Raw genomic sequence first — 144,179 nt, 5'->3', positions numbered from 1 at the left:
TGATTTGGCTAGTTATCAAACTTGGCCAAGGACTTACTGGCAAACACATTTTGTTCAAGTTTGGTGAAGATCGGAGAAATGTTCGACTAAGAGCACGGACAATATTTGTGACAGACAGGCACACACACGGTCACACAGAGAGGAGTAAATCATTATGTCTCCCACCACAGTGGTGTGGGAGACATAATTATTCAATGTGTACAAAGTTACTCAGGGAATACATATGCATGAACACTAAATTTTTTTTGATCTTATAACAAATATACCATTGTTTGTCTGAGTAGCTGAGCCAGCAGGTCTAGGTGCTTTGATTCCCACATCTGTAGTCAGTGTGTCATCACAGCCCGCCACACATCCAGTATATCTAAAACATATCAAATCCAGTATAGCTACAATATAGCAACAATATTTTCGAAAGTGAACATTCTTACAATGACTTCAGTGGCCAAATGGCGATGAAAGACACAAACAACTTCTCCCTCACCTCAAGGTTCGAGGAAGGTGAAATTCACCAAAGTGGAAACTGATGCACAGACAAACATGAACAAAGTAATATACCCAATCTCTTTAAAAAATGGTGTAATAAACCAATACTGTGGCCCAGTAATCATGATCAAGGTCTTAGATAATCTAATGTTAATAGGGTTGAAAAACAATCAGTTCCTTGCCCTTGTATCAAATGCACAGATGTAAAAAATCCCCATTAAATGTCAAAAAAAATGAAAGATAAACATTGAAGGATTTCTGAGCTGATAAGGTAGGTAATGTACTGTGGATACAGGAATAATACAGGAAGTATTAAAGAACTTACTGTGAGTGTACACTAATGTACTGTAAATACAGGAATAATATATGGGAAGCACTAAAGAAATTACTACGAGTGTACAGTAATGCACTGTGGATACAGGAACAATACAAGGGAAGTATTAGAACTGATAATTGTGAGTGTAAAGTAATGCACTGTGGATAAAGGAACAATACAAGGGAAGTATTAGAACTGATTGTGAGGGTACAGTAATGCACTGTGGATACAGGAACAATATAGGGGAAGTAATAAAGGAACTAGAAATTGCTTTTGTAAAAAAGCACATGTCTCCCCCAGTGCAAAGTCCTATAGGCAAGAAGTCAATAGGGGTCAGGAGCGAAAGTCAAAGAGACACCGATAGTTGGCTGCAATAGGGATCATTTACTTGGCATGTCCAGTCATCCCGCTAAATTTCAATACTCTTGGCCTAGTGGTTCTCAAGTCACTGTTCAGGCTCCTGTGACCTTGACCTTTGATCAAGTGACCTCAAAATAAATACAGGTCATCTACTCTGCATGTCCAATCATCCTATTAAGTTTCAACATTCTAGGTCAAGTGGTTCTCAAGTTATTTTCCAGAAATGATTTTACATAACCAGGCCCCTGTGACCTTGACCTTTAATAAACTGACTCCAAAATCAATAGGGGTCATCTACTCTGCAACTTCAATCATCCTATGAAGTTTCAACATTCTGGGTCAAGTGGTTCTCAAGTTATTGATCGGAAATTGTTTTCCATGTTCAGGCTCCTGTGACCTTGACTTTTAACAGAGTGACCCCAAAATCGATAGGGGTCATCTACTCTGCATGTTCAATCATCCTATGAAGTTTCAACATTCTGGATCAAGAGGTTCTCAAGTTGTTGATTGGAAATGGTTATCAATGTTCAGGCCCCTGTGACCTTGACCTTTAACGGAGTGACCCCAAAAATAATAGGGGTCATTTATTCTGCATGAACAATCACCCTATGAAGTTTCAACATTCTTGGTCGAATGGTTCTCAAGTAACTGACCGAAAATAGTTTTCCATGTTCAGGCTACTGTGGCCTTGACCTTTAACAGAGTGACCCCAAAATCAATAGGGGTCATCTACCCTGCATGTTCATATTTACATATAAGTAATACTAGTATAATACTAGTATAGTAATACAAGTAAATATATTAAATCTCTAATATTAGAGATACACTAAAAGTGAATACAAAAAAGTGTCTTACCGACCCATGTTACCACGGAAAAATGTTTTTACTTTTTACATAGGACTTATAATAAAAAAGTTAGAAAAATACCTAAAATATTGAAAATCTAAAAATAGGATTTCTAAAAATAGACTAATTCCTGAAATTTAAGGGGAAGAAACTCAGTACAAAGGTTAAAAAAAGGTTACTTCCCTTTGGCTCTAAGCCAATCAGAATGAGATATAGTGAAAATACATCAACATTAACCTTAAATTCTAGGTAAAAGGGGACACAATTCAAGAAAAATAGTGTCAGAGTTATGCACCTTGTGTCACATGATGTGGGTGATGAGGTGGAACATCTATTTTAAGTCTGAATCAAATCCATTCAGTAGTAATTGAGATATAGTGAAAATACATCAAAATTTAATAACCTTAAATTCTAAGTAAAAAGGGGCATAATTCATGAAAAATTGGTGTCAGAGTTATGCACCTTGTGTCACATGATGTGGGTGATGAGGTGGAACATCTGTTTTAAGTTTGAATCAAATCCATTTTGTAATAATTGAGATATAGTGAAAATACATCAAAATCAACCTTAAATTTAAAGTAAAAGGGGACATAATTCATAACATATTTATGTCAGAGTTAAGCACCTTATGTCACATCATCTGGGTGATGAGGTGGAACAACTATTTTAAGTTTGAATCAAATCCATTTAGAAATAACTGAGATATAGTGAAAATACAACAAAATTAACCTTAAATTCTAAGTAAAAGGGGACATAATTCATGAAAACTTGGTGTCAGAATTATGCACAATGTGTCACATGATGTCGGTGATGAGGTGGAACATCTATTTTAAGTTTGAATCAAATCCTTTCAGTAGTAACTGAGATAAAGTGAAAATACATCAAAATCAACCTTAAATTCTAAGTAAAAAGGGGCATAATTCATAAAAAAAATGGTGTCAGAGTTATGCACCTTATGTCACATGATGTGGGTGATGAGGTGGAACATCTATTTTAAGTTTGAATCAAATCCATTTAGTAATAACTGAGATATAGTGAAAATACAACAAAATTAACCTTAAATTCTAAGTAAAAGGGGACATAATTCATGAAAACTTGGTGTCAAGAGTTATGCACTTTGTGTCACATGATGTGGGTGATAAGGTGGAACATGTATTTTAAGTTTGAATCAAATCCATTTGGTAATAACTGAGATAATAGATTTCGGGACGCGACGGGACGGGACGCGACGGGACGCGACAAAACTGACTCCTATATACCCCCCTCAAACATGTTTGGTGGGGGTATAATAAGGGAAGTATTAAAGAACTCACTGCGAGTGTACAGTAATGCACTGTGAATACAGGGACAATATAAGGGAAGTATTAAAGAACTCACTGTGAGTGTACAGTAATACACTGTGAATACAGGGACAATACAAGCAAATTTGATGAATTGGTATCCCCCGCCGAAAGGGTTTATGGTGAGGAATGGCAAAAAAATATATCTGGCAAAAAGTTAAGGATGTTAATAAGAAGCAAATAATTTCATTATTCAAAATTAATTTAACAGAAAACAAATGTTTAATTAGAGAGTACATAATAAATGTATGATACTTTCATCCTGACTAAAGAATTTATTTTGAATGGGATATGCTGACTGTAATAAGCTTAGCTTTTAAAATTAAATGCAGTTAATTGAAATGTGAGCTTGAAGTTTAACTGGAACGAAATATTGTCTTTGAGTGGTTTGGCACCAGGTGTTGCTCTTTAACATGTAAATTTGAACTTAAAAGAACAGATGTCCTTAAGAGAACATAGGTAAGATATCTTGAACATGGCTGAGGGCAAGGTTTGTGCAGTCACAACTTAACATGTTGAAGGTTTGAACATTTAAAAAAAAAAGGAATGGAAATATATATATATATATACATTTATTTTTTTAGGGGGTGCAGGGGAATGGGAGAGGAAACAAAATTTCACTATTGATTATAAATATTGATTGAAAATTAAAAATGAAAAAAAAAAAAAAAATGTAAAAGGGTGAAAGTTTGGGGGTGGGGGGCAGAGGATGCATGATCAGTGGTGGGCCTGACTGGGTGGAGAAGTGAGGTGGGGGAATGATACAACTTGGAAGGTTTGAAAAAAATCTAAAATAAGAAATGAAAAAAACAACAACTTTTTTTGGGAGGGGGGGGGGGGGGGGGGGGGGGGGTTGGGAGGGGGGGGGGGGGGGGGTGTGACCAAGGCAAGTGGGTGACCAGGTGTGGGTGCGCACCTTCACATGATGTTTATAATAAATGTTCACAGAAAAGAATGAAAGAAATTTAATGAAATTCTGCCAAATGGTAAGCTTGTTATGTACAAATATGTGGATTTTTAGACAATTAAAGGGCAATAACTCTGAAGTTACAAAAGAAATCCGTACAAAATTGTCTGTGCACAGCCACATTATAGTGCTCTAAATTCTGTTAAAGTTTCATTGTTCAAGGTCAAATATATCAAAAGTTATGATGCAGAAATTGCCATATCTATAGTACCCTATATACAGTTGAACTTCAATGGCTCGAACTCGGATCTTTCGAACACCCGGGATCGCTCCAACTTTTCGCCCGGTCCCGAATTTATTCCTTCTTTATTCTAAATAGTTCTACCTCAGATCGCTCGAACTTCGAAAACTCGAACTCTCAAACTCATTTGGTGGTCCCTTTGGCTTGATTACAGTGATAATTACACCTATTCAGTCGAACAGCCAATTTGTCACCGGAATGGCTTGTGTTTACAAAGTTTTTCACACCTCTGCCTGACATTCGCCAAGCTTCCCCTTTAACTGGCGCGTGCGTAATTTTCACACGCCTATGTAATTAGCGTCGGTATATGACAAACAAATTAAACAAAGTGACTTTCGTTCAGTGCAATGCTTTAATGGGCTTTGATTAATACGAATAAAATTATTTAAAATAATTGAGCAATGTCTGTCTTTTTCTGCAATAAAACAGGAGATTCGATGTTAACTTTCATACTGCTTTAGCATGGCTGAATAACTTAGTAAAGGACCCGGAAACGAAGGGATAGCTAAGTCGGCTACTGGAAAGCAAGGAAGAAAACGAAAATAAGATCCAAAAACTTTAGAAACAAAATATATAACGCCATCATCAAATGTGAAAAACTCAATCTCATGTGTTAGAACTATGTACAAATCTCTCTCCAAATTAGAGTTCAACAAACATTCGGCGGTTCAGTCCTCCATCAAGGCTTTATTAAAAAAAAATAAACAGTAAAACTGTATACTGTACATGACTGACTGAAATTATGAATAAACTGACGTATGCTCATTAGTTGTGTTGATTTCATTTCTCTATTTATAGCCTATGTCTACATGTGACGTCATTTAGTACTTGACTATGATTCATAAAGGTTTGCTATTCATGTCTTCTTATTTGATGCTGTCTTCACCAAATTCTTATGATTACATATTAGTGTTTTAGAATCTATCTATGTTTTTTTTTTCACATCTATGTCATGTTTGAAAATAAATAATAAAGACTACTTCAGCGTTTGTTTTTACAAATCATCGTATCATACACACATGTAGGTACAATATGACAATATATTACGATGTAAGGTTTATAACACATCATGCCCTCGAATTCCCGAATTCAAAATGGCCGCCATTTGGATGGCTCGAACAACGGAAAACTCGAACTTATTTCAACGGGACCCTCGAGTTCGAGCCATCGAAGTTCGACTGTAGTTAACACAAGAAACTTCTAAGGGCCATAACTCTGGTGTTACTTGGGCAATCTGTCTGAAACTTGATGGACCCCATAACCTCATAGTGGTGAACATGTATATGAAGTTTGTTGAAAAAATCTAAAATAAGGAATGATTTTTCTTTTCTTTTTTTTTTTGTGGGGTGGGGGGGGGGGGGGGGGATCGGGAGGGGGAGGGATCTGATCAAGGAAAGTTGGTGACCAGGTGTGGGTACACAACTTCACATGTTTACAATAAATGTTCATGGAAAAGAATAAAAGAAATTTAATGAAATTCTACCAAATGGTAAGTTTATGTACAAATATGTGGATTTTTATACAATTAAAGGGCAATAACTCTTAATTTACAAATAAATCCGAATGAAATTGTGTGTACACAACCACATTATGGTCATCTAAATTCTGTTTAAGTTTCATAGTTCTAGGTCAAATATATCAAAAGTTATGATGCAGAAATTGCCATATTTATAGTACCCTATATAGTTAACATTAGAAACTTCTAAGGGCCATAACTCTGGTGTTACTTGGGCAATCTGACTGAAACTTGACGGGCCGCAAGAACTCATAGTGGTTAACATTTATATGAAGTTTTAAATAAATATTCCCAACAATTTCCTAGATATGGCTCCGGATGGACGGAAAGACGGACGGAACGACAACGCCAAAACTATATCCCTCCGACTTTCGTCGGGGGATAATAAGGGAAGTATTAAAGAACTCACTTGAGTGTATAGTAATGCACTGTGGATACAGGAACAATATAAGGGAAGTATTAAAGTACTCACTGTGAGTGTACAGTAATGCACTGTGGATACAGGAACAACATAAGGGAAGTATTGAAGTACTCACTGTGAGTGTACAGTAATGCACTGTGGATACAGGAACAATATAAGGAAGTATTGAAGTACTCACTGTGAGTGTACAGTAATGCACTGTGGATACAGGAACAACATAAGGGAAGTAGTACTCACTGTGAGTGTACAGTAATGCACTGTGAATACAGGAACAATAAGAGGGAAGTATTAAAGAACACACTGTGAGGGTACAATAGTGCACTGTGGATATAGGAACAAAATACACGATGTGTTAAAGAACTTACTGTGAGGGTACAGTAGGGGGAACAGATCCTCGTTTAAACTTGAAGTTGACTAGATGTACATCTGGACCACACTGAAAAACAAAACATATACTATCATTTACATTTGTTTTCCTCTTGCTAAATTCAGTTTAATATTTCACTTTGCAACAAACAAAGAAGCAAGTACAAAATGTAAATGATTTTTAGATAATAAGAGGAGAATTTCAATATTTTTCTTTGTGACATTTACTTTTACTACAAAATTAACGTATATTAATCTTGGGAGATTATTATCACTGTCTTTGGAAAGAGTATGTTGACATTTCATTTTTCAAAACATTAAGATGTAAATCCATTTCATGTACTATTGGAGCTGACTTACCTGAGAACATATACTATCACTGACGGAAGCCTCTAACACACCGTCTGGCAGCCATATTGCACTGCGGCAGTTTGGATAACCCATACATCCTATATAGAACCTGTAAAACATCCATAACTTTTCTTTATTACATTGTTACAAAATTTAACAACTAACTGCACATAAAACAGCGTAAGAATATTGAAAAATATAGGCTTTATAGACAATTTTAGTCATATTGTGAAGGATTATCATGAGGACCACTGCTGCCCTCATCTGAAATGACCTCAACACAATATGGCAAAACAGCAGTTATGTCTTTCATATAAAGTTATGTCTTTCATATAACTAAATACCCTGCTTTTTTAAAACTTATGCTTCAAAGTGATGTGCTTTTCTGTCAAATACTGCAGAAAATGGTACTCAACATTTTTTTTTTCAGAAACATTAACAATTTTCATAAACATGTACAACTGTTCATAACATTCTCAACCATACCGACATAGGTGTGACTTCTGAGGACTATAGTTAAAATATATACAAATGTCATATAAAAAGAAAAAGAACACAGGTAGCTGTTGTATGAAAGGCTTTACCCTTTGTTGTCTTTTTTTGGTTTCAGTAACATATCTGATCCACACATTGGGCACTTCATTACTGGAGAGGACACTTCAATGTCTGAAATATAAATGTGTAATACAGTTTGTGCGTTTACGTAATAGTCTTTTTCACTGACCTAACCAGTCCTAGCACTATCCTCTTGATGCCAAGCAAGGAAAGTACTAATACCACTTTTCACACCTTTAGTTCGACGTGGCCCAGAAGAAAACCAACAATCTCCCACACCCCAAGCGTGCACTTAACTACTAGACTACCAAAGGCTGTATGTGTAATTCAAAGTAATCATTATGCAAATATACACAATTAAACAGTTTGTACAAACACATATATATTCATATCTATACACAAATAATATAGTCTGATTTCTTTGTGACATGACAGAAGGTAAACTGTCTTGTATCATTCCCTTTAAACAACTGATTAATGTGGCAAAGTTGTAAGTAACTTGGCACAGGTACATTAGATAGATACCTGGCAACTAACTTGAGCCCCAGTCTTGATGTAAGACACAGAAACTTAAACATCCAATGTAATGTCAGCTAGCACCTAAACAAAAGAAGTTTTTCAACCTTTCTCAAAAAATCACCCTTGGACTTACTAAGAAAAATTCAGCAACATTTAACAAGTTATCATTTGCCAAAGATAAACACCATGTATTTCTGCAGTAATTTTGTAATTTCCTTGAGGGTGCTTTCCTAGTACCTCATTAATCAGCCAGCAAAACAACAATTTATCCAACTGAAATCAGTAAATTGTGATGCCATTCAATGTTCTTTGAACAAAAATATCTAGAGAAAAAATACAGCTCCTCTAAAATTACTACTTCATTACAAGAAGCGATAGCTAAGAAATAAAAGCAAACAAAATTTTACAGTCTGCAATCACCAGAAACTTTTTTCAATTATACGTACTTTCCTCTGGTGGAGCTGGCTGGGCATTTTCTCCCAGGTACGTTGATAATGACTCATCTATCTTTTCTGCCTGCAATTGATTTATATATAACCAAGTACAGAATAGAATTAAAACTATTACTGTTAATAGTTATCAATTAACTAAATAAATTATAAGTAAGAATGTAAAAGATATTTCCATTCTGAACATTGAAGGTGTACAGTCAAACCAAAGCTAAAGCTCACCAGAAAACAGACCGTGTACCTCTAACAACCACCAGTTTATTCGGACAGAATCATTTGCAGTGTAACATAGCCTGTGTATGAATACCGTACCTTTCACAAACAAGAGGGTCACTGACCCTAAAGTGCTCCCCTGTGTACAAGGTTTCAAGTGTCTTTGTATAACATAATGGTACAAGTACAGTTATGTTAGCCTATATTATATACATGTCACACACATTTTTGAACCTAGGGCAATAATTTGAACAATTACAGTAGACAGTACAACTGTGATATCAAGGTCTAGCTATTATTGATTCAGAGAAGAAGATTTTCAATGTTTCTGATATAAAAGCCAATAGTAAGCACATGTCACACACAGGGGCTTGGCCATTTTTTTTTTTTTACCTTAGAGCAATAATTTGGACATGTATGAGAGAGTCAAACCCTTAAATCACATGCCAAATATCAAAGAAAGTATAATAGCTGAAAACCTATTTTTAACCAAAAAGACCCATAAGTTCAATGAACCGGAACCATGATTTTAACAACTTTGAAAGAGGGCTACCAAGAGGTAATTTATGTAAAGTTTCATCAAAATCAATCCAGTGGTTTTGGAGGAGATGTTGTAAAGAAATTGTTGATGAAAAGTAACCAAGCTCTCTGGCGGCCATGTTTTTTTGACAAATCAGTAAAACTTGTGTGAAATTATTTTAAAATTGAGCTAACAGTTTTATACAATGAGATTTCTAAGTTTCTACTATTTACATATATGTAAAAGAGACCAAGCCCCCTAGCAGCCATGTTTCTTGACGAACTGCAATAATATGAACAATCTTAGTAGAGGGTCACACAAAGACCATTTGTGTAAAATTATTTTTAAATTGGGCCAGCAGTTTTACACAAGATTTTTTAAATTTCAACAATATACATATAGGGAAAAGAGGCAACACCCTCTGGTGGCCATGTTTTTTGACAAATCAAAATAATTTGAACAATTCTGGTAGGTGGTCACACAGGAATTACTTCAGTAAAATCATTTTGAAATCAGACTAGCTGTTTCGCACAAGAAGATTTTTTAAATTTCCACTATTTACATACAGGGAAAAGTGACAATGTCCCCTGGTGGCAATGATTTTTGACGAATCTGTATAATTTGAATTATCTTGGCAGAAGGTCACATAAGGACCATTTCTGTGAAATTATTTCAAAATCGGATTATCGGTTTAGGACGAGATGTCCTTTGGGGGCTTTTTTATTTTTACCTCTGGTGGCCCGTAGGTGCAACCAAGTGAAACTGAACAAGTTTGGTAGAGGACCATCCAAGGAACATCCATGCTAAGTTTCATTAAAATCCATTCAGTGGTTTTGGAGAGGCTGTCTTCAACACAACTGTTGATGATGGATGGGGGGACGCACACATGTACAACAGACACAGCGTGATCACAATACCTAACTAAGAGCACTTTTTGCTCAGGTGAGCTAAAGTGATCATTTTATGGCGAGAGTATGACCTTTGTACTGTGAAATCAATTACATTTATGGCTTTTGTGGCCGCCTAAATCTACAAAATTAAATTCCAACATGCATATAACTCCCTTCAAAACTGATAGCAACAAATTCCTGCCCCTTCAGAATTGCCATTTGGTATATACCACAAAATTTTATGCCAAAATAATCAACTGATTTCAGATTATTTTCTGGTGTACTATTTAGTATTATACCTGTCTGCAAGCTTCTATGAACACCTCTTTATACTTCTGAACTTGAGCATCCAGCACTTCTGAAATAGTTATATTCTAAAATTAACATCCAGGAATAATGTACATCTTTTACCTGATAAATGTTTAAATTTTTCTCATGTCACAGCAAACATACAATTTATTTCAGTAACCTTATCTTAACTCCCTATTACTGTATTCCTGGTTTACACTTAACTGTTCCATATCAAAGTTCTTTCTTATCAAAGATTAAAGAAATTCAAAATGACACAAGCAGTAATAAGTCAAATTAAAAAAACTTCCACTTCATTTTATTATGTAAGGTCTAAAGCATCTTTAATTTCAATACCAGTTTTACTTGATCAACTATTTTCCTAGGCATTCTTTAAAATATCTATTTACCTTGCTTTTGTTTCCTTCCTTCACATATTCTGAAAATTAAACACACCAATTCTTATCAAATTAAACTATATTATGAAAAATCATGTTTTCAAATCTAAATAGCAGTCTATTTTCTACTTTCCTAATAATCAAAGTCCATGACAGTGTCATTTTCAGTTTTACAATTAATTCAAACTTTCATATTATTTCATTTCAAATGGATGGGAATACAGGAAAATAGGAACTGGACAATGGCAGGTGTTAAGTGTTCTTGCTGTAGCATCACGGATGAAAATTTCTGTTACGAGTTAAAAATTAGAAATTTGGTTCAGTGTAATGAAAAATTATATAGATCAACTGTCCAAATTTTATCCCAAATGACAGTGTGACGATGCAAGGCTTCACTAATTCTTGCAACTATGTGTCATTAATTATACAGAATTTCAATTTCCTGATGCAAGGACTAAGAAAGACATGTGTAAACTAAGATATTATTAACTCAAAAAACCTCGTAAGGATTGGTAAATCTGGCATGTATATATGTTTTGGACAAGACAACAACGCGATCGCACTGTCATGTGTTGGTGAGGCGAGAGTTAAAGTGGCAAGCACAGGATTCCGTATGTTTAAAACTTGCAAACTTATTAAAGATGGTACCTAAGGCTACGTATTCAGCGACAACAACAACAAATCAAGTGCAAAATTGAAGTGCATATCGCTTATCTCACACTAGCAATATTTTAACATAGCACCGTGCAGTAAATACGGGACCTTTGACAGCAACATCGGCTTCACTGTTTTAGTGGATTAGCTAGAGAAAGGTGATTGTCATTTCTTTTTAACTAACACAACCATTTCATTTATACTAAAGAACATCTGCATTATATTAACAGAAGTTTCTGTAACGGCAGATTCCGCAAGCAAAATGCTTTTCTGCACCCCTCGGTCAATATGCAAATTAGGTACATTTGTAAACACAAGGTGTATGTCATAACAAGAGGACCATGATGGTCCTGAATCGCTCACCTGTCCCCACATGAACTGAGTATGACGTCGTTTTTTTCTATTATTTGACATAGTGACCTAGTTTTTGAGCTCATGTGACCTAGTTCTGAACTTAACCTAGATATCATCAAGACAAAACCTCTGACCAATTTTCATGAAGATCCACTGAAAAATATGGCCTCGAGAGGTCAAAAGGTTTTTCTATGTTTAGACCTAGTGACCTAGTTTTTGACTGCAGTTGACCCGGTTTCAAACTTGACCTAGATATCATCAAGATGAACATTCAGACCAACTTTCATACAGATCCCATGAAAAATATGGCCTCTAGAGTGGTCACAAGGATTTTCTATTATTTGACCTACTGACCTAGTTTTTGAACGCATGTGACCCAGTTTCGAACTTGACCTAGATATTATCAAGATGAACATTCTGACCAATTTTCATACAGATCCCATGAAAAATATTACCTCTAGAGAGGTCACAAGGATGTTCTATTATTTGACCTACTGACCTAGTTTTTGACCGCAGTTGACCCAGTTTCGAACTTGACCTAGATATCGTCAAGATGAACATTCTGATCAATTTTCATGCAGATCCCAAGAAAAATACGGCCTCTACAGAGGTCACAAGGTTTTTCTATTATTTGACCTACTGACCTAGTTTTGGACTGGACGTGACCCAGTTTCGAACTTGATCTAGATATCATCAAGATGAACATTCTGACCAATTTTCATGCAGATCCCATAAAAAATATGACCTCTAGAGAGGTCACAAGGATTTTCTACTATTTGACCTACTGACCTAGATTTTGACCGTAGTTGACCCAGTTTCGAACTTGACCTAGATATCATCAAGGTGAACATTCTCACCTATTTTCATGAAGATCCATTGAAAACTATGGCCTCTAGAGAGGTCACAAGGATTTTCTATTATTTGACTTACTGACCTAGTTTTTGATCGCATGTGACCCAGTTTCGAACCTGACCTAGATATCATCAAGGTGAACATTCTGACCAACTTTCATAAAGATCCCATGAAAAATGTGACCTCTAGAGTGGTCACAAGCAAAAGTTTACAGACAGGCGCACGGACGGACGACGGACGCTGCGCGATCACAAAAGCTAACCTTGTCAGTTTGTGACAGGTGAGCTAAAAAGTGAAATAACTTCTTTCGGTACAGTTTTTGGTATGGTTTTGTATGAGCATCAGACTGAGTATACATTTTTATATCGCTCTGTTTTTAACTCATACATTTTGAGGCCTTGATTATTCTTGGCAAACGAATTTTGTAAAATGTTGAGGGATTCGATGTTGTAAAATTCATAGTCTATTTATATCTTTTCTCATGAATAATGTTTTCTTTCGTATGATCATACCATACCTGTAAATTATAAATAAAAAAATTTGTCTTTGAATTAGTTTGTTTGAAAACGAAAGATAATGCTCAACTTTTTTGTTTGAATGATTGTTCATAGATCTTGAACTGTATTTTTGGGAAACACATCCGAATATACGCATATTTTATTCAGATAACTAAATTGTCCTAGAAGAGTTATCTGCCACCAGCTTCACTTTTCCAAGTAGGAAAAATGAAGTATGAAACTTAAACCATTATATAATTAAGGTACTCCGGTATTAAGTATTCAACAGAAAGTAATATCAGATGCAAATTGAATTTTTAGATACCATCTCTACACTTACAAACAGGTCCTAAATCTGTAGCTCCCAATTTTTCTAATACTCAATTGAACAACTGACTGATATACAAATATATCAAATTTATGAAAAGAAATTTACTTCTTCAGGTCAGCCTCTAACTCTGCCCTCAGATGTGGCTTAGACATTTCATATCCCATTGCATCATAACCTGAAAATATTCAAAAGTAAAGTGAAACATAGAACAGGTTTACAAGTATATAATGTAAGATCATAATTTTGCCTAAAAGTCTCTTATCCCAGCAACTGTTTGTTTTGTTTAGTTTTAAGTTACACAAACATAATTTTTGGTTACACGCAGGGGTGTAATGATATGCTAGTCTCTCAATACAATATATATATTTGGATATAGAAGCAATGATACTGTACATATCGCGATACAAACCCATAAGTCAGCATTCATGTGACAAAATGAAGAATATTTCCTACACTGGGAAAGTACTTAAACATTTGTTTATAAGTTAATGCTTAGCCTAACATTTTGAGAAAAAAAATGACACAAGTCAACAAACAAGAGGACCATGATGGTCCTGAATCGCTCACCTGTCCCCACATGACCCAGTTTTGAACGGAGTATGACGTCGTTTTTTTCTATTATTTGACATAGTAACCTACTTTTTGAGCTCAGTTTTACACATGACCTAGATATCATCAAGATAAAAACACTTTACCCTGGACTCCCCCTAACAGCAACTGTCATCAGAAAGATCATGAACTCTTTTCTTCAGAAAAGAAAAACATACTAATCTTAATCTATCTATGCAAACTCTAAGTACAACAGAATATAACCTTAAGAAAAGAGATTCAAACCTTCAACCAGTCCCATCCCTAGCTGACCAGGAACAAATCTTCCATCAGGACGTACACCAACATAGTTTCTTGACTTGATTGTTTCAATATGTTCAGCATGAGTTGCATCAGTACCTAAATATAGAATTCCTGTGTTATGATATTTACATTGTGATAGACTATTATGTTACGTGGCCAAAACAGAGATTTTTTTTTTTTTTTTTTTTTTTTTTTTTTTTGGATTTAACGTCGCACCGACACATGATAGGTCTTATGGCGGCTTTCCTGCTTTAATGGTGGAGGAAGACCCCAGGTGCCCCTCCATGCATTATTTCATCACGAGCAGGCACCCGGGTAGAACCATCGACCTTCCGTAAGCCAGCTGGATGGCTTCCTCACATGAAGAATTCGACGCCCCTAGTGAGGTTCGAACCCACATCGATGAGGGGCAAGTGATTTGAAGTCAGCAACCTTAACCACTCGGCCATAGAGGCCCCAGAGATATCTTACACCACAAGTATATCTCAGTATTTACAAGACATTATCTTTTGGAAGTTTTGAAATGGTACAAATTGTTAAATACATTGATTTTCATTTTATTTCATGATCATTTTGTTCTCTAGTTAAACAGTATTTATGCATAAAATTGTTTAGTAATCACATTCAAACTATATTTGACATTTATAAGTAGAAACATTTTAAAATTCAGTTTTTCTTTCAAAGCATAAAATACAGCAATAGATTAGATATTTTACAGCAGAATAGTAACTGTTTTAACCGCTGAAAGTGCTTGAAAAATAAAACTCCAGAATGTTACTTCACACAAAATGTTTTCTGCTTCCATTAATTTCAGTATTTAACAAAATAATGAAGCTTGTTCCAAGTTACACTGACCAATTCCATGTTTGTCCATCAATGCAATGAGATCTGCTTCACTCAGTAACAGGGGAGGACTTGTCTCTCCATTGTTCATCTAAATTACAACAAGTATTTTTGTTTAAAATTCCGAGGAAAAAATAATTCAATTTTAAATTTACTTTACAAATAAACATTTAAAGTAAAATATATAATTAAATAAAATCTTAACAGTGTCAAAGACAGGAAAAAGGTTTTAATACAAACTTACAGCCTACTCCTCAATCATATTACCTTAATATATAAACTTACCAACATATATTTGGAATAGATTCTGTTTAAACAGTGTGAAAAAATGAAGCAAAGCAATGACTTTGTATGGTAGCAATCCAAAACAAAATCCTTTTTACATGTAGTGTCTTCATAAAATATTAATTAAGTTGTGTAATTTATGCTGGATATTGTGAATGTCTATGGACAATCTTTTTAGAAATTTAGAAATTAGAAATTTCAGTATACCAAGTTTGAACTGATACTGTTAAAAATTGATCAATTCTTGTTACTAAGGCAACTTATTCATATTAAATTCCTAGAAATTATTACCTCTATTGAAGTAGGTTGAAATTCATCCCCCTTGTCAAAAACAGGTATTTCCTACAAGGTATAAATACAATAAAATCATAAAATACTTCAAAACTGCATCTTACATAATATACTTCAATATTTCATCTAAAAGGTGAAACTTTTTGCTTTTTATCAGAAATAATTTTTTTCTCTCTGTTTTTTTTTAAATTTTTTATTTAACGTCACACCGACACATGATAGGTCATATGGCGACTTTCCAGCTTTAATGGTGGAGGAAGACCCTAGGTGCCCCTCGGTGCATTATTTCATCATGAGCAGGCACCTGGGTAGAACCACCGACCTTCCATAAGCCAGCTGGATGGCTTCCTCACATGCAGAATTCAACGCCCTGAGTGAGGCTCTAACCCACATCGATTAGGGGCAAGTGAATTGAAGTCAGCGACCTTAACCACTTGGCCACGGAGGCCCCATTTTATCAGAAATATAAAATTAAAAACTTTAACATGAACTTTTCAGAGAGTGACAAACCAATAACCCAGACTAAATTTTCCCATCAGTAACGGTATATTCTACAGTTTCCAAACTGCCATCTGCCTGCTCAAGTTCATCTTTCTAATAACAAAGTTTTTTTTGTAGTAACCAAACTGGGAAAAAACTGACTTACTTGAAGGAACCTAATCCTTTATGATTTGAATTCAATAAAATAACCTTGCAGTCTATTTACTATCACATACCTTATTCTAACACATATGTATGACCATTACCGGGTACTACCTGTTCTGTGCAGTATTAACTTCTTAATTACTATCCATACACATAAACAAATTACACTAAAGACATTACCTTTCCACTCCATTTTTCATAGATATAGACTTCTAAATAATTTTTGGCAGTAACCATTAAGCCTTGGACTGTAAACTGAAATAGAGAGAATGCTGCAAATAGTCTGTCTCCAAAAACATTTCTTCTATTAACTGGGAGCAAGGACATCATCAAAGTTCCCAGAATAAATAAAACTTCAGTTTAAGTTATTAAAGGTTATTTCATTGAAAAAAAAATTCAATTACCTCAATAAACAACCAAAGTTTTATTCCTATTAAACAGACGTTACATTCTTCAAAAATGTATGTCGCTTGATTTAATTAAAACTAAAATTATAAATAAAGAAGAGAATTCAACACCTATGTCTAGTATGTACTGAAGAATCCTTACAAACATTTCGAGGAGCATTTCACTTACTCGTTCCTCAGCAACATCAATTTCTACTGTTGTCTCAAAGCCTTGAGCATCCTGGGAGCAGCAAGCTAGGAAATGACGCACAATAAACTCGTACAGTTTCTTCTCGTTCCCCTGCAGATTGTCCGTATATTTCGTAGGATGTATGGGAGGATGGGCATTATCTGTTTTGTTACCATTTCTAGGTGTAGGTCCCCTCTCTAACACTCTCCTTGCAAAATCTATTGTACAAGATAAAACATTTGAAAATATCAGTCAACGCAAGTTCACATTTGTACCAAAATTCATTTTCTCTTCTGCTTACTCACATGAATCATCTGTATAGGTTAGTGAACCTCTTTCATGTTTGATTAAAATAAACATTTCAACTTGAACCATATCATGAGGCCTCAAGAGCTAAAACAACAAGAGGGCCATGAAGGCCCACCTGACCTATGGACCTAAAGATCATCAAGACAGTTTCATTAAGATATTTTCATAAATGTGGCCTATAAATTGTTAACTAACTTTTCTTTTGATTTGACCCGGTGACCTAGTTTTTGACCCCACCTGACCCAGACCTGAACATGACCTATAGATCATCAAGATTAACATTCTGACCAAGTTTCATTAAGATATGGTCATAAATGTGGCCTCTAGAGTGTTAACTTGCTTTTCCTTTGATTTGACCTGGTGACCTAGTTTTTGATGCCACAGATTCAAACTGGACTTTGAGATCATCATGATTAACATTCTGACCAAGTTCCATGAAGATACAGTCATAAATGTGGCCTCTACAGTGTTAACAAGCTTTTCCTTTTATTTGACCCGGTGACCTAGCTTTGGACTCCACATGACCCAGATTCAAACTTGACCTAAAATCATCAAGATTAACATTCTGACTAAGTTCATAAAGATACAGTCATAAATGTGGCCTCTAGAGTGTTAACAAGCTTTTCCTTTGATTTGACCCGGTGACCTAGTTTTTAACCCCACCTGACCCAGATTTGAACCTGACCTATAGATCATCAAGATTAACATTCTGACTAAGTTTCATTAAGATATGGTTATAAATGTGGCCTCTAGTGTTAACTAGCTTTTCCTTTTATTTGACCTGGTGACCTAGTTTTTGACCCCAGATGACCCAATATCAAACTCCTCCAAGATTTTATTAAAGGTAACATTCTGACCAAGTTTCATTAAGATTGGGCCAAAATTGTGACCTCTAAAGTGTTAACAAGCTTTTCCTTTGATTTGATCCGGTGACCTAGTTTCTGATCCCAGATGGCCCAATATCGAACTCATCCAAGATTTGTATGAGGGTAACATCCTGACCAAGTTTCATTAAGATTAGACAAAAATTGTGACCTCTAGAGCTAGAACAGACGACTGACGACGGACGGACGACTGATGACGGACAAAGGTCGATCACAAAAGCTCACCTGCTCAGGTGAGCTAAAAACAGAAGTTTTTTTCCACATGAACCAGTTGATGGACTTTCAACAAATTTGGTCTGTAATATTCTTGGACAGATCTTTCTCAAGTTTGACTGGGACCTGACTTTGGAGCAACAACACAGGTCAGCATTTTTAAACAGATATTATGTAAGGAAAACTTTAAAAATATTCTACTGCTGACGTATATGGCTTAGTGGTAAAATATGCATATATACATTAAGTATTAGATAGTGGCCCTTTACCAACTATGTTCAAGCTGGTATCTGGCAAACCAAAGGTGTCTGTGTTTTATATGAAAAATTTCAAAAAAAATCTTTTTTCTTCAGAAGTACAAGATTTGCGTGAAGAAACATATTCAAAGTCAAAAGATAAAGGAGTTAAAGTTGTAGCTTAAGTAACAGATAAAATAAAATATAATAATTCCCTTAAATGCTAGATTTTTCAGTTTTCCGAGTGTTCTGGAAGCTATGTTTCACCTTTTACTTTTCTGATTTTACTTGATATCCAAAAAAATTAAAGCTAAAAAAAAAAAACATGGTACATTTTTGTGAAGATCAAGCTGTTTTTTTTTTTAAATTTGTTTAAAAAAAATACTGACTTTCTGTCTTTATGAAATTTTCTGACAGCACTGATACTTTAAAACTCTGCTTTAATACTTTTTCAACCTCTCATCACTTGAATGATGACATTACCTCCCCAGTTTGGGTCCCGGGTTTGATGTTCCACCATGGAGGCCAGATCTATCTCCTTGGCGAATATATTAGTCTCAGTTCTTGGGTAGCTAATAAATCCATTAGTGTACAACTTCTCAGCTATCTTCATGGTTTCTTTAGCACTGATACGTAACTTCCGTGATGCCAGCTTTTCTAATTCCTGTGTTATAATTTTATGTTGAAGTTTTTGCTTTTAAAATTAAGGGATCATTTTAGGGTTTTCTTTCAGTAACATACAAATACAATTTTTCAGGCAAGTTAAATTTGCAGACAAACAAGTGAATGAAGTATTGCCATGCAATACAAAGTCCCCTACTGGAAGGCACCTAATTTTCTCTACTGCAGTATAACATAATGAACTGATATCTGTCAATGATGTATAAACAATATTGTACTACATATAAAATATGTTATAACAACACACTTGGATTAAAATGTGCATATATAAAAACCCACAGTTGTTTTCATATTGAATTTTTTTGGCTGATTATAAAAATGTTATCATGTAAGTTATTTATAGTAACAACAAAGGGAAATTAATCTTTAAAAAAAAAAATAAATAAATAAAAAAAATAATATAAGTCCACAAGAAACTCTTTACCAGGTAGAGATAGGTCAAAATACACCTAAAATTTGGATGTAACATGCATGCTGTACCACAGAAAAGTGGTCTCGATTTTTCTCTACCGCCAGTAATAAAAAAGTTACATAAAAATCTATTTATAGTAACAACAAAGGGACGTAATTCTAAAAACAAGGGTGCCTCATGGTGGTGAACATTTGGTCCAAGTTACATCAAAATCCCTCCATGCATGAAGAAGAAATGTTCCATACAAAGTCATTCTTGAATTTGACCTTTGACCTCTAAATATGACCTTGACCTTAGACCTAGGGACCTGGTTCTTGCGCATGACATGTTGTCTCATCCAGGGGAATATTTGTGCTAACTGATATCTAAATCCTGCTTTGCATGACAAAGTTATAGACCGGACAGGAAAAAAATCCTCTTGACCTTTGATCTCAAAGTGTGACCTTGACCTTTAAGCTAGGGTACTGGGTGTCGTCTCATCATGGGAAACATTTGTGCCAAGTAATATTAAAATCCCTTCATGGATGGCAGAGTTATGGACAGGACAGGAAAAAAACTCTGTTGACCTTTGACCCCTAATTGTGACCTTGACCTTTTAGCTAGGGGTCCGGGATTTGCGCACGACACGTCGTCTCATCATGGGGAACACTTGTGCTAAGTGATATTAAAATCCCTTAATGAATGTCAGAGTTATGGACTGGACACGAAACAGACCCTGTTCATGCTATGTTAACATTTGACTGCTAAGTGTGACCTTGACCTTTGAGCTAGGGGACTGAAAGTTGTGCATGACACATCGTCTTATTATGAGGTACATTTGTGCCAAGTAATATTAAAATCCCTTCATAGATGGGAGAGTTATGGACCGGACAGGAAAAAAGCCTTGTTGACCTTTGACCTCCAATTGTGACCTTGACCTTTAAGCTAGGGGTCCAGGTTTTGCGCATGACACGTCGACTCCTCATGGGGAACATTTGTGCCAAGTAATATTAAAATCTCTTCATGGATGGGAGAGCTATGGACCGAACAGGAAAAAAGCCCTGTTGACCTTTGACCTCCAATTGTGACCTTGACCTTTGAGCTAGGGGTCCGGGATTTGCACATGACACATCATCTCATCATGGGGAACATTTGTGCCAAGTAATACTAAAATCCCTTCAAGGATGGGAGAGTTGTGGACCGGACAGGAAAAAAGCCCTGTTGACCTTTGACCTCCAATTGTGACCTTGACCTTTGAGCTAGGGGTCCGGGTTTTGCGCATGACACGTCGTCTCATCATGGGGAACATTTGTGCCAAGTAATATTAAAATCCCTTCATGGATGACAGAGTTATGGACCGGACACGAAATTGCGGACGGACGGAATGACGGAATGACAGAATGACGGAATGACGGAAAGACGGAATGACGGAAAGACGGAATGACGGAATGACGGAAAAGTGCATTCCTATAGTCCCCAAAACTGGTTTTCAACCAGTAGGGGACTAATAAAATGTCTGTGTAAAACGTTATTCCAAAGACTTTCTCAACCATGTATTTTTAATTCAGATGATAACAAGATAATCACAATTTGTAATTTATATTAACATCTTTGTTTTCTCATTTTTTCAAATTGATTTATCTTATCCAATGTCCCGAACTTTTAAAACCGATACATCTCTGAAGCAACAAATTGTTCAAATAATTGTGACTGGCAGAACGGCAAGCATTCTAATGTGGAACACACATTTTTCATAAAACATATATAAACATTTTTAACAAAGCAAGTGCTGTGGCCTCTGGAATGCTCCATCTTAATGGTGTAAAGATTCATGGAAATAAGCATACATCATCTGTAAATAGCTTCGTCTCAGTTGTAACCATATAAAAACAAAGAGTAACATTCTGTAAACCAACCTTATTTCCTATGTACCAATGCCAGCAAACATGTACAATCCTATTCCTATTTTCATCACTTTAAATGACATTTGAGCCGTGCCATGAGAAAACCAACATAGTGGGTTTGCGGCATGGATCCAGACCAGCCTGGATGCGCAGGCTGGTCTGGATCCATGCTGGTCGCAAACCCACTATGTTGGTTTTCTCATGGCATGGCTCATTTCATTTTCATATTCATAAAGCAGCATTCTAAGATCGTTGTACTTACCACGGTATCGAGAGCTTGCGGTCTCCACTTACTCTTACTTCTACCTTTTGTATCCACCACTCTCGCTAGAGGAGACTGAAACACAAAGACATGTATAAATACTTACAAACTACAGCATATATAAACTTAACATTTTCAATACGGTAAGTATATAAAGTCTTAATATTCACTACCTAGACTTTTTGTCTGGCATGTATTACTGAAAGAAGATTCGAAGAGTCGACATGTCGTAACATTTTGAAGGACTTTTGCCCATTTTGTTTCCAAAATATTACAATTACAAAATAGAAGGTCATGTTCTTACTAATACTGTGACTTAGAAATGCTTATAGACTAAAAATGCACATTTCAATATGCTATTACTTTGTAAGTGTGGGTCTATGAGCTGTTGAGTGCGGATCTATAAGATGTATAGCGAGTGTGGGTCTATGTTAAGCGAGTGTGGATCTACAAGATGTATAGCGAGTGTGGGTCTATCTATGTTAAGCGAATATGGATCTACAAGATGTTAAGCGAGCGTGGATCTATAAGATGTTAAGCGAGCGTGGATCAATAAGATGTATAGCGAGTGTGGGTCTATGTTAAGCGAGTGCGGATCTATAAGATGTATAGCGAGTGTGGGTCAATGTTAAGCGAGTGTGGATCTACAAGATGTATAGCGAGTGTGGGTCTATCTATGTTAAGCGAATGTGGATCTACAAGATGTTAAGCGGGCATGGATCTGTAAGATGTTAAGCGAGCGTGGATCTATAAGATGTATAGCGAGTGTGGGTCTATGAGATGTTATACTGCAGTAACTGGACAGTTATACTACTTCAATGTATTACTTTGACAGAAAACAGGGGTATCAATAATCATAATGTTACATGCTTACCTCTAAACAATGCTGATACAGCACAAAACATGCCATATAATCAAATAGTCTGTTCCTGTCAACAAATAAAACAGAATAGAACAATATATACATCACAAATGATAGCAGGATATCAAATATGTTTATCTCAATCAATATTTCTATGATCTAAAAAAGTTACAGCTCTAAATAGAGAAAATCATATCAAATACTAGAGGCTTAAACCAGCAGCAAAACTAGAAATGATTATTTAATGGCCTTTATGTTTTACAAGTCACATTTACAGATACTTAAAACAACTACCCAACAATAAACAATTTTGTGAAAACGAAATTTATCTGTAAAACAGATTATTCTTTGAAATCCAATCTGAAAACAGACTATAATTTCCAAGGTTCTTTACAAATCGTAAAACATCTTTCAATATCAAATTCCTGAAAAATAAATATAAGAAAGAAATTTCAACAGTGTTTACCTTTTCCAATTAAAGTCCACTGCAGTGTCATCCATTTTATAGGACACTGAAAATATTTAAAAGACACATTAGGATCAAAACAAAACTCTTGTATGATTCAAATGGAAGTAATCATCACGACCAAAATCACTCTGAGAAAAAAATTAAAAACTGATAAAATGACTTTTTATCTTATATATATTGATATTATAAGATCTCTGAATTTCTCATACATTTTAAACAATCTGATGAACTTGAGCTGGCAAGTTTAACCTTTAGCCTGCTGGCAGCAAGTGATTCTGCCTTTGCGACCAGTGCAGACCAAGATCAGCCTGCACATCCATGCAGTTTGATCATGGTCTGCACTGTTCGCTGTTCAGTCAATAAATTTTCAGTAAACACCCCTTCAAATGATAAATGGTTCTGCCCAAATTGAATGATGGACCAGTCCATTATAGAAATTTAGCAAGCTAAAGGTTAAGGTACATTTAGACCATTCACAGGAACTGTAATAAAATACCTTTAAGTTTCCAGAAAGGTTCGGGAATAAATGCCTGAACTTCTTTATATCTCTCAACAACAAAACCTAGCGTAGGAAACTGACAACTCCCATAGCTAATCAGCTGGTCTGCTAGAACATTAGGAAATATCTTCTGTAACCTCTTTGTTTGAAACCTTGTAAATGCTGCACCTGTAATATAAATTTAACAAATAATCAACTTTGAAGGCCTTCGAGTGGTTTACCGTCTAATTTACCACAGTTCAGAGTTCAGATGTTTAGGAATTGAACAACGAGGACATTAGCCTGGATGGTTAAATACTGAAGCATCTGAACGATGATTTTGCTTGTTTATTTTTTTTTGTTTTTTTTTTGTTTTGGGTTTAACGCCGTTTTTCAACAGTATTTCAGTCATGTAACGGCGGGCAGTTAACCTAACCAATGTTCCTGGATTCTGTACCAGTACAAACCTGTTCTCCGTAAGTAACTGCCAACTTCCCCACATGAATCAGAGGTGGAGAACTAATGATTTCAGACACAATGTCGTTTATCAAATAATCACGGAGAACATAAGCCCCGCCCGAGGATCGAACTCACGACCCCGCGATCCGTAGACTGACGCTCTACCTACTGAGCTAACCGGGCGGGTTGTTTTGGGTTTAATGCCATCTTTCAACAGTATTGCAGTCATGTAACGGCGAGCAGTTAACCAAATCAGTGTTTCTGGATTCTGTACCAGTACAAACCTGTTCTCCGCAAGTACATTGTAACTGCCAACTTTCCCACATGAATTATCAGAGATGGAAGACGAATGTTTTCAAGCACAATGTCTTTCATCAAATCGTCATGGAGAAGAGGACTGACCTCGCTTCCCTGTGATCTGTCCAACGCTCTTCCTACTGAGCTAAGCGGTTGAGCCATGTTAAATTAGACCATAATTCACAAGAAGGCTTTGACTGTTTTCTTTCTGACATGCTCATTGACATATTTTAATAAATATTATGCTGGACTTCATTTATCCAATGAGTAATGTATCGGGCGTCAAGCGGCAATTTGAAGTCATAACTGATGTCATAATGCTCTCTTACCAGTCCGTGCATCAACCGTTGTTTATCGCAGAACATACAGAGCTTGATTTCCTTCTTTGTTTAACTGGAAATCAAATCGAGCTATGTTAGAATGATTGTTATAACAAGAACGTGAAAACCAGGCTTTCAAATGTTTGCATCATGCCAACATGTTCTGTTACAATAGGTCATGTTCTGTTATAAATAGCTGACAGCATCCAGTCATGCTTTTTAGAAGTACAGATATAACAAACAGGTGTGTCATTGCCGTATGTCATTCCTGACTCCAGTCATGTGTTTTACCTGACCATTCCGCATCTAAGTAAATGACTCTGAGAGATCAAGCTCCATGCTAACAGAAGCACTTATCTATCTTGAGATCAAGTTTCATGCTAACAGAAGCACTTACCCATCACGAGATTGAGTTTCACACTAACAGAAACACTTACCCATCATGTGATTGAGTTTCATGCTAACAGAAACACTTACCCATCATGTGATCGAGTTTCATGATAACAGAAACACTAACCCATCATGAGATCAAGTTTCATGCTAACAGAAACACTTATCCGTCATGAAATCAAGAATAATGCTAACAGAAACACTAACCTAACTTGAGATTGACTTTCTTGATAACAGAAACACTTATCCATCATGAGACTGAGTTTCATGCTAACAGAAACACTTACCCATCATGAGATTGAGTTTCATGCTAACAGAAACACTTACCCATCATGTGATCGAGTCTCATGATAACAGAAACACTTACCCATCTTGAGATCAAGTTTCACGCTAACAGAAACACTTACTCGTCATGAAATCAAGACTAATGCTAATAGAAACACTAACCTAACTTGAGATTGAGTTTCTTGATAACAGAAACACTTACCCGTCATGAGATCTAGTTTCATGCTAACAGAAGCACTTACCCATCATGTGATAGAGTTTTATGCTAACAGAAACACTAACCTAACTTGAGATCGAGTTTCATGCTAACAGAAGCACTTATCCATCATGAGATCGAGTTTTATACTAACAGAAACACTAACCTAACTTGAGATTAAGTTTCATGCTAACAGAAACACGTACCGATCATGAAATCGACATTTATGCTAACAGAAACACTAACCTAACTTGAGATAGAGTTTCTTGATAACAGAAACACTAAACTGTCATGAGATCTAGTTTCATGCTCACAGAAACACTTACCCATCATGCGATTGAGTTTCATGCTAACAGAAACACTAACCCATCTTGAGATCTAGTTTCTTGCTAACAGAAAAACTTACCTATCATGAGATTGAGTTTCATGCTAACAGAAAAATTTACCTAACGTACAGGAACACTGACGTATCTGGAGGTTTGATACTTTTCTTATGGATACACTTACCTACCTGGAGATCAAATTCCATTTAACAGAAACACTTACCTATCCGGAGATCCAGTTCCATTCTAACATCTACAGCATCACTTGTCTTCTTATCTGGCTGAATCAGGTTCTGACATGCTCTTGCTATTGCCCTGAAAAAAAAATGATGGCATTAAAATCTGCTTGAGTGTGTTTTCGAGTATTATTTAAAAAAAATTTCAACACACTAGCCTATCCAGAGACAGCTCTAGCCATTGTCAAGAAAAAAGCTGTCAATAAACAAAGTATATGGAAATATTCTAGAAGTGCTAACCTTTATCTTGATTGGAAATTCTCATATTCTCCCTGTATTTCAGAAGTTACTAAATGACTATATTCCTTGAAGACAGCAAGGTATATTTTTTAAATGAATAGCATTGCTTTCTGCCTTTTCACATTCTCTACTACAGTCTTTCTTTTTCTTTTGTTGGGTTTAATGCCACACCGACACATGATAGGTCATATGGCGACTTTCCAGCTTTAATGGTGGAGGAAGACCCAGGTGCCCTTCCGTGCATTATTTCATCATGAGTGGGCACCTTCCGTAAGCCAACTGGATGGCTTCCTCACATGAAGAATTCAACGCCCTGAGTCGAACCCACATCGATGAGGGTCTCTACTCCAAGGATCATTGCATCAGGTTTCTATATATCCTAGGAGAATATTTTTATTTGTACATTATATTAAACACTATTTCCCAGACATCTTTAAACTCACTGATTCATCAGTACATTACTTATCACTCACCAAACAGAATTAACAAAGCTTAATACTGAACCTATGGATCATTTAAACTAGGGATGGGAACAAATACTGAAATCAATATTCGAATATTTGATTTGCCATATTCGAATACATGTTGTATATTCGAATATTCGGTTTGTTTTAATGGAAGCTTTGAATTCTTATTAGTGACTGGCATAAACACAATATATTCTGATGTTTTAAACGTGAATAAGGCCTAAAAAATTCCGACCCTACCTAGTTAAACCCGCCAACCCTAGCGTTTTATTTCATGATTCTGTCAGTATAATCATGAACATATTTAACTAATTCAGTGTGATACAAAAAAAAAATCAGCTGTCAAATTGATTATGGTTTAGACCATCGCAACTTTATCTAAAAATAACAGGTCGTCCATTTAAGCAGTTGTATTACCGCTGCCATTTTGAAAAATTCAATCGGCGTGTTAACAGCCGATAAACTTAATGAAAGCAGACTTAAACCTTTTTCAACATGATCTTATGTATCAATCATATGTTATTTCTTGATTTTATTATAAACTAATTCAAAATTTATTTTAAATACGGCCAATTGCGGATGGAAACCGATTCTGGGGACGGTCTGAAATATTGTACAAAATATTGTAAAAAGATGACAATATCTACAAGTTTGGTATTATTTTCGAAAAAAATAATCTAAAATTTGTTACTCAAATCAGGCGTCAATAAAAATAAACAAAAGATAAAAAGGCCTCATTTTTACACCTGTTGCAAACTGTTAATTCGTATTGACGACCACTTCAAATTATACATTGCAATTTTCTTGTTAATTGGACATTTTTTGACATGCATCTGACATTTACACAAACTGTTAATCTGTAATGGTGGCACCTGCCAATTAGGCATTGTTATTTTCTAGTTAATTGGACATTTTTTGATATGTGATAAATAAACAAGAGTGAACAAACAGTTTTATTCTGCAGAATTAGCATGCTTATATCGCCCAAAATCTACAAGACTTATTTTGAAACAAGAGTGCCAGAATGTCACAATATACGCCCGTCACAGCAAATTTCTTTACTCTAGCACCTGTATTTGCAAATGGAATTTTAATTTTGTGGTTGTTTAGTAATCACTGTAAGTCTTTTGTTTTTCTAAGTCCACAAAAAAACTCTTTACCAGGTAGAGATACCTTAAAATACACCAAAAATTGGAAAGTAACATCTATGTTGTACCACAGAAAAGTGGTCTTGGTTTTTCCCTACGGTCAATTATAAAAAAGTTAAAATAATAATTATTTATAGTAACAACTAGGGAAGTTAATCTTTAAAAAAAAAAAAAAAAAAAAGAGCTTTTCTCCATAGGATGACACATCCCCCCGATGGCACTTTGAATGAATGTTATGGCCGATGTTAAGTTTTAGGACCTTTGACCTACGGCCGGGGTCTTGCGCGCGACACGTTGTCTTACTGTGGTACACATTCATGCCCAATAATTTTAAAATCCATGCATGAATGACAAAGATATGGACCGGACACGCCCATCAATGCACTATAATGAAATATGACCTTTAACGTCTAAGTGTGACCTTGACCTTTGAGCTACGGACCTGGGTCTTGCGAAGACACGTCGTCTTACTGTGGTACACATTCATGCCAAGTAATTTGAAAATCCATCCATGGATGATAAAGATATGGACCGGACACGAATGCACTATCATAAAAAAATGACCTTTAACGTCTAAGTGTGACCTTGACCTTTGAGCTACGGACCTGGGTCTTGCGCGCGAACGTCGTCTTACTGTGGGTACACATTCTTCCCAAGTTATTTGAAAATCCATCCATAAAGACAAAGATATGGGACCGGACACGAAAATTGCGGACAGACTGACAGACAGACTGACAGACGGTTCAAAAACTATATGCCTCCCTTTGGGGGCATAAAAAAAAATTGCAAGTCCTCACAAAAATCTTTACCAGGTAAAGATTGGTCAAAATACACCTCAAAATTGGATGTAGCATGCATGTTGTACTACAGAAAAGTGGTCTCGATTTTTCCCTACGACTAGTAATGAAAAAGTTACAATGTATGCTATTTATAGTAACAACAAAGGGAAGTAATTCTAAAGAAGGGAACTGCGCATGACACTTCGTCTCATGATGGTGTATAATTGTGCCAAGTTACATCAAAAATCCCTCCATGCATGAAGAAGAAAAATGCTTCGGACAAAGTCAGTCTTGGGTACTGACCTTTGGCCTCTAAGTGTGACCTTGACCTTAGACCTAGGGACCTGGTTTTTGCGCATCAAAATCCCTCTATGCATGAAGAAGAAATGCTCCGGACAAGGTTTTCATTTTTGTATCATTTGACCTCTAAGTTTGACCTTGACCTTAGACCTAGGGACCTGGTTCTCGCGCACGACACTCCGCCTCGTAGTGGTGAAAATTTGTGCCAAGTTATATCAAAATCCCTCTATGCATAAAGAACAAATGCTCCGGACAAAGTTTTCATTCTTGTATCCTTTGACCTCTAAGTGTGACCTTGACCTTAGACCTAGGGACCTGGTTCTTGCGCCAGACACTCCGTCTCATGATGATGAACAATTGTGCTGATTTTCATCAAAATCCCTCCATGCATGAAGAAGATATGCTCCAGATAAAGTCATTCTTGAATTTGACCTTTGACCTCTAAGTGTGACCTTGACCTTAGACCTAGGGACCTGGTTCTTGCGCACTACACTCCGTCTCATGATGGTGAACGACTGTGCCAAGTTTCATCAAAATCCCTCCATGCATGTAGAAGATATGCTCCGGACAAAGTCTGTGGACGCCGCCCACCTGCCCGCCCGTCCGCCCGCCAGGGGCGTTCCCATAATCAACCGTTTTTCAAACGGGCGTATAAAAAAAAGTATACATTTATTTATGAATATTCGAATTTGATTTTCATATTCCAATATTCAACAGATCTCCGAATATTGGAATATTCATTCCCATCCCTAATTTAAACCTTTCCCTTAGCTTACTTAGCATGTTACAATGATGTATCCAAGTACAGGTATCTGGTAACTTACTTAGCCTGTATTCCGAGACCTGTAACTTACTTAGCATACATCCTGGTACCTGTAACTTACTTAGAATATATCCTGGTACCTGTACCTTACTTAGAATATATCTCGCTTTTTGTAACTTACTTAGTATATAGTCTGGTACCTGTAGTGTCTGTTTGTTCGGGTTTGTCTTTTTCAACAATTTTTCAGTCATATAAACGACGGTGTCTACTTGTAGCAGTGAGCACAATGCCCAACTTTATAGTGCTGCCTCACTAGAATATCACACCGTAGACATGTGGCATGATACCCCACCGAGTCACATTATACTGACACCGGGCTGACCAGTCCTAGCACTATCCCCTTAATGCTGAGCGCCAAGTGAGGAAGCTGCTGGTACCATTTTTTACGTCTTTGGTATGACGCGGCCGGGGATAGAACCCACGACCTCCTGCACTCGAAGCGGACGCTCTACCACTAGGCTACCGAGGCGGTCTGGTACCTGTAACTTACTAAGTATATATCTTGTTGTATGTAACTTACTTAGTATAAATCTTGCTGTATGTAATTTACTTAGTATATATCCTGGTACCTGTTACTTACTTAGTATATATCTTGCTGTATGTAACTTACTTAGTATATATCCTGGTACCTTAACTTACTTAGTATATATCTTGCTGTCTGTAACTTACTTGGTAAATATCTTCCTGTATGTAACTTCCTTACTATATATCCTGGTACCTGTAACTTACTTAGTATATATCTTGCTGTATGTAACTTACTTAGTATATATCTCCCTGTATGTAACTTCTTTACTATATATCCTGGTACCTGTAACTTACTTAGTATATATCTTGCTGTATGTAACTTACCTAGTATAATTATGTCTTGCTGTATGTAACTTACTTAGTATATATCCTAGTACCTGTAACTTACTTAGTATATATCTTGCTATATGTAACTTACCTAGTATAATTATATCTTGCTGTATGTAACTTACTTAGTATATATCCTAGTATCTGTAATTTACTTAGTATATATCTTGCTGTATGTAACTCACTTAGTATAATATATCCTGGCACCTGTAACTTTCTTTAACAGCATATATCTGACCAGTACATGTAACTTACTTTGCATATATCCTGTTATATGTAACTTTCTTGGCATTATTCTGGTAAAGCTACATTGTTTAACTGTTAAAACATGTAAACTGACCAATTAAATTTTCTTTAACTTACGGTGGTGTGATCTCAGAAAACTTTGCTCTGTACACTTGTATATTTGGCTTAACTGAAAAATATAAAAACATTAAACCATGAGAATGCACTCTTCTAGCATCAAACAAGAGCTGTCACTAATGGTGACAAATGCCCCCAAAGCGCCTTGACTTTTGACCTGGTGACCCAAAAGTCAGTAGGGGTTGTGTACTCAATAAGTACTATCAGCATGTGAAGTTTGAAGGTCCTGGGTGCAGTGGTTCAAGAGTAAAGTGCCTTCATGCAAAAAATTAACGTTGTGATGAACCAACAGACAGTTGAAAACTAATATGTCTTACTTCGGGGGCATAAAAAGATTAATTAAACACCAAAGACAGCCCACTAACCCCAATATACCCTTTGGCAATCAGATAAACACATATCTATGTATGATACATGACAGGAAACTTTAAGCATGGCTGATTTTGTCACTGTGGTATACACTTTGTTTTATCAATCTACAACCATCATGACCATCCATGAAAAGGCACCACGAAGACTGTGACAATGTTGTAAGTGATTATTTCAGGTAAAGAGAAATCTAATCGAATAAGGACAGTGTATCAATATTCATATAGCTACATTCAAATAAGTCCATTACAAGGGAGTAAATAAAACTGGCAACATCTAATAAATTAATGAAAGGTAATCTCCCCTATATCACAACTGAAACCAAAACAGGAAGTAACATTATTTAGATAATCACGGCTATCATCATAGATAATATCGATTTAAGAAGTAAAAGTTACACACCTACTTTTTTAGTCACCTAATTAAAATCATTAATCTTGGCAGATTTGCATCCATCTGACTGGAATAAAATATTTAAACCCAAGGAAAAAAAACCATCAGGTAAGTTTACTACCAGGTGAGAAAATATTTTTGATATTTTATCAGCTTTATTCAAGTTCAGAAGATGTCTTTGGGCGGCGGTTACCGCCAAAATTAGTAAATATACAATTCATTCATAAACAAGTCAGTCAGTGCAATACATTTCAATGTCGTTGTTGATAGGTTTGACCTTTCATAAATATTGATTCTGGATCAGTTTTACATTATGTTCCTTTTGTTGCCTTAACGTATGTTAGGATTTCACCTGGCAGCTAGGTATAACAAAGGGCTAAGAGTGAGGTTAGTTGCACCGCTTTAAACTCCCCAGTGGTGGTTTTGCCACTGACCCTTCCAAGGCGGTGGCCCCCACTGTGTTCCTTTTATTTGTTTGTTTTGTCCCCTTGTATGTTTTTTTTTTTTTTTTTTTTTTTTTTTTTTTTTTTGTTTGTATGTGTGGTTGTGTGTGTTGTTCGTGTGTGCCTTTGGGGAGGCTGTGTTTTTGGAACGTGGTTTTCCCTGTTGGATATTCTTCCTTGCTTTTACATAAAATATATTGACATCCTAAAACCGACCTTGTGGTAAAAATCTAACATTTAATTTTAAACATTTCCTGCAAGTTATCTGAATATTTAAGGGGACCTTATTTCGTGAAAACATTTTTTCTTCTCAGTTAAAGCTTTGTAAGAAGTATGCTTCCTGAAACTGACTCAGAAAATGAAAAAATAATGATAAAATTGAGTTACTTTTCAATCCTTTGAAATTTATGTTTACATGTTTATGCTTTTATGCTTTTAGACAGTGTATCAAACATATGTACTTCACAATTTTTTAAATTTTTTTTCGGGGTCGGGGTGGGCTGTGTGTTGGGGGGGGGGTGAGTTGTTTGATTGTTTTTTTTAACGCTGTTAATGTAACGACAGGCAGTTAACCTAACCGGTTTTCTAGGATTCGTCCGTACACACCTGTTTCTCAGCAGGTAACTGCCAACTTCCCTACATGAACCCAAAGACCTGTTATTTTATATCATAGTCTTTAATTGAATCTCCCAGACGAATGATGTGGGGACACAATGTTCTTTTATCAAATGTCCAGAGAAACCAAAGCCAAGCCTGGGATCGGACTCGAGACCCCAAGATCTGTACATCTGAGCTCACCTAATTGAGCTAAGCGAGCAGGTTAGAGGTGGTATTAACCCCTAACAGGTAGTATGAAATCCAGGAAACTGACTTTCCAACTTAAATGAAATATTGTTTAAAAATGAAAAAAGATCCTGTCCAACCAAAACAACAACAACAAAAAACACACTTCTGATAAAGCTTAACCTAAGAAAAAAGATGTTTTACGAAAGTAAGATCCCTTTTAATATTCAGATAAATTGCAGTAACTGTTTAAAATTAAACGTAAGAATAGTACTATAAAGTTAGTTTTAGGACAAATTTTAAGATGTTTTTATGTAAAACTGATCCATAATCTATATTTATAACAGGTCAAACTTGGGGTTTCGTTAAATGGTTTCACATTTGGCTGCATGGCATCAAATTTTGATACACCGCTCCAAATCACATAACATGGTTTCAGTATGCATTAGACGGCGCCAAACTTTAATGAATCGTTTCACTTTACACTGTTGCGTTAAACGTCTTCATATTGGACTGCATGGCATCTAATTTTAATACACCACTCTCAATTATACAAAGGGGTGTCAATATGCATAAGACAGCGTCAAGTTGTAATGAATCATTTTTATCTTACCCTGCACGTACTCACGTTGTGTTAAACGGCTTCACTTTGAGCTGCATGGTTTCATGTTTTATTGGATGGTTTCATATTACGTTGCAACGCGCAACAGGTTTTCCAATGCATCGTTCCATGTTTAAATAGATGGAATGAAGTTTTGTATTAAACGGTTTCAAAATACAATGCGTTGAATGCAAATGTATTGGACGGGATGGAGTTTTAGACTAGACGGCACTGAAATGCACTGCACTGACTGACTTGTTTATGAATGGATTGTATATTTACTAATTTTGGCGGTAACCCCCACCCATAGATGTCCCTGTTTTATCAATATGGGTCTGTTTATGCTATAAATATTATATATACATTTGAATAGTACTGTAACCTCTCATCATTAGAACCCCTGAAAACTGGAATTCCCTCCAAATGGAACAAATTTTACAATCTAACAAGAGCTGTCACTAATGGTGATAAATGCCCCCCCAGCACCTTGACCTTTGACCTTGTGACCCCAAAGTCAATAGGGGTCGTGTACTCAATAAGTACTTTTAGCAAGTGAAGTTTGAAAGTCTTGGGTGCAATGGTTTGTAAGTAAAGTGCCTTCATGCAAGATGTTAACACTGGCCCCTGTGACCTTGACCTTTGACATGATGACCCCAAAGTCAGTAGGGGTCGTGTACTCAATAAGTACTATCAACATGTGAAGTTTGAAGGTCCTGGGTGCAGTGGTTCGCGATTAAAGTGCCTTCATGCTAAAAGTTAACATTGGCTCCTGTGACCTTGACCTTTGACCTGGTGACCCCAAAGTTAGTAAGGGTTGTGTAGTCAATAAGTACTATCAGCAGGTGAAGTTTGAAGGTCCTGGGTGCAGTGGTTCATGAGTGAAGTGCCTTCATGTAAAAAGTTAACATTGGCCCCTGTGACCTTGACCTTTGATGTGGTGACCCAAAAGTCAGTAGGGGTTGTGTAGTCAATAAGTACTATCAGCATGTGAAGTTTGAAGGTCCTGGGTGCAGTGGTTCGCAATAAAATGCCTTCATGCAAAAAGTTAACATTGTGACAAATGAACGAACGAACTAACGAATGAACGAATAAACTAACAAACAAACAGACAATTGAAAACTAATATGCCTCCCTTCGGGAGCATAAAAATATTTCCTTTTGATTCTGTTAGAAAAATATCCCTTTAAATTTAATGGAACCCCTCTATTCTTCAAACCCAGAAAGTTTTCCAGACCAAACCTCTTGTTTTATCAACTGAAAACCAAACAAACACTTAGCCTTATTATTTAAAATTATGCATTTAAATACGGTACCTCATGTATTCCGTGACACGCTCGCGACATGACACATTACGTCATCATACCCAAACAGCTGTGTACTCCGATAATATTTTTCTTAGTACATGCGGGTAGCAATACACAATGTCAATGGTTTGACACGCTGCTTATGTGTCGGCTTTTAAATTAAAAGTTATTAAAACTGCCAAAGAAAAGGTTAACACTTTGCCGCAAATTTGTTTAAAGTCGACAGGAAGCTTGTGCGCGGGTGGTGCAAAAACAAATCAAAAATGGATTTACGGTACATGGCAATCATTCTGACCAAATTTCATGAAGATCAATCGAAAAATACATTGCATACAGAAGGGTTTTCTTTGATTTGACCTAGTGACCTACTTTTTGACCCAAGATGACCCATAATCAAACTTAACGTAGATTTTATCACGGCAATCATTCTGACTATATTTCATGAAGATCAATTGAAAAATACAGCCTCTATTGCATACACAAGGCTTTTCTTTTATTTGACCTAGTGACCTACTTTTTGACCCATATTCAATTTGAACAGATTTTATTTCACAAGGCAAACATTCTGACTTAATTTCAGGAAGATTCAAAGAAAAATAAGCCTCTATCGCATACACCAAGTTTTTCTTTGATTTGACCTACTGACCTTATTTTTGACCCCAGATGACCCATTTTCAAACATGACGTTTTTCTTTGATTTGACCTAGTGACCTACTTTTTTAATTCAGATGACCTATTTTCAAACTCGGCATAGACTTCCTTTAGGTTATCATTTTGACTTAATTTCAGGTAAATCAATTGAAAAATACTGCCTCTACCACATATACAAGCTTTTCCTTTGAGTTGACCTAGTGACCTACTTTTTGACCCCAGATGACCCATATTCAAACTTGACCTAGATTTCGTCAAGGCAATCTTTCGGACCAAACTTCATGGTGTTTAATTGAAAAATACAGCCTCTATCACATACACAAGGTTTTTCTTTGATTTGACCAAGTGACCTAGTTTTTGAACCCAGATGACCCATATTCGAACTCGGCCTAGACTTCATCAAGGTAATCATTCTGACCAAATTTCAGGAAGATTAACTGGAAATTACAGCCTCTATCGCATACACAAGGTTTTTCTTTGATTTGACCTAGTGACCTAGTTTTTTGATCCCAGATGACCCATTTTCAAACCTGGCCTAGATTTGATCAAGGTAATCATTCTGACCAAATTTCATGAAGATCAGTTGAAAAATACAGCTTCTATCGCATACACAAGCTAAATATTGACAGTTAGACAGACGCCGGACATCAAGCAATCACAAAAACTCACCTGGGGGGAGAGGTGAGTTTTTGTGATAGATTTTTGCAATAGATCTTCATGGAAAAAAATGAAAAAAGTTTTACAAAATTCTACCAACTGGTCAGTTTGTTATGTACAAATATGTGGATTTTTAAACAAAAAGGGCAATATCTCTGAAGATACTAAAGAAATACAGACGAAACTCTGTGTGCAATACCACATTATGCTGATCTAAATTTAATTTAAGCTTCATAGTTCTAGGTTAAATATATCCCAAATTATGGAGCAAAAATTGCCATATTTATAGTACCCTATATAGTTAACACTAGAAACTTCTAAGGGCCATAACTCTGGTGTTACATGGTCAATCTGACTGAAACCATAGTGGTAAACATGTATACGAAGTATTATCTAAATATTCCCAACCACTTCATAGATATGGCTCCGGACGGACAGACGGACGGATGGAAGGCTGGAAGACAATGCCAAAACTATAATTATGGGATTAAACAATATTAAATCATAGAAAGAGAGGGTTGTTCCACATGAAAATTGAACAGCATTATAAAACATGTATATTACTATTAAGCTATTGTCAGATTATTGATATATACATTGAATTCAAGAAAAGGACTGCATAATGGGGCACATTTTTTGAACAGTTTGGTGCCTTTATTTACTCACCATTTTCAAAGTTTTTGTTCTGGTGTATTTGAAATAATGTACCATTGCGTTCTGGTATATCTGAAATAATGTCGTATTGCTGAAATTTCACATAACTAGGTTAAATGTTGTTTTCAGCAATTGTTTAAGGGACAGTCGGGAAGGACATGTAATGGTCAGACAGACTGTCGGTTAAGATGTTGTCCATTTGTCAAATATTTCTGTGTTTTGATGATATACAGTTACTCCTTAACCATAGAGACAATCTGACACATCTTTTATCATATTAACCTGAATTCACTTGTCCATAGAAAGATTAATGTTAGTTCTTCAAAAAATAAACAGGATCAGATTTTTAAATCTATCAGGTTTCTGTGTAAGTATACAACTACAGTCGAATACCGTTACCTCGATATTCAAGGGACTGTAAAAACTGCATCGACGTATCGGAAGTTCGCGTTTAACGATTCGCCATCTGGGACTACTTTGTACTTGGTGTCGGACGTCTATATTTTCTTTTTATCCCCAATGCTTTTTCAGGGGTGTTTGAAAGGGAAAGAAAAAATATAAAACGTAAATACGATTTTAATTCTTTGACAATAAAACCTTAATTAAATACATAATACATGTTTAAATTTTTCAAAATATACATTTAAAACTAGCATTTTATTCCTTCCCCAAACAAGTCTATGCGCAGTAATGTTTCCTAGTTGAGACCATTTTGGATGTGCTTCGATAGCGAAAATTTGCCATTAAATCCGCAATATTGTTACTCAATCCTAAATGGCAGATTTTTTACCCCGTCAAAATAGAAAATAAATTTTATCCAAATTAGTTGTTACATCGGAAAACAGCTTTCCTGCTTGCATGGTGTTTTATAAGAGTAATTACTGGGAATTAAATGCAAACCTCCTGACATTTAAATTGGATTAAAGATTAAATAACAAACAAAACAAATGCACCAACTACTTGAATTGATGATACATCGCCGGACAACAAAAGGTTGATTTCACACCTTACAAATAACATGGATATTTTTTGACAACTGTTGGATATCGACGAAACCCGGTGAAAAAACAGTACAGGTAAGTGACGGGACTGAAAAAAATCTCATCGAGCTAAAACAAATATCGAGCTAAGCATATCGAGGTAATGATAAATAATTACATTTAGATAAATAGGGAAAAGTCGGGACCGACTCGAACACATCGTGCTAACCGGAGTATCAAGCTAACCAATATCGAGGTAACGATATTCACCTGTATTTTATGCTGTGTAGCAGAAATCATTCCAAATAAAAGTTAATTTCTGGTGTGGCAGCTATCATATATATGCAGAAGTCTGAACCAAATCAAGTAAGGCCAGAGTTTTTTAATAACTTGGGTTACGGGAGATTTTCCAAAAATGAGCATTAGGAGGAGGGAATAAAAATAAAAATAAAGTAGGAAAATGTTAGCATCGGGAAAAAAAATAAAAATAAAATGAAACAAGGCAGTCTGAAAGACAGCTATATCCCCCGCCACTGCTATGGGGTAGTGAAAGGGTAAAACTTTTTATTTTAGCTGTGACCCCTTGACCTTGAACTGACATGGCTGACTCATGAATTCTGCACGTCTTGATGAGGTGATCAAATTTTACCAAGTTTCATGAAAATCCTTTAAGGGTTTGGAGATACAGAGCTGAAACCTTTGACCTTCAGTTGTGACCTTGACCTTGAGTTGACATGGCTGACCCCAGATTTCTTGATGAGGTGATCACTTGACCCAAGTTTGATGAAAATTTCTTCAAGGGGTTTAGGAGATACGAGGGGACACAAAATGGAAGGCTCAAACCTTCGACCCTTAGTTGTGACCTTGACCTTGAGCTGGCATGGTTGACTCATAATTTTCTGCACATCGTTCTGAGAGGTAATCATTTTACCCAAGTTTTATAAATTCCTTCAAGGGGTTTAGGAGATATAAGAGCGACACGAATGGAGGGCTCAAACCTTTGACCCTAAGCTGTGACCTTGACCTTGAGCCGGCATGACTGGGCTCATGGGTTCTGCATATCGTCTAGATGAGGTGATCATTTGACCCAAGTTTGATAAAATTCTTCAAGGGGTTTAGGAGATATTTGAGCGGACCCGGAAAATGGAAGGCTCAACCTTTGACCTTGACCTTGACGCGACAAGGGCTGACCCATGGGTTCTGCGCATCGTCTTGATGAGGTGATTTATTTGACCCAAAATTTCATGAAATCCTCAAGGAGTTTAGGAGATATTTGAGCGGACACGAAATGGAGGGCTCAAACCTTTGACCCTAAGCTGTGACCTTGACCTTGAGCCGGCATGACTGACTCATGGGTTCTGCATATCGTCTAGATGAGGTGATCATTTGACCCAAGTTTGATAAAATTCCTTCAAGGGGTTTAGGAGATATAGAGCGGACAGAAAATGGAAGGCTCAAACCTTTGACCTTGAGTTGTGACCTTGACCTTGACCCGACAAGGCTGACCCATGGGTTCTGCGCATCGTCTTGATGAGGTGATCATTTGACCCAAGTTTCATGAAAATCCTTCAAGGAGTTTAGAAGATATAGAGCGGACACAAAATGGAAGGCTCAAAACCTTTGACCCTAAGTTGTGACCTTGACCTTGAGCCGGCATGGCTGACTCATGGGTTCTGCACATCGTCTTGATGAGGTGATCATTTGACCCAGGTTTTATAAAATTCCTTCAAGGGGTTTATGAGATATAGAGCGGACACAAAATGGCAGGCTCAAACCTTTGACTTAGAGTTGTGACCTTGACCTTGAACCGACAAGGCTGACTCATGGGTTCTGCACATCGTCTTGATGAGGTGATCATTTGACCCAAGTTTCATGAAAATCCTTCAAGGGGTTTAGGAGATATGGACCGGACACGATTTTGTTACGGACGGAAGGACGGACGGACGGAAGGACGGAAAGACGGAAGGACGGAAGGACGGACGGACGCAGACCATTCCTATAATCCCTCCGCCACGGCGGGGGATTAAAAAAACACAAAAAATTTTATTTTGTAAAAAGTGCCACTGGGTTAAAAAAAATTGTTGTTTCAGGCAAATGTAGATTCACAACACAGTCTAGATAAATCAGACAAGTTATTTTCCCAATTTGGAGCATTTTATTCCCACTTTCTTTATTAAAGCCTCCATGTTGTATGTTATAATATTATGTTGTAGAAACTATTAAATACTTGAAATTTTTTGCATGTTGCTTGCCTGCTTTAAACATATATATAGCTTGCTAATAAATAGAGACTAAACACACCTGGCATTGTATTGTTTCTGGTGTTGGTGTGATTATATATAGTGTAGTGTAGTATTGTTGTCACATCCTATGCTTATTGTGTTTCTGACCTTTTAACCCTTAGCACACTAAGTTTCTGAAATGGACAGGTCCATCATTCAATTTGGGCAATACCATTTATCATTCGAAGGGGTGTTCACTCAAAATGTACTGACTGAATAGCGAACAGTGCAGACCATGATCAATCTGCACAGATGTGCAGGCTGATCTAGGTCTGCACTGGTCGCAAAGGCAAAACTAATCGGTTGTACCATTGTAAGGGTTAAGGAAGACGGAAATAACTTTTCACTTTTTTCTTTTATGATTTCTCCATTTTTCATTTATGCTCCGACATGGGCCATTTTTCATTATACATGCCAGACAGTCCCAAGCCTGTTAAGTGTGAGGGGTCTCTTAAAAGTTACTGAACTCCATATCTGGCTACAACTTTGAAAGTAATTTGAGGTAGACTTTAAGATTTAAATTGCGAATTTTAAAAACAGTCAGCAAAGGTACTACATTCAAACTTACATATTTTCACTTTGTACAGTTACCTTCAATACCATCATCACCATCATCATCATAATCATTACTATTATGACCATACTAATTAGAAAACATCTTATTTAACAAAAAATAGTTTATTGTTTTTTAAATTTATAGCAACAGTCAGCATTTTATTAAAATCACCAGACTTACTGTTGTTCAGCTACAAAACGAAAATCCACTTAAAAAAATCTGAAGTACATTTTACTTGGAGTAGAATTATGTCAAATTACGTCATTCACCTTGCAATACCCAACCAGTTAACTTTTATCCCACATCAAAGAAAATCAATAAAGGAAAGTTTTGCCGACACTCCTTTTGATGTCAGCTGCCATGTGCTGGTCGAAATGTGTCAAAGATATCAGTTTTTAATAGGTCAGGAGACAAATTGAATGTTTGCTTTTTTCTTCTAAAAATACTGTAAAAGGATTTATCATTGATGAAAATCCAAAGAAAGTAGCAAATTTATTACCGGTCGGAAAAAATGTATTAATTTAAACTGGATGTGAAATGTCATTTGCTAAAATATAGTTACTTGCTGAGGCTTTTGTGCTGAAATTATCGATATATTTTCCACAATTAAGTTACTTTGTCTTCCGACTTAGGAGCTTGTTTCACCAATTTAATCCAAGCCTTTTGTTGTCTGCAATTAACGCCTTCTAAACATGTCAGCTGATCTGGATAACGGTTTATATTTACGGACGTTCTCTATCAGACACGATACTTTCACACTTGTCACACACTTCAAACACTGCTGGCAATTAGTTACGGGGCGGAGCTAGTCACGTCATTCTAGTAAAGTTACGTCACAGTGTATTGATTTTGTCGTCCTTTGAGAATATCGGAAGTCCTTTGCACGCCCTGTGATATTTATTGTAGGTTAATAGACACTGTTTTATTTTCCACCATGGAAAGTAGATGCAAGCGTCTGGGAAAATAAAAATAAAATCGCAATTTTGAATTTTATTTTTATTTGGATTTTGGAGAATTTGGACCCGGCGCTCCTGTAACCCAAGTTATTAAAAAACTCTGGCCTAAATTATAAGGAAAAAATAAAGAACATTACATGAGTTACATTATATTTGCCTACTGGTTTCATTAATACTCATCAGGGCAAATGATACAATATGGCGTCAATAAAATATGTAATCGCTAAGCAATGTCATTTTTGCTTACACATGTGTACACAACGTTAATATTGTGACATCATCAATTCTGGTTAAGTTTCGGTTTAAAAATATCAATGAAATAGCGTTCTTTAGATAACTTAGCTGAAACATCATTACCATGAAATTTGTAAAAAGGAAATATTGAAAATTTAGGGACGGTTTTTGAGTAATGAATTTAATATTGGTCAAACAGGAGATAAACCCAGAAATAGATGGACAGTACATGACCAACAAATAAGAGACCCATCAACAAGACATTGCCTTTAAGTACTCATTTAGATATACGCTCAAAAACTGTCCCTAAATTTTCAACATTTCCTTTTTACAAATTTCATAGTAATGATGTTTCAGCTAGGTTATCTAAAGAACGCCTTCCATTGATATTTTTAAACCAAAACATAACCAAAACTGATGATGTCACAATATTAACGTTGTGTACACATGTGAAGGCAAAAATAGCAATTACACATTTATTGAAGCCATACTGTATTATTTGCCCTGATGAGTATAAACGAAACTGGTAGGCAAATATAATGTAACTCATGTAATGTTTATTTTTTCTATATATATAATGGTCACACAATATATGCATATTGGTGTTATGACATTGAATATGATCACGAAAATATATTTTTCCAGAATGTTCCACAATCACTCTGACAATGTGTCTTTGCATCTTTCTGAGGTCCTGGATGATATTGGGATCAATGACAGAACAGTGGTGAGGACAAGGAGGGCTGCTTTACTGAAGGAAAACATTTATACACTCCATATAAAAGCATCAGGTGAACCAAGCACTGTTTACAATTTTGGCAGTATGTCAGAGGGAACTACAACAACTGGACTTAAATCAGATTCTGACCGACTTGTCTATCAAGATAATTTCAATGTGATACAGGACTGGTCTGAATGGACTCTAGGTAAGAATAACTTCCTGATGATCCAGAATGAAACAACACCTCCTGGATATTGTCTCCTACAGAGACTTAAAGATGATGTTCCACTTCCTTATACACATGAATTTGGTTATCACCATGTTAAGGACATGCGTGGACGGATATTGTTCAAAAATACAATGCTTGATACCCTTGTGGTTGGAATAGGGGAGAGACAAGGACCTTCATTATCACTAACGAAACAGCCTGGTATTATAGATTCTGACACTGTCTTAGCATTTCCGTGTACATCATTGCCACAATCAACAAAATCCTGCCTAGATCATTTGACTGTAAACAATTGGCCTACAGCTAATATGTACAGATATATAAAAACTACAAAGTTTTTCATTGTTGCTGTTGGCAACAAAGTCAGTGAAAATGCAGATTTTGAATGGAGACTTTCTACCTCATTTGCTGAACGGTGCTTGATGTTCAATTTGAACATTACTCAAATAAGATGTTACATCTTAATGAAAATGATTATGAAAACATACATTAATCTTGACAATGAAAGTTACATTTCCAGTTTCATGTGTAAAACTGTTTTGTTTCACTGTATAGCAAGTAAACCTTTAAATATATGGAATGAATGTAACATTTTAAACTGTTTAACATACTGTATACTTACACTGAACAGATGCATTTCATGTAGAAACTGTCCGCATTTCTTTGATTATGAAAACAACTTGATGGCAGGAAAGTTTTCAAATGAAGTACAAAAAAAGTTACTTCAATCAATAGCAAACCTGATACCATGTGATGGAATGTCACTTTTTGGAATTCAGATTGACCGTGTTGGTGAAAGACTTCAGATCAAGCTTAACATGATGGATAGGATAAATCATAACATTGAAAGCCCAGATGTAGACACTATGAGAACTTCAAATTTTTTACTACATGATACAGCTAGATGTATTGTAGACTTCCATAAAGAAGTTATTCATGAGACAAAAGATGAAAATTTATATATGGCATTGAGAATTCTGTTACAGATAGTCCAAAATTTAACAAGATACTACAGGGATGGTGACATGTTAGTTAAGTTAGCAAGCAGACTTATAGCACCTCTATACTGCAGCTCTATAGGGTCCCTGATAGCCTCTCATAACATTCAAACAAACAAAAAAGTTTCTCCTCAAGCACTAGCCTGGCTTGAAGCAGGACTTGACTTGGACATTTCTTCAAGCAGACTAAAACTTGCTTCTATATTGTATTGTACAGGAGACATGGAAAAGGCAGCATTTGTTCTTCATGGTGTAGATCAACAATACAATATAGAAGTTACTGAGCCCATATGTATCTGCTATAACTTTCCTGTAAAATACATTAAAATAGGATTTGGTCAGCTTTACAGTCAATATGATGAAGAAGCAGTTAAGTACGTTGTTGCATTTTGTGTAAGATTCAGTCAACGTGAAATAAACTGTGTACCACATGAACTTCAGTATGAGATGTTCAGATCAACACAAGAGGAAATTCAACACAGAAGTATATACGATCACTGGATGGACTTTGCTGTGGTAGACTCAATTCCATACCTTTATTTTCTACAATACAAGACATTTGGCAACTTAAACAGGCCCGAAGACCAGCAACAAGCACTGAACAAACTGAAACGGGTCATTGAAACAGAGCGCAACCTTGCACACAGGGAAACAGCACTGAATCTACTAGGACAGTGCATGGAACAAGAAAACAGACTAGACGAAGCTTTACAGTACTATCTGTCATCTCTGAATGTACGACAAAGGAATAATGTAGCAAGAATTCATGTCTGCAGATGTTTGGCTAATGCAATATGAATATGGTACAGAACATACTTCAAACTCTACTGTAACAATAAGATTACCGTGTTGGGTATTAGTAATAGCGAGACAAGCTTTAAACTTCTACTAAACTATCATGTACATTTTTAAAGAATGTCATAACACTGTGATAGTCTCTTATTATAGAAATGTCTAGTTCAATGCGTATTTCTTAGTAGATATCTTTGACTAATATATTCAAGGGCTTTAAAACAGAACATTATTAAGTTTGCTTTTAAACACTGGTTTGGCCTTGAAAAGTGAGAGTATGTATAAGGCACAAACAACACTAAATCAGGCCGCTAACTGATCAATCTTCGATAACATTTGTTTACTCACCGAAAATTCCCAGTGAAAAACAATTATTGTTTCAGAATAACATACTTACTTAAATTATTTCTTGAAATCATCGCCAGACACAATACAATGTATCTGTGCCTTTAATCCGTGTTGACTCCTGCTGATCGTAATTTCTTAATCGACCAATTAACGTACAATCAAATTAGCATTTAACTGCTGTTGTTGCAATTTCTTTAATCCATTTAACAATCAAAAGTCGCACATTAGCGACAGAACACATGTGCATCAAACAAACAGTCACAATTCCTTTAATCCGTAAGATAATTGTATTCCATGTACACACACTATAAACCAGTTTCGTCACTTTTTTTAACAAAAAAACACGCTTATTGATAAACACTGCAGACCACTTACACATTACAATTTTTTATGACTGTCAAGTGGGCGGAGTTAACGCTTCAGGTACAAGTTGACATGACGTCCTGTATTCGCTTTGTTGATGGTTGGAAATTTTACGGGCAAAGTTGATTTCAAAGTGAAGTTTGGGGCATAGACACTTCAAAGTGTCTTCTCCACTCAAGTCGCTCCCTTGTGAGATCCCCCAGATAATATTAGCAATCTTTTGACAATATTTTATATGAAAGTTCAGACCGTGGCGGAATCAAGTTTTCATCCACAGACCGTGCAATTCATTTATTGAAATCGGTTGTAATGGAAATAAATTTAGAAGTAACTTATAATAAAATGAAAAAATATGTTTAAACATAATTATGATTGATGCATAAGATTATGTTGAAGGAGGTTTAAGCCTGTACTTGTTAAAAGTTTATCGACTTTTTACCCTGACTGGAAATTTTCAAAATGGCGGCCTTGACCTTTAACAGAGTGACCCAAAATCGATAGGGGTCATCTACTCTGCATGACCAATCATTCTATTAAGTCTCAACATTCTGGGTCAAGTGGTTCTCAAGTTACTGACCAGAAATGGTTTTCAATGTTCAAGCCCCTGTGACTTGACCTTCAACAGAGTGACCCCAAAATCCATATGGGTCATCTGTTTGTTTGTTGGATTTAAAGTCACACCGACACAATGTAGGTCATATGGCTACTTTCCAGCTTTAATGGCGGAGGAAGACCCAAGTTGCCCCTTCGGACATTATTTCAGGCCCGAGCGGGCACCTGGGTAGAACCACCGACCTTCCGCAAGCCAGCTGGATGGCTTCCTCACATGAAAGATTCTATGTCCCCGGCGGGGATTCGAACCCACATCGATGAGGGGCAAGTGATTTGAAGTCAGCGACTCTAACCACTCGGCCATGGAGGCCCCTATGTGGGTCATCTACTCTGCATGACCAATCATCCTATGAAGTTTCAACATTCTGGGTCAAGTCGTTCTCAAGTTATTGATTGGAAATGGTTTTCCATATTCAAGCCCCTGTGACCTTGACCTTAAACGGAATGACCCTAAAATCAATAGGGGTCATCTACTGTGCATGATCAATCATCCTATGAAGTTTCAACATTCTGGGTCAAGTTGTTCTAGAGTTGTTGATCGGAAATGGTTTTCCATGTTCAGGCCCCTGTGACCTTCACCTTCGATGGAGTGACCCCAAAATCAATAGGGGTGATCTACTATGCATGATCAATCATCATATGAAGTTTCAACATTCTGGGTCAAGTCGTTCTTGAGTTATTGATCGGAAATGGTTTTCCATGTTCAGGCTCCTGTGACCTTGACCTTTGACGGAGTAACCCCAAAAACAATAGGGGTCGTCTCCTCCGTAAGCTCTACCAACCTATGAAGTTTGAAGGTTCTAGGTCAAATGGTTCTCCAGTTATTGCTCGGAAATAAGTGTGACATACGGACGGACGGAAGACAGGGCAAAAACAATATGTCTCCGCCAGGGGGGGGGGGGGGGGGGGGAATATAACTATTAATAACTATTATCTGTTTTATATGAGTGTTGTCTATTTGCATTTGGTTACATAAAATATACACTTGAAACAAACTATAAGTTTATTTGTTGCTCATATTTCCTCCATATTGTTCTTATTCTACAGCACTAATAGTGATTAATACAAATTCCAACGAGATCTGCAGCAGTTCCTTTCAGTGCTTGTTATAAGTTATTAAAAATACATCACTTTTTGATATGACCTACTTGACTCCACCTGGACCATATTTCAACCTGACCTAGAGATCATCAAGACAAACATTTTGACCAAATTTCATAAACAATGAGTCGCAACTGTTGTTTCTAGTGTGTTCAAAAGTTTTTCCTTGGATCTGGCCTACTGACCTAGTTTTTGACCCCACATGAACCAGATTAAGATCTGACTTAGAGACCATCAAGACAAACATTCTGACCAAATTTCATAAAGATAGAGTTAGAACAGTGGCCTCAAGAGTGTTCAAAAGTTTTTTCCTTTCATTTGACCAGGCAATCTAATTTGTGCCTTCACATGACACAGATTTGAACCTGACCTATCGATTATCAAGACAAACGTTCTGATTTATTCTCATGAGTTTCAAACTTAAATTGACAATAAATGATCTATCCTACTGACCTAGTTTTTGACCCCAAATGACCCAGTTTCAAACATGATCTAGAAATCATTAAAACAAATATTCTGACACAGTTTCATAATAATTGAGACACAACTGTGGCCTCTAAAGTGTTCACAAGCTTTTCCTTTGATTTGACTGGGTGACCTAGTTTTTGACCCAACATGACCCAGATTCCAACCTGGCCTAGAAATCATCAAGACAAACACACTGACCAAATTTCATAAACATTGAGTCACAAGTTACTGTGGTTTCTAGAGAGTTCAAAAGATTTTCCTCTGATCTGGCCTAGAGACCTAGTTTTTGACTCCACATGACCCAGTTTCAAACTTGACCTAGAAATCATTAAGACAAACATTCTGACTTAATTTCATAAAGATTAAGTCACAACTGTGGCCTCTAAAGTGTTCACAAGCTTTACCTTTGATTTGACAGGGTGACCTAGTTTTTGACCCAAAATTACCCAGATTCGAACTTGACCTAGAAATCATCAAGACAAACATTCTGACCAACTTTCATAAATATGGGCCACAACTGTGGCCTCTTGAGTTCTCATAAGTTTTTGCTTTGATCATGCCAACTGACCTTGTTTCTGACCCAACATGACCCAGTTTCGAAATTGACCCAGCTAGAGATCATCAAGACTAACTTTCTGACCATGTTTTGTAAAGATTGGGTCACAAAGGTGGCCTCCAGAGAGTTCACAAGCTTTTCCTTTGATCTTGCCTACTAACCTAATTTTTGACCCCACATGACCCAGTTTTGCAATGACCCAGAGATCATCAATACTAACATTCTGAACAAGTTTCATAAAGGTTGGGTCACATATGTTGCCTCTAGAGTGTTCACAAGGCAAATGTTGACGGACGACGACAGATGCAGGACAAAGACCGGTCACAATAGCTCACCTTTAACACTCTGTGCTCTGGTGAGCTAAAAAATGTGATGTTTTAAAGTTTCTGGACTAGCTGAAGGCTTGAGGTCGAAAGGTTCTCCAGCTATTAATTCGAGTGGGACGGACAGATGGACAGACAAGGCAGAAACAATAGGTTTCTCCTAGTAGATACTCATTTGGTACTGGCCTGCTTTACAAACGTGTATTAACTGAAATCCAACATTTTCTCCTTCTCTATAACAGACAAAGATGAAGGGCATTTCTATATTCCCCTCTGGTGTTCCACTGGTAGGGGACTAACTACAATGAAACTTGGTACTGACCTGCTTTACAGACCTGTATAACCTCAAATCCAATATTTTCTCCTTCTCTATCACAATCTGTCCATATAACAAGGAACTGGGCTCCTCTCACTTCACGCTCCAATGTACGCTGAAATTTTAATACATTTAATATTTCACTACATGTATACATTTCTATACTGTATCTGAACATTCTAATAAATTATCTGAAAGTAGCATTAGGTAATAGCTACTGTTAATAAAGGAAATGACTCTGCATTTCCAGTTGCAGGGGTATAGTTGTTGCAGACAAGGGTTACTGCATTTTCTTTTCCATTACAGGGGTTTAGTTGTTACTGCTAAGGGTTGCTGCATTACCAATCACAGGGGTATAGAGGCTGCAGACAGGGGTTGCAGCATTTCCCATTGCAGGGAAACAATTGCTACGGATAAGAGTTGCTGCACTGCCAATTGCAGGGGTGTAGTTGCTGCAGGCAAGATTTGCAGCATTTCCAATTGCATGGTTGTAGTTGCTGCAGACAAGGATTGTTGCATTACCCATTACAGGGGTATAGTTGAAAGGGAAGGGGAATAGATGCTGCAGACAAGGATTGCTACATTATCCATTACAGGGGTATAGTTGAAGGGGAAGGGGAATAGATGCTGCAGACAAGGATTGCTACATTACCCATTACAGGGGTATAGTTGAAGGGGAAGGGGAATAGTTGCTGCAGACAAGGCTTGCTGCATTTCCAATTGCAGGTGTAGTTGCTGCAGGCAAGATTTGCATCATAAGAAAATTATTTTAAACTTGGATTAGAGTAACTTTATTAAACAGTGCACAGAGAATTACTATAAGCTCTAGCAGCTCTCAATTCAATCCACTTGTCTTGATATTTGTATTGTATTGTTATATGTATGTAATATATATCTTGTTAAATAAATATGTTTAAACCAAACAATGCATACCTTAATGTCTGTAAAATTTTCTGGACAGTATTTTTCCACCTGAATATCAAACAAAGATGCCGGACTGCAACTGTTCCTAGAAGACAAAACAGAGAAATTGCAACTGTTCCTAGAAGACAAAACAGAGAAATTGTAACTGTTCCTAGAAGATAAAACAGAAAAATTGCAACTGTTCCTAGAAGATAAAATAGAGAAATTGCAACTGTTCCTAGAAGACAAAAATAGAGAAATTGCAACTGTTCCTAGAAGATAAAATAGAGAAACTGCAACTGTTCTTAGAAGACAAAATAGAGAAATTGCAACTGTTCCTAGAAGATATAACTGGGAAATTGCAACTATTCTTAGAAGATAAAATAGATAAATTGCAATTGTTCCTAGAAGATAAAATAGAGAAATTGCAACTGTTCCTAGAAGATAAATTGCAACTTTTCCTAGAAAATAAAATAGAGAAATTGCAACTGTTCCTGAAGACAAACCAGAGAAATTGCAACTGTTCCTAGAAGATAAAAATTGAGAAATTGCAACTGTTCTTAGAAGATAAAACAGAGAATTTGCAACTGTTCCTAGAAGATAAAATAGAGAAATTGCAACTGTTTTTAGAAGACAAAAATAGAGAAATTGCAACTTTTCCTAGAAGATAAAATAGAGAAATTGCAACTGTTCTTAGAAGACAAAAATAGGGAAATTGCAACTTTTCCTAGAAGATGAAATAGAGAGATTGCAACTTTTCCTGAAGACAAGACAGAGAAATTGCAACTGTTCCTAGAAAATAAAATGGAGAAATTGCAACTGTTCCTAGAAGACAAAATAGAGAAATTGCAACTGTTCCTGAAGACAAAATAGAGAAATTTCAACTGTTCCTAGAAGACAAAAAAGAGAAACTGCAACTGTTTCTAAAAGATAAAATAGAGAAACATTAATATACTTGGAGACTAATTTTCGTGGATTTCATGGTTGAGTCAATCCACGAAATTTAGTTCTAATGAACAAGTAAAATTACATTTTCAAGGTTTTGGAGTTACCAATTGGACCCATCCATTGACAAAATCTTAACTGGAATATATTATTGGTATAAGCTTTTATTAATATCTACGTTATTATATGTTATACCAAGTATGGTGCTATTTTGGTACCAAAATGAGCCTCTGCCAGCAATTACACAATTAACGTTGACACATGCTCTACAGTATCACTTTGTAATAACTGTCTTTCAGTCCGCTGAACATTCAAAACAAATGAAAACACAATGGTCTTTACCAGCAATATTGTATTTTAGTTGCTTACTTACAAATTCGAAACATAGGTTAAAAGACATTAATAGTCATTGCCCAATAGGGAATTGATCCTATTGATTTCCATCGCCAAGTAAGAAAAACAGAATTGATCCGTCTGCGGTAACATGCAATATGTATCGAACGAAATATACTATTAAATTAAAAAATGTGGTCTTCCGGCACATGCACAGAGCGTCTGACTTTAGATTTTTTGAAAGAATACACTTTTTCGTTGTGCATAATAAGGGTCAACCTAACTTGTCCGAACTGCATTGTCTTGCACATCAGTCCACTTATGGACAGTATTGTTTTTTATTCCAAAATGTACTTTTAAAATGATACAAATGCATATTTCTGAGAAAGCTGATGGACTGTTATCATTCCCAATTAAGGCAATGCCTTATTTCATATTAGTATCCTACAGAGAATATAATGTCCTTGAACTTACAGCCCCAGTGTCATTGCAGACTTCTTCTGGGGCCAGTTGTTCGAAACTTCAACTTGTTGTTAAACTAACCGCTGGTTAAATTTTGATTTAAAACACTAGTCATTGGTGGGAAACACTAGTATGATGTTTCAATTTTATTGTAAAGAATTTTCGGATTTCATCATTCTAAACTAAAACATTTGTTTTTCTAAATTTTCTATAATGTCGAAAACTAACCCTAAACGTTAATCAACTGTTAGCTTAATCCCCTGTTAAAGTTTCGAACAACTGGGCCCTGTTATGTATTGACCTCTAATAACTTACCATTTTCTGTACTGTCCTATAAAGTCCATGCCGAGGAGATGACCAGACACTGAAGTCATCATCATGTTACATCTCTGGTTGAACAACATGTACTCAAACTCATAAATCTTGTTAAATCTTGAGAAACCTTCTCTCTGTAGATAAAGAATTGCAAAGGTCGAACAATTGTACTCAAACTCATAAATCTTGTTAAATCTAGAGAAACCTTTCACTCTGTAGATAAAGAAAAGCAAAGCATAGGTCTTTGAGAATTTTTGAAGAGATGGTGACTTGCACACTAATCATAACAAACATAATTGTAGCCCAAAGAAAATAGAAGATGCTTGTTTAAAAACAGCTTGCCAACAAATGAAAGAATGATTGAGCTATGTCCTAACAGAGCTTCTATTTGCATAGAGGCCACCATTTCGTTTACATGGCCAACATGTAATGAAGGTCAAGTGTAACTCTGAATCTGTTATTTCCATCAGGTAGGTAATTAAACACAGACTGCAGAGGATGGCAGATAAATCAGATGTTTTACCAGTACAGTCGTGGAGTGGCTACACCTTTATTTGTTTTGATAAATTTATAACTTAACAGGAGCTTTCTCATGACAGAATGCTCAATAGTTTTAGACCCTTACACATACATGACATAATACTAGTTTGTAAACATACAAAAGATTTAATAAAATGTTCTGCTTTGACAAAATTTTCCATGTTGAAAAAGAGGCATAATTTCGTAAATTGTTAGTCAGAGATACAGAATCTGGTTCAAAAAGATCAATTATACGATGCTAAGCCTTATCAAATTCTTGAGAAAACTGCTTGAAATTTAAATTTAAAATACCTCAACCTTCACCTTCCACACCCCGTCTACATTGTATTCAATTAATAGGCCTCATTCCTCACTGTGTTTACTGCTTAACTAAAAATAGCCCTCACCCCAGGTTCTGTTCCTTGAAAATGACCCCCACTCCAACTCCCCATCTAGTCCCTCCAAATACCCGCATTCCCACCCCAAATCAAATCAAATCAAAACTTATGTATAGTTGGAGAGATTTCAACATGTTAATATAAGCTATGTATAGCTTTTTACCGACACTTCCCCACTTCCCCTTCCAAACACGGTCTACACCATATTCAATTTATAGGCCTCACAACACACTCTGATTACTGCTTAACTAAAAAAAACTCCACATCCCCCCACTGGCTCCATTCCTCTAAAATGAACCCCCCTACTTGGTCCCTCAAAATACCCACTCCCTAAGTCCCTTCCCCTTCCACACCCGGTCTATACTGTGATTACTGCTTGACTTAAACTAACCTCCTTTCCCCCAATTGCAGATAAACAATACGATGACTTAATAAATATCCCTCCTAACCTCAAGGCACACCCCTGTTCCCTCTATCTGTAAAGTAGCACCCTGTACCAGAAAAACTGCTTCCACATTGGGGGTGGGGTGGATATTTTCTGGAATAGCCCAATGTTTTATTTGTTTATCTTTGTTATAGTCAGTTCAGAAGCGCTTGCCACTTATGTTGTACTTTTTTTCTGTCTTGCCTGCTTAAAATATACCGGCACAACCAGTTTTCGACCGCTTAACAAGGTTTCTGTCCAGTTTTGCTAAAATGCAAATGCTACTCTTTGGTTGATTGCCCCACACTTTCTATCAACATGAATGCTTTAGAAGCATACCATTTAAGTTTCAAGTTTCTTGCGGAATCCCTGGCAGGTTCTATAATTTTGAAAGTCATCAGTAGGCAGTCAAACTGAAAATTTACAACCTAAATCCGACCATGTGCGGCATTTTCACTCCAACAAAAAGAAACAGCACTAAACTTTTACTGTAGTTTCATTTCACCATGGCAAACATAGAACACTCATAAATCAAGTCTGGTAACAAACATCATAACCAATATGGCAGATCAATATACTGTAGGCACACTTGCCTGAATTGGCAGCTAGATTAGAGGGGGTAGGGTAATGTAAATGGCAGGCAATAGTGCATTATCTAAGGAGCTATATTATGGGCACAATAGGTCAAGAAAAACTAGGTGTCACATCAATATTTTACATTACTGCTATCAACTTTTGACACTGAATATTCCAAAATGCTTAGAAAATGAAGAAAACTGTAGCAAGAACAGGCATCAGGATTGCATTGTCGAAAGAATTTAATAATAGTGTGCTTCACAATTTTGGCAGGAAATATGTGTTAAGGAGTATACATTTAGTGCAAAGGATATATAAATACTGATATTGGTTAAATAAGAATAGGTAGTAGCCACGGAAACATGCAGGTTTTTTAGTAATAAGAAAAAAAACACATGAAAACAACTGATACTGCTACATAAAAGGAATTTATATAAACTTCCAAATACCAAAACTGAAGGAGAATATGTTCCTAACATGTTCTGTCTCTGCTGTAAACAGTGAAACAATCATAACTGATAAATTTGGCTTGTAGAGATTTTTATCATACAAAGTCTTAGGCGGTCAAAAATGGGTTGTGGTCGGAAATAGGTTGTGTAGTGATAAAACTTATCTTATGATGCTTCTTTTAACAACAAATATGTTAATGCTTATAGTTATAGCATTATGTTTTGAGAAAAAAAATCAAACAACACCAAATCATAGAAAGACAAGGAGCTGCGTTCAATAAACGCTTGATGCCTCCGGTGGCATCCTTGTCGATACAAAGCAACCTAAGTCCAAAACGAGGTCAAGTTCAAGGTCAAACTGAGGTCAGGTGATGTCTGAAGATGAGGAATGGTCACAGGTTACATCTACATTAGTATCAAGTCATTCTACTTAGGGGTATTGATGCTAGGCGAAACGTGTCCCATTTGGTTAACCCAGTACGGACAACAGGACAATCACTATATGCCTCCCGCATCAGTAGATGCCGGGGGCATAAAAAGAGTTGTTTCAAATGAAAATTGAACAGCATGTAAAACATGTATATTACTCTATGAACAAGTGTCAGTATACTCATATAAACATTGAATTCCGGAAAAGGACTGCCTAAAGGGGCCACACTTCCGGACAGTCAAATGCCTTTAAAAACTCACCATTTTACTGTTATATATGTTCATTTTGATGCATTTGCAATAGCATACAATTGGTGAAATTTCACATAACTAGGTGGAACACAGTTTTCAGCAATTGTTTTTTGGACTGCCTAAAGGGGCCACACTTCCGGACAGTCAAATGCCTTTAAAAACTCACCATTTTACTGTTACATATGTTCGTTTTGATGCATTGCAAAAGCATACAATTGGTGAAATTTCACGTAACTAGGTGGAACACAGTTTTCAGCAATAATTATTGTTTATTTTTATTTCTTTACATTCGTTTTCAAATGGGGACAACTTTTTCAGAATATTTCAAGTATCCGTCGAACGGGACAGTAAGGTAGAATATTTAATGGTCAGGTAAAATATTGGTAAAGATGTTCGTTTATCAAATATTTCTGTGTTTTAATGATTTACTCCTAAACCTTAAAGAAATTATGGCTCCATTTTTAATTTTATTATCCTAGACTCACCAGTTTTGATGCACTTGACAGGCAACATGGCAGCGCTTTTTCATTCTGTGACATACGCGACTCTCTATGATACTGCATGTGCAATTACCTTTTATGTATATCTTATTCTAAACAACTGACTGTCAGAACAATCACTGTAAGTGATGTGCTACACCATTACTGTCTTGAATGGTGCAATAAAACTTGAAACAACTGTAGATACAAGTAAATAATCAATATTTAGGCCAAATGATAAATAAATCTGAAAACATAAGTGGTAAAGAACATAAACAATCATTCTGCTTCTTTTTATTACACATTGTCTTGAGGGTTTTTTTTTTCATTCTTCTGGACTGCAGTGCTTGCAGAGGCATTTGTCACCCCCACCTAACAACCTTTATTTTAGTACAAAACTTAAGATGTACCCAGTGTTTGCAGCCTACTTGGTAACACTTAACCCACTTCACAAATATAAGAGATGTACTCTTCAAGACTTCATCTGGACTGACTTTGTTACAGACACAGCACTTTTCATCCTCATCATCATCTGATGATAATGATGCAGCAGGAGACGGGATTTTGCTTTTCTCAGAGGTGGTCTTGTTGGCTCGTTTTGCATGATTGTCCAGATAGGCCAGGCAGTGAGGACTGTGCTGATTTTTTGCGTGGGTTACTGCCTGTTGGTGTTCTATGATTTTATCTAACTTCCTCAGTAATTGCTTACCCACTAACAATATCTTTTTTGTTTGTCTTTTTTTGGTCTTTAGTGGTTTTTCTTTTACACTGAAAAATGCAGCTGATGTATCATCACATGACATGTCATTTAGTTCCTCTTGATGACAGGAAGTGGTATCTTCTAGTTTTTCTTGCTCCTGCACTTCTGCTACTTTAAAGTTAGAGCAATCAACAGCATCTGGATTAAAGGGATATACACCAGACTTTTGGAATGCAGACTGAAGATTAGCAACAGACAGAGCACTTGTGTAAACTGCACATCCAATAGAACGTATGTTGTATTTCGTGATGGACTGTCCACAATGTTCACACATGTACCTATGTGATAATTCATTGAAAATTCTCTCATATGGACCAAAGCATCCTACATCCATTGGCTGGAGCACATGGCTAGTGTGTGCCGGTAGAACAAATAATATAATATGCTGATTCCTAGCCCATTCAATCAGATTCAAACCGATGTCCGTCAAAGAGCAACAGAACCGGAAGATCGTCATTACGTTCAGGTAAGTATTTCATCAAGTGTGTTTCCATGTATTGCTGGAAGACCTCACTATTGCTCCAGCCAGACTCTGAGACAGTACCATTGGCACCAGCAGTCTTGCCTTCAAGAAGCTCCTGTCCCATTTGTGTGCCAGGAAATACAAAGAAAGGTGGTACCTGGTATCCCAACGCATTACCACAAATAAGGACTATCACTGTGACCCGAGAATTGGATGTGATGCTTGGTGGCTTTGTTCTACTTCCAGCAATTATTTCTGGTGGCTTATGGGTTGTTGAGAGACCTTTTCCTTCCACATGGAGAAGCGTTCGGGCTTGTCATTAAGACCATACTTAGTAAGTATTCTGCCCAGCTCTGTGTAGTAGTTCCTCACACATTCAACAGTGGTAGCCTTGGCTCGCTGTATTTTAAGATCTCTGGGCTTAATCAATTTAAGGTCAGGCCAGCGTGACTTGAACCCCTCATACCAACGGAAACTATGTGGGTTGCTCTTATCTCTGTGACCAAGAGCAATGGCGTACTCTGTTGCGATATCAAGAACTTCAGATCTGAAATTGAGGTAGGAAGTTTGTAAGCTAGGCTTGCAGATCACCTTATTAGCTACCGTAATAATTACTATTATTACAAACATATTGATTACTGTTTTTATTATTATCATTTATTAGATATTATTATATTATTAACTGAATTCCAAATCATGCATGCATTATTTCATTATTTAGACAAATATATAACAAAAGTTACTTGCTATAACCATATCCAACAGAAGCTGTGAATATAAGGTGATCTGCAAGCCAAGCCTCTTCTTCTTGTATGAAAAGTGCTGGAGGACCAGACCTGACTGCCACTGGATTTACATGCCCACTGAGCCTGTGCCGCAGTGATGACTCTGGAATTCCTAACTTCTTTGTCACCTTTCTTATTGCCTCTCCTGTCTCTATTACTTCTGATAAGACAGTAGACATTGAAGTTGGGAAGTAAGCCCTATAGCTGACTAGGTTTCTGAAAAGACATATAATTAAGCTACTAAGTTCATAAATGATGCAAAATCCAGGCTATCTTTTGAGTGAAAATTATCAAATTCATCAGTTACTAAAACATTATTAATGGTATGTTTTCTTGTAATGAGTATGATCAGGGGTTCCACTAGACCCGAAAACCCAAGAGTCCCAGGACCCTTGGGCCCAAATTTTGAAGGGTCCTTTTCCAAAATACAGGAGTCCTATCCCAACATGTCAATATAATTTACTATATTTTTTATTCAGTAATACGTAGATCTTTACCTAAGAAAACAATAAACCCAAGATCATGTTACAGCATAATAAAAATGTCAGTCTCAGGTCATATAGTCTCATATTGTAAACTAATATTTATCAAAATTCATGTTATTTTAATTAGGTTTTTCTTCAATATTTCATTTCATTTTTAATAACAGAACAGTGCTTATAACACTCTAGAAAAATGTATCCAAAATGTACTATCCGAATACTGTTACACTTTCAGAATGTCATCGGAAAGTAGTTTTTGCTCAGTTTATTTGGCAAACTAAGCTAAATCAGCGATAGTTCCTGAAATAATGATGCTACTTATCATAAAAATCTGCATTGAAAGTCAGGTTTTTTTTAGGAATTTTGGAAATATGCATATGACATCGGGTGTAATTAGACCCGTGAACGGACATTCTAAACTTATTTTTGCTTTCGAAATTCATCAAAATTTGTGAAGTTTCTTGTTGAAATTACGATATGATCACTAAACAATGGTCTAATTTAAAGTTGGCATGAAAAAATCTTGCAGGGCACTTTTCACATGCTCGGTAATCAGCTGCTTACGATAATTTAATAATTGGCGCCTTTTTTGACAGTACACAGGATTCGCTTTATCAATTAATTAACACTTCATTGATTTCTTGTTACCTATGTGCACTCGCCGTGACGTAACTTGCAGATAAAAAAATCAGCGAGGCATGTCTACAGGAGAAAGGGCGGGATTTAGCAGAGATCAAAGGCAGGAGAGCATGACCGCGAGTGTTTATTTTGAATACACGTGTCTATCGTGGAAATGGTTTTACTGAAGGAAATTAATGATAAGAGAAAGGATTATCAAAGGAAAATGCCCCCGGGTCCCGAAGGACGCACAGGCAAGTATTCTGCCGGGTCCTTTGAGCGTCTTTTGAAAATCTCCCGGGCCCGGACCCGGGGTCCCGGGTCAAATGGAACCCCTGAGTATGATGATGATACCAAACTTGCAGCAAGTAAATCATTTTTTGAAGTGCATAAGAGTAATGCATTGGTATACAAGGCATACCAGGGGGTCAAATTTAACAATAGTTTGTACTAGCTGAAATTAGCTAGTGCCCTTTTTGATCACTAGCTAAAATGAAAAGTTAACGGCTAAAGTTAATAATATTTAATTACTCTATTAATATTTTACTGGCCAAAACTTACTGATTGATGTTTGTTAGTAGCCAGTCACAAACATATTTTCTATTAGCTTAAAATAGCTTGTGCCATTTTTGTTGAACAATAAAATATTATAAACATAAATGATAACATTCATTTCAAGAAGAAAATTGTGCACCTTTAAAATAATTAAACTTTATTACAGCTCTGAAGACATTTGCTTGTTATATTATGACTAGCTGAAATTAGCTAGTACATTCAAACCCACTAGCTATTTTAAAATTCCACTAGCATTTAGTTTGTATGCTTGTCTAAATTTGAACCCTGCCGTACACCTTCCAAAACAGTGCATAATATAGTATGATGTACATATGTCAAATGACAGTCATGTGACTTTGACAGCACCGGAAGCGAGCTGCAAATGTATGTCACAGGGTGAGAAAAATGTGCAGTCAGTCCGGGGCTCTAACCCGGGACCCCTCACTTACAGGGCGAGTGCTCTACCGACAGCTAACCGGCTGCCTGACACAATCTCCCCTTACGTGACCAAGTCCGTACCGTGACAGGTACAACAAAATTTGCTTCAATTTTTTTATCTAAGCATCCACAAGAACATTTTTAAAACAGATTAAAAACTGCATTAGTAAAAACATCAAAAATCATGTAATTGGTAAAATAAAGTTGATAAATACCTTCAAATCCTGATCTTTCCACATTGTTATCGGTGAAATGAACCTTGAGATTTTCAGTGAAAGCATCGTGTAACTACGTCATCAGAAATCCTAAGTTAATCAAAAACATGGTCAAAACAAAAATGGCGTCTAAATAGGTGTGCGTAAAATTATGTGGTGCGACGATACACACGACCTACAGATGGGCATACCCCCTCAACCACACTTGCAGTTCTATGTTCAGAAATAGAAAATTTTACTAGCAAAGTGACACAAATATAAATGTAATATACCCTGTTGACTCTCCCTCTAGACATAACTTCTGCAATTGACTTTGCAGCATCGTTTTTTTCGGCAACATTTAAAACTTTCACCATATTTCTGGCAGTAATTGAACAATAGTTATATTTTAAAAACTTCAAAATGTGCATTATATGGTTAAAACGTATCCTTTCAATTCATCGGAATAACTTGACACAACAGAGTTATTCTATATATTGGAAAAATAACATTGTTATGAAAATTCTAAACCACCGCCATTTTGGGAGTGTCAAGGTCGATTGAATGACCCCAACTAACAGCAAAGGGCGTAAAGGTAAAAGTAAACTTTGTGAAACAAGCATGGATTTAGGGAAAAAAGGTCATGCGTTACTTAGTTAGTTATGTTAGTAAATGATCTGGTTACCTCAGTCTACAATAAGAAACAAGTAGATCTTTTACTTTTAGATTTTAGTAAGGCTTTCGACCATGTTAGCATTTTTGCTCTGAAACTTATACTAAAAAAACTGGAAAAAATTCAAGAACGAGCTCTACGTTTCATTTATGATGATTATTCTTCGGACTATGATTCTCTCCTTGATAAATCTAAACTGCCAAATTTGAAAATACGAAGGCTGAGGACAATGGCTCTGGAGGTTTTTAAAATTGTAAACAAACATGGTCCAGCCTATTTGCATGACTTAGTTAAAATCAAAGAAAATTCTTATTCTTTTAGGTACACTAATACAGCAATCTTGCCTCAGGTAAGAACTAAAAGTTACAGCAGTAGCTCTCTTCGTTCCAGTGCACCAAAGTTATGGAATTCGCTTCCTCAGCATTTTAGGGAGGGGACGAACTTCCATCACTTCAAGAGTACGATTAATGCCTGGAACGGTGAGAGCTGCTCCTGTTCGTTTTGCTCATAGTTCCAGTCATCGTTTTGTTTAGCTTTTCTGTGTGCTTTTTCAGTTTAGCTTGCGTGTTTTGTGTGGGTTTTTTATTTTTTATTTTTTTTTTTTTGCTTCAGCTTGCCATTGCCTTTTCCCCAGCTTTGGTATGATTTAGCCTGACCATGTATGTATGTGCTTTTATTTATGTATGTATGCTAGCAATTTGTAGTTTTAATATTACCATTATTGTAATGGAGCAATTCTTATTGAACCCCTGGGAGAGTAGTGCTAATCAGTTTACCTCAAATCTGATTTGAGGTAATAGTGGATTTTTTAAAATAATTTCTTAAATATACACAGTTTGTGTTGTTTTTTTTCCGCTTGCAGGTTTTATGTTGTTTTCTTGTCTTTTAGAGAAGTATTTAGGCCCTGGGTCAAGATTAGCGCTACCCTCACAGGTCTTAACATTTATTTATATAATCAAATGTATACGCCTATTTTATGACTAATGTATGTGTATAACTCATGATGATCTGCATGTTACTTGGTTTTTTTTTTGTTATGTATGTCGGTAAATACCTTTACATAGCTAATGTTTTCCTGTTTACATATCGAGGGCTTGGCGCAAAACTATTGTATCTTGTTCTTTATTTATATACACTTACAATAGTTTTGCGCCAAGCCCTCGATATATGCACCGACTTTAAATAAAATTTGTATTGTATTGTATTGTATTGTATGAGAAAGTCATACTAAAAATGCATGAATATGGAGTCAGAGGTAACACACTAACATGGTCAAAGGCTTTTTAGATAATAGGATCCAATCAGTAGTCCTAAATAGCACTACCTCTGATGCCATCCCAGTATCATCAGGTGTCCCGCAGGGTCTGTACTTGGTCCCCTGCTCTTCCTAGCTTACATAAATGACCTCCCACAAAACATCAGTTCCAAAGTGCGTCTGTTTGCAGATGACATGGCAATATATCTAACATTGCCATCTGCAGACCAAGCTGTCACCCTCCAAAATGACCTAAAACTTCTAAAAAAGATGGGAGTTGGAGTGGGATATGGAGTTCAACCCTCCAAGTGTCAAGTGATCCACGCCACAAGAAGGAAACATCCTATCCCTACCCAATATTACCTACATGAAGTCCAACTTGAATCGGTCAGCTCCGCTAAATACCTAGGCGTGGATATCTCAAATGACCTATCATGGGACAATCACATAAATAGGTCAACCAAAAAAGCTAATCAAACCCTAGGGTTCTTACGAAGAAACATTAAGGTCAAATCCCAACCCATTAAGACCATTGCTTACCAGATTCTAGTCCAATCCCAGCTTGAATATGCCTCCGAGGTATGGTCGCCCCACACCCAAACCCAGATAGACCAAATTGAAAGCGTCCAAACGAGAGCCGCCCGTTGGATCAAGACTGACTACGGCCGTACTTCTAGTGTAACAGATATGCTACACTTCCTAAACCTTCGTCGACTGGATTTAAGGCGCATAGATTCTAGGTTATCACTCTTCTATAAGATCCATCATGATCTGGTTGCTATCCCAATCGTAGATTACCTTACCCCAATGACCCGATGTGTCCGCTATGACGATTCCCTAAGTTGTAGGTTAATTACTGCAACCACTGACTATTACAAGTTTTCTTATTTTCCGAGAACTGTGTACCATTGGAACCAACTTCCCCCAGTGTCGCCCACCTCCCTACCCTAGAGCAATTCAGTGCCGCAGTTTGCAGCCTTGAACATGTCTCGCCCTAGTTATCCTGCTAACTCAAGTTTTAACATTTTATTTCATCAAAGTTATTTTTTAGTTACTTCCACTCTACATTTTTATCACTATATTCTTTCTCTTTATGATTCTGACGCGCAAAACGTCTACGTCCCCGCAAGGGGTTCGACGGTTATGGAAGATAGATAGATAGCTCTGTAGAGCTTTTGAGAGACTCTATTTTAAGAACAGCTAAAATCAATTATACCTTACCCCAGCAATTTGCTGGTACCCATTTACAGCTGGGTCGACTGAGGCAATCGTGATAGAGTGCCTTGCCCAAGGACACACCCCAATGGGAGTAGCCAGGATTCGAACCAGGGGCCTTCACCTCTGTAGGAAAGCGTCTTAGCCCACTCGGCCACTACGTCCACTTGAAAGGAAACCACCCTCCTAGTAGAGAGACCGTCAAACCGTAGCTAAACCAAAATGTACCCCAAAAAGTCAAAATGTACCCACATTAAAATATAATATACAAAGTATCCATGCATCCCATTAAGCAATAATTATTACTGAGGCTGTTTTAAATGACTTTGATGTTTCAGTTCAACAGTATATGACATTTAATCGATTGTCGAAATAGAATCCTGCTTCACAACATGTAGGATTTTTTATGACTTGAAAACAATCAAGACTAGCGTGAAATGCTGTAACCTTCTAGAAAACAGCAAATTGGCAGTTGATAATATTTCATTTTATTCAACATTCAGTTCCGTATATATTAGTATTCTTGCAGAAAACATAATATCAAATGTTGACACTTCGTGGCTACACTTTGACTTTTTTATTTTGAGTACATTTTGGTTTGGGTACTTTTTACTATAGTAAGCAAACTATAAGAAAGCAAACTGGTCAAAAACTAAAACAAGAACTGAAAAAATAAGTAAAGGTTTCAAGTCTGACAATTATCCAGATCCCGACCGGGCCTGGAATGCATTCAAAGTCAAATCAAATTGTCTGTGCTCAGAATACATCCCAGTCCAATGTACGAAAGCCAGACACGACCTCCCCTGGATTACCCCGCAAATTATAAGATTCATAAGACGACGAGGCAAACTGTATTCTGAAATAAAAGGTAGAAGTAATATTCCCCGTCTTACTCTCCAAATTTAAGTTCATTAACTCTGCCATCCAAAAACAAACTTGCAGTTCTTACTGGTCATACTTGGAATTTGTCATTTTTGAAGGAGACTCACAGCCAGGCCGTAATAAGAAATTTTATAGCTTTCTCAAACACTGTGGAATTTCACCCCTAAAGTCTGATGGAATCACCTTCACAGATCCCCAATTGACAAGTCAAATATTTTAAACAAATCAAATCTGTATTCTCCAGCCCTCAACCACTCAGCTTGAAACATATTTGCTCAAAAACAAGGAAGAATATCAAACAGGGAAAGCCACGTTCAAAAAACGCAGCCTCCCCAAAGACACACACGAACAACTCTCATATACCACACATAAAAATGAACACAAAAGGACAAAACAAACAAATACAGGAACACAGTGGGCACCACCTTGGAACGGTCAGCGGCAAAACCACCATAGGTGAGTTTAAACCAGTTTATGGTGCACCTAACCTCACTCTTACCCCACCATGTTCCAAAGTCACAAGACAGTGTAAATAAAAGTAATCCCCGTCAGGTGAAGTCAGCTAAAACCATCAGCAAACCACATGTCCCCTGTAAATATTACAGTTGAAGGTATTGATAAGTTGCTGTGCGGTCTCTTTCCTAATAAACCAAGGGGCCCTGACCAGATCTCATCCAGCATCCTAAAAGAACTGCACTTAGAAATAGCGCCCATCCTGTGTGAAATCTTTAGTTTCTCCCTTCATACAGGTATGGTCCCTTTTGACTGGAAACAAGCTACAATGGATAGATCCGATTTTTTTTTATAAGGAACGCTCCCCCACCCCCTCCTGCATATATCACAAGCTTTCTCCAAAATGGCGGATACACATGATACCGCTATGACGGATTCTCTCTTATAAAGTATCTAAATCTTCTACTCATTACGTAAAAAGATCAAAAACCTGTCGGATCACGCGCTAAATGAATCGATTAATAATTTTACTAAATGTTACATTAAATCCGTGAAGAAAAGTGATGAAATGTAGCTGTTAAATGTCAGTGCTAATAAGGTCTTCATCATTTTGAATCATCACTCGATATGTGCACAGGAAGTTGGAAAAGTGAAGCGGTAAATAGATATACGTGAAGTATCATGGCTGATTAGCGATAAATTAATAACTTTACTAATGTGTAAGAATGTAATTGTATGACATTAAAGGAATCTTTTAGTCCCTTACGGATGGAACACCCGAGGAGACTGTAGAAATTCCCTCCGTCAATCTGGCCGTCCGCAAATACGGATCCTACAATAACTTTAAAAGTATTCAAGCTGGGTTTATGTTTTAACTATGTGTTACGTACATGAGCCATGGTTGTAGGCCAAAGGTCAAGGTCACTATTGAAGATCAAGTAAATTTGCTTTGTCTTTTTTTTACCAGTAGGGGATTTTTGTATTTCCGCTGCAATATACTTGGTCGCTTGTTTTCTGCTTAAAAGACATTCCAATAATATTAACTTGATTTTTGTCATATTCACTTCGCATAGGTTACCATTAAATAACAACTGTTGCTAATGTGGACGCATTGGTCGAGAGGGCTAAGGTGCTTTCCTGCAGAGGTGAAGGCTCCGGGTTCGATTCCTGGCTACTCCCATTGCGGTGTATCCTTGGGCAAGGCATTTTATTATGATTGCCTCAGTCGACCCAGCTATAAATGGGTACCAGCATATTGCTGGGGGTAAGGTATAATTGGTTTTAACTGTTCTTAAGCTAGGGTCACTCAAAAGCTCTACATAATTTATGTTCATCGTTTCGCAAAACGAAGGTAAATAAAATTTACTCATACCTTTAAATTGTTTTAACATATGTAATAGCACTAGTATGGCATTTTTGTAGCAAACAGAACACTGAAAAGTTAGAAAAAAATACAATACAGAGCACTGAAAATTGTTTATGGAGACTATAACTCATCGTATGAAACCCTGTTAAGAAAAGCAAATATGCCAACACTCCATATAAACAGATAAGGCAATTAGCGATTGAAGTTTTCAAATGTTTACAAAAAAGTTCACCCATATATGTACAGAACTTATATCTGTTGACTCATCGTATTATTCTTTCAGGAATGTAAATACGCCAGAAGTTCCAAGGGTTAGAACTGAAACATACGGTAAGAAAAACTTTCGGTTTGAAGCCGTCCAGGTCTGGAATAGTCTCCCGGACGAGCTGAGGACAGCAACTGACTTCGATGTGTTCAGATGACTGATTCAGACCTGGAGTGGCTTCAAATACAAATATTCAATGTGTCTTTAGCTACTTGCTTCTATCATTCTGCTCGTTTATAGTGTTTCCCCCCAGTTCCAGTTGCTTTCCCTTTTGTTTTGTCGCTGCATGTTTTCTTTTTTGTTTTCTTTGCATACTCCTAATCTTTGCTTAAGGTAATGCCACTTATTGAATTTCCGGTGAATAACAAAAAACCAAAGAATATTCAGTTCTTTCCAAAAACTGTTATATTATGATTCAACCAAATAGTTTCCATTGTCTACCAGAAAGGAACAATTTTTACATCTTAATATTGAGATTTGATACCTTTATAACAGACAGTAAACTAAAACAATAGACATTCATATGTGACGTCGGTGAGCTCAACAAAGCAATTTCAAGCACAAATATTAATGTTGAATGTAAAGTAAGTTACACACTACAATATCCGTCCAAGATACTTTCAAAAACAATGCATTTGCAGAATAGAGAGATAAAAGTAATTCTGACAGCTCGTGAAAACTAATGACAAATTTTGACAGGTATATGATGACTCATGACCTAATTAATTTTTTTCTGTTATTTCTAACTTCCAGTTTGATTTTCATAAAATGGGTATTCTTTATTGTAGCTTATAACTCATACATTAAAACAATAAAAGAATATATTGTTACCTCACTGTCGTTTTGTCTGTCCATCTCTCGTACGAATTTCTATTGTTTCAGTCATTTGTCAGTAATTAGAGCAACTCACAGTGTTGCAATCATACAAAACACATCCCTTATTTCGACATAGATATTGAGGATTTATCTAATGAGCACATGTATTGGAAACACACTTTCAATACCGACTGTGTATTGTAATAATGCTAAACTATCTCAGCCGTGACATCTCCTTAATAGAAGTTGATAGCTATGCAACTTATCATTTTGCTATTTACTTTGTTCATATGTTTTGCATCAGACTAAGCTCTTTAGTTTTTGAGTTGCTTTCCCTTTTGTTGCTGCTGCATTTTTATGCCCCCGAAGGGAGGCATATTAGTTTTCAACTGTCCGTCCGTCCGTTCGTTCGTTAGTTCGTCCGTCACAACGTTAAATTTTTGCATGAAGGCACTTTACTCGCGAACCCCGGCACCCAGGACCTTCAAACTTCACATGCTGATAGTACTTATTGAGTACACCACCCTTACTGCCATTGGGGTCACCAGGTCAAAGGTCAAGGTCACAGGGGCCAACGTTAACTTTTTGCAAGAAGGCCCTTTACTCGCGAACCACTTACCCAGGACCTTCAAGCTTCATATGCTGATAGTACTTACTGAGTACACTACCCCTACTGACTTTGGGGTCACAAGGTCAAAGCTCAAGGTCACAGGGGCCAACGTTAACTTTTTGCATGAAGGCACTTCACTCGCGAACCACTTCACCCAGGATCTTCAAACTTCACATGCTGATAGTACTTATTCAGTACACCGTCCCTACTGACTTTGGGTCACCAGGTCAAAGGTCAAGATTACAGAGGCCAATGTTACCTTTTTGCATGAAGGCACTTTACTCGCGAACCACTGCACCCAGGACCTTCAAACTTCACATGCCCAAAAGTACTTATTGAGTACACCACCCCTACTGACTTTGGGGTCAACAGGTCAAGGGTCAAGGTCACAGGGGCCAACGTTAACTTTTTGCATGAAGGCACTTTACTCGCGAACCGCTGCACCCAGGACCTTCAAACTTCACATGCTGATAGTACTTATTGACTACACCACCCTTACTGACTTTGGGGTCACCAGGTCAAAGGTCAAGGTCACAGGGCCAATGTTAACTTTTTGCATGAAGGCACTTTACTCGCGAACCAATGCACCCAGGACTTTCAAACTTCACATGCTGATAGTACTTATTGAGTACACCATCCCTCCTGACTTTGGGGTCACCAGGTCAAAGGTCAAGGTCACAGGGGCCAACGTTAACTTTTTGCATGAAGGCATTTTAGTCACGAACCACTGTACCCAGGACCTTCAAACTTCACATGCTGATAGTACTTACTGAGTACACCACCCCTACTGACTTTGGGGTCACCAGGTCAAAGGTCAAGGTGCTGCGGGGGCATCTGTCACCATTAGTGACAGCTCTTGTTCTTTTTATTTTCTTATGCATATATCCTATCTCCTAGAAAGATGTTAATAGTTTTTTTTTCTGTGTGTATATGCTTGCTTTAGAATAGCTACTGCTGATGCAGACATATTCCTTACTTTTAGTTACTTAGATATAATAAGGTGTCACAACTATATCTCTATATTAGAAGGCACTCATTTGTGTTTATGTTTAGCTTCCCAATTACATTATTTTGTCTTAACTATTAAAGCTACTTTCCATGGAATCGCAAACAATCTTATCATTTGTCTATATTTTCTTAATGGTTTTAGATTAAGCAAATAGCAATTACTTTATTTAAATTCCATTTTGTTTCTTTGTAATGGCTTATTTTCCTGTGAGTACCGAAACCTATTTTTAGAACGTGAAATTGAAAGTACTAGCTGTACATGTCACTTTTATGTTTAGATTTGGATTTTCCAGACTGATCCATTTATTAAATAAGGGTTTGAAATACATTTAAAGAACTCTGATAAATCGGAATCTCCAAAGTCACGCGAGGAACTGAAGTGTGACATTAGGAATAAGATATACTCTCCTAATTCTAGAGTATGTAATATGCAAACGATAAAACAATGTTATCCTCGTGAAGCTCGTGCACTTACGTGCAAGTACACACTATGTTGAATAATTCACAATCAAGATAATATTTGAACCTATGTTATATGCGTGAGTAGCAAAATGATACTAGTAATGCAATTCAAATACATATTTAACATCAACATCATTTTAAAGTGTATGTTAGCAAAATATAAAATGAAAAGAAATCAAATGAAAAAACATATTGATCTGCATTGGAATTTGAACTCACAAAAGTTAGATTCTAGAGCCGTCACGCTTATCACTGCACCACGGCGTCTTATTATCGAAAGAGGCAGTTAAATATTTACTATAAAGATAAGTTATAAAAAGTTAGGGTACCCCTTTACTGAAGTGGTTTATTCCAGTAACCTTTCTAATCTATAAATAAAAGCCACAGGTAGTAATTGCTTTGCTATTTTTATAACTGCTAAGTGTCGTCGACGACACTTAATAGTTTACCACTGGAATCTTTGAAAGTACGCCGAAAGTGACAATTATCAATGTTTCAGTATTGAAACCAGAATTATTTGACCACATACAAGTACAATTTTTTTTTTCTATAACGAAATTTAATTAGACTGTGGAAAGCAGCTTTAATTATGATTAGTAGCAGAGCTACCGGCGCCGCAAAGCGGCGCCGGCAGCGTCGCATTACGGTTAAACGTATGAAAAAGAAAATGAATAAACTGTGTATAGAATTACTATCGAGTTGAAAATTCGTGGTACTGTTTTGGAATCGGTGTTGTTCGGGTTTCTTCCAGTACACAACGCTCATAGTAATTAATCAGTAAGACGTCAGTAGACGCTTGCTGTTTACGGTTGATAAAAGCGTTTCGCTTACTTCTTTGAACGTTGAATAAAAATGTAAATGAGCGTCTGATAATAAGAATTTAGTGCTTAATACATTTTCTACAAAGAAAAAAAGACAAAATACAACATTTTCAATGGGAAACGATTTCGTCACGCTGCCATAACTGAAATTTATTATGTATACTTATATTTGTATTGATGTCGTCATACTGCCACATTGGTGCAGTGGTTACCGAGTTCGCGTTGAAAACCAAAGGTCGGGAGTTCGATCCTCACCGGAGGCCATTGTTTTGGGGGTTTTTTTTATTTTTTTTTTTTATTTCAGTTTTTTTTTTTTTTTTTTTTTTTTTTTTATGAGTTTTGAAAGCATTGTAAAAATATTGTCATTCATGTGAAATTTAACAAGTGTTTTGTTAGTGATGTCAGGTTCCAATGTACTGTCTGTAGATAAAACTTATTTTTTAAAAAGGTTTTGGGAACAAAATATACAGGCATTGAACTGTGAAAAGCACATAATGCTCTTCTCCCCGTTCACATATATTTCATCCACAAGCTTAAAAATCACTGACCAGAGTTATTACTAGGAAAACAACTATTGACTATGAATTATCAATAAACATCAAAAAGGCTTCTACTACCATTCCTATTCTATACAAGTAGTGCTAAAAGATTAACCATAAAAATATCATAGACTGTTAACTTAGCAGTTCAGTAAATAAAACAGGAGTTTTCGAGAATTTCGGCAAACAGTGATTTTCTCTGGGAATAATTATCATCACTAACTTTTAAAGATGGCTAGCCTTTTGGGTTTTAAACAAGCTTTGTACATGTAAATGATTTCATTCCCCCATACCAGACGTCTATCATAGCAGTATTTTTGCCTTAAAGTTGGACACATTCTTCCTTCTAAAAAGAACCGTAACTTTCTTTAGTTCGTATATAGCATATTTGTAGAGTTTTCGCATGTCAAGATTTAATCTTAAAGCATTCTAAGACATTCATTCAGAAATCATGAATTATCATCAATTCTTAAAATTTTAATAGATCTTAAGAACATAAACTTCTTAAAACGGATCCATAATTCCAGATAATTCCTGCAGCACTCCTTTAATTTTCAAGGGACACTGGTGATTTTTCAAGGGAGCTCTGCCTTCTAGGTAGCACCTAAGTTCATATTAGATTATAATAAGTAGTGCAATATGGTTTTATACCTCTGTTTTAACATGTATGTAAAATTTGCATTAACTTTTATCATAGATCTGCATATAAAATGCAGTGGTTTAATTTTTAGGAGTTTTGCAGTTTGGTATTTTCATATTTTATCTTATCCATGCTTTACAGTAATGTTAACTTTTTATCATTAATTTTATGCATTTTTGCTCTAACCATGTGCTTTTCTTATCCTTTTAGATTGTTTGTTTGTATTTTATAGGATTATCCTGTTATGTTTGAAAATAGCTTGTATTAGCTAATGTTTACATGTTTGTTAAAACCAGCGCTAAATAAAGTTTATCTTATCTTATCTAAAAATCTTTTCGTGAAAATTACTTCTTTCCGCTCTTAGAAACAAATTATTCCACATGTAAAGCGTCTGGTGATTGAGACGACATATTATGTAAAAATGTCATTAATAAGGCGTCCTTGCGTCTTTTTCAATCTAAAATGTAAAGTGCTGACTCCATACAGGTAAAACATTTTATAAGACATGTCTTCATGCTACACATTTCTTTCAGTTTTCTCATACTGAAAGTAAAAATGAAATTGTAATAATAATTCGCGACCAATGTGATTGTCAGATTTTGGTCAGACACTGCTATTAATTTTTCCATAGGCTTACATTGTAAGAAATGACTCTGTAGGACACCCTCAGAACTTTTGTTGACACATGAGGTGCCATTTACCCTGTCAAATAGCCTTCGGTGTAAGTTTCAGACACCAAAAAACATTTTTACATGGGCATGCAGGATCCATTTTTTTTATATTTCCATTTTTCCATTCAAAGACAACCACCCTAAACTGTGCATGGAATTTAGTGGTGACTTCCAACAAGTATTTACTTCACTAAAATGCTAATTTCAGAGTTAAGTATATAGCCTAGCCTGGGAAGCCGTTGATAATATTTGTGCTTTGTCAGAAGAAATCGAATGTGTCACTTTATGTACCAAACACTTTATGTACCAGCACTTTATGTACCACTTTGGACACTTTATGTACCACATATATGATATATAGTGGATGATCATTTTTGTTTTGATTTGATGAAAATGTTATATTTTATGTTATTTGAAATGTTTTTTTACTAAATTTAAATGTTAATTGTCATAATTAGTAAGGTAAAATTATATGCACATAGAAATGTTAACAACATTCTATGGACTTAAGCTGATTAAATCAAAGTTGTTTTCACAGGTAATTATCACATATTGACAGTGCTACACAATGAGATACAATTACTATATAATATATAGGTGGTACACTAAGTGTCAAAGTGGTACATAAAGTGTCTGGTACATAAAGTGACTGGTACATAAGGTGTCGCACCCGAAGAAATCATACCTAATACCTATCTATCTTACCTATGCATTACAGATCACTTAATTTGCGCTAATTAGTGTTAATTTGCATTCATTGAGTTTCTGATATTATCAACGCCTGGGGAAATCTAAAGGAGTTTCCATGTTACTACTGATTATCGATTTTCTATAATTAGCCTAATTAACATGTGATCAGATTTGCATTTGTTTAAATTGGAAATGAGGCAATGATGCCGAAAATTCGGCAATTTCCGTAGATCACTAGGTCTGCATTAATATAACTTCTTGATAGCTATGACGCAAATTTAAGTTCATACTGAAATATTTAAAAGTTGTGTAATAGGAGCGGAAAAATGTGCAGCCCGATACAGGACTCGAACCTGCGACCTTCTGCTTGCAAGTCAGATGCTCTACCAACTGAGCTAATCGGAAAATCGATATCATAGACTAATTATATACACACTGCTACATTCCTCTTTCCTTTTTTTCAAAGACAAACTCAGGTTCTTTTGACTAACCCAGCCATTGCTTCACCCTAGCTCTAGGATTCCAAGGCTTGTCACCACACTCACGGCACCAATGTAATAGGAGCGGAAAAATGTGCAGCCCGATACAGGACTCGAACCTGCGACCTTCTGCTTGCAAGTCAGATGCTCTACCAACTGAGCTAATCGGAAAATCGATATCATAGACTAATTATATACATTATATACACACTGCTACAGTTGTTACAACTTGCTGGAAAAGCTATGGGAGGAACAAACTGGTCTTTGTCTATGGCCCGGAAATGTTCGGAAACCTTTGGAAGTACACGATTCCAATCTGTCTTTTCTGTGAGAATTCCGTTTCTATTTATAGCCATGGTATATTGCTTTCAGAAGTTATTGTTCTTTATCAAACACCCGCATATTTCGGGTGTAATATAGGTGGCGCTGCGGTCGGAAAACAGGTTTCCCCAGGCTGTCAATTTGAAGGTATTATAAAAGTTAGAAATTGTCAGACTGGATTCCCAGGCTATATATAGCCAGGCAGCTATAAAATCTTCAAAATGCACAGAAAACATTACATTTCCAGTTTTTAAGGATATTTTCATGATTCAAAGCAACACATTTTTAACCAATCAGCTGAAGTCTCATTGAATGCTACAGGTTTTTCAACCAATCTGAAGCCGGAAAATAATAACAACATTTGACCTTTTCCCACTTATACTTTACAAGTCATCAAAAGTTCAAACGTACTAGTTAGTCAGTTGCATGCACATAAAGTATACAGATCCAGGGCTTTTCTTCAGGAAATTGAGAAGAGGCCCTGGCCTTTCAGATTGGAAATTCTTATGTGATAATTGCTCATCCCTTCTGCAAAAAAGGTATGAAACAGAGGACAAAATTTTATGGTTTCCTAATCATAAATTTGCTTCCGATCTGTGAAATATAATTCCCAAAAAAATAATTTTGGGAAATGACCGTTATTTCACTTGGGAAGTGGCCAAATAATGGCCTCTCCCAAACAAAAAAAAAAAGACCCAATAAACTCTGTCACTAAACACCAACAAAACTAACTGTGATCTACAAGCAAGTTGTTAGTTCAATAAACACCATGAAAACCATGTTCCAATGCCACATGCAAATGAGCTAATGGATTGCTAATTAACGTAAATATGTCATTTAACAACAAGCTAATGGAGCGCATACTAGATTGCTTAATGGATCGCATACTAGATCACTTAATGGATCGCATAATAGATCGCGCAATGGAATGCATTTCATCAAACAGATACATTCCTAACAACAGACTGTATTCAACTGAAACCATTCAGTTTTGGCAAATTGTTTTGTGTGTCACTCATGTGTAGTCTGGATTTGCAGTAACTTTTGAAAAGGTCAATCTATCATACATGCACTTAATTATTTTATTGAATCTTTAAAAAATCATAATGTAAACATGCATTTATTTATACTGATCAAATTGTATGTATTAAGAAAATACCTTTATTTGTAAATCATAGAAAATGAATAGAATAATTAACAACCACCAGTTCCTCTTCAATAAATCCATCCTGTCCATCCTCTGTTCTTATACCAACAAAATGCACTAATTTATGTCCCTCTATATATTATTCCAATTCAATTCAAATTTATTCAGGCATAAGATCATAAAACATTAAATAAAAACTAATGCATTAAAATATATGTATACAATAGCCCATATAGATTGAAAAATGTTTTGATTAGAATACAATAAACTGTTAAAACAGATTTCTAATTCATAATTGGTACATGAAAGATTACGTCAGTATATTTTATGATTTACTAAATAGAAAAAGGTATGATCTTAATACCTGGGATAGCCCATCAAAGTAAAATTAATTACTTATTTCCAATGGGATCCTAAGATGTGATTACATAAAATAACCATGACAACTAGTAGATATGCTGTGAGTTCTAAATTGGAGGGTTTAAAACCATATGTTTCCAGATAAAAGAGGTAAAAGCCTTCTGAATGACTCCCTACTCGCTTTGAAATCGCAATCCATTTAATGGAATACATTCCGTTAGCGATCCAGTACAACCATTTCTTGATTGTTTCAATGGATCGCTAATGGAACGCACTAACAAACACCCAAAAAGTGGGTTTGACAGTGTTTATAACGTGTTTTGATAGTGTTTATTAGGGAAAAAAATTGTTTGGGAGCTGTTATACAAGGATGAAAAGCCCTGCAGATCGCTGACAAACATAGTTATAAATGACCCAATGTTTCTTTTCAGTATGTTCAGTAGTTTCTTATTTGGGTCCAAACTTCCACTGTTTTCAATGAACTAACTGATTCCCACATAGAATATTATGTATTCATAATTTCGGCATTAGCATATGCCCCTCTTACCTGTGTTCTTGTTTTGTTTACACTGTGGCATTATCCGATAATAGTCCCCTCTATGGAATGAAGACTAGTGTGTTTTATGACGTTTAGAAAGGTTTCTAAATCAACGTATTTTTTACTTCCCTTTATTATTTTTGTTCAATCCGTATATAGAGGGGACTGTTACCGGATATTGCCTATGCTGTGGTGTGTAATCATATCTGTTTCCAGCTGGTGTCTTACTGTCCACTAACAGAATGGATTGAAAGTTCACACAATCGTTTACTTTGATAATCTTACATGCAATACCCGGGTTCAATACCTCTATTTTGCATTTTCATACAGCTATGCCCCTTTAATGATTTAGCAATTTTTTGCATATGAGAAAATAAGAGCCATCATGAAAGTCACTGTGAAAGCTGATAATAAATTTGGCCAGGTACTGGTAGATAAGCTGTTGAGACTGCTAGGCAGTTTGTGCCAAACAGGTAATCCATTGTATCATTTTATTAATAGTTTTGATCATAATGTTAATTGGCAGATTGATAAGAATATTCTCAACAAACACATGACAGCAGAAACATTATTTCTACTAGGATCAGATAGAAGCTCACCATTATAATATTTAAAAAAAAATCTTAAAAACAAATTTTACTATTTAAAGGCATCTCATAATGGTCACTGAATGTGCAGAAGACATAAATACTCTTATCTTTTTATTATGCCCCCCGGCATCTACTGATGCAGGAGGCATATATAGTGATTGTCCTGTTTGTCCATTCGTTCATTTGTCCAACCATCCGTCCGTCCGGTTAACCAAATGGGACTGTTTCGTCTGGCATCAATACGCCTTACTAGAATGACTTGATACTAATGCAGATGTAACCTGTGACCATTCCACATGTTCACACATCACCTGACCTCTGTTTGACCTTGACCTCATTTTGGACTTAGGTTGCTTTATATGGACCATCTCTTGGTTAACCAAATTTTGACCGTTTCGTCTAGCATCTGCCATCAATACCCCGTAGTAGAATGACTTAATACTAATGCAGATGTAACCTGTAATCATTCCTTATCTTCACATTCTTGTTTAACATAATATCATATAAACTTTTTAAAAACAGGTTTTTCACAACTAATACTTTATGAGTTTTGATTGTGTGTGATTTATTTGATGTATTCCTCAGGTACTGTACCTAGAGGTTCTGAATGAAAATGTAAACAATTGAGTGGATGCTGGTATCTGTGAACCATTTAGGTTCAAGTTTTAATGATTATTAAATGTTATGTGATATTCCATTTTTGGAGAGCATGTTAACCGCTTGCGGCAAGTGATTCTGCCTTTGCAAATGTGCAGTCTGATCATGGTCTGCACTGTCTGCTATTCAGTCAGTAAATTTTCAGTAAACATCCCTTCGAATAATAAATGGTATTACCCAAATTGAATGATGGACCAGTCCATTATAGAAATTAAGCAGGGTAAAGGTTAAGTATTGTTAGAGAATTCAGAAATACTGGTAAGGTTAGCTGCTTGCTGTTTGTATACCCTCACCCTGGTAAATATTTATAATGAACTTGCCCATCTTTCAATATGGACAGAGTACCATTAACTGTTTACCAAAGTGCTTACAAAAAAAAGATAGTGACAAAATGGTGATCTTAATCAGACTGTACGGATGTGCTGGTTGGTCATGATCTACACTGGTCGCAAAGGCAGATTCAGTCCTGTCCATCATGATAAGTGTTTACAGAAATACTGTTTGATGGCACTAGACCAAAGATAAATGAAGAATTTAAACAAGTTAGACTAAGCTTTTAACATACAACCAATGTTTATTGTGATGATTCATCCATTTCAGTTTGCCGGCTAGAATCAGCACATCTGTCTTAAACCACAAGTCAGAGTCACCTAAAGACAGTCAGCCGTACCCATTTATGTCCAAAATGAAAGAAAATCAGTACAGAATTGAGGAAACATTTCAAGTCAAAGAAAATTACAATTGGAAGTATCAGCCTCATGTTATATTTGGATGCATTATAACATTCTTTGTATATTTTGTTTTTCTACGCGAGGAACATGAACTGGACTGGGCCATTGCTAAACAATTGTATGCTGGAATACCAGGGCTGGAGGAACAGGATTTAAGAAAAAGCATTGAAAAAGCAAAGAAACAAGGGAAAGATACCACTCTCTATGAAGAAAGATTAAATGTGTTACTAGCTGAAAAGAAACGATAAAATTAGTTTAAAGTATCAAAACTACAGAAATGTTAAAAAGCTTACACAGTCACATTATAGCATACTACAGTGAGAGTATTTATCTGTGATACACAGTGAACTTTTGAAGACATATGGTCACTTCTTAAACTTTTAGATAAAGTATTTCTGTGAAAATTAATACATCATGGTATTTCTTTGATGACAAAAAAATACTGTTTTGATGTGCTATTTATTTAAATAACCACACATTTCCGTCTATAAATTATATTGTGAGTGTTGTAATATGTCATTTACAGGTGTTATATCATCATACGACTAGTAACATGATGAACAAAAAAAAAAATAGATTGTGTGTCTCGAGCAGTGTACATTTGATATTTTTTATTTAATTAAAAATTTGTTGATTTTGTTAGTGTTCATTAAAGGCGTGTTGCACAATAAGGTGACCATTAATGTTAGCAATCAAGTTTTTAGTTTCGGTATAAATTCCTTTAGTGCAGTATGTCTACCCCGCTACTAAAGTTACAAGTGTATTTCTGACAATCATATAGCATCATTATTATCCCCCGACGAAAGTCGGAGGGATATAGTTTTGGCATTGTCCGTCCTTCCGCCCGTCTTTCCGTCCGTCTGGAGCCATATCTAGGAAATGGTTGGGAATATTTATTTAAAACTTCATATACATGTTCACCATTACGGGATCTTGCGGCCCATCAACTTTCAGTCAGATTGCCCAAGTAACACCAGAGTTATGGCCCTTAGAAATTTCTAGTGTTAACTATATAGGGTACTATAAATATGGCAATTTCTGCATCATAATTTTTGATATATTTGACCTAGAACTACGAAACTTACACAGAATTTAGATCACCATAATGTGATTGTGTACACACAATTTTGTTCGGATTTGTTTGTAAATTAAGAGTTATTGCCCTTTAATTGTATAAAAATCCACATATTTGTACATAACAAACTTACCATTTGGTAGAATTTCATTAAATTTCTTTCATTCTTTTCCATGAAAATTTATTGTTAACATGTGAAGTTGTGTACCCACACCTGGTCACCACCTTACCGTGATTACATCCCTCCCTATCCCCCGACGACCCCCCCCCCCCCCCCCCCCCAAAAAAAAAATTCCTTATTTAAATTTTTTTTAACAAACTTCATATACATGTTCACCACTATGAGGTTATGAGGCCCATCAAGTTTCAGACATATTGCCCAAGTAACGCCAGAGTTATGGCCCTTAGAAGTTTCCAGTGTTAACTATATAGGGTAGTATAGATATGGCAATTTCTGCATCATAACTTTTGATATATTTGACCTTGAACTATGAAACTTTAACAGAATTTAGAGCACTATAATGTGGCTGTGCACACACAATTTCGCATGGGTTTCTTTTGTAACTACAGTTATTGCCCTTTAATTTTCTAAAAATCCACATATTTGTACATAACAAATTTACCATTTGGCAGAATTTCTTTAAATTTCTTTCATTCTTTTATGTGAACATTTATTATAAACATGTGAAGTTGTGCACCCACACCTGGTCAGTGAGTGGTCACCAACTTGCCTTGGTCACACCCCCTCCCCACCCCCCACCCCCCTCCAAAAAAAATATAGAAAAAAATCATTTCGTATTTTAGATTTTTTTTAAACCTTCCATGATTATTTATCAACATGCAAGTTGTCCCATTCCCCCACCTCACTCCTCCACCCAGTCATGCCCACCACTGACCATGCATCCTCTGCTCCCCCACCCCCCCCACCCCAACTTCACCCTTTTACCCTTTTTCTTTTCATTTTTAGCTCACCTGTCACAAAGTGACAAGGTGAGCTTTTGTGATCGCGCAGTGTCCGTCGTCCGTGGTCCGTCCGTGCGTGCGTGCGTGCGTCCGTCCGTCCGTAAACTTTTTGCTTGTGACCACTCTAGAGGTCACATTTTTCATGGGATCTTTATGAAAATTGGTCAGAATGTTCATCTTGATGATATCTAGGTCAAGTTCGAAACTGGGTCACGTGCGGTCAAAAACTAGGTCAGTAGGTCTAAAAATAGAAAAGCCTTGTGACCACTCTAGAGGTCACATTTTTCATGGATCTTCATGAAAGTTGGTCAGAATGTTCATCTTGATGATATCTAGGCCAAGTTCGAAACTAGGTCACGTGCGGTCAAAAACTAGGTCAGTAGGTCTAAAAATAGAAAACATTGTGACCACTCTAGAGGTCACATTTTTCATGGGATCTTTATGAAATTTGGTCAGAATGTTCATCTTGATGATATCTAGGTCAAGTTCGAAACTGGGTCACGTGCCTTCAAAAACTAGGTCAGTAGGTCTAAAAATAGAAAAACCTTGTGACCTCTCTAGAGGCCATATATTTCAAAAGATCTTCATGAAAATTGGTCAGAACGTTCACCTTGATGATATCTAGGTCAAGTTCGAAACTCGGTCACGTGCCATCAAAAACTAGGTCAGTAGGTCAAATAATAGAAAAACCTTGTGACCTCTCTAAAGGCCATATTTTCATGGGATCTGTATGAAAGTTGGTCTGAATGTTCATCTTGATGATATCTAGGTCAAGTTCGAAACTGGGTCACGTGCCTTCAAAAACTAGGTCAGTAGGTCTAAAAATAGAAAAAACCTTGTGACCTCTCTAGAGGCCATATATTTCATGACATCTTCATGAAAATTGGTCAGAACGTTCACCTTGATGATATCTAGGTCAAGTTCGAAAGTGGGTCACGTGCCATCAAAAACTAGGTCAGTAGGTCAAATAATAGAAAAACCTTGTGACCACTCTAGAGGCCATATTTTTCATGGGATCTGTATGAAAGTTAATCTGAATGTTCATCTTGATGATATCTAGATCAAGTTCGAAAGTGGGTCACGTGCCATCAAAAACTAGGTCAGTAGGTCAGATAATAGAAAAACCTTGTGACCTCTGTAAAGGCCATATTTTTCATGGGATCTGTATGAAAATTGGTCTGAATGTTAATCTTAATAATATCTAGGTCAAGTTCGAAACAGGGTCATGTGCGGTCAAAAACTAGGTCAGTAGGTCTAAAAATAGAAAAACCTTGTGACCTCTCTAGAGGCCATACTTATGAATGGATCTCCATAAAAATTGGTCAGAATATTCACCTTGATGTTATCTAGTTCAAGTTTGAAACTGGGTCACGTGCCATAAAAAACTAGGTCAGTAGGTCAAATAATAAAAAACCTTGTGACCTGTCTAGAGGTCATACTTTTCATGGGATCTGTATGAAAATTGGTCTGAATGTTCATCTTGATGATATCTAGCAAGTCAAGTTTGAAACTGAATCAACTGGTTAAAAACTAGGTCAGTAGGTCTAAAATTATTAAAATCTTTTGACCTCTCTAGAGGCCATATTTTTCAATGGATCTTCATGAAAATTGATCTGAATGTTCACCTTGATGATATCTAGGTCAGTTTCGAAACTGGGTCATGTGTGGTCAAAAACTAGGCCAGTAGGTATAAAAATAGAAAAAACCTTGTGACCTGTCTAGAGGCCATATTTTTCATGAGATCTTCATGAAAATTAGTGAGAATGTTTACCTTGATGATATCTAGGTAAAGTTCAAAACAGGGTCACGTACCTTCGAAAACTAGGTCAATAGGTGAAATAATAGAAAAACCTAGAGACCATATTTTTCAGTGGATCTTCATGAAAATTGGTCAGAATTTTTATCTTGATAATATCTAAGTCAAGTTCAAAACTGGGTCACATGAGCTCAAAAACTAGGTCACTATGTCAAATAATAGAAAAAACGATGTCATACTCAAAACTGGGTCATGTGGGAAGAGGTGAGCGATTCAGGACCATCATGGTCCTCTTGTTAATTTTCCATCAATATTTATAATCAACATGTGAAATTTTCTCTCCCATTCCCCCGCACCCCGACCCCCTAAAAAAAATAAATATATTAAGTTGTCACTGCACAAACCTTGTCTTCAGCCATGTTAAAGAGATCTTACCTGTGTTCTCTTAAGAACATCTGTTCTTTTATGTACAAATGTACATGTTTAACAGCAACACCTGGTGCCAAACCACTCAAAGACAATATTTCGTTCCAGTTAAACTTCAAGCTCACATTTCAATTAACTGCATTTAATTTTAAAAGCTAAGCTTACTACAGAGCGCATATACCATTCCAAATAAATTCTTTAGTCAGGATCAAAGTATCATAGTTACATTTATTATGTACTCTTTCATTAAACATTTGTTTTCTGTTAAATTGATTTTGACTAATGAAGTTATTTGCTTCTTATTAACATCCTTAACTTTTTGCCAGATATATTTTTTGGCCATTCCTCACCACAAACCCTTTTGGCGGGGAATACCAATTCATCGAATTTACTTGTTTTATTCCAAATTGCTGCACAAAATAGTCCCATTCATGAACAATGCGGATGAATTATCAATGAACAAGCAGTTCTGATTCAAACTGTATCCCTGCACACTGAACATTTAGATAATATAAGATCTATCAATGATAAGGTTTTCCAGACCATGGTTACATCACAAGCTAGGTCAGGCAGAGTTCATCTTACAGAGGCACATTTTTATTGTTTCTCATTCATGTATATTTATAGATTTGCATTTAAGGTTTCGAGGTAGGCCTTGAGAAACAAAAATCACACAACACCAAATCATAGAAAGAAAAGAGTTGTTTGAAATGAAAATTGAACAGCATGTAAAACATGCAATTACATTACGAAACAAGTGTCAGTATACTGATATAAACATTGAATTCCGGAAAAGGACTGCCTAAAGGAGCTCCACTTCCGGGCAGTTAAACGCCTTTAAAAACTCAACATTTTCAAAGAACTATTACACATGTTGTTTTGATGCATTTGTAATAGCGTGCGAGTGGTGAAATTTCGCATAACAAGGTGGAACACAGTTTTCAGCAATTGTTTATCTTTATTTCTTTACAAATGGTACTCATTTTCAAAGGGAGACAACTTTTTCCTATTATTTTAAGTACAAATGGCATTCATTTTCAAAGGGAGACAACTTTTTCTGATTATTTTAAGTAATCGTCGAGAAAAAGTTGTCATCATCTAGTTGTCCTCTACCAAGATTGTTCAAATGATCCCCCTAGGGTCAAATATGGCCCCGACCCGGGGGTCCCAAGTTTTACATAGACTTATGTAGGAAAAAGTTTTAAAATCTTGTCTGAAACCACAACAGTTAGACCTTTGATATTTGGTTTGTAGCATTGTCTTATGGTCCTCAACCAAAATAATTCAAATTGTAACCCTGAGGTGAAAAGAGGCCCTGCCCTGGGGGTTTGAGTTTTATATAGACTTGTATAGGAAAAAAACTTTAAAAATCTTCTTGTCTGAAACCATACGACCTAGGCATTTGATATTTGGATTAAAAATCTTCTTGCCTGAAACAGCAAGGCCTAGGCTTTGGATATTTAAAATATGTTGCATTGCCTTGTGGTCCTCTACCAAAATTGTTCAAATTATGCCCTTGGGATTAAAAGAGGCCCTGCCCCAGGGATCTCAAGTTTTACATAGACTTAATATATAGGAAAAAACTTCAAAAATCTTATTGTCCAAAACTGCAAGGCATAGAACCTTGATATTTGGCATGTGACATTATCTTACAGTCCTCTAGGAGGATCTTCCAAACTGTGCCCCTAGGGTGAAAAGAGGCCCTGCCCTGGAGAGTTTCAAGTTTTACATACACTTTTACAGGAGAATCTTTAAAAAATCTTTTTACCTGAAACAGCAAGACCTATGCTTTTGATATTTGGTATGTTGCATTGTCTAGTAGTCCTCTACCAAAATCATTCAAATTATGCCCCTGGGGTTATAAGAGGCCCCACCCTGGGGTCACTTACTTATTATGTGAGTTATATAGGAAAAGGTACTTAAAAATCATTTGATCCTATTTCGAAGACTGTTTAATTGTAATTACCTGATGACCCCAAGTATTATGATGTCACATGACTGTGACCTTGACCTACTGATCTACTTTCTTGTTTTTTAAGATACAGCCTTGAAATTTTGATGACATACACAGTTTTGCACACCAATTGTAAAACTGAATTTCATTGACCATGAATGTGACCTACTGACTTTCTTTTATCATCAGTTTGACATTTGAAACATGTAGCTCATATTACTCAGGTGAGCGATCCAGGGTCATCATGACCCTCTTGTTACCTTAGAATGTTTTGTTAAAATTTTTGATAAAGTCAAATAACTGTTACTATTCAAGCTTTTGACTTGAAACTTAAAATAGTTATTTACTGTCAAAGTCTACACCCGGGAGAAACAATCTCCATTACTCTGATTTGAATTTTGACAGAGTTATGTTCCTTTTTAACTTGGAACTTTTTTATGGCAAAGCTCTAATTCAGTGTCAAACACGGAGAATAGTCAAGTGCGCTGTCTTACGGACAGCTCTTGTTGAGCTTTTGTGATCACTCACCGTCCATCTGTTGTCCATCTGTCAAAACAGTAAGTACATATCAGTAAAGTTTACTTTCGATGTGATACTTTAATTTAGTACTTGATGAATTTGACCTACCTAGTTACTAACTGAATGGCAGGTACTGGAATTCTGGAAGACATATTTTTCCTCGCATTTATTGCTAAATATTGTAGATCTATGCAGGTTTTACACTGAAGAAAATTTTTTGTACCCAAACTGAGTTCAATGAAAAACTTCACTGTATCTAGTAAGCAAAATACTTTAACCAAATGTCCTTGTTTTGCAGGCTTGTTTTGAATAAACACACAAAGTACAGCAAAAGTGAAAATAAGTTTTATACAGGCCTCAGTCCTAGAATTTTGTGAGCTTTTTGTCCCTGCCTTTTTCAAAGAAAACAGAGGGACATAGAATTGGTTTGCTTCTTTCTATCCATCTGTCACACTAAAGTCTCGTTTCTGGTCAATAATTCTGCTATCCATCAAGAATTACATTGCACAGTCTGTTCATAATGAGACTATAAACACAGAGTCTAAGGTCAAGGTCACACTTGGAAATCAAATGCTAACAGTCTGTTTTCCGTCTGGTCATTAGCTCTTCAGTTCGTAAAGGGATTTTGAAGTTTACACATATATTTTCTATAATGAGGCGATGTGTCACACACAAGACCCACCCCTAGCTCAAAGGTCAAGGTCTCACTTGATTACTAAATGTTCAGAGGGTCTGATTATATCCCGGCCATAACACTACCTTTCATCAAGGGTTTTCAATTTTGCTAGGCACAAATGTTCCCCATAATTAGATGTCCCACATTTGAAACCCAGGCCCCTATCTCAAAGGTCAAGGTCACACCTAAAGGTCAAGACAAGAGGTTGTTTTTTGTCTTGTCAATAACTACTTTGCATGCATTAATATTCATTCAACTTGACACTAACAGCCACCACAATTTGTAACTCTAATTCAGTATACAGTAATTGAATTTCATGTCTTTCAAGGGAGACATGCTAGTAACTTGAAGGATATAAAACATGATGACACTTCTGAGTTACGCCATTCTTGAAAAATAATGTCACCAGCAATTCAAAGGTCGTCGGTTTAATTTTTTATTGGCAGAGGAAGTGAAAAAAAAAAGATTAATGCTATACTATAAAAAACGCTGCTTGTATTTGTTGGGGGTTTGTTCACATGTGTTCGCAATCATTTGCAGTTAATAGAATGTTAAAGAATCACATTCCATGGTTCATCGTTAACAATGGATGCCAATTCCTCTCTTTCGACCGAAAATTGGATATTTTTGAGAAATGATTGATGACCAGTAATAACAGACCTTCTACAGACATATTACTACAGCTCTGCAACACCTGTAACTAAAAAATAAACATAAAAACGTCGCCAAAGGGAGATCTATATTTTAGAACTAAGTCTGACAGGTGTTTAAATAGTTAAGTCCATAAGCGAATCGGCTTGCATCAAAGTTGCAGCGAACTCAGTTCAAAATCGTAACATGTGCGTATAGATAGTAATCTCTACCTTAGATGTGGCTGTGCATACATGTATAATTTTGTATTAAATTTGATATGTTTTGTATATTGATTTTCATATCAATATAACATTGTTTTGACTTTCCTGTGAAATTTGAAACATAAACTCCTTTTGATAAAATGATTGAAAAGAGTCGTGTTTTCGTTTTATTTGAAATATGTCATCTTGTTGATCGCGTTCGTTTCACAGTTTGTCGTGATTCTTTATAGCAATTCCTTCAAGATCTGGTAGCAATACAATAAGTGTAGACTAGATTTCCATGCCGGGAATGATTATCAGTTTTAATGTAAAGCAGTTGTGTGATAGTTCATTACAAGACAAATATTATAATAGCTTCTGTATAGATTTATATATAAAAAAAATATATTGCTAGTACTTTAAAGTATTGAAGTTCTGGAGTTAGAAACCTTAAATTTTTATAATGTCTTGTCCGAAGACATTGTTGAAAGCGGTAACCGCAGGGCGCACGCGACAAGTTCGTCTGCTGCTTGACCTCGGCGCATCCACGGAGGAACAAGACGACTGCGGACAGACGCCACTGATACGTGCTGCGCTTCTTGAGCATGACAGGAACAGGTAGGCTTTCTAAAGTGCTGTTACCGTATGTTGAGAAATTCATAATATTTTAGACATACGGTTATATATTTGGTAATAATGTCAGGATATCGCCACTTATGAAAATACAAATACAGTTTTTATCCACTGCTGTTATGTCTGATGTTGTTTTTTTTTCGCGACACGCCATATTTAAAATCAGTTTTAGGATCTATTGGTAGGAAATCTGGTGTCAATCTGTAAAACTGCGAACCCTACCGCAAGACGCGCGTACACTAGCACTTTTATCACGAGGAGCGGCATTGAAAGTGATTTAAAATGAGAAATTCGTATTTTAATGCATGCTTTTCAGTTAATCATAAAATTATCAGAGTGAAATATATCTGGCTTTTTCTCTGTCTCCGGATAAAAAATATGGAATTGATAAATTTGGTCAAAACATGAAAAACAAAGGAAATGTGTTTGATTTACATGGAAGATCAAAATATCCTTCGCTGACGAGTAAATACCATATCTTACATTTTCACTTGTAAATATTGCATCATGCTTTTGTTCACTCGTGAAACATATTTTAATCTCACACTGAAACAAACAAATACCCTCTCTATAATATGAAGCTAATACCGGTGTAATCATGGTCATGGTACTTTTGGATACATAAAGCAGTATCTTTTAGATGTATGGACTTTGAAAATATAATTTGGACTTGTTTTCTAATCTTAATTGACATATATTCGATATCATTACTGTATCTATATGAATTAAAACGGTTGGCCTTTCATAAAAATTGTTTCTAAGATGTATTAATTAACAAGATACGCAGACAATTTTAGATCTGTAGGTTTACATATAGATTTCTTACCTTTTTGTTTTTATAAAACCGGGAGCTATTGCGCTATCCAGACACCCAGTTAACGAGTTTCTGTGTCATAATGGCGTGCGATTTTGGGACCAAAGTAAATAGATACACGGAGAAATAATGAAATTGTGCTTGCAGGTACAAAAAAATATGCCTGCAAGTACAAGTCAAAAATATACTATCCAAATATACATAGATCACAACGTACACTATATTTCTTATTTTATCCATTCTTCTCTTCCTCCAGCATCCTTTCCTGAGATTACTTGCCGCGCCTAAACTTTGGAAAAGTACAAAAGATCGCTTTCTTTTGTCACTTCATACTGTGTCTTAATTAGTACCTCCATACACCTCGGCACGCATGATACCTCTACCCGACCCGACTTTTTTCACATTCTTGCGTTACTTTATATAGTTGTCCCCTTAATTACTCCTCCGATAGACCCCACTACAGTGCGCCCGTAATTGAAACATGCGTTTTACTTTCATGTATTACTTCAAATTGGTTCATTCACATCCCTTCTATCTCTCCTCCCTCCTGTTTTTTCTCTTAGTATCCCTATACCCCAACCCGGAAGTCCTCTGCCATGTTTGTATTTGTAAGCTTACCTATAGCGTTATAGTAATGTTAGCGGAAGGAGATATAGAAGACGCACCAATTCCAGAACCTTCCCTGGTTCTTCAGCGTACCAGGTGTAAAGCACTTATACACGGGACTCTTATCCCATTGGTAGTAATTTTTAGTTGGAGGACCGGGGCTTGAACCCCTGATTTTGTAGTCAGACAGTGTTACTACCGGATCACGGTCCGCTCTTCTACCATTCCTACTGTTGTCTGTACATTAACCTCGCAACCAGTTAAAGGAGTAAAAATAACATCTATGTATGACAATAAGGAAAATGTCATAATTCTAATTTGAATAATTACGGATAACTAGTGAATGTATTAAGTTTTAAAAAAAAATAACATTGCGGCAGATGTGGATATCTCTCTGACTGTTCTCTAAGAGTTTTATACCAGATATTTTCTCCTATCAAGCTGAAATCCTAAATATATTTTACTTGTATATGAATAAGTTTCTCTTATTACATACTCGTTTCTATCTCCCATTAAGTTACAATGGTACCGGAAACGTCAATATTTTTCCATACACTGACGCCTGAATTTCATACCGGGTGCTTGACGTAATTTACCGTGGGTCGCTGCATTAATTCTCCTTTTTTTTGGTTCGGTATTGTCAAACTTATTCAGATTATTGAACAAATTAACATTTATACGTGTAGATATGTATAATTATGATAAAAAATTATTATATTTGCATCGGGAAACACGCACTCGTTCTTTAGCGGAAGAATATTGCGCTCCTAAAGTCGCGCACCATTTCCGCTGCAGAACTCGTGCATATTTCCCGATACAACGCTAATAACCTATAAGTATTAACGGGCGGGTTGTTTAAAATCAACACGCTTGTATTACAAAATTAAAAATCTCATTTAAAAAAAAATCTGTTCATTTTCATAATTTCATTTTCAGGGATAAAATACTGCGAACGCTGCTAAAGAGAGGTGCACAGGTGAGCAGAGCCGATGTTGTGGGACGGAATGCTTTGATGTGGGCGTGCTTGTACGGTCGAGACAACGATGTAGCGCTAATGATCGAATATGCTGATGTTGATTTAGACTATAATAGGGTTGATATAAATGGACAAACTGCGCTGTTCCATGCTGTGTCGTCTGGTAACGCGGCAACTGTGAAACTGGTTGTGTCCGCCTTGATGAAATACGGTCTGTCCACTGATACACCGGACAGTCGTGGAACTACGCCGTTAATGCAAGCTATGCGACTTGGACATGATGTATGTGAAAGTATCCTTATCTTTGAAGGAAATGCAAAAGTAGGTCTTAGTGGTAATTCAGAATTTGAAAAGTTTAACAGACGAGAGAAATGGGCTGTTACAAGTCTCAGGGACAGATCAAAGGTTAAAATAACAAAAGCCAAAATGAATCAGTCCCAGTTTCCACCGATTGAGAAACAAAAGACTTCAGGTAATGATTCTCCCAATATTGCCAGCAGACGATTCATCGGAACGCACGTGAAAAATTATGACTCTGATGAAAACAGTTTGTCGTCTGATGAGGACTCATTCGATCCTTTGACTGGATTCTCTTATCGAAAACGCAAAAAAGAACACAATAATTCTGAAACGAACAATGTCAATACGCCTTTGTTACACTGTCTCCAGAATTTTCCGCCATGCAAAATACCGCTGTCAATTCTGGCCTCTCCAGCGGCAAGTTCTGCCGGCAACCTGTCGAGCGGAGATGAATCTGAAGTGGATTCTGTTGCCAGCACAATAATTGAAGGAAAGGTTTTCAAAACACCAGTCCGTGCTCCTGCAGACCTCAATTCCATATATGGTATGAAACAGGAGCAAATGACAACATCTTACAGGCAGACGGTTGTCAAGGCTGAGACAACACCAGAAGTGACTGAGAACGCCCTTGAAACTGAAACACCGACTGGAAATAAAAATGGTAAGAATATTTATTATTGAAAACGAAACAGCAGCTAGCTAAGATAATTTAGGAGAGAAATATTTTTACGAGATTATGATGTTTGTCTTTCACCGATCTCACTTTCATAATGTTCACTCTGTTTTGATCTACCACCCGCCTTTTTGACTGTTTCAAGGTAGGTATACATGGACGAAACATGTTAGTTTTAAAATAAAAAGTATATATCTGGAGTTAGTTCTTCGCTTTATCTATTAAGGTAGGTATATAAAACTGGAAACTTCTCTGCACTGTGAATTTTTGTTACCTATTTTACAAATCTTCACAAGTCATTACACGTACAACAAATTTTCTATTTAAGGTCGAAAAGAATTTGAAGCAAAGAAATGGTCGACATTGAAGAGAAGTTTACGCCTTACAGGCTTGGCGAGAATGAACCCTGCAAAACTTGCCGACAAACCATCTGATGACGACCAGTTGCCAAAGAGAGAAGGTGGATTGCCGAATATTTTCACGGAGAAGAAGTCGCAAATTTTTAATAAAGCAAAGAACGAGTCTCCGAAAACCGCTCCGAAAACACCCCGAATGATCGTAAATGAAAATGAGGCAAGTACAAACTATTCTGAAATATGAGAAATATTGGAAATATTAACCAATACATATTTGATACGTTTTATATCCAATTTATCATAAACAGTATCATCTGCTGTGCATAATCAATGATCATGACGCAAATTGGAGTGAAGGTGACATCTTGTGATATCAAAGTTGCTTTGAAATGGTGAAAACAAACATTAAGATATAGTACTAATTAACTCTAGTGTTCATTTGACATGGAAAGGAATGCCTCATTACATGACAAATGTGAAGGAATGCCTAATTAGATGTGGAATTCATTTGACATAAATGGAAATGAATGCCTGATTACAAGCGGATTCATTTAACAAAAATGGGAAGGCCTGCCTGATTAAAAGCTGAATTCATTTGACATAAATGTGAAAAATGCCTGATTACAAGTGGAATTCTTCACATAAATGGGAAGGCATGCCTGGTTATAAGCGGAAATCATATGACATAAATGGGAAGGCATGCCGGATTACAAGTTGAATTCATTTGACATAAATGTGAAGAATGCCTGATTACAAGCGGAATTTATTTGAAATTCATCTTTCTAACATTTATAACACTGGACTTATTTCTTGAATAGGATTGTTATTTAACTGGTGCAGTAGCATTTCGACCATGGCGTCTTAACCTCTTTAAAGACAGAAGGCGTGTGTCAAATTGGCTTTGTCTTAAATTACAAAAAAAAAAAAAAAAAAAAAATACATAAGAAATTTCGATTTTTCAGCAGAAAAAGTTCAAATACATGTGATTAAAAGATTATTGCATTTGTGTCTTTTCACGTTGAATGTATCACATTCGTCGGATGAAGATAATGAAATGCTCGATTGAGCGTTACATGTATTTTTTTTTCAACTTGCTTAATAAACACTCGTGTGATATCCTTTATTCGATACTTTTAAAATATTTATGGATTAAAATCTCCTTTGTATAGATAAAACAGAAAAAAGTATTCTTTTAGGTGTTGTTCTTTTTTACAGAAAATTTAATAAAGTTCTTTTATCTAAATATAGTTAATATTTTACAGTCAAACTACTAGATGGCTTCCTCACATAAAAGGTTTCTACACTCCAAGCGAGGCTGAAGCAGCAACGGTGAGAGGCAGGTGATTCGGAGCCGGCGATCTTAAACACTGGCCCACGGAGGCTCTCAACATTATAGATGTTTTCTCAACATAGAAATAATGGCCTTCTGTAACATTTAATTACGCATTTTCTGTATTCAGCTTGCTGCTTTATATGTTTTAGATTAAATAATAATAAAAAAAAACACCTTGGAACTTTAAAACAAACCCATGTTTTCTTGGCTTTTTTTATTCCCATTATTGCTTGACAGGAAAATTGTTGCCGGCTTTGTGCCTAGGAAACAATAATTATTATTGACATATTTAACACAAACACGTTACATTGTCGCTCCAATGTCATGAATATTAGTATTGTAACATATTTGGGACATTTTGTTATATCGCGTTGGCATGCGCGTGCTTATGACAATGTAGCACATTTCGTTTCGTTGCTTACTAGTACTGATATTTAATTCTTGTTTCCACATATCAAACCTGAAATTTACTTTGCAAATATGCGCAAAATCTTTTTCTAAGAAAATCAAGTTTTCGTTAGCCAGTTATCGGATAAAAATAAATGCTTTGTCACTGTTATTCTTCCTGATTTAAGATTATGTGCTATCTTATTCAAATTAATTACCTTGATAACTCTATTGTTTTCGTCTTAATTTTAACACAAATTTGCCTTCGCTCTCAGCAAAGGTTATGGGTTCATATCCTACTCTGGGAAAGTCATTTTTTACCGTTTTGTAATACCTTACTTTTTGAAACGTACCATGATTAAATAGCAAACGGCACTAGAGTTTAAATCCATATAATATATACAATGTATATACAGTTGTATAATAATACTATATTTCAAAGGTAGGAACACAACAATTGAAAAATATGTTTAATATAATATTATCCCCGATTGGGAGATAATCTCAGTGGTAAGTTGCCTGTTTTTTTTTTTTTTTTTTTTTTTTTTTTTGTACTCGAATATACATGATTTCCTTAATCCGAATGATTTTTATAGGAACCACTAATATGTTTTGACTGTTAATACTGTCTTTGGAACGAGTATATTTGTTTGTTTTGGGTTTAACGCCGTTTTTCAACAGTATTTCAGTCAACAGCGGGCAGTTAACCTAACCAGTGTTCCTGGATTCTGTACCAGTACAAACCTGTTCTCCGCAAGCAACTGCCAACTTCCCCACATGAATCAGAGGTGGAGGACTAATGATTTCAGACACAATGTCTTTTATTAAATAGTCACGGAAAACATATGCCCCGCCCGAGGATTGAACTCGCGACCCCGCGATCCATAGACCGACGCTCTATACTTACTGAGCTAAGCATGCGGGTTAGGAACGAGTAGAATACAACTGCAAATGGTAGCATGTTGGTCTACAATATTGTGTCTGTAAATCAGTTCTTTTATTTAGACAGAATTGAAGGAAGAAATTGTCTGCTTAGCACAGCTTGTGAATGCCTAATGGAAAATTTTAGTTAAAACATGAAGGAACTACAATATACATTATTACTTAATATCGAAGTTCAACAATGCTTGTAAGCAATAGCTAGTTCCTCGTTTCAACTATACACACGCACCCGTTTAGTTATACACTTGTACCTCATTTAGTCACTACAGTACAGTACACTAATTCCCCGTTTTGTTGAAACACACAGTTCCACATTCCGTCGATACACAAACACCCGGTTTGTTACACATTTTCCTCAGTTGGTTTAAACACATAATTCCCCGTTTTGTATGTGAAAAAAACTCATTGCTTAACAATTGAAGATAGCTTTAATCTAAAGCCTCGGATAATTTAGAAATGATAAGAATAAAAGTTGATAGAAATATGATGACTGCAGCTGCAGAAATAAAGAAGTTTCCAGTTGGTAGGTTTATAACTTAAATCCCCGATTAGTAGCGTTTACATGTGTGCGTGTGTGTGTGTGTGTGTGTGTGGATTGTTTCCGCTTTTAATGTCTGTACTTTACATTCAGTTTTTACCACCATTACTGTATTTTCTTTGGGTTTATTGACAGTAATTCGAAATTACTTCCCTTGGTTACTCTTGCATTGGCCGGGAAATGTAAACATAAAAAAGTAGAATTTTGCATTATTTTTACTTTTATTCAAGGTTATTATTGAATTATTTACAAAGCACGTTCATTATGATTTATGTTGATCTATCAAATTTGATAATAAGCAGCAACTTCAGGTCTAGACATTTCGACCCCGAGACATTTCAACCCTCGAGACACTTCGACCCCAAAATTGAATTCCCTTGCACATAATTTTCGACCCCAGAGGCATTTCAATCCCAAGACATTTCGACTCCTCATAAAATTATAGTTTTATGTTTTGATCCAATATTACTGTAACCGTTCTATCTGCTCAGACATTAATAGTGTCAACCCAAGCTGATCCTGTAGGATGCTCTAAGTCTAAATAGCAACTTTCAAGTTCACTTAAGTTTTACGCAGCATGAACCTTTCCAGTCATGCTATTCTTGATATCGACATTATATGATAAGTCCCGTTTTCCGGTATAAACCACCAATAAACACCCATTTCCGGTTTTACGGTGAGGGGGGTATCGGCCATTACGCTATATAGCGGTAGTGTTTAAGATAATCTTTTTTCAAGGTTTAAACAAAGAAAATTCATGAGTAAAAAAAGTATTGCAGATAATCATAAAACATTGTTGAATTATTAAAGATATAATAAAAATATCATTAAAGTTTACTTTTTTTAAAAATTCTATCTTTTATTCTATACTGCTGTTTCTGTGGCTCAACACCGAAGGTGTGAAATTTTTCGCATTTTTTAAGGTTAAACTATTTTTGCAAACATTTTGTTGTTGAGGTCGTAAAATGATATTTCTATAGTCAGAGAGTAAGAACTTTCCTAAATCCTTATCTTCTGGCAAATATAATTGCAAATATTGTACACGGTCTTTATCAGGGGTGTGGAATTCCTATGTCCGACTTGTCCAACTCGGGACTTTTTGACTGGGGACAAGTGAGTTTTCACATTCCGTTTGTCCGCGGACAAGCACAAATTTTCTGGATTGAAATGAAAAAGGAAAGAATAATTCAGAAACGCTAAACAGTGCTTCAAGTTTATGGCGTTTATAAAATAATTTGACGTACAAAACGGATGTTTCACCAGCTCAGCGGCCTCTCGATTTCTCAGGTTTATGGAAAACCATACTGCGTCTAAATTTAGCATCTCTTTCTCTGCATTCTGATTGGTTCCCTGTTACGATCTCGCGTGATTTTTGCACACTAACTCGGCAAATAGAAACCGGAATCGTAAACAAATATCACAAAGTTTTGGACAAATTGGTTGTTACAACTTCGTCTGCCAACAAAAATGGAAGTCAACAGTTAAAGCACAAAGCACTCGCTAGTACGAGTCAGGCAGTATGATGTTTTCTGACAGTCAGAAAGTTTCATGCTTTCTCACGTGGCTTCGCATGGCATGATGGGCAGTCTTTTAGGCCTCGCGGACGAACACAAGCTAAAGTGTCAAAAGCTTCTTTTTTTTGAAACAGCTACAATATTACGCTTTATTATGTTTGCTTTTGTAACTACTTGTAGATTATTGTCCAAAATTTAGAATTATGTGCATGCTAAAATGTTGATAATCCGGGCAGGTAAATTTTGACTGCGGACAAGTAGATTTTTAAGTCTCACATGTCCGTGGACAAGGGAAAAATATTGGGATTTCCACACCCCTGTTTATATCAGTTAATCTCGTCTGCCCCCCTGACCCTATTTATGGAAATACCGGAAGACAGGATTTATCCATAATGTCGATATGGTCAATAGCTCCAAAGAGCAGATATTTCAACAGGGTGGTTACTACCCTAGGTTCATACACTGGGTATATCAAGTTTACTCTAAAGTTAGATCAAGTAAAGACCAAGCTGCATAACAATTTAAATTTATTTACAAAACCTTTAACAATAGTGAACACCCAAGTTATTAAAAATTTATATGAGAATATCATCATAAAATAAAATGTGGCAAGTAAAACCATGAATACTATAGTCCATAGATGAGGATCTGCCAAGAAACTTGCGGGTTGTGACGGAAGAGGGCCGTCTGTAACCCGCATTGTACCATATATGCATATATGCTATATAAGGGTTATGACAGAAAGGGGCCGTCTGTACCCTTTTAGATGTAGAAAATTATGTGATCCACTAGCGTTATGACAGGAAATGGCTGCCCGAGACCCCGGATTTGTGACAAACAAATATACTAGACATAGGGTCAGAGTTGCTGACCTAGATGCTTTTTTAGCTCACCTCTATTGTGACTGCTTGATGTCCGTCGTGAGTCGTCTGTCTTGAGTCGTCCATCAACAATTTCTACAAAGATCTTCTTGAAAACCTCTGGGCAGAATTACACCACACTTCACAGGAATGAGCCTTGGGTGGCCCTCTTTCAAAATTGTTCAAAGAATTTAATTCCCTGCAGAACTCTGGTTGCCATGGCAACCGAAAGGAAAAACTTAAAAAATCTTCTTGTCCAAAACCACAGGGCCTAGGGCTTTGATATCTGGTGTGTAGCATCATCTAGTGGTCCTCTACCAAAATTGTTCAAATTAACCCCCTAGGGTCAAATATGGCCCTGCCCCGGGGGTCACATGGTTTATATAGGGAAAACTTTGAAAATCTTCTTGTACAAAACCATATGGCCTAGGGCTTTGATTTTTGGTATGTAGCATCATCTAGTGGTCCTCTACCAAGATTGTTCAAATTATCCCCCTAGGGTCAAATATGGCCCCGCCCCAGGGGTCATGGTTTATATAGACTTATATAGGGAAAACTTTGAAAATCTTCTTGTACAAGACCACATGGCCTAGGGCTTTGATATTTGGTATGTAGCATCATCTAGTGGTCCTCTACCAAGAATGTTCAAATTATCCCCCTAGGGTCAAATATGGCCCTGCCCCTGGGGTCCCAAGTTTTACATAGACTTATATAGGGAAAAAAGTTTAAAAATCTTCTTGTCTGAAACCACAACACTTACACCTTTGAAATTTGGTTTGTAGCATTGTCTTATTGTCCTCAACCAAAATTGTTCAAATTGTACCCCTTGGGTGAAAAGAGGCCCTGCCCTTGGGGGTCACAAGTTTTATATAGACTTATATAGGAAAAAACTTTAAAAATTTTCTTGTCTGAAACCATAGGACCTTTTGATATCTGGTATGATGCATTGTCTAGTAATCCTCTACTAAAATTGTTCAAATTATGCCCCTGGGGTTAAAAGAGGCCCCACCCTGGGGTCACTTAGTTATTATGTGAGTTATATAGGAAAAATACTTTAAAAATCATCTGATCCTATTTCCAAGACTGTTTTATTATAATTACCTGATGACCCCCAAGTAATATGATGTCACTTGACTGTGACCTTGACCTACTGATCTATTTTCTTGTTTTTTAAGATACAGCCTTGAAATTTTGATGACATACACAGTTTTGCACACAAATCATAAAACTGAATTTCATTGACCATGAATGTGACTTACTGACTTTCTTAATATTTTATCATCAGTGACATTTGAAACATGTAGCTCATATTACTCAGGTGAGCGATCCAGGGTCATCATGACCCTCTTGTTTTGTTTTTCGCACCGACACAATTATAGGTGATATGGCGACTTTCCAGCTTTTGATGGTGGAGGAAGACCCCAGGTGCCCCTCTATGCATTATTTCATCACAAGTGGGCACCTGGGTAGAACCACCGACCTTCCGTAAGCCAGCTGGATGGCTTCCTCACATGAAAAATTCGACGCCCCGAGTGAGGGTCGAACCCACATCGATGAGGGGCAAGTGATTTGAAGTCAGCAACCTTAACCAGTCAGCTGTGGAGGCCCCTGACCTAGATGCAATAATTTCTTTAATATTTATGTAAATTTTCAATAACAGTTAAACTCGTATGAAATTAGCATATTAACATACATGTATCTTATTAACATAGTCATAAGTATTAAATATTTTACTCATATTATAAATACAATTCTCTTTCATCTTAAAGATACATAATATTGCTCTAAGAACTAATGTATTATTTCAACAAACTTTATATTTTCTGTTAAACAAATGAGATTTAAATGTTCAGAATAAAAGGGAATTAATTCATGTCATTACAGAATTAAGTAAGAGTTACTAAACTTCTAATTAGCATAGCGAAAAGTCAAAACTGTTACATTACTTTAGTTTTTGGGGACAATTATGACTTTAAAAACACAATTTAAGAAATCTTTAAGGTTTCTTTTATCAGGTTTAGGATTATGGGATCTTTTTTTTTTTGCTCACCTGTGAGCTTTTGTAACTGCTTGATGTCTGTTAAGTGCATCCATCAGCAATTTCTAAAAAGATCTTCTTCAAAACCACTGGGCAGATTTACACCAAACTTCACAGGAAAGATCCTTGGGTGGCCCCGTTTCAAAACTGTTCAAATAATTGAATTCTGGTTGCCTTGACAACCAGATGGAAAAACTTAAAAAAATCTTTATGTCCAAAAATCGCAAGGCATAGAGCCTCGATATTTGGAATGTGACAGCATCTAAATTCTAATGGTCCGCTAAAAAGATTTTTAAAATTATGCCCCTTGGGTTAAAAGAGGCCCCGCCTCGAGTGTCCCAAGTTTTACATAGACTTGTATAGGAAAAAACTCTTAAAATCTTCTTGCCTGAAACTGCAAGGTCATCATCATCTTAAGTAATTGCCTCACCCTACAAGAGCATACTCTCAAGGTCTAGGCTTTTGATATTTGGTATGTAGCATTGCCTAGTGGTTCTCTTACAAGATTGTTCAAATTATGTCCCTGGGGTGAAAAGAGGCCCCGCCCTGGGGGTCACTTGTTTTACATAGAGCAAAAAGCCCTTATAACTTGGCAATGCTTGAGCCTAGGACTCACAAACTAATAGAGAGGTTGACACAGAGCTTAGATATTTTACAAATTTTTTTAAGATTGTTTAGTGGTCCTTCAGGTGGCCCCCTTTCAGAATTGCCCAAAGATTTGAAATCTATGCAGAACTTTGGTTTCCATGACAACTAAAACGAAAATCTTTAAATTTCTTCACCTTGTAAACTATTAGCCGTATTTCAAAAATATGTTGTAGAAATGATCTCTGGGTGACTTTTGTAGACATTCGGAAAGTCGTCGGTCCGACGGACATGACCGGAAAATTTTGATGCGGTCCACAATTTCTTAATCCGGATGAGGCCAGACTGACCAGCATTTATCATACACCGAGAACTGCAACATCTCGGACAACACATCAAAATGGTGTCACAAACATATTATGCCTGGGCAGAACCGGGAAAGAAACGAAGTGAACGCTCGACAATCTAGTAAAAAGAAAAAATGTATGAAAGTAAGAGGGTTGACTGAACATTTAACGAGAAATGGACTATAAATCACACCTGGCTCATATTTGATGGAGAAAAGATTTTATCCAACTTTCCTGAAGTCTGCCTTTAACAAAATTGCTAAGGCTGTTCTATTTCCATAGTCTATTTCTATAGTCATTTCTATTATCCCATGTTCCTATCTCAAAGGTCAAGGTCACAGTTGGCGGTCAAAGGTAAAATTGAAGTTTGTCCGGAGCATTTCTTCTTCATGCATGGTGGGATTTTGATGTAACTTGGCATGAATGTTCACCATTATGAGACAGAGTGTCATGTGCAAAACCAGGTCCCAAGGTCAAGGTCACACTTGACAGCTGGTGGGCTTGACATTCTGTCTATGGACATACTTGTTCAATTTAACAATCAACAGGATGTTTTTATTTGGACATCAAAGTGGTCACGTTAGGACTGTCCGTAAAATGCAGATATACTAATATCTTAACTATTTCATGTGTACTGTTAGTATTATGAAAGAAATTTCCAAAAATGTTGAGGGGCATTAGAATTTTTAGAGGCACACTTGGTAATTTTAATTTACTTGGTTATTCTAATGTTAAACATTTTCCAAACCTATATCACATTTAAAAAGAAAAGATCAACACAGTCCAATTTTCATCATTCTATTACATGTTATACATATAGTATCTTTAATTATCTCTAAAAGGGATTATTAAATACACACTTTTCAAATGAATTAACATCTTTTAACTAAGCATACAGAATGGGGTCGATATGTCCAAGGAGTTGGGGTTGAAACGTCTGGGGTCGAATTGTCTCTTGGGGTTGAAATATCTTGAGGTCGAAGTGTCTGCTACCATTCCATACATGCCAAGTTTCCTGGACAATTTTTCAGATATTAGTTCAAAATCCAGATTTGAGGTGAAAGGTCAGTAATTCAAATCCTTCTTTGTTTCATATAAAAAACAACTTCAGTTCACATTTACGTATCTATATAGAACATCACTTTTTCCTACACCTATTTTTCATGAAAGTTCTATCATAATTAACGGAAAAAAAATGAAAAGAAAATAGGGGGTTGAATAGTTCCTGTAAAATGCCATTTAGTGGTGGCTTGGCATGTATGGAATACCTGGGTGACCTGAAGTCACTGCCTTATCAGAAACAAGAAAAAGTACCTCATTTAACTAGTTATCTAACAAGTTATTGAGTTAAAACCATGTTGTGTTTTAAGTACATGTAGCAATGACCTTGACCCAAGCAAACTACAATTTAAATTTACTACTTGCTGTCTCTGCAAGATACTGTGAAATCATTAATATTCGTGGGGGACTAATTTTCGTGGATTTCGTGGTTGAGTCAATCCACGAAATTTAATCCCAACGAACATGTGAACTTCCCATTCATTTAATGTTCAAAAGTTGAAATCCATGAATTCATATCCCCACGAAATTGCCGTTTAGAACAAAACCACGAAATTTCATGCCCACGAAATTAAATGATTTTACAGTACCTAAGTATCAATTTAAGTTTATTTTCAGATTGTTGTTGAATCAAGTGTCAGTGAAAAGAGATGGATTTTGCCAAAGAACATAGAGACTTTTTATCACGGTATCAAACTTTAGTTTTGGATCAGAAATTTGAGAATGGGACCCCAAGTGAAAGGGCAGATCTGCTGAGGAAAACAATGGCTCATCTACAGTATGCTAAACTATCGGGATTGTAAGCTGCCTTTAATTTCAGAAAATGATATTCATGTTCTTATGCCAAGTTCAGACTTTATTCTACTTTATCTAGATAATAATATACGCCAATAATTCTTGTTAGTAAAATGTGCAGAACTACCTTAAAAAGACATGTTACCATGACATACCTAGCAAATATTACACTCATATGTTGATCTAGGGGCTTTAGTTACATAGTCTTGGTTGTGTTTCTATTCATATTGTCAGAGTCCAAAGTTCTTATTACTGCTCGAGGCACACATGAGAGCTCTCCTGCTTATTCTGTAGACTTCACAAATGATTTCATAAATGAATACCTCCCAGATTTCTTCAAATAGCTTTTTTTCTAAACGAATGAAAGGTCTTTCTGGATATTTGTTCTTTTTACTTAAAACTGGAGGCATGCTGCTTAGGCTGAAGGATTTTGTCAAACAGTTGTTATGTACATTCTGCAGTATAGGTGTTTTATGACTTGGTATATATATCTAAATAACAGAAGAAAGGCAATCATATACATGTAGTGATGTTGCATCCTAATCTTCCAGTGAGTTGTGTAATACTGTACTTGTATCAGTGTTCAACCCCACTCCACCAGAAATGAAGAATAACAGCCTAGTGCTTTAAATTAGGGTTGGTTGAACAAGACAACAGTATTTCTTTATTGTGTCCTCTTGTTTCATTATTTTTTCAGAGTAGGAGAAAATGTGGCAGACAGTATTAAGAGGCAGTATGAAGATATGTACATAAACATTGTAGATTCCTTTGATGAACATACAGGTAAGGCCTGTATCAGCACCTGGAGTGTATATTGCAATAGTATGTGTTAGCGTGGTTACAGGCCAGTCATGATGTGACCATTAACTGCTGTAATAGCTAAATGTGTACACAAATTTCTGCTGCTAGCCTAATGTAGTGTTTGTCTCCTTTTAAATCCATACACTCTAGAATGTATTTGGTAAGAAGATATATCTTGAATGAATGCATCTTTCTTTTCACATGCACATATGTTTAATGAACGTTTGAGGTTTATAAGATTTTTCCTTCAATGAAGCTTAGTCGTTTATACAGTGTGTAATTTCCATGAACGACCCAAAAGGCTGAACATTCCTGTCAGTGCAACTTGTGCTACAACTGTTACAGAAGTCACGTGATCATATGGGATAGAGCTGATGTTTTGATGTTTCAGGTCTCAACAATTATGCAGAAGGAGCTCTAGCAATATGCAGTGGAAACAAAAATGGTAATGTTCCTTTAACAGCTCTTTCTCTTACAAAGTTATTTGTATAATAGTGTTGCTCTTTACCTTTTACATGGTGTAGGTATATTTTTGCTTACTTGAGTAACTATGAGTAAGAATTCATTATTGAGTGATACAGGCAAAATCCTCTGCTAAATTTGACCAAGATGGATGTTGTCCTACATAATAGGAAAGATATTTTATTGTTCAATATATTACACCAAAATACATTATGATTGACAGTTACAGAAATTGTTGTATTAGTTTGCTATTTATTTCAGAAAGCCAGAGTTGGAAAAGTTCCTTAACACTGGAAAAGATTAGAAGTCTACCTTACATACAGAAAGCACTGAAGTCATCACAGGTAAAACACTAAGATTGAAGACTGTTGCCTGTAGATTGAAAACTGTATGTCATACCTTTTATGCTATATATACCTGTATTACGTTGTTGGTAAGTGTAATAAAGGGATTAAGGTATGGCTAGTTATGTTCTAGCATTGTCTGTCCACGTTTAAATTCTTAGAAAGTACCAGAGCTATGCTTCCCAAATTTTATACCATGACTTAGTACCTCGCAGTGAGCTCTATTGTTGTTTTCATCAAGGTTAAGGACCCAAGTTACTTGTTTATCAGAAGGTATAACAGTTACAGTTTTAATTTTTTACACAATGACTTTAACCCAAAGAAGAAAATCATTTTATTTAATATTTCATGTAATAACTAATTACCAGTAGAGAAAGGGTCATGTTGTATTTGGGTCAGTGGATCAAAGTTTAAGGTCACAGGGATCCAAATGAACTTCAGTTTTCAAGACATTTTACCATTTCAGAATAACTTACTATTACCCATATTGTTTGGCTCTAAGGCCAGTGTTACAATGACCCAAGTTGAATTACAATTTCTTCACATTCTTACTTCTTTGTACCCAAGTATGCCTTCAGCTTCTCATGTGACAGGGCACAAATGGTGCTCACATATGTTAACTGACCTTGCCTAGGCGAAATTTTATCTTTTGGATCCTTTGCCTTGTCAGACAGTGCTCTTTTCCAGGTTCTGCTTCCTCTGCAGTTACACATTCTTGTTTAAGAGAAGGATAGATAACTTGCAGTTAGAATATATCAGTTTGAATTATCTGAAGATTGTTATTGATATTATCTGACTTATAAATGCTTGAATACTTTTGTTTATCAGGAGTCAGTCAGTCGTCTGGTTCCTAGTCACAAATTGTCAGCACCTTTACCTCAAAGTAAAAAGGAGAACCAGCCTCCAAGCCTCACACCACAGAATGTTGCTTTGCCTCAGAAAGACTCGAAATTTCATTTTCAAAATTTGAGAAAAGGACCAGAAAGTCAGTCAACAGATAAAGTGTTGAACATGTATGGGAGCCACAGCAGTGACAATCAGTCAGGTTTTCCTCAGAGTATGGAAGGACCATCTGGTGCTCAATCAAAATTTTGCAATAACAAACTAAATGGACAAAACTATACAAAACAAATTGGAGCAGAAAATGTGAAAGTAAATAGACAACCATTATTTTCTGCTGCAGGTAAGGTTATGGTCTGCTGTGTAATCTTATTTTATGGGCATAAAATGTCGGATTTAAACTAAATTTGCTATTTTGAGGGAGTTTAATTCATGGATTTCAAATTTCACACAAAGTAACTGAAGAGTGTTGGTTTGATGAAATGTTTTGGTTAATACAGTAAATCTATGTTAAAACAGTTTACCATTGTCCATATTTATACTTAATGGAAGAAAAATCATATTGTACAAGTAGTAAATGCAAGGTGACTTTATGTTGTACCATAAACATCTAACAGTCAGGGGTGTAACTGTTTCAAGTTATGTAACCCATTTCAGTTACTTTTTCAAGCATTTTATAACCTGTATCAGTTTTAAAATAAAATTAACTCAGGTAAGTTATTCAAAAAAAGTCTTTTTGCTGTTCTCACAAGGTTAAAGGTCAGTAATTCAAATCCTTCTTTGTTTCATATAAAAAACCACAACTTCATGTCGTCTTTAAGTATCTTTAGAGAACATCACTTTTTCCTACACCAATTTTTCATGAAAGTTCTATCACAAACTAACGAAAAAATGAAAGAAAATAGGGGGTTGAATAGTTCCTAGTGAAATGCCAGTCAGTTGTGGTCTGCTACCCTAAAAATGGCGCATATTGCTCTCCTCCGCGCAATAAACACCTACTTCCGGTTTCGATCTGCAAAACTTGCCATGTGGGTTGTATGAACATGAAAACCGTCCCATTTCATGCAGAATGTATTCTAGTAGTGAAAAAGTGTGGTAAAAGCACTCGTTCTACACGAATTTGCGCAGAAAATGGGAAAATTAGGATCTGTTTATTATGGACTTCTTTCGACTACACCACGGAAGCACATTTTCGACCGAATTACTGACCTTATTCCACCAAGTGACCTTTAAAGTGAAATTAGTAGCAAACTGGTTAATCAAATTCTCTTTTAGTCTGATCATGACCTGATAAGCATAATGGGATGTTAAAGGTTTTATAGCTTTAAAACTTTTGCGTAAAACTTTATCAGCCTTGCGTGAATTTTTTTACTGCATAGCTGGAAAGATAAAAAGTTCAAGGGTTCAGGAAATAATTGCATTAGTTTCATTCAAAATAAGGAATTGGCACAGGAAGGCTTTGTGATATTTTATGATAACTGAAACAAGTTATGAAAGCATAAGCAATAACTCAAATAGGTTATAAACTGCGATAACTTGAAACAGTTACACCTCTGACTGTCTAATTAAAAGTATTTTGATTGATGAACAAATATAAATGAATTAATTGCTGTCTAATGAATTCGGTATATTTTTAGCAAGGAACCAAGCTTTTAATCAGTATGGGTCCAACCAAGGCAACAACAGAAATAGAGAGGTAAGTTAATTTTTTTATCTTAAGTAAGATTGATATTTTAAGTGCTAGCTGGAATTTTATGTTTTACAATTAGTTCTGATTAAAAAAAAAATAGAAAAACTTGTATCACAAATGTGGCATTCTTGAATATTTCTTTACATCTGCTTTGGATAATTAGTCTGTTTGGAGAGGAGCGCTGGTCCAGTGGTTTAAGGTGTCGGCCGTTCAGCCAGGGGGTCGTAGGTTCGAGCCTCACTTGGGTAGCAACCACTCCTCATACGACACCAGTATTGGTTTTTCCAGGCAGCCAACTTGAGATTGGTTCAAATAAGCTCGAAGCTTTCATCACAATTAAGCTACAGTTAATTAGTAGAAACTAAACTAGCCAGTTTGGGTAAGTATCTCCAGAGTTAGGGGCCTTGAATTCATCATACTTCTGAAAAGACAATGCCAGGTTATTAAATAGAGTATTTTAAAAGTAAATTCCCTGTGATAGGCATTTATTTTGACAGTTTAGAAGTCTTGTTTCATCACTGCATTAGATTTTCAATTGTCTGTTCACATGCATTTAATTGAGTATCATTTTGATTAAAACAAGGACCATAACTCTGGAGATACTTACCTAATTAAAAATTGAATTAGTGTCATATGACAACAAACAATTTAATTAAGTCATAGAAAACACAAGATGATGCTTGCTTTACAGTCCTCGGGGTAAGTCTACTGATTATTATAATGTAATTGTACCCCTCAAACAATGAAGTTCAGTGCTCGCACAGACCTGGAAATATCATGGAAAATCACTCTATCATGGAAATATCATGGAATTTCAAAAAGATAGATTTTATCATGTAAATATGAAATATCATGGAAATCCCAAACAGATCATGGAAAATCTAGAAATTGGGCCAGATTTTTTTTATTTTCTGGCTCACGGGAGCACCAACCCAATTTTTTCGATTTTGAAATAAAAATAAAAGTGATTTTCGCTAATTTTATTTTTATTTTCCCCACCGATAGTCCAGAGTAAATACAAGCGAAAATAGAATTGTTAACGGCCATTTCGTTCGTCCGCGCCCTGCCGTTTTAGCGCCTTCTGCACGAATCGCCGCCCTTTTTTCTTTCTTCAGCGCCCTTTTGCCCTTTCAGCACCGCCCCTTTGAATTACCTGCCAGACATTTGTCAAAATAGGAGACGTCCTGAAAAAACTGTCACTGGATATGCAGATATGACACTTGGCGACTTCACACAGGTGCTGTGTATTTGGCCAAGGCATGCTGAGTTACGGTAATTAAATGATTAAGAGACAATGTCAGACAGACTGAAGCACAAAAACAGCAATTAGAGAGGTCTGCAAACTGGTAAACAGAATAAAAAGAGAGAGAAAATATAATTTAGAACACAGTCTGCTGTTTATTAAATGGCCAGTAATTATCGGCAGTTAGCATGAACCTAGCAGTGTACAGTGTCAGTGCGTGCTGGGGGTATATTCATCACCTTCAGTGATAGCTCTAGTTTCAAAAGTGATGTAGCTGGAATTCTATTCAAGCTGACAGATTTGTAGCATTTAGTTATGATATGCTTCAGCTGTATGGATCAAAGCGACCCTACAATCAGACTGAAGAGACTTGGGAAGAGGAGAGAACAAGTAAAACTACCAATGTATTCAGGACAGCCAAACAACAAATGGTACTTTTTTCTACAGTCATATTTACTTTCCTCCAGTATTTATAGAGCAGGTAAAAACTGCAGTTTGTTGAATGTTTGTAAGTGTTAGACAATTAGAAAAGTTTAATCAGTACAGATTTACTCAAGAAAACAGGATTGCTAAAATGATGATACAAGCCCCCTCCATTTGGGTAAAATCTTATGTAACATATTGGTAACCAGCAATGGCTTCATTCCGTAATAAGTTAAGGTGCTTAACTAGTTAACATGCTTACGTATGTGATGGAGTAAAAGTTGTCTCCAGTTTTGCAAGAGTTGAACATGGGTCTAGGAGCCTGTCTTAGCCATTTCTTTGTAATTCAGTTTTGGTTTAAACTTTAGTATTGATTACTGTGTAATATGTTTATGTTGATTTAGGATATTGATAACCAGAAGAAGTATGGTGGAGGAGGACAAAATAGAGGTCCTGTAAACACATCTTCATACGGAACTGGGAAAAAATCACTGGGTACAAGGTAGTCATAGACTCTTATTGTGCTGGACACGATTGATTCTACCTTTGCGGCCATTGTATATCATGATCAGCCTGCACATCTGTGCAGTCTGATCAAGATCTGCTCTGTTCACAATTCAGTCAGTTTTCTTTTGGTAAGCACCCCTTAATGGTACTGTCAAAATTGAAAGATGGACAAGTTCATTATAGAAATTTAGCACAGTAAGTGTTAATGTACAACTTGTGTAGTTTCTAATTCAAGTTTTCCATACTTTTGTTGGTTTCTGTATTTCATCAAAGATTGAAACTTTGCATTTCATTTTTCCAAGATAAAAGTTGGATTGAGGATATTGCGAATGACATATTTTTCATGTCCTAAATTGAGTGCACTGAAATTAATCTATGGACCAAACCATATATCTCAGTTGTTAATGTGTAATATGGATTATATCAATACCATATACAATATATGTCTGTTGTATGGACTTATATACATGTACTATATAAATATGTCTGTTGTATGGACTATACCTTATACAATATATGTCTGTTGTATGGACTATACCATATATGTAAGCTGTGTGTTGTATGACTACCATATATCATGTATGTCCGCTGTTAATCTGCTGTATGGACTATACCATATAGTTAGCTATTACCGACCTATAAGTTGTATAGAGCTCTTTATTCCAGGGGGAATGTTATATGTGAATTGATCAGGACAATTTTAATTACAGACGAGGTTTGAACAGCAAGTTTGTACCTCCTGTGATGAACAGAGAAGATGATGATTTTGGGTAACATTTATTACATTTCTTTTGAGCAGTAAATATATATGTAACAATATAATATATATGTTATCTTAAACCAGTTACTGTTTACAACTGTTACAATTCTAAATACCGGTAGCCAAATATTTAAATTATCAGATGTTTAATTTAATGGGTATAATTAATGCAGTTCCTTTAGTAAAGCGTATTATGAAAATTAATAAACATTACTATTTGTGAGGGACTAATATTTATGGATTTCATAGTGGAGTCAGTCCAGGAAATTTAATCCCAATGACCATGTAAATTTCCAGTTCAGTTAATGTTTAAAAGTTGAAATCAGTAGATTTATGCCTCCATGAAATAATAATAATAATAGTAATAACGACTTTATTTTACGTAGATAACATATTTGGTGTTTAACTAATTTTTAATATGGTCCACATTATCAAACAGAGTAATTACAAAATTTACAAATCAGAGAACAGTAATGATTGATAAATATACAGTTATACAGCTGAGAAACAAAGCTGAAAAGAAAGTTTAATTATGAACAAATGTAGCATAAAACACAACAAGATAATAAAAAGAAACAAGAAAAGGAAATAGTTGGTTTGACTAAAACCTTAATATTTCTGTCTGATGAAATGAAATGATTTCAAAGTATTCAGTCCTGCACTATTTTGTGTAATGTAAAATGTTATGTTTGGGTTGTTTCTGAATTATTATTAAGATTTAGAGGGTAAATTGTTGTTCATGTTTTAGGAACCAGGCTACAAATACAATTACAAGAGCTGTGCTGAAAACTGGCGGTAGTGATGGAGGTGGGGGTGCTGGTATAGAAGGTTTAGATGATGAGAAACTGAAGGGTATAGAGCCAAAAATGGTGGAACTTATCATGAATGAGGTAAATACATAGACAGGGACAAGTGATTGATTTGCTATAAATAGATATGAGAATGAAGTAAGAAAGCATAGTTTGAGGTCTGTTTCTTATACTGTATGATGTTAGTATGATAAGTTAATCATGATTCATTAATTGACATGGTAAGAATAAGTAAATTTTTTGATGTATTTCTTTTAAATAGCATTAAATCAGTACACAAGCAGGTTTTGATGACATACAACATAAAATAAAACCATCATATTTTCTTGTCAAAGTCATGATTTATAGTTTGTGAGTAGGGTTAAGACTGGGTATGAACTTGAGTATAGAAGGTTTACATGATTAAAGACTGGTTGAATTGCTTATGAAATGGGGAAGGTTAAATTATCAGACTGACTGTAACTGAGGAAGTAACATGACGCAAAATAATATAACAAGATTGAGGGGAGGAATACATAGATCTGTAGACATTATCAAAGTACTCGGGGTGTGAAAATATTAGATTTTGAAGATTAGAAACAGCATGTTAGATCCCTGTGCCTTACTTGCACCCTTAATCAGTAGATGCTATTTAATGAAATATGCCTATGACTATTTTGACAGATAATGGATAATGGTCCACCAATGACTTGGGATGATGTGGCAGGGCTGGAGTTTGCAAAGAAAACAATAAAGGAGATAGTTGTGTGGCCAATGCTCAGACCGTACGTCACTATCAGCATCACTAAGCTTCTGTTATGCTTTTTGTTGCTGACATTTTAAAAAACAAATAAAAGAAAAGAAAGTCACTAAAATTCATTACGGTACCCTGTGTTCTGTTCTTTATTGATGAATCAGTTTTCATTCCCATCTTACGCATTGTTTTTTATGCCCCCAAAAGGGGGCATATTAGTTTTCAACTGTCCGTCCGTTCGTTAGTTCATTCGTTCGTTCGTCACAGCGTTAACTTTTTGCATGAAGGCACTTTACTCGCGAACCACTGCACCCAGGACCTTCAAACTTCACATGCTGATAGTATTTATTGAGTACACCACACCTACTGACTTTGGGGTCACCAGGTCAAAGGTCAAGGTCACAGGAGCCAACGTTAACTTTTTGCATGAAGGCACTTTACTCGCAAACCACTGTACCCAGGACCTTCAAACTTCACATGCTGATAGTACTTATTGAGTACACCACCCCTACTGACTTTGGGGTCACCAGGTCAAAGGTCAAGGTCACAGGGGCCTACGTTAACTTTTTGCATGAAGGCACTACTCGTGAACCACTGTACCCAGGGCCTTCAAACTTCACATGCTGATGTCCATCGTGCGTCGTGTGTAGTCCATCAACAATTTCTAAAAAAATCTTTTTCTTGAAAACCACTGGGCAGAATCACACCAAACTTCATGGGAATGATCCTTGGGTGGCCCCCTTTCAAAATTGTTCAAAGAATTTAATTCCATGCAGGACTGTGGTTGCCATGGCAACCGAAAGGAAAATTTTTAAAAATCTTCTTATCCAAAACCACAGGGCCTAGGGCTTTGATATCTGGTGTGTAGCATCATCTAGTGGTCCTCTACCAAAATTTTTCAAATTATCTTCCTAGGGTCAAATATGGCCCCGCCCGGGGGTCACATGGTTTATATAGACTTATATAGGGAAAACTTTGAAAATCGTCTTTTACAAAACCACATGGCCTAGGGATTTGATAATCGGTATGTAGCATCATCTAGTGGTCCTCTACCAATATTATTCAAATTATCCCCCTAGGGTGAAATATGGCCCCACCTCGGGGGTCACATGGTTTATATAGACTTATATAGGGAAAACTGAAAATCTTTTTGTACAAAACCACATGGCCTAGGGCTTTGATATTTGGTATGTAGCATCATTTAGTGGTCCTCTACTAAGACTGTTCAAATTATCCCCCTAGGGTCAAATATGGCCCTACATATTTGGTATGTAGCATTGTCTTATGGTCCATTGTTCAAATTGTACCCCTTGGGTGAAAAGAGGCCCTGCCCTGGGGGTCCCAAGTTTTATATAGACTTATATAGGAAAAAGCTTTAAAAATCTTCTTGTCTGAAACCATACGACCTAGGCTTTTGATATTTGGTATGATGCATTGTCTAGTAGTCCTCTACCAAAATTGTTCAAATTACACCTCTGGGGTTAAAAGAGGCCCCACCCTGGGGTCACTTAGTTACTATGTGAGTTATATAGTAAAAATACTTAAAAAATCATCTGATCCTATTTCCAAGACTGTTTAATTATAATTACCTGATGACCCCAAGTAATATGATGTCACTTGACTGTGACCTTGACCTAGGCTACTGACCTACTTTCTTGTTTTTAGCTCACCTGTCACAAAGTGACAAGGTGAGCTTTTGTGATCGCGCAGCGTCCGTCGTCCGTCCGTGCGTCCGTGCGTAAACTTTTGCTTGTGACCACTCTAGAGGTCACATTTTTCATCGGATCTTTATGAAAATTGGTCAGAATGTTTACCTTGATGATATCTAGGTCAAGTTCGAAACTGGGTCACGTGCCTTCAAAAACTAGGTCAGTAGGTCTAAAAATAGAAAATTCTTGTGACCTCTCTAGAGGCCATATATTTCTCAAGATCTTCATGAAAATTTGTCAGAATGTTTACCTTGATGATATCTAGGTCAAGTTCGAAACTGGGTTACATGCCGTTAAAAACTAGGTCAGTAGGTCAAATAATAGAAAAACCTTGTGACCACTCTAGAGGTCAAATTTTTCATGGGGTCTTTATGAAAATTGGTCAGAATGTTCACCTTGATGATATCTAGGTCAGGTTCGAAACTGGGTTACGTGCGGTCAAAAACTAGGTCAGTAGGTCTAAAAATAGAAAAACCTTGTGACCTCTCTAGAGGCTATATATTTTATAAGATCTTCATGAAAATTGGTCAGAATGTTCACCTTGATGATATCTAGGTCAAGTTCGAATCTAGGTCACGTGCCATCAAAAACTAGGTCAGTAGGTCAAATAATAGAAAAACCTTGTGACCTCTCTAAAGGCCAATTTTTTCATGGGATCTGTATGAAAGTTGGTCTGAATGTTCACCTTGATGATATTTAAGTCAAGTTTGAAACTGGGTCACATGCGGTCAAAAACTAGGTCAGTAGGTCTAAAAATAGAAAAACCTTGTGACCTCTTTAGAGGCCATACTTTTGAATGGATCTTCATAAAAATTGGTCAGAATGTTCATCCTAATGATATCTAGGTCAAATTCGAAACTGGGTCATGTGCCTTCAAAAAGTAGGTCAGTAGGTCAAATAATGAAAAAACCTTGTGACCTCTCTAGAGGCCATATTTTTCATGGGATATGTATGAAAGTTGGTCTGACTGTTCATCTTGATGATATCTAGGTCAAGTTTGAAACTGGGTCAGCTGCGGTCAAAAACTAGGTCAGTAGGTCTAAAATTAGAAAAATCTTTTGACCTCTCTAGAGGCCATATTTTTCAATAGATCTTCATGAAAATTGGTCTGAATGTTCACCTTGACGGTATCTAGGTCAGTTTTGAAACTGGGTCACATGCGGTCAAAAACTAGGCCAGTAGGTATAAAAATAGAAAAACCTTGTGACCTCTCTAGAGGCCATATTTTTCATGAGATCTTCATGAAAATTAGTGAGAATGTTCACCTTGATGATATCTAGGTCAAGTTCAAAACAGGTTCACGTACCTTTGAAAACTAGGTCAATAGGACAAATAATAGAAAAACCTTGTGACCTCTGTAGAGGCCATATTTTTCAATGGATCTTCATGAAAATTGGTCAGAATTTTTATCTTGATAATATCTAGATCAAATTCAAAACTGGGTCACATGAACTCAAAAACTAGGTCACTATATCAAATAATAGAAAAAAACGACGTCATACTCAAAACTGGGTCATGTGGGAACAGGTGAGCGATTCAGGACCATCATGGTCCTCTTGTTTAAGATCCAGCCTTGAAAATTTGATGACATACACAGTTTTGCACACAAAGCGTAAAACTGAATTTCATTGACCATGAATGTGACCTACTGACTTTCTTAATATTTTATCATCAGTTTGACATTTGAAACATGTAGCTCATATTACTCAGGTGAGCGATCCAGGGTCAACATGACCCTCTTGTTTCAAAGTTAGATAGCAAGTTGCTTAAAATGCATACATTAAAGTTATTTTTAGAACTTTCAGTTTCAATACTGTTTGAAATTTCTTCTATTTTCCAGGGATATATTTACAGGGTTGAGAGGCCCTCCTAAAGGATTGTTATTGTTTGGTCCTCCTGGTACAGGGAAAACATTAATAGGTAATTACACATGTTTCTATGCAAGAGGCTATAATATTGTCTGCATTAGGACACAAAGAAAATTAATAGTGAGGTCTGTATTGAAATAAGTTTTCCTGTTTGGAACTTTAAAAAGCTTTATTTTCATGCCAAGAATTTAAGGAAGATTATAAATTTAGACTTCATTCTTGCACTTACTGCATGATGTCAATGAATATTACAGATTGGGTTAGTGTAGACAAAATATACAGCTATCTTAAGGATAGTAGTTTTGTATCTCATGAGAAAGTGAGGTCTTTCCAAAGGTTTAACCAAGTAATTCTCACTGAAATCTGTTGAAATTGTTGGAAGTCGATTACATTTTGTGTTGGCATGTTTCTTGCGCAAATGTAAGTTTTTTATACAGGTTTTCTGTATACAACAGCAGTATAATTTTAAGTAGGATGGTAGGATGTTAGCTTCCTGTGTACATGCAATAATCTTTCATGATATACTACATGGATTTCGTTTTGTATGCTAAGACTGTAATATATTTTTGTTTCAGGCAAATGTATAGCTAGTCAGTCCAAGTCAACATTCTTCTGTATAAGTGCTTCATCCCTGACATCAAAATGGGTATGTTACCTTGTGTTAATATCCTTTCATTTTTGAAAACTTAATACTAGACAGTTTGCACTTAGCTTGAAACATTAAATGTTAAATTAGAGATTTGTCTTGTGTTGCAATTTTCCTTCTTTCAAGTTGTGTGTCAGTATATCATCATAAATGCAGTATTACAAATCAAGTTAAAACGAAATTTTACTGTATAGCATAGTAACAAGATAATTTACTGACTATTGTTCTCTACAGGTAGGAGAGGGAGAGAAGATGGTACGAGCACTGTTCGCTGTTGCACGATCACGGCAGCCAGCTGTTGTGTTTATAGACGAGATAGACTCACTGCTCACACAGAGAACTGACGGAGAAAATGAAGCTTCCAGGAGAATCAAAACAGAATTCCTCGTTCAACTTGTAATAATCCACTACTGTGAAATTGTTAATATTTTTTGGAGACTTCTTATTTGAGGATTTCATTGTTGCATTGCTCCACAGTATTTAATCCCAGTGAACAAATTCCCATTCATTTAATTTTCAAAAGATGAACTTACTAGATTCATTTCCACAATATTTTATGCCACTAGATTTTATGATTTACAGTAGATTGTAATTCTTGGCACACAGAAATATGCTATAATCAGGCATAGCTGATTTTGAATTTATTTTAGATATTTTGTGTAGACTGGTATCCTGTTTTAGTATAGTAGTAGAAACATATCACATGACATGGCTTTAATTACCGGACAGTATATAAGGAAGACTGCACTTACAGTTTTGTGGTAAACACCACTACTTTTTATGTTAATTGGAGTTTAACAAAATATTGTAAAATTTCTTTGAGAATATGTTTTAACAGTATCCACTGTGAAGGAATAAATGCCACTATGTATTTTTAACTTCAGGATGGGGCCTCAACCAGTTCCGAAGACAGGTTGTTGGTAATTGGTGCAACTAACAGGTCAGTATATCTACACACAGCTTGACTGGTTTACAGTTAAGCCAAGAGCCAATCAGTTTCACCAGAAGATACTAGCAAATTATTGATTTCCTCAAAAAGGTTATGTTAATTAAGTTCACTACATATTATAGATAATTTTGACGCTTGTTTGTACAAAATTCCATTTTACAGAAATGCAACTCTTTAGATTATTAACTATTAAGTAAAACATAGTGTTATAAAAAAATTTGTCCTCAGAATTTCATCTTTTACAATAATTTGGGTTAATATCAAAATAACTTCGGTTTATTTGAAGATAAATATTTAATTGATATTTATAGGAAAGATAAAGCAATACTGAAAAAAGGTGTAAAGTATGTTGAATATTTGCAAATATATATACATAATAAATTTTTTTTTTCTAGCTGAATATAAGATTTGAAGTGCTACCAAGTGAATATTGGTTTTATTAGGTTTATCCTCACACTGACAAGAATAGGACATAAGGACATATAGCAACTTCCTAGCTTTTGATAGTGGAGGAAGACCGCAGGTGCCCCTCTGTGCATTATTTCATCAGAGGAGAACCTCAAGACTCTGTAAGCCAGCTGGATGGCTTCCACACTTAAGAAATCAATGCCTTGAGCGAGGCTGAAACTCATATTGATGAGGGGCTAAACATTTTGAGTCAGCAGCCTTATTGTTATAATAACCACTTAGCCACAGAAGCCCTAAAATATTTTGGAGAATTCTATTACTATTTTCTAAAAGCTGGAATTTTATATAAAGGTGCAACTTATTTGTAGACCTCAGGAGATAGATGAAGCAGCTCGACGAAGGTTTGTAAAGAGATTATACATCCCGCTACCAGAATATCCTGCCAGGCGAACTATCATCACCAATCTGCTTCGTCAACAGTCTTACCAGCTGACAGATCAACAACTTGATACAATATGTGCTAGAACTGACGGTAAAATTGTTATATCACTCAATAATTCCTTCATCAGATGTATAACTTACTCCTAATTAAGATTAATAGCAAATCAGAGTGTTTCTACCTCAATATTCCCACTGAATTTACAAAAGTTGAAAGAAGGACCTGTGTGTCTGTTTTTGGTGTTTTTGAGTTTCTTGCAGACATTATCTAGTGCAGGCTCATCGCAGTAATATACATAACAGACTTACTGATGTTGTCTTCATAAACCAACCATCATATTGATACAATAAGGAATAATTTGTCTGCCTTCAAAACAAAAGTATTTCAGTCATCTACATATTCTTAGATATATCAAAGATGTAGATAGAAATCACAAAAAGAATTTGCCAGGCTGTTAAATGGTGTAGAGTTTCACGTGTATATGTCAAATTCATTAAAGTGAGGAATCAGCCGGTTTCATGGAATACTTTATTACTTTAATGTTGCAGGTTTTTCTGGAGCTGACATGGCCACATTATGTAGAGAAGCTGCCCTTGGTCCTATAAGAGACATGTCCTTTGGTGATATTGAAAATATTTCAGCAGATCAGGTACATAGCTATTAAAGTACATTAGTTCTTGTGAATGTTGACTCCTGTACCTAGCTTCAGTTAATCCATATATGAATTGGAATATTTTTATACATCTAAAAACAGTGATGAGGGAGTTGTGTTGGAGTCATTTTTAGCTCGTCTATTCAAAGAATAGTCTAACTATTCTACTCAGCCTGGCGTCACACCTTGGTAAAAGTTTTGCATGCAAGTACATATAGCTATCATTTAAAGGCATATAGCTTAGAAACTTTTTTTTCTATGTCAATTATCAACTGCACTGGGGCATGTCCCATAACTCTGACATGTAATCAGGCCAAATTATGCCCCCTTTTGGACTAAGAAAATCCTGGTTTGCATGCAAGTTGCTCCATCTCCAAAACTAATGCAGATATTGAACTGAATCTTCATGCGTGTCTTCGAGGTTATAAAACTAGGTGATAGCATCAAGTCCCATAACTCTGACATGTATTTTGGCCAAATTGTGCCCCCTTTTGGACTTGGAAAATCCAGGTTAAAGTTTTGCATGCAAATACATATAGCAATTATTTAAAGGCATATGGCTTTCTTTTTCTAGGTTAATAACCAACCTAACAGGATCAAGTCCCATAACTCTTGACATATATTTTGATAAAATTTTGTCCCCTTTTGGACTTACATCATCCTGGTTGACGTTTAAATGCAAGTTACTGTCTCCAAAACTAATGCAGATACTGGATTGAAACTCTAGATATTTTAACATTTACAGTAGGGTAATATTCCTGCTTCTTGGACAAGAATTCGAATTGGCTGTCTTACAGACAGCTCCAGACATGTTAACCTAAAAATTTTAGTTAAAGTTTTTCAGTGAGTGCAATACCATGTGTTTTTGCAATTGTAGACTCTACCGAATGACTACACACTCATCTTTCAGGACAATCAGGTTATATAGGTTACGGCATCAAGTCCCATAACTCTTATGTGAATTTTAAGAAATCATTTCCCTTCTGGGGTTGAAGTTTTGCATTTGAATTGCTGCCTCCAAAGTCAATGCAAATATTGAATTTAAACATACACATTATTGAGAGGGATAAAACAAGGTGAAATTTGCATGTCCCATAACTCTGAATTTTAGTTTGGCAAAGTTTTGTCCATTTTTGGACTGGGAAAATGCAGGTTAAAGTTTTGCAAGGAAATCTCTTAAACTGCTTCTTGGTTGAAACTTAAGAAAGATGTTGGATGCCATTGAATAAGATCACAGAATCAAGTCCCATAACATGTACATGAATTTGGACAGTATACCTATTCTTAGATAGAAAATCCATTTTGCTAGCAAGCCTTTGAGTAGTTGAGCATGCCGTCATGAGACTGCTCTTTTATGGTTATCATGTAACCATGCAGCCAGTTTCAAAATGTTTGAATGAAATTTCATACACATGAAGAGTAGACAGTATTTTTTTCTGGAACAGACAAAGGTGATGGCCAAAAAATAATCTTCATTCATTGGGCAGGGCATGTTTAGGTATATTAATCACATTTGGTGATAGCTCTATCTTAAAATGTGGTTGGTAGGTGGCACTGTATTAGACAGGTAAATATGTTGTATAAGTATTATTTCAGGTTATTTAAACTGTTAACATTGAAATAATAAATAAAAGTAAATAAAGTGGATTTTTCGCTATGATTTTTAGGTTAGACCAATAGCACATCAAGATTTTGAGGAGGCCCTACAAAACGTGAAACCGTCAGTGTCAGACAAAGATTTAGACATCTATATCGAATGGAATAATACATTCGGTAGTGGACATAGGTGATACAGTGATGTTACCAATAATTGAATGGAACAGTACATTTTCATGGTGGACATAAGTGATCTAGTTATGTGTATTGAATAGAACAAAACATTTTGATGGTGGACATAAGTGATCTAGTTAAATGTATTGAATGGAACAATACGTTTGGTAGGTAATACGGTGATGTTAATTGCATGGAACAATACATTCCGGTAATGGACATTTGAATTGTGTTGTAGTACATAATTCAGTGCTAAATATCAAACTCAATTGAAAAGCAAGGTGAAGATTACATGATCTGCAACTTAAAGTCATGTGTGGACAAAAGATATACGTTTGTTCTGCTTGTTATGTTATAAAGAAATATGTTTAACATATATGTAGCTCTTGTTATTATCTCCAAGTTTTTAACAGTACTTTGTATGTTTTGCATTTTAAACATTTACACTTTCACCATGTTGTCTTAACATTTCTGTCATCAGGCTGGCTGTGATATATTTGATGACTCCAATTAATTCTGTAAAGTGTATCTGGTTTTAGGTTTTGCATAACAGTTTATTCTTGAGCAAAAGATTATCAAGAGGTCACAAGTTTGATCTACAGGCAAGGTGCATGTTCTCTGTGACAGTTATAGATAATGGTTCTGAAGTAATTCGTCTTCCATCTCTAGTTCATGTCGGTCATTGGTGATATATGACCATTTTGTGTCGATTAGCCATAAAACCCAACCAACTCACTCATGTCGGTCAATTGTTAGTTACTTGCTGAGATCAAGTCAGTACTGTACAGAATACAGGTTGCTGGTTATATTAACTTACCACCATTACATAACTGAAATACTGTTTAAAATAAAGGGATTTTGCCCCAAAATCTAACAAACATGGTATTTGCTGTGGTCAGTCATCATGCAGTATGTTTTAAATGCACCAATTGCAGATGGTCAACAACCTCATTTTGTCATGTATTCACTCTAAGTAGTGTTATTCTTTCATATAAACAGTCCTGTATTACTGAACTGGTTAAATCCAGTTAGTCTAGATTAACTTTATTCATTAAATTCTGGAGGCAGCCATCATTTAACTGAAATCAACAAGGGAGGCAACTGGCATGGTCCTGGGCATTGTGATAGATGAATTATTCTAACACGATCCGCAGCCATTGCTATATAAACATATAACGAAATTGCCAATACATGAATCTACGATAAAATATGGTTGGCTATTACATTTCACCCCCCTATGATTGTAACATAAGAGATTCTACTTCAGTTCCATTACATACGAATTATTTCAGGGCCAAACGGTTGAAAACAGCATTTCAAAAACATAAATATAATAAAATGTCATACTGACCTATGTGTAGGTCCGTAAACACGTTCTGATCTCTACGAGCGAATTCAGTTAGCTTAATTATGATTCAGTGGTGACGTCATAAATGTATGACATAAAGTATGACGTCATAATAATGTGACGTCATATAAAAGTTAAGCTCGTCACTCGTAACACAGGGTCAACTCGCCTAATTTGATGATTCTGTTCATAATTAGTTTGCGAGCTGTTAGATTACTAATTTATGAATACTTCTCAAAATTCTGATAAAAAAGAAACAAATATCTATACGTTCCATTGGCTATGCAACACTTTCTACCCATAGGGGGTAAATTGTAACAGCATATGACCCGATTGACGTATTACGCTGAAAATGTAGTACTGTAAAATGCGAATTATTTGCGTTGTTAGAATCGAAATAATAAATATCTTCCAATAATTTTATCAATTAATAAAACATGGGCAGTCGTTTGGATGCAAATAATTAAATCACGAGTGTGTAGCACGAGTGATTTAATTATTACGCATCCAAACTCCTGCCAATTTTTTAATTATAAAATTAGGAACAGTTTTTATTTTTTAAAATAAAAAATTTATATTTAGCCAACTAAAAAAGGATCTTTTTTGTACCCCATGTGGGGAGTTCTTATGTTGGGTTCAACACTCGTTGGGGTGTAGAGTTATTTCTCGAGGACACCATCCAGTAAAAAGGGGGTGGTTTTTCTTGGGGAGTACCCCCTCATATCGAAAAATTTAGGGGGGCATTTTTGGCCCTTCCTCACTTGTAAAGCAGGGGGAACCATTGACTATAATTGTGTTGGTGTGACTCAAACAAAAAAAGGGCTTTTCCCTGAGGACGGTGGGGAAAGGGAGAAGCAGTGTTAACAACCTTGAGGGTTGGGAAAAAAGGTTCATTCACACACATATGAAAAGATATTTTTTTTGCCTATCATTTTAAGTAGTTTGTGATGCAAAAAATTGGGTTTTCCCTTGAATATGTTATTTTCGGGGATCACGTGTTTAGTTCTTAATGATTTCACTTTTAGTGCTTGCTGTTTTGTTTTATTTTGTTTTTCCTGGTGAGACGGAAAAAAATTTTCTTTCCTCCTGGTGGGCAAGAATGTAGGAGTTTTTTATTAACCCAGATTCCGTTAAGGTTGATGCGTTTCCCTATCTTTTTGTTATTAAATGGTTTTGATTAAACTTAAAAATAGTTGTTTTTCCCTCCCCAAATCTAAGACTTCAGGGAGAGAATTTGGCAGTTATTTGCAGAGAACGGGTTTGTATGGTACAGAATTCCAGGAACACTGGTTGGGGCCCCCGTTACATAACGGAAAATACGTTGAAAAACGGCGTTAAACCAAAACAAACAAAAAAAACCCGGCATGTTCTATCATCCCTTTAAATTTTAACATTCCGGGTAAGGGGTTTCTCAAGTTTCCATATTCTGCTCCCCCCCCCCCCCCCCCCCCCGAAAAAAAAAACGTTTAATGTTCTGTCCCCTGGGCTTAAATTTTGATCAAAGACCCCCCAAAAAAATGGGTTCATCAACTCAGTAATCCCTATCACCCTATTTAGTTTGAAGGTTCTTGGTCAAATCGTTTTCCAGTTATTGAACGGAAGAAGATTTTCCATGTTCTGGCCCATGTGACTTTGACCTTTGATCAAATGACCCAAAAGTCAATAAGGGTCTTCTCCCTTGGCATGTCCGAATTATAAAAGTTGAACTTTCGGGTCAAGTGGTTTTGTTTTTGATTGAAAGGGTTTTTCCATCTTCGGCTCGTGACTTTGCCTTTTTGGGGTGCCCCCAAAAAACAATAGGGGTTTTCGACAATTTATTTGAATGACCCAGAATTTGAAGATTTCTTTAGGGGCCGAACTTGGAAAGTTAGCAGACTGAATTTTGAAAAACTTTTCAGTTCTGTTGACCTGAAATTTCCCGTGCTTGTGCTGAAGTGAAGTTGATTTTCTAAGACATTTCAAATGTTTTTTATTGTTTTAACCCCTGTTAAAAGGGGACTGGGACATATTTTTGGGAATCCCCGGGGTGGGCGGCAGACCCACAAGCTTGGGGAAAAAAAGGGAAAAAATTGGACATTTTTCTGTAGTAAAATATGCATGTTACATCCAATTTTAGGTGCATTTTGACCTATAGCTACCTGGTAACTTAGATTTTTTTTTCATATCAACTTCTCTTTGTTGTTACTATAAGTAACTTCTTTTAAAACTTTTTTTTAATTGGCTGGGGAAAAAAAACCCAAGCTACTTTTTGTGTAATTATTTTTTTACTTTAAAATTTAAGTGTATTTTAAGTATCTCTACCTGGTAAGTTTTTTGTGGATTTAAAAAAAACAAGGGGCCTGATGGCCTATATGCTCCCTTTTATCTTTTGCACTTAGGACAAGAAGGTCCTCAGAAAAATTTATTAAGTCCAAAGGAAGGAACAAAAAAAGGGAAGAAATTTTAAACCAAAAAAAAAAAAAAAATTCTTACAAGGTAAGATATGTCAAAAAAAACCCCCTAACAATTGGAGGTCCCATCCATGTTGTACCACAGAAAAGTGGTCTCGGTTTTTCCCCTAGGGCCCCAAATAATAAAAAAGTTACAAAAAAAGTATTAATAGAAACGTAAAAGGGAAGAAACGAAACAAAATGTTTTTGTAAGTTAACAAAAAGAGGATCTCCCAAATAAATCTGTTGACATAAATGAATTTCAGATCATATCTTCAAGTTCGGAGATATACAATTTTAATTTAAAAATAAAGGGGATAATTTGCATAAAATGGCCTTTGTTTTACCTCATTGGCTCAGTCCAACAAATGAAAATAATGAAATTTCAAAAAAGTCCTATAGTATTTATGATATAAATCCAGTTTGTTAAAATAGGGAGATAATCAGATAAAAAAAAACTCGGGAAACTCGAATGGATTTGATTTGTATGGAACCCAAAGATTTTTGTTGTGAAGAATTTTTTGGGAAGTTTGTACCAAATAAAACCAAAAAATAAAAGTTCTATTGGCTGCAAAAGCCAAAATAGCCAATTTTGACCTTTAAGGGGGCCCAAAAACTCTGGAACCCATAAAGGAATCTGGCCAGTTAAAGAAAAAAACCCAAATTTGTGGTGATACAAGTTTTGTGCAATTTTGGTTTAAAATCAAATATAAATAAGTTTATTTCCCGAAAAGGGTTAAAAATAGCTTTTTGGGCCCCCTTTCGGGGGCCCATAACTTGGAAACCCCATTATGGGTCTGGCCGGTTCAAAAAAGGAACGAGATCTTAGGTGAACAAGTTTTGGATTTTTTTTTTAAATTAAAAATCAAAAATGAAGCTGATTTTGCAGAAAAGGTCAAAATAGTAATTCGGGCCCCTTTCAGGGGCCATCACTCGGAAACCCATAAGGGAATTCCAGTTCAAAAAAGGAACCCAAAATTTTTTGGTATAAATTTTTGCAAGTATTAAAAAAAACAAGCAAATTCATGTTGGAACCCCCGCCGAAAGGGTCAGTTTGAGGAACCCCGGAAAAAAATTTAACCAGAAAAAAAGTTAAGAATTTTCCAAAGAAGCAATAATTTTCATTAGTCAAAATCAAATTAAAAAAAAAAATGAATGGTTTGTTTGGGTGGGGCTGGGGGGGGGGGGGGGGGGGTGTGGGACCAACATTTACTGTTGAAAAATTTGTAAAAAGGGAAAAGAAAAAAAAAAAAAAAATGGTGGGGGGGGGGGAGGGGACCAATAAGGTTCCCAGGTGTATACACAACTCATGTTTATAAAAAAATGTTGGAAAAGAATGAAGGATTTAATGAAATTTTCCCAAATTTGGTTTGGTTTGTTATGTCAGATCTGTGGATTTTTAACAATTAAAGGGCAAAAAATATACGGAAAATTGACAATCGAAAAAAAACCCTTTAAGGCAGTCGCAGTATCTTGGTTTTGTCTGTTTCAAATTTGATGAAATTCTACCTGTAGTTACTGGAAAAGGTGCAGACGGGGCATTTTTCATTAAAATCAAGGGCAAAACTTGACGGAATTTACCTTCAAAAAAAAAACTTGACGGCACAGCACAGTATCTTGGTTCATGTCTACTTTAAATTTGATGAAAAAAAAAAAAATTTACCTGTTAGTTCTGAGAAATAGGCAGAGGACATTTTTTATTTTTAAATCAAGGGCAATAATTGAGGGAAATTTCCAAAAAAAAAAAAAACTTAAGGGCTCATCGCAGATGTTGGTTCATGTTTTTTTCAAGTTTTATGAATTTCCAAGTAGTTACCCCAGGAAATGGTGCGGGCGGACGGACGGACTGAGGACGGACTGCGGACGGGCGAGGCGGACGGACTGACGGCGGCTGCGGACGGGGCAACGCCATTTCAATACCCCCCCGATTTATCGGCGGGGGGGTAAAAAAATCATAAATGAAGGCTATTGTGCAGAAAAAGGTAAAATAGCTAATTCTGGCCCTTTAGGGGCCCTAATTGGAACCCCCAAAAGGGAAATTTACCAGTTTAAGAAAAGGGAACAGGATCTTATGGTGATACAAGTTTTGGCCAGTTTTGAAAATTAATTATAAATAAGCTGTATTGTGCAGACAAAGGGCAAATAGTATTTTTTGGCCCTTTTAGGGGCCCTAAAATCTGAAATCCATAATGGGATTGGACAGTTCAAGAAAAGGAACGGATCTTATGGGAATGAACAAATTTTGGCAATTTGGTTAAAAAAAAATCATAAAAGAAACCACTTCTGAGACAAAAAATTGTTGACGCAGGACGGACGAAGGGTGATCACAAAAGCTCACCTTGTCACTATGTGACAGGTGAGCTAAAAAAAAACGTGACGGGGGGTCATTGCAGTATGTTGGTTCATGTTTATCTCAAGTTTATTGAAATTTACTTGTTCTGGAATTGGCTAGGACGACACACAGAAGGACAAGCCATTTCAATACCCCTCCCTTTCTCGGCGGGGGTAACAAAAAAATAGATTTTTACGATTGTGGGCTTACTTCCCCTTTTTTGCTACTATAAAAAAAAAATTCTTTAAAAATTTTTAAACCCGGTTGTTAGAATTGAATGTCTTATTTGGGCTTTTGTCTCCAAATGATCAAGATTTTTTTTATTGTAACATCTACATGGGCCGGTGTATTTGTACATTCTAGCACTCTTGTTTAAGAGACTTGTTGAGCTGACCGAATATGGACTTACATAGTGATTTTTTTTTTTTATTTGTGTCTTAAGTAGTGATTTATTTGGTTTCTTTGTTTTGGTTTAACTTGACTATAAAATTTATAAATATCATCTTGTCAATTTCGACTTCAAGAAATGTTTTATTACCACAGAAAAAGCAGTATTTCAGAGGTACAAAGTCACTGGAGTGACAGCTCTAGTTTCCTCAGGCAGCCCCCTGTCTGCTCTTGTGGATGCTTATGTCTGAATAACTCAACTATGCAGTAAATAACAAAAGGGTGCCCCAGTACCATTTTTCTTGTTAAATCTTTATTTATTAAAAAATCATTAATTGCTTTATTGAGAAAAACAAAAATAGGTACAGTTGGTTTTTTAGCACTGACTAACCAATAAAGTAACGTAAACATGGCTACAAAGGACACCCCCCCCCAAACCGTACTGTTTGAAAAATCCGGGTTTTCTTTTATCTCTTCAGTTTTAATATACTCACTTAAGAAACTTCAGGTCTGGTTAATTAATTGAAATGTTTAAATTTTTAAAAAAATTTGTATTAGTTTTAATTAATCATCAAAAACAAATTTTTTTACAGGGTTTTTTAGCTCTTTTGGACACAGTAAAGAAAAAATTTTTCTTTTTCTTAATTTGTTCATGAACGGGGAATTTGTAAAATTGGTAAAGCATGAAGGATATTAAAAATTAGCTAAAACAAAAACTTCTGTGTAAAATTGATTTTTTTTTTTTAAAAAATGATGGTCCAAAAATTTTTACACAGGGAAAAAACAAGTCTGCCCTAAACAAGAGCGTAACTTTAGCGGCAAATGCCCCAAAAGGTACCAAGAAAACTACGTTGTCTGTGCAAATTTTGCCAGAAAAGTTTTAAAGTCAATGGGACCTTGACCCTTTAACTAGGGTCGGGTCTTTCTTGATAAATAAATTTTAATGGGGAAAAAGTGCCCAAATAATTTTAAAAAAACCCCTTTATAAGCAGGTTTTTTAAACCCGACAAAAAACAGACCTGTTAAACTTCGATTTTAAATTTTTTTCTTGACCTTTTGGGGCTAGGGGTGGGTCTCTTTTCATATAGGGGAAAATTTTTGCCAAATAAAATTTTAAATCTTTCTTGATAGCAGGGTTTGGACCAGACAAAAAACCAGGTTAAAAACCCAAGTGTGACTTTTTCTTTAGGGGGGTCTGGGGCTTTTCGCCGACTGTGTCCCTTATGGTAAAATTTTTGCAAGTTATTTCAAAATTTCCCTTTTGGATGACAGAGTTATGGACTGGACACAAAACAGACTGTTAACTTTTGACCTTTAAGCCTGACCTTGACCTTGCAGCTAGGGGTCTGGGTTTTGCACACTACACGTCATCTCATTGTGAACATTTATGGATGGCAGATGTACAGCCCAGACAAGAATTTACACGGACGCACACACAGACGGATGGACAATGCGATTTTAATATGTCCACCTTCAGAGGCATAATAAGACAGTTTAGAATTCAAAAAGATTCTATTACCACACCTAAACTCTTTTTGAATGATATTATATCACTTGTACCTGGACCCCACAATTCAAGAAAACCTGTGTAACAGATTTGCTTAATCAAACTGATATCAATTTTACAATTTAATGTGATCTAACCATGCTGGGGATTGTTCTGTTGTACAAAGAATTTACAATTCACAATTGATTTATATATCAAAATTACCCTATATATACATATACATACTGCAAGTCAAATATATAAGTAGAAATTCAGGCAGTCACAGATGAGACTTCAAATAAATAATGAGGCTTTATGTCACTTAAATACTTTGCTACAACATAATATTATTACATCTAAAAAATTACCAAGTTTCTTCCAGATATGTATACAGATATAAGCAAGCTATTTTCCAATGTTGGTGAAGCCAGTGACTATTTCTTAAATTAGAAAGTGTAGTCCCATCAACTAGGATTATTTGTATTTTTTCATTATTCTAGTGGCAGCGTAAACATAATATATTGGATTTGCTAGGGTCTCTCTTTCAGGTAACTTTCCACTATATTTATGAGGATGCAATAGTTCCAGGAAGCAAATGATGGTATGGTGTACCTTGGGTAAGTTTCTAGCAAGAATTAAAACAAGAGGGCCATGATGGCCCTATACATCGCTCACCAGAGTTGATCTGGCCTACTGACCTAGTTTTTGACCCCGCATGACCAAGAGTTGAACTTGACCTAGAGATCATCAAGACAAACATTCTGACTAAATTTCATAAAGATCTGGTTACAACTGTGGCCTCTAGAGTGTTCACAAGCTTTTCCTTTGATTTGACCGGTGACCTAGTTTTTGACCCCATATGACCCAGATTAGAACTTGACCTATAGATTATCAAAACAAACATTCTGACTAATTCCCATGAGTTTCAAACTTAAATTGTGGTCTCTAGAGTGTTGAAAAGAATTTCCTTTGATCTGGCCTAGTGACCTAGTTTTTGACCCCACCTGACCCAGATTCACACTTGACCTAGAAATGATAAAGACAAACATTCTGACCCAGTTTCATAAAGATTGACTCACAAATGTGGCCTCTAAAGTGTCCACAAGCTTTTCCTTTGATCTGACCAGGTGACCTAGTTTTTGACCCCACATGACCCAGTTTTGAACTTGACCTAGAGATCATCAAGAAAAAAATTCTGACCAAGTTTCATAAAGATTGGGTTAAAAATGTGGTCTCTAGTGTTCACAAACTTTTCCTTTGATCTGACCTACTGACCCAGTTTTTGACCTCATAGGACCCAGTTTCAAACTTGACCTAGAGATCATCAAGACTAATATTCTGATCAAGTTTCATAAAGATTGGGTCAAAAATGTGGTCTCTAGAGTGTTCACAAGGCAAATGTTGACGGTCGACGCACGACGACGAACATCGGACAATGACCGGTCACAATAGCTCAACTTGAGCACTTTGTGCTCTGGTGAGGTAAAAAAACAAAACAAATACTTCAACACAAGATGAAGCAACATGAAAAGAAATGTTGTTTATAAAGTCTATAAACTATAGTTCTCAAATTAAACTAGAAGTACTAGCTAAATAATTAGCATGGTTTCATTGGCTAACTGTTTAGTTAGTACTTCACTTTAAGCTTAAAAAGAGGTAACACTCCTCTTGCACATACACATTTTTTGTCCAATGCACAGGCTTTAATAGATATTTCAAAAGATTTTTGCTAAACAGAAAATAAATTCATTACAAAATTTATATAAAAACATACCAGTATATAGTTTCTTTTAAATATCAACTATCACATTAAGCACATCAAATAAAACACTCAACTAGATTTATGTAAAAAAAAAAGATGTGTAAATAAAATACATGTAATTCAATTTTCAATAAAATAAAATCAAGTGTCTCTTTCATTTAAAACGTGCAATGAAATTAGACTGTATTGACTTTTTTTCACATTTTTTAAGAACCTAGGTAAGTCTGTTATTTCAAATGCTTGTTTTTGCCCTTTATGGGTCTTCAATGTTGACTTTTTCATCTATATCAGAACCGTATAATGACTATTCCGTAGATCAAAACACAATGATTCTGAATTTTATAGAGAACGAGGTATAGAAACAAGAAATATACCTAAGCAAATACTTAAGTTTGTTATATAGTGATTAAAAAGAAATATATCTGCATGACTGAAATAAGTACTGCAGACAAATACTACTAACCATAGTGTAATTTAGCTATAAATACACTGTTACAGAAAAAATTCAACATTTCATAGCAATAAATTAAGCAATAGCAGGATTTTAAAATAACAGACTTAACTAAGTAATTACTTAAGTTTTTTCGTGAAATTGGGGCCTGCTTTGCATAAATCCCTTTTTATCTTTACCTTTTGTGATCACAAAGTTAATTTATTCATAATCTTAAACTGGATACCTGAAAACCCCAGCAACCGGACTGGTTGTTTCTGAGTGCCATTTTGAAATTAGTTAAGCAAAAGCAGGATTGAATTCTGTGGCTGGTCTCATATCTGTAATATAACCTTATAGCAAGAAAGTTCCTATTGGAAAAAAAATAAGATTTGGGATTCACTTTCCACTACAACATTTCCACGTATGTTTTCTGTAAGTACTGTTATCAGAGAATGCTTTTTTACATGTTGGACAAGAGAACGGTTTTTCGCCAGTGTGTATTCGTTCATGACGATCTCGTCCATACTTGTTGTGGAACTTCTTCATACAATATTTACAACCAAAATTACGCTCCATATGAATTAATGTATGCTGTTTTAGGATATGTTTAGTTGTGAATACTTTAGAACAGATAGAACACGTTCTCTCACTGACATCTGTTTCTGATGACTTTGCCTTTTTTGACTTCCCTGATTTTGTATTCTGCACAGCAGTTACACCTGGGTTTCCTACAAGCCCTATACTGTGACTAGTTAGGACAAATTTGCTTGCACCAATGTTTACTACAGGCTTTTGCTGGATATTGGTAAATGACTGGTTGGATGTAGGCATAGCCACAGCTGACTGGTTTGGAGACTGTAAACGGATGCCAGCAGAGCCTTGCCCAGTCATTTGACTTAATGGGATAAATAACAAGGTATTCTGCTTCTGCAAGTTGCTTACACTGTTTTCTGTGCTGGATGAGACAGCTTGACTGGGAGATGACTGGGTTACAGCTAGAGCAGACTGTGCCAAGTTGATCACTGGTTGGGATACCTGTCTAGCAGACTGTGTTTTATTTTGTGTAGATTGTATAACATTTGGACAAGTCTGATTTAAAATTTGTGTAGACTGTGTTAAGTTCCTAGTAGAATGGGAAACATGTACAGACTTGGTGATATTTTGTGCAGACTGTGTTAAATTTCCTGAAGACTGAGTATCATCTACTGAAGACTGTGTCACACTGTTTAGAGAAAGTAAAATATCTTGATTGCCTTGAACATCCAGGTAGCTTGGCTCTTCAGTAACTTCAGGGAATGGCAACCTGGGTAAAGTTTCGGAGCTTATATTCCCACTGAGGTCAATGTCAACCAGGGACTCTTGCAACATTGACTGTATAACACAATCTGAGGATACCTTTGACTGCTGACATTCAACTATATGCTTCTGACAAAAGTCTTTACTGCTAAACATCTTCAAACACAGCATACACTGAAATATATTATTCAATTTTTCATCTGTTGGGAGGGAGAGGCTCTTTTTTTCTTCAACACCTTTTTTAGCACATTTCTGTTTGATATGTTCAAAGCACAGCTGCTGACTTGGGAATAATTGTGAGCATCTGAAACATTTATAGTAATGTTTCTTCCCTTCACTATTTGCTGTTGCTACATTGGAATTTGTTAGATTAACTTTTGCTTCAACTGACGAAGTTTCAGACACACTGGCCAGAATATTTTGTTTCTCAACACAAGTGGACTCCTTAGAAGTAATTATTGATTTACTTGTATCAACCACTGCAGTTTTGTCAGCATGAACATCAATGCCTCCAGGGTATGTCTCACCAGGTGTATGAGAGAATGACTTCGTGACACAGCTGGACTTGTCAAATTTTATATCTTGACCAGAATGTCTTGGGTATGCCTGTTTCTCGTAGACTGGTTTTACCAATGCTCTAACATTGTTTGAGGCGGGTGTTGTATTTCTGCTTTCTTTATTGAAATGTGTGTTGATATGTCTGATACAGCCGTAATTGTCGGCAAATGTTTTCTGACACAAGTGACATTGATAAGGTCTGTCACCAACATGAATACGCTCATGGCGGATAAGGCTTTGCTTAGTGGTGAGCTGTTTACCACAGTAACGACATTTGTACAGTTTCATCATGCAGTGGAACTGTAAGTGCTGTTTAAGAAGAGATTCTTGCTGGAACTTCTTGTTACATTTCTTACATTTAGCGGGAGAATCTGGGATGAGTTTCCCAATATTTGCTCTTCTCTGAGAAGACTTTCTCTCAGACTTGAAAGTTTCAGGCGATGTGTATTTAACAGGTGAACTACATGCACCCCGTTTCTGAGGGGTAACTGAGCTATATTTAGCACTAACATGCTCAACAGGTTGAGTTTCTGTCTCTGTTTCCTCGCCTAAAATGTCGGCATCATCGGGAAAAGCTGTTGAGATATACTCACTGTCAGATTCTAGAGGCTTGGCTGGCATATTTCTTTCTACAAAATCTGTCTGAAATTTTTCATCTAACCCTATACTTTCAATAATTGATGTGTATTTCTTTTCAGGGCTTTTGTCTCTTCTGACAGAAATATTTTCATCCTGTGCAGGTAAAAGGTCTGCACCAAACCCGGAATCTAGCAGTCTGGAATCTTCAGACTCCTTGTCACTGACATCAAGCCTTAGATTCAAATCTTCATTATAAATATTGTTTTCTGTGCTAGATTTTTTGAAGTCCAAACTATCATTCACCTGATTTGAACTGTCGAATTCAGTTTCAATTTTTGTTGAAACAATTTCAAAATTTCTCTTTTCCACTTTCTCAGACTGTGGCAATTTACACGATTCAATTCTTTGATGTCTTTTCATATGTGTTTTACAGAGTGTTTTATCATAGAAGGATTTTGAGCACAGGTCACATGAGTACTGTTTCCCACCAGTATGGGTGCGAATATGCTTTGCCCAGGCACTACTGTCGGAGAACGACCGTTCACAGAAACCACATTTGTACGGTTTTTCACCAGTGTGAATACGTCTGTGTCGTATGTAACTGTACTTAACAGAAAACCTTTTGTTACAAAATTCACATGTATATTTCTTGGCAGAATGTGTCAAAATGTGCTTCTTCATTGCAGTTTTTGTTTTTGATAACTTTGCACAGATATGACATGAGTATCCAGACGTGATGTCTGTATTTTTGTCAGTTTTTACAGTCTGGTAGAAATGACTGGTCTGATGGACACGTAATGAATATTTTTCAACAAAAGCCTTTCCACAAAGATTACAAGAATAATTTCTTACTTCTAAATGAATTTCTCTATGGCGTTTCCATGCACTCAAATCTGCAAACGATTTATCACATATCCCACACTCAAACAATTTACCCATATTCTGTCTCTTATGACTTTCTATATGCCTTTGATAACTTTTCTTCATTGTGAATATTTTACCACAAACAGCACATTTGTAAGATTTTGCCATGTGAAGTCTCATATGTACATTCAAAGTTTTGTAAGAACGGAAATGTCTAGAACAAATTTTACACTGTAGATTACTTTTACTACTCTTACTGGCTTTACTTTTCTCTTGGGCCTCGACAAAACTTGCCACTGATGATGCACTGTCATTTCTCTCAGATTCTGACAAGTTTGAGTTCTGAGAAACCTCATAATTATCTTTTGGATGTTCCTCAGTGAAGGAAATTCTCTTAGATGTAGTTCTCTCCCTTTGTCGATGGGGAGAATACTGGAGCTGAGGTGATGTCTGCTTCTGTGGACTCTCTCCCACTTCTGAAAAGTAGAGTTTATGAAAATATCATTTAACATTACAGGATAACATCATTACAGGATAGAATCATATATGTATGTATCATTTTTTGTAACCAACTCCGTATGATATTTCTTAGTATTCATCACTTGCAAACTTGTCTAAGTTGACCTAAAAATTAATTTTCAAAGCAACACAAAGAGTGAAATGCAAGTTGGTTGCTCTACTTCATGAGCTGTAATTTTACATGCTTACAATAACACAGAATTATGAACTTCTAAAATTAGTACCATCTTTCTGATCAGCATCTTCTACATCTTCCTCTCCATAGTTACATAGCTCATCTGCTGAACTCTGGGTAGTCTCATCTGGTGTACAACACAACAAACATTACACATATATCACAGGTAAAAACAAGAGCACCACCTTGCGGGTGCTGACACTCATCTGATCTTTTTGTATAATAGAAATATTGTCCTACCCATGATTTTTTAAGTCTAAAAAGGGCCATCATTCTTGCAAAAAGCAGGATAGAGTTATGTTTCTTGATGTACAGCGTCCGCTTATGATGACGAAAAACTGTTGCAAGTTTTAAAGCAACAGCTTTGATAGTTTCTGAGAAAAGCTGACAAACATAATACTCAACCAAGAAAACTGATTTTCTAAGTCCAAAAGGGGCAATAATTATTGCAAAAAACAGGATGGAGTTTTGTTTCTTGATGTACAGGGTCAGCTTATGATGGTGAACAAGTGTTGCAAGTTTCAAAGCAATAGCTTTGATAGTTTAAGAGAAAAAGTTGACCTAATCATAAAACAACCAAGAAATCTGATATTTTCTAAGTCCAAAAGGGGCCATAAATCTTGCAAAAAGCAGGATGGAGTTATGTTTCTTGCTGTACAGGGTCAGCTTATGATGGTGAACAAGTGTTGCAAGTTTTAAAGCAACAGCTTTGATAGTTTATGAGAAAAGCTGACTTAAACATAATACTCAACCAAGAAAACTGATTTTCTAAGTCCAAAAGGGGCAAAAATTCTTGCAAAAAGCAGGATGGAGTTATGTTTCTTGATGTACAGGGTCAGCTTATGATGGTGAACAAGTGTTGAAAGTTTCAAAGCAATAGCTTTGATAGTTTAGGAGAAAAGTTGACCTAAATATAAAACTTAACCAAGAAATCTGATATTTTCTAAGTCCAAAAGGGGCCATAAATCTTGCAAAAAGCAGGATGGAGTTACGTTTCTTGATGATGTACAGGGTCAGCCTATGATGGTGAACAAGTGTTGCAAGTTTTAAAGTAATAGCTTTGATAGTTTAGGAGAAAAGCTTACTTAAACATAAAAGTTAACCAAGAAAACTGATTTTCCAAGTCCAAAAGGGGCAATAATTCTTGCAAAAAGCAGGATGGAGTTATGTTTCTTGATGTACATGGTCAGCTTAAGATGGTGAACAAGAGTTGCAAGTTTCAAAGCAATAGCTTTGATAGTTTAAGAGAAAAGTTGACCTAAACATGAAACTTAACCAAGAAATCTGATATTTTCAAAGTACAAAAGGGGCCATAAATCTTGCAAAAAGCAGGATGGAGTTATGTTTCTTGCTGTATAGGGTCAGCTTATGATGGTGAACAAGTGTTGCAAGTTTCAAAGCAATAGCTTTGATAGTTTAGGAGAAAAGCTGACCTAAACATAAAACTTAACCAGGCAACACCGACGTTGACACCGATCAAGTGATGACAATACCTCACTTTTTTCTCCAAAAAATCAGATGAGCTAAAAAAAGTCAAAACTATTTTCAAATGAGTTACTTTTAATGCTATTAGATATCTATCTCACTTTATGCTGTAATTTAATATACTAAGCACATTGATATTTGGTTAATGATGGATGAAAATTTATTGAATTTTCAATTCAATTAATGGGGAATATTGGGGTAAAAAAAATCTACTGTGAATATACTTAAAAACATCTAGAAATTCTACACTGCTCCTCCAACTGTACTGTAAATCAAGTTTTGTAAAATCAAAGTACTGTATATGTGTGAAATGTGAGGTATTACATACCATTGCAGTAGGTGAGGAAATCATCACCAAGTCTGAGCTGTTTTCTAAGGAAACCCTCTGCTTTCTGGGAACCAAACTGCATTGACGTTCCATCCTGGCAACTAGCAGTAAGAACAAGAGCTTCCTCTCCTGTTGCCGACAACCTCTCAACCTTAAAGGAAAAAAAAAAATAGTTCCCTCAAGACTATATCACTGAACAAGATCATTTAAAGTAATAAAAATTTCAAACACTGCTTCTTTGAAACTCGCAAGTTTCGACGATATCAATGATAAAAATCCTTCATCTGATTCTTACTCCAGACTTTATTGTTGAATACAGCCCTTCAATAAAACAAGACAAGTGCATTCCCTAAGTTATGTATGTCTAATCAGAAACTAAATACCTGATTCTGCCTAAAAGTGAGCCCACATCACCCAGCGATTGATACCAGAAAGCCTATCCCACATCAGAAACTAGATACATGTACCTAATTCTGCCTTACAGTAAGCCCATATCATGTTAAAAATTACAACCCCAGAAACTAGATATCTGATGCAGGGTTTGTTACTACTAGACTCGTCATGCATATGTACTTAAGTTCCTTAACACTAAAATATTTAATTGAAATGTGAAATATTTGAAAAAATTCTAATTACAAAACAGAAAATAAGGGTCAATCTGTCAATGTTGAAACTGAAGTGGTAAGTCTGTTTTTCACTAAAAAAAAAAGAAAGCACTGTTTCCTCAAGGAAAGCAGAAGACAAGAAGCTGCGTTCAATAAACGCTTGATGCCCCCAGTGGCATCCTAGTCGATACAAAGCAACCTAAGTCCAAAACGAGGTCAGGGTCAAACTGAGGTCAGGTGATGTTTGAAGATGAGGAATGGTCACAGGTTTCATCTGTATTAGTATCAATTCATTCTTGTAAGCGGTATTGATGCTAGACGAAACGGTCCCATTTGGTTAACCAAGAGATGGCCCATATAAAGCAACCTAAGTCCAAAATGAGGTCAAGGTGAAGGTCAAACTGAGGTCAGGTTATGTTTGAAGATGAGGAATGGTCACAGGTTACATCTGTATTAGTATCAATTCATTCTTGTAAGCGGTATTGATGCTAGACGAAACGGTCCCATTTGGTTAACCAAGAGATGGCCTATATAAAAAAACCTAAGTCCAAAATGAGGTCATGGTCAAACTGAGGTCAGGTGATGTCTGAAGATGAGGAATGTTCACAGGTTACATCTGCATTAGTATCAAGTCATTTTAGTAAGGGGTATTGATGCTAGACGAAACGGTCCCATTTGGTTAACCTCGTACGGACGGACAGGACGATCACTATATGCCTCCCGCATCAGTAGATGCCGGGGGCATAAAAATGACATGACAACATCTCAGGGTTGGCATAAAAGCGGGAAATCCTAGTTTTTACCAGGACAGCGGGAAATACAGGAAAATAGTGGGAAATACAGGTATTTCCCGGGAAAAAAGTGGGAAATAGTGGGGAAAAGTCAACATCTCATTGTATGAGCAGAGACTTAAACAAATGTAATTCAGTTAACATGAAATATTTCTCTCAATTAAAAACAAATAATATAAATATTCTTTTTAAGCACTAAATGTACTAAAATCAAGTCCTAAATTTTTATTTCAATTGTTTTTTTTTTTCAGAGAGTGAACATCTGCAATTCATATAAAAGCTTGTGTGGCAATTGGTCTGCTGATGCGTCAAGTGTGGTGTGCTTTGTGTTGTGTGCTTGTCACTTTCCGCTTTCAGCCTCCACCACTGGCTAGCCTGGTGAAAAAGGAGCCGAGTGCGTAAGTCTTCCCTGCCAGTACATAGCCTCTCTGCAGACAAGCTCTGCAGGGGACTCGAAGGAGGTCTGCGCCCAGACATGTGGCATGCCAGGCCCACCGGTGTGTGGACACGCCCTGATGCCTATGAACAGACCCCAAGCTATAGGACAAATAGCTCCTGTGTTCCCAGGATAGGGTTGTAACTCGGAACTAAGGGTGAGGTAATCCCGAAAGAAACCTAGAGAGTTGAAGACAGAGGTGCTGGGCCATTGGCACTCTCTTAATGAACCACAGCACCATGTAATATCGCTATGCGCGAACGAAAAGAAGAAGAAAGAAGAATATCAAAGATCCTTGCACAATAGATCTTTTGATTTTTACAATATTCACATACACGTGCATGTTTCAGGTGTGTAAAAGGTCAAAAGACTACATTTCATCCTGTAATAACATGATCTTCTATAAACTTTAATTTGTAAGATAATAGTGGACAGGTGCTCACTGTAAGACAATAAAAAATCTTACTAATGCTTGAAGCTCAAACTTGATAAGTTCCTGCAGAGCACTTCTATATTCTGGAGACTGGTTGTGTATGATACTTCCTCTTGAGATCTTCATCTTTAATTCCTCATATCTTCTGCTGAAATCAAGAAAAGAGCATTATTTTTCAATGAAAATGAAAGTGATAATCTTCCTTTTAAAAGCTAAAAACAAATGCAATTACTTAACATTCTGCAAACTAAAGATCATTTGTAATATACTCAAACATAATTTCTATTGCTGACATAATACATGTCAGCAGCCATTACTTTAAACAAGAGGACCATGATGGTCCTGAATCGCTCACCTCTTCCCACATGATCCAGTTTTGAGTATGACGTCGTTTTTTCTATTATTTGACATAGTGACCTAGTTTTTGAGCTCATGTGACCCAGTTTTGAACTTGACCTAGATATTATAAAGATAAAAATTCTGACCAATTTTCATGAAGATCCATTGAAAAATATGGTCTCTAGAGAGGTCACAAGGTTTTTCTATTATTTGACCTATTGACCTAGTTTTTTAAGGCACGTGACCCGGTTTCAAACTTGACCTAGATATCATCAAGGTGAACATTCTGACCAATTTTCATGAAGATCCATTCAAGGGTATGCCCTCTAGAGAGGTCACAAGGTTTTTCTATTTCAAGACCTACTGACCTAGTTTTTGATCGCAGTTGACCCAGTTTCAAACTTGACCTAGATATCATCAAGATAAACATTCAGACCAACTTTCATACAGATCCCATGAAAAATATGGCCTTTAGAGAGGTCACAACGTTTTTTCATTATTTGACCTACTGACCTACTTTTTGAAGGCACGTGACCCACTTTCGAACCTGACTTAGATATCATCAAGGTGAACATTCTGACCAATTTTTATGAATATCCATTCACAAGTATGGCCTCTAGAGAGGTCACAAGGTTTTTCTATTTTTAGACCTACTGACCTAGTTTTTGACCGCACATGACCCTGTTTCGAATTTGACCTAGATATCATCAAGATGAACATTCAGACCAACTTTCATGAAGATCCATTGAAAAATATGGCCTTTAGAAAGGTCACAAGGTTTTTCTATTATTTGACCTACTGACCTAGTTTTTGACGGCACGTGACCCACTTTCAAATTTGACCTAGATATCATCAAGATGAACATTCAGACCAACTTTCATACAGATCCCATGGAAAATATGGCCTCTAGTTAGGTCACAAGGTTTCTCTATTATTTGACCTACTGACCTAGTTTTTGATGGCACGTGACCCACTTTCGAACTTGACTTAGATATCATCAAGGTGAACATTCTGACAAATTTTCATGAAGATTGCATGAAATATATGGCCTCTAGAGAGGTCACAAGGTTTTTCTATTTTTAGACCTACTGACCTAGTTTTTAACCGCACGTGACCCAGTTTCGAACTTGACCTAGATATCATCAAGATGACCATTCAGACCAACTTTCACACAGATCCCATGAAAAATATGGCCTTTAGAGAGGTCACAAGGTTTTTCTATTATTTGACCTACTGACCTAGTTTTTGAAGGCACGTGACCCAGTTTCGAACTTGACCTAGATATCATCAAGGTGAACGTTCTGACCAATTTTCATGAAGATCTTGTGAAATATATGGCCTCTAGAAAGGTCACAAGGATTTTCTATTTTTAGACCTACTGACCTAGTTTTTGATGGCACGTGACCCAGTTTCGAACTTGACCTAGAAATCATCAAGATGAACATTCAGACCAACTTTCATACAGATCCCATGAAAAATATGGCCTTTAAAGAGGTCACAAGGTTTTTCTATTATTTGACCTACTGACCTAGTTTTTGAAGGCACGTGACCCAGTTTCGAACTTGACCTAGATATCATCAAGGTGAACGTTCTGACCAACTTTCATGAAGATCTTGTGAAATATATGGCCTCTAGGGAGGTCACAAGGTTTTTCTATTTTTAGACCTACTGACCTAGTTTTTGACCGCACGTGACCCAGTTTCGAACTTGACCTAGATATCATCAAGATGAACATTCTGACCAATTTTCATGAAGATCCATTGAAAATTATGGCCTCTAGAGAGGTCACAAGGTTTTTCTATTTTTAGACCTACTGACCTAGTTTTTGACGGCACGTGACCCAGTTTCGAACTTGACCTAGATATCATCAAGATGAACATTCTGACCAACTTTCATAAAGATCCCATGAAAAATGTGACCTCTAGAGTGGTCACAAGCAAAAGTTTACGGACGGACGCACGGACGGACGACGGACACCGCGCGATCACAAAAGCTCACCTTGTCACTTTGTGACAGGTGAGCTAAAAACAGCCGCAAAGACTGTTAGTAGGAAATAAAATAAATTCAGGCATAAATAAAAGAGAACGGAAAATTTGTTAGTGATTTAAAAGATAAAAACAGGGGTGAAGAGCAAGGTTATGCTGAAGTGTGTTCAATGTTGCAAACAGCGGCGTTAAACTGCTCAAGAGTTGGAAGAAAGGGAATGTCAGGTGGAAGATTATTCCATAGGACTATAGTCCTGGGGGAAAAGGGGTGTTTATAGTAGTTAGTTGTTGCGGAGATTAACCTGTAAGACAGTGGATGATAATGGCATGATTGCTTCTGTTTGGGTTTGTGTGTATGGAGACCAGATTTTGGAGCTATATTCCTGTTGTGGTCTGACAAGGGTCTGATATGCTATTGACTTAAGGGGTTTGGAGTTTACCTTTATATTCCGGCAAAGGAAACCTAGTGTTTGATTTGCCTTTCAACTTGACCTATTTATGTGGGCGTCCCACAACAGATCATTACGGTTAGACGTGTGAAAAAGAAAATGAATAAAAATGTGTATAGAATTACTATCGAGTTGAAAATTCGTGGTACTTTTTTGGAATCGGTGTTGTTCGGGTTTCTTCCAGTACACAGTGCTCATAGTAATTAATCAGTAAGATGTCAGTAGACGCTTGCTGTTTACGGTTGACAAAAGCGTTTCGTTTACTGCTTTGAATGTTGAATAAAAATGTAAATGAGCGTCTGATAATAAGAATTTAGTGCTAAATACATTTTCTACGAAGAAAAAAAAGATAAAATACAATATTTTCAATGGGAAACGATTTTCGTCACGCTGCCATAACTGAAATTTATTATATATACTTAAATTTGTGTTGATGACGTCATACTTCCACATTGGTGCAGTGGTTAGCGAGTTCGCCTTGAAAACCAAAGGTCGGGAGTTCAATCCTCACTAGAAGTTTTTTTTAAATTTCTTTTTTATTTCAGTTTTTATTATTATGAGTTTTGAAAGCATTGTAAAAAATAAAGTCATTCATGTGAAATTAAACAAGTGTATTGTTAGTGATGTCAGGTTCCAATGTACTGTCTGTAGATAAAACTTATTTTTAAAAATGGTTTTGGGATCAAAATATATAGCCATTGAACTGTGAAAAGCACATAATGCTCTTCTCCCCGTTCACATATTTCATCCACATGCTTAAAAATCACTGACCAGAGTTTATTACTAGGAAAAAAACTATTGGCTATCTATTATCAATAAAATCAAAAAGGCTCCTACTACCATTCCTATTCTATACCAGTCCAGTCGTGCTAAGAGATTAACCATAAAAATGTCATAGGCTGTTAACTTAGCAGTTCAGTAAATAAAACAGGAGTTTTCGAGAATTTTGGCAGACAGTGATTTTCTCTGGGTAAAATTCTCATCACTAACTTTTAAAGATGGCTAGTCTTTTGGGTTTTAAACAATCTTTGTACATGTAAATGATTTTCATTCCCCCAAACCAGACGTCTATCATAGCAGTATTTTTGCCTTAAAGTTGGACACATTCTTCCATCTAAAAAGAGCCATAACTTTCTTGACTTTAGGTCGTATATAGCATATTTGTAGAGTTTTCGCATGTCAAGATTTAATCTCAATGCATTCTAAGACATTCATTCAGAAATCATGAATTATCATCAATTCTTAAAATTTTAATACCGTATAACCCCGTTTAAACGCCCCCGGGGGCGATGCATTTTACGAAAAATTTGATCCAAACAATGTTAGTAACTCGTATAAACGCCCCCCTATTCATGCACTGACATATTAACCCGATACGTCATCGTACTGGGAATCTGTGTAAAGTCGCGCGCTGAGTGACGTGATCCGAGTTAAATTCGATCAATACTGTAGCGTTTATGAACCCAGATGTTTATGTGGATCTACCTGCACGTAGCATATTCAGTACTTACACACAGTAGATTTATTTCTGCCATGCCTGTTGACGTGTTTAAAAGTTTGTGTTAATAAAATGTGGGTTTTTTTTGAAATTCATTTGTATTGTTATAGAATTGTTATTATCTGGATGTTATTGTGTTGGATCTAGGACCAATTTTTGAAGGTAAGATTTTTTTATTTTCCACAAAAAACGTGGGGAGGGGGGGGGGGGGGGGGGGGGGGGGGGGGGGGGGTTAATTAGGGGGGGGGCGTTAATACAGGGTTATACGGTAGATCTTAAAGAACATAAACTTCCTAAAACGGATCCATAATTCCAGATAATTCCAGCAGCACTCCTTTAATTTTATAGGGGCACTGGTGATTTTTCATGGGAGCTCTGCCTTCTAGGTAGCACCTAAGTTCATATTAGTCATTTCATATCAAGACATGTGTATAAAATGAAAAAATAATACTGTTGTTTCAGCAGATTATCATTGAGAATTTGAGCCCCAATTAGCACATTAGTTACATCCCATTAATTATCAACTATTCACAGTGCTAAACTATGAGATAGTTACTATATAATATATAGGTGGTACATTATGTGTCAAAGTGGTACATAAAAGACCTGGTACATAAGGTGTCGCACCCTCCACATCTACAGTGAATCAATACTGCCCAACAATCACTTACTGATTAGGCAGTGGCTACCATTACGGTACCGTAATCCTAGCCTCTGGTTCTAGGATTACGGAAGTTTCGTATTCCTAGACAACCCTATGAGGATAGGCTAGGATTACGGAAGTATTTAAGAGGCATCAAATATATGTTAGGACATGCATAAATGACGTTGTAAAATTACTTATTTCACTATTATTTCGTGCTATCGATCCGCTGTTTTGGGTTAGTATAATCTTAATGGTGGCACGCGGAAATATTATAGAATTATCTATGTTTCATATATACCTGCAATTTTTGTCATCAAATCAACACAAATGGTCTTTAATAACATACAATATGGTTATAAATAAAAAAAAATCAAAGTATAGAATATTTTTTTAAACCTAACTTTTACCCTCATATTTCTGTAATATTTCCGCGGGCCCCATTAATATAGCATTTAAGATTATAATAACCCAAAATGGAGGATAGATAACACGGAATAATAAGGGAGGCATCAAAAATCGCTATTTTAATAAGGCAGTGGCTAGAGAACCGGAATCGGTTCCCTAGACTGCGAACTTATTCGTCCGGAACCGGTTCTCTAAGCAAAATACCGTGCATAAGCTAGGGAACCGTAATTTTATTTCTATGCATAATACTGCCGAAATCCACTTTGTTTCTTGGTAAATGTCATGCATATTATTATCTTAATTAATTTTACCATGCCCTTGCATTTATCTGCCTTTACTGTCTCCCAGAGTGAACTCGCCGCATATATACCGTGTTTGCCATATTCAAATGATTTAAACTAGTAGGAATGAATGCGTGAAAACCCGTTATAACGCTACTCGATATACCGCGGTATTCGTTATAACGCGGTAGGTTCTTGGCTCCGGAATTTTCTTGGGTTAAAAAACAAAAAAAAAAATAATTTTTTTTTTTACCCCAGAAAATTCCGAGTCCACGGATGTTTTTGATCATAACCAGCGTTAAAACTACATGTACCTGTACATTGTACTTTAACACCTTTGCCATGACAACTGTGTCAAAAATCAATAATTGTTTGCTGGCTTACTTGTTTGCGTATCGGCTTTGTTAAAAGTTTGAATACATGAAGACATGTGACAATTAGGCAATCAGTACCGTGTCAAAAATAGATTGTTTGCATAACAAGCGTGTAAAATTGGTCAGTCAACTATCAAACCGATTAAGTTTGCACCAATTAAGCGGATGACATGAACACTTGAGTGAATAAAAAATCGAAAAACATGCCCAGTTTTGTAATAAAATGCAGCCGTTCACCATTCTCAGTTCATCGGAATTTGCGAAGATTCGACGCTTTGAAAGCCATATTGAGAATGTTCTCCCTTTTTAATATCGTATATATACGACGGCGATTTAACAATTTTCTATCTTATTTATCGATTTTCTTCATGTATTCAAAATTAAATTTTTTAAGACTGTCCGTGGTTTATTCTCTTTTAGTTACATAAACCCCAAGTGCAATTGCATTGCGTATGTAATTCTCATGACCGCGCAGTGCTCACACAGCGTTATAGTCACTTATACATGTTTACTTCCGGGATAAACAATTCTAACTTTCTTTTAGAATCACGACAAAATGAGAAGATGACACAGTGTTGTAATTCTTTTAATGTATTTTTCAGTAGCATTTAAGGTAAATATATGTCCCGTTTATACGATTCTTATTTCTTATTAACATAAAACAGCGTCCAAAATACATTACCGGTGGGTGGGGTATTGCATTTACCGCTGATATGATCAACCCGCGTTATAAATTTAACCCCGCTAGATCCGCGGGTCTCGAACCTTGGACCCCGATGACAGCGTTATAACGGGGTCCCAGTGTAATTTAATTGCCCTTAAAACTTCATACATATTCTTTGATCACTTTAAATACTGGTTTGTAACACCTCGGCATTTCACGTTCAAAGATTTGTAATCAATACTGAAATTACTTATTTTGTTTTAATTGTTTCTTTTATTGTCTTATACCTTTTAAGTTTAAATTTCAAGTTTATTTCGGCTCCAGTGTCGACGATTTCGCATTCATTCGTACTAGTTTATTTTATCATTCCAATATGACGAACAGTATGCTGCGAGTACACTTCTGGAGACACAGTAAACACAAATAAATAAAAGGGCATAGCTTGCTGAAATGGTAATATTAAGTAACTTATTAAGATAAGAACATGCACATGATACTTACCAACAGAAACAAAGTGGATTTCGGCAGTATTATGCACAGAAATAAAATTCCGGTTCCCTAGTCTATGCACGGTATTTTGCTTAGAGAACCGGTTCCGGACAAATAAGTTCGCAGTCTAGGGAACCGATTCCGGTTCACTAGCCACTGCCTTTTAATAAAGTGAAATAAGAAGTTTACAACATCATTTATGCATGTCCTAACATATTTTTGATGTCTCTTAAATACTTCCGTAATCCTAGCCTATCCTCATAGGGTTGTCTAGGAATACGGAACTTCCGTAATCCTAGAACCGGAGGCTAGGATTACGGTACCGTAATCGTAGCCACTGCCTACTGATTTTAACTGGAAGGCACTTGTCTGAGATGGACTGTTAAAAGATAAGCAAGCTCATTAGGTGCAAAGTTAAAAAGAACTACAATTTTCTAAGATTAAAACATCGATAACTTGTTTAGAAGGTCTGCAGTGTGCCACCACAGGTGCCAGACACTTAACCAAATATTTTACTTAATAGACCTATATATGTATATAATAGTTAAGGTACCCAACGGAACAAAAACATCATGCTGAACAAACAAGAACACTGCTGCAAGAATCGATCAGATCATGGTTTTCTCTTTGTGGTCCCCACTTGAAGGCATCAATGCAAGCGTTAACACTTTTTATTTCAATAAAATCCCTCAAATACCAAAGAAATGATGAAAAGTTTCACTTTATACCTCGATTGTCAATCCATGTCGTTTTCGACGTCCATTCTATACATGTATACAAACAAGATTTCTGATCGATTCCTACGAAATAAACAAGAAACGGCTAAAACTTCCACATACTTCCAATAAATGAACTCTTTTTCTGTCAATCTGCGAAGTATTAACTGAACAGAAGCCCTCTAACTTGGGTACCTTAAGTCTATTATATATATATATAGGTCTATTAAGTAAAATATTTATGTGTCTGGCACCTGTGTGTGCCACAAATGAGACATGCAAGCGTCTGGAAGACCCAAGACTACATGGACTAGTAACATTTTTATTTCATTGTTCAGCAGTAACGTGTTTAATTTGTTTTATGTTTGCACCCAGTCCTTAGTACTACTCTATAGTTTGATTTTTTTTATTTAATGATCATTTTTAATTACCCTTTTCACGACTATCCTGGTAAAAAAAAAAATCTTCAAGGTATGAGGAAATCTTCCTTGTTGTTGCGAAGCTTGAACCTAATAAATAAATTTGTTTATACGAGGGAAATTTGAATTGGGTGCGTTTTGGCTTGTTTTGGTGTGTCGTTACACTATCTTCTTAGAATACAGTTAAATGTAGTATCTAGCGGGGAAGGTCTAGTTTTGGGGGCGAACGCGTTTATACTAATTTAACTTTTTGCTAAGAGAATATGGAACTGATATTGTAGAAAAAGCATTTTTGTGAATATAATTTTACAAAAAAAAAATACAGCAATGCACTCGTTTTCTAAAGTTTATCAATATCCAAGTCAAACAAGTGTAGAAAACAACTGTAATGAACAATGAACTTATTTTTTGCTACCTTCAATTTTTGGCAATTTTGCCCACATTTTCATACCGTCTGTTGGCCTTGATATTATTTAATCCTACGCACAAAAAATTATTCCTTCAAAAACGGGAAGAGCAACTGTTAAAGACATAAAAATTAATATCGCCCACCATTTGCGGGAAGGAATCCATGAGACCTCTAAAACCATTGACAAAACTGCTGCACATT

At 36.1% G+C, this 144,179-nt stretch overlaps 6 protein-coding genes across 12 annotated transcripts in view; 4 read left to right on the top strand and 2 right to left on the bottom strand.

Annotated features, from left to right (window-relative positions):
* LOC123563720 (DNA topoisomerase 3-alpha-like) overlaps positions 1-60,415 on the bottom strand; it is a 73,304-nt gene extending 12,889 nt beyond the window's left edge. The window contains exons 1-24 of the mRNA XM_053535136.1: positions 60,152-60,415; positions 52,038-52,171; positions 50,013-50,088; positions 49,086-49,194; positions 31,390-31,441; positions 26,405-26,496; positions 23,930-24,100; positions 23,431-23,476; positions 22,977-23,031; positions 22,103-22,177; positions 19,348-19,528; positions 17,223-17,440; positions 16,827-16,901; positions 16,002-16,052; positions 15,438-15,516; positions 14,565-14,678; positions 13,836-13,905; positions 11,055-11,083; positions 10,656-10,714; positions 8,731-8,800; positions 7,795-7,876; positions 7,220-7,319; positions 6,859-6,929; positions 267-364 (exon numbers count right to left, since the gene is read on the bottom strand). Coding sequence (XP_053391111.1) covers positions 267-364; positions 6,859-6,929; positions 7,220-7,319; positions 7,795-7,876; positions 8,731-8,800; positions 10,656-10,714; positions 11,055-11,083; positions 13,836-13,905; positions 14,565-14,678; positions 15,438-15,516; positions 16,002-16,052; positions 16,827-16,901; positions 17,223-17,440; positions 19,348-19,528; positions 22,103-22,177; positions 22,977-23,031; positions 23,431-23,476; positions 23,930-24,100; positions 26,405-26,496; positions 31,390-31,441; positions 49,086-49,194; positions 50,013-50,088; positions 52,038-52,171; positions 60,152-60,289 — 2,245 coding nt within the window. The 5' untranslated portion in view covers positions 60,290-60,415. The remainder of the gene's footprint in view (positions 1-266; positions 365-6,858; positions 6,930-7,219; positions 7,320-7,794; positions 7,877-8,730; positions 8,801-10,655; positions 10,715-11,054; positions 11,084-13,835; positions 13,906-14,564; positions 14,679-15,437; positions 15,517-16,001; positions 16,053-16,826; positions 16,902-17,222; positions 17,441-19,347; positions 19,529-22,102; positions 22,178-22,976; positions 23,032-23,430; positions 23,477-23,929; positions 24,101-26,404; positions 26,497-31,389; positions 31,442-49,085; positions 49,195-50,012; positions 50,089-52,037; positions 52,172-60,151) is intronic.
* On the top strand, positions 32,101-47,211 carry LOC128553941 (uncharacterized). The gene is made up of 2 exons (XM_053535144.1): positions 32,101-32,259; positions 42,898-47,211. Exon 2 carries the CDS (start codon positions 42,899-42,901, stop codon positions 44,996-44,998), a length of 2,100 nt encoding a protein of 699 aa, XP_053391119.1. The 5' UTR covers positions 32,101-32,259; position 42,898; the 3' UTR covers positions 44,999-47,211.
* Positions 60,416-71,236: 10,821 nt separating the features above from the next.
* LOC123563719 (uncharacterized) lies at positions 71,237-77,684 on the top strand. The gene is made up of 2 exons (XM_045356683.2): positions 71,237-71,349; positions 76,917-77,684. The coding sequence occupies exons 1-2, from the start codon at positions 71,285-71,287 to the stop codon at positions 77,293-77,295; spliced, it is 444 nt and encodes a 147-aa protein (XP_045212618.1). The 5' UTR covers positions 71,237-71,284; the 3' UTR covers positions 77,296-77,684.
* Positions 77,685-85,712: 8,028 nt separating this feature from the next.
* Positions 85,713-92,383, top strand: LOC123562110 (uncharacterized). Its single transcript, XM_045354760.1, has 5 exons — positions 85,713-85,867; positions 88,239-89,239; positions 89,580-89,824; positions 90,856-90,936; positions 92,333-92,383. The coding sequence occupies exons 1-5, from the start codon at positions 85,713-85,715 to the stop codon at positions 92,381-92,383; spliced, it is 1,533 nt and encodes a 510-aa protein (XP_045210695.1).
* A 202-nt stretch (positions 92,384-92,585) lies between these two features.
* Positions 92,586-117,450, top strand: LOC123563717 (fidgetin-like protein 1). Of its 6 annotated transcripts, none has more exons than XM_045356682.2 (19): positions 92,586-92,606; positions 99,829-100,009; positions 100,703-100,788; positions 101,198-101,251; positions 101,530-101,612; positions 102,441-102,795; positions 104,090-104,148; positions 105,715-105,816; positions 106,213-106,310; positions 107,026-107,085; positions 107,824-107,965; positions 108,548-108,648; positions 112,167-112,246; positions 112,770-112,840; positions 113,075-113,236; positions 113,725-113,780; positions 114,566-114,729; positions 115,185-115,285; positions 116,956-117,450. In XM_045356682.2, exons 2-19 carry the CDS (start codon positions 99,861-99,863, stop codon positions 117,076-117,078), a joined length of 2,046 nt encoding a protein of 681 aa, XP_045212617.2. In that variant the 5' UTR covers positions 92,586-92,606; positions 99,829-99,860; the 3' UTR covers positions 117,079-117,450. The 6 variants fall into 6 exon arrangements, with proteins under 6 accessions (XP_045212617.2, XP_045212613.2, XP_045212615.2 ...); XM_045356678.2 differs by lacking the exon at positions 92,586-92,606 and adding an exon at positions 92,944-93,037; XM_045356680.2 differs by lacking the exon at positions 92,586-92,606 and adding an exon at positions 92,955-93,003.
* A 7,348-nt stretch (positions 117,451-124,798) lies between these two features.
* On the bottom strand, positions 124,799-143,652 carry LOC123563716 (zinc finger protein 62 homolog). Of its 2 annotated transcripts, none has more exons than XM_053535091.1 (5): positions 143,582-143,652; positions 135,338-135,452; positions 133,040-133,190; positions 131,276-131,353; positions 124,799-131,008 (listed from the first exon to the last, which is right to left on the bottom strand). In XM_053535091.1, the coding sequence occupies exons 2-5, from the start codon at positions 135,428-135,430 to the stop codon at positions 127,632-127,634; spliced, it is 3,699 nt and encodes a 1,232-aa protein (XP_053391066.1). In that variant the 5' UTR covers positions 135,431-135,452; positions 143,582-143,652; the 3' UTR covers positions 124,799-127,631. The 2 variants fall into 2 exon arrangements, with proteins under 2 accessions (XP_053391066.1, XP_053391073.1); XM_053535098.1 differs by having other exon boundaries at positions 135,338-135,449.
* Positions 143,653-144,179: the final 527 nt, after the last annotated feature.

Source organism: Mercenaria mercenaria, chromosome 2, assembly GCF_021730395.1.
Source record: "Mercenaria mercenaria strain notata chromosome 2, MADL_Memer_1, whole genome shotgun sequence".
In the NCBI taxonomy this organism is placed as follows: domain Eukaryota; kingdom Metazoa; phylum Mollusca; class Bivalvia; order Venerida; family Veneridae; genus Mercenaria; species Mercenaria mercenaria.
The sequence above is the reverse complement of the archived record's forward strand: the minus strand, read 5'-3'. Positions and strand labels throughout refer to the sequence as shown.

Excerpts from the sequence above, each read along its gene's own strand:
- LOC128553941 (XM_053535144.1), top strand. The coding sequence starts at position 42,899 with ATGTTCCACAATCACTCTGACAATGTGTCTTTGCATCTTTCTGAGGTC.
- LOC123563719 (XM_045356683.2), top strand. The coding sequence starts at position 71,285 with ATGTCATTAATAAGGCGTCCTTGCGTCTTTTTCAATCTAAAATGTAAA. Across the intron at positions 71,350-76,916 it reads AAAGTGCTGACTCCATACAG|TTTGCCGGCTAGAATCAGCA; the intron begins GTAAAACATTTT and ends CATCCATTTCAG.
- LOC123562110 (XM_045354760.1), top strand. The coding sequence starts at position 85,713 with ATGTCTTGTCCGAAGACATTGTTGAAAGCGGTAACCGCAGGGCGCACG. Across the intron at positions 85,868-88,238 it reads CTTGAGCATGACAGGAACAG|GGATAAAATACTGCGAACGC; the intron begins GTAGGCTTTCTA and ends TTTCATTTTCAG. Across the intron at positions 89,825-90,855 it reads TGATCGTAAATGAAAATGAG|TTAATATTTTACAGTCAAAC; the intron begins GCAAGTACAAAC and ends ATCTAAATATAG.
- LOC123563717 (XM_045356682.2), top strand. The coding sequence starts at position 99,861 with ATGGATTTTGCCAAAGAACATAGAGACTTTTTATCACGGTATCAAACT. Across the intron at positions 101,613-102,440 it reads AAGCACTGAAGTCATCACAG|GAGTCAGTCAGTCGTCTGGT; the intron begins GTAAAACACTAA and ends TTTGTTTATCAG. Across the intron at positions 112,841-113,074 it reads CATCCCTGACATCAAAATGG|GTAGGAGAGGGAGAGAAGAT; the intron begins GTATGTTACCTT and ends TGTTCTCTACAG.
- LOC123563716 (XM_053535091.1), bottom strand. The coding sequence starts at position 135,430 with ATGAAGATCTCAAGAGGAAGTATCATACACAACCAGTCTCCAGAATAT. Across the intron at positions 133,191-135,337 it reads AGTTTGAGCTTCAAGCATTA|GTTGAGAGGTTGTCGGCAAC; the intron begins GTAAGATTTTTT and ends TTTTCCTTTAAG. Across the intron at positions 131,009-131,275 it reads AGATGCTGATCAGAAAGATG|AAGTGGGAGAGAGTCCACAG; the intron begins GTACTAATTTTA and ends TCTACTTTTCAG.